At 46.6% G+C, this 144,179-nt stretch overlaps 1 protein-coding gene across 1 annotated transcript; it reads right to left on the minus strand.

Moving 5' to 3' along the window:
* Window positions 1-1,045: 1,045 nt before the first annotated feature.
* Window positions 1,046-93,831, minus strand: LOC138257126 (vomeronasal type-2 receptor 26-like). Its single transcript, XM_069205887.1, has 4 exons — window positions 93,820-93,831; window positions 84,710-84,844; window positions 34,022-34,145; window positions 1,046-2,045 (listed from the first exon to the last, which is right to left on the minus strand). The coding sequence occupies exons 1-4, from the start codon at window positions 93,829-93,831 to the stop codon at window positions 1,156-1,158; spliced, it is 1,161 nt and encodes a 386-aa protein (XP_069061988.1). The 3' UTR covers window positions 1,046-1,155.
* Window positions 93,832-144,179: the final 50,348 nt, after the last annotated feature.

The following is a 144,179-nucleotide window of genomic DNA, read 5'->3' on the forward strand; positions in this document are numbered from 1 at the left end:
GCATAAAACTATTACGCTAATGTGGCGTTAGAATGGAGCTAGGGGCACTTAAATATGCCCTTATGTGTGAGTCATCGTCCTGGTGTGATGGTTTATATCTTTGTATTGGTTTTACAGAAACAAAAAATGTAAGTGTTACATAGTATGAATATAAATTTCTGTACAGGGGTGGAATCTACCAGATCTGTCATGTTCCTCTAAAGAAACGTCCCTGAAGTTAGGTGCCTTGGTTTTTTATCAATTTCTTTTTTCATTAGACCCCAAAATAACTTCAACCTGGACTCCTTCCAGTCAGAACTGTGCTACTCTACACTTGGACCATCTGATGTCTGTGAAACAGTTCAACTTATGAAGCCTTTACAGCAGGTGTCCTCTCAGCCTCACAACACCTCTAAGTCCCCCACAGGGATGGTCAGATCGGATGCAACAATTCAGGAAACAGAAGTCACAATTCTTGAAGTACAGTGAAGGAAAATGGAGAATGTCAATGAAAAGAACCAGCAAATACAAAAAGTATTTGAACACATCACCTATAAAGCTAAAATATCTAATTAAACTCACAATATCTCAGAAGCAACATGCAATTTCTCACGGTTTCTTGGGATTTCCTCTTGGCATGCCACATATATATAGTAGATGAGGGTAATCTTGGGATCATCCTAACATTCAGGAATGGAAAAACAGGGATACTGCCAGAATAAACTGGAGGGTCTCAGAGCCACCACACCATCATCTTCCCTCACTGGCTGGACATTCCATAATCAGGCAACATGTACACTAGCTTATTTTTGTGTGATCAGTGTGTGATTTGCTACTAGTGGTGGTGGAGTTACCACATCTCAACCTCCACTGTAAACTACAAGCCATATGCACTGCAGGATCATAATATTGAGTTTTAGATTAAGCCAGGTCCTAAATGTATTGACAGTGATAATCACAAACATTTTGATAGTGACCTAACAAAATAGTTTGAAAGTACATTAAAGAATTTGAAATTAATTTTGGTAGTGCAGGACTCTTTCAAAGCATATTAATTGTTTAACTTATGGGGCTTGTAACATTCATTCTGCATATAAACTCATACATTGTTGTACATAGTATTTTAAAGAGCTAAGAACACTTCTTTGAGACTATGTTTCTGGCTATACATTGCTCCTATCCACTAGAGATTCTTGTTTTTAAATTGGGCCTGAGCAGAATGATGTAGCACTTGGGAATGAATATACAGCCAAGCAAACCAGCACCAGAAGCCAACATAGCAAAGATCTCCACGGCCACCATATTCCTGCCTCTGGTGCTGAGGTAGGCTGGGATGAAGAACACCCAGACAGCGCAGAACACTAGCATGCTGAATGTGATGAGTTTGGCCTCGTTGAATCTATCAGGCAGGTTCCTGGCTAGGAAGGCCACAGTGAAGCTTATAAAGGCCAACAGGCCCATGTAACCAATCATACTGTAGAAGGCAGCGGTAGAACCCTGGGCACACAGCAGGATCACCTTGCCAGTTTCAGACTGTGTGTCTGTGTCTGGATGAGGTGGAGAGGTGAGCAGCCAAGTGGCACAAATTACTACTTCACCCATTGCGCACAAGATGACCACAGAGGCAGATACCCGAGGTCCCAGCCACCTGCCTAACCTGCTCCCTGGCTTTGTGGCATTGAAGGCAATGACAACAGTGATGGTTTTTGCCAATACACAAGAGACCGCAACAGTGAAAATAATCCCAAATGCACCTTGTTGGGTCAAACAGGTCAATGGCGTAGGGCGTCCAATGAATAAGAGGGAGCAGAGAAAGGCTAACATTAGAGATACAAGGAGGGTGTAGCTGAGATCTCGGTTATTAGCTTTGACTATTGGTGTGTCCCGGTATCTTCGAAAGATTCCCAACACTCCAGCTGTGATTATGGAACAACAAGTAGATATGGAGACTAAACTGGCACCAAGGCTATCATTATAGGAAAGATAAACCACTTCCTTTTCGATGCAGCCGTCCTTCCTCTTATTGGGCCGCTGGTCATCTGAGCATTTCAGGCAGTTTTCCATGTCTAAAAGAAAAAACATTTGTCTCATTTATGATTGAAATGGTAATAGAATCATAACATTGTCAATGCCTGCTCTATAACAATAGTTTCTTATTAAAGGACAAAGTGATATATAAAGGTAAATAATTGTAATATCTCCAGGAACTCCCAGGCGTGGAAAATTCTTTGAGTGTGCACATGATATTCACATAAGCTAAAGATACTTTTGCCAATGTTAATGGAATCAATAAAAAAATAAGGTGTGACTGAGGGTGCGTGGAAAAAATAACATGCATTAAGCAGAAGCTGCACATCCTTGGGCACAAGTGCCATTTGAGTTTGCATAAAACGTTTACAGAAACATTTACTTTTTAGGATCAGGCTCACAACAGGTTTTTCCTCACTTAATTGTTCAAAAATACTGTTAGTGATTAATAAGTCTACATCCTAATGATAAGATCTACATTCGTTGTGTGCACCTACACATTTGACAATATGGTTTTATATTTGCCATTCATAAACTGATATACAAGGCAGCCAGAGCACAGACTCTGGGAGTGTGGCCCTTCAAAATGATGTGAGTGCAAATAGCTTTCAGGATCTTTATAAGCATGGAAAATATTATTGCTAAAGACTGGATTAACAGCCAATTCAGAGCAGGAATGGGAAGAGACCTGTAGCTGGCTTATGCAGCTGTCCGGTACAAGGGCACAATGTGCAAAAAGTCCAGACCACCCATATTTGGTTTTGCAGGGCTTTCTCCAATAATCCCAAGTGCTCTACTTGTGGTAGTGTAGTCGAGCAGGTTAGGCTTAGCAGAGGGGAGTGTTAAGCATTTGTTGTACTCACAGAGTCTAGAAATTATACACGCACTCAAGAAAGAAATCCGAGACCAATTTATACAAATAACACACTTTCTTATATTATTTTAGACACGAAGAGCATCAAAAGCAGGTAAGTACCTTTTGGTATTATTGTTTGCAACGAAACACAGAAAAATACATCAATGACAGTTTTGAGACATACACCTCATATGCGGTAATAGTTTCATATGGAAGCAAAAACAGTTACTGCATAACGGTACTAATACGTCAAGTTTGGGTAGGCCCTTTGTAACTTAGGGTGCTAAGAGGCCAGGGTCCAAAGAACCACCATCAGTGTGGGTTTTACTTCCCTTGCATGTCCAGGTGCAGAGGTGCTGTTCAGGTAATGTTCAGGTAATGTTCAGGTTGGTAGCCTCAAATGCTACTCCTGATGTGATACTCCCTCGGTGGGCCCAATGGCCAGCAAAATAGTGTCCCGGACAGAAGCGGTTGGTGCCTGCAGATGCAGGGTGAGGGCTCCTGCTCCCCAAGGGAGATGCTAGCTGGCTGGTGAAGAGGTGGCCGGTTCTCCAAGGATTTGGGAAGATGCACAGCTTTTAGACAAGTTGGGTCGGTCCAAGTGTCGAGGTTCCAGCAGCAAGGCATGGTTTGGCGCCAAGTCCAGTGCAGATCTTCAGTTTTCATGGTGACCACACTTCTTTGTCCTTCTTTTGTTTCCAGATTGATTAATTTGATTCGCTGGTGTCAGGGGGACCCTAAATACCAAATATGAGGGCATTTAGGGGAGTGAATGGTAGTAGCAATTAGGCTACTTGCTCCATGGAATGACTACACCCCCTATGGGTCCTGGGCATAAACCTGATCCAGGCTTCCCAGTTTCACCAAAAAAAAGATGATGAAACCCTTCCTTGACTGTCCACTTCAGGTGGTCAACCTTAAGTGTCAATCAATCAATCATTGCTTGTAAAGTGCAGCTACTCACCAAGTAAGGTCTCAAGGTGCTTGGGGAGGGAGTGTAGCGTATACCGGTGAGGTGGTTTAAAAAAGCCATGTCTTCAGTTGAAGCCTCTGGCACAGAAATGCTATATTTCTAGCCACCATGCTTGAAGAGGTGATAACACCTTCTGCCGAGCAGGCATTGTTTCTGGCCTCTAAAAGTGTGGGCAGTCCCATGCTGGAGATCAGAAACCTGCCTATGGTGGCAGGCTGGATTATACCAGTCACCCAGCACACTACAGGACTGGTTTGTTTTCAGGGGTACCTCTAAGGTTTCCTCTGGATGCATCTCAGAATAAACCTGATACTGGCATCAGTATGGATTTATTAAGCCGAGATGTTTCACAACAAGCACCAGAATCTTCAGTGAACCCATCATGTAGCTGGGTATCTCATAATGACAAGTGCCCAGTACATGGTCTCAACATGGCTTCCTGAACACTTGCAATGCGTATCAATGAAACAAGGCATTGCAGGAGTGTATCTGCTCATGCAATTATGCCCTCACATGTGCTATGATTCACACTGCCTTGGGACTCTAAGGCTTGCTATAGGGGTGACTCACAGATAGAACATGAAGTGTTTACTAGGGACGTACAGGGGAGCTAATGTCCTTGCCAATTAGTTACAATTGAGATTTGCCTTGTTTTTAGGGAACGAGCACTGGCACTGGGGCCTGGTAATCAGGGACCCAGTACACTACCAATCAACAACATCAGTATCAGTGAGGAAAAAGTGGGGATTACCATGTCAAAATGTTCCTACAGGAACCTTCCCATTTTCAAGTGAATGAGGAAAAACATAAATTCCTTGGGGGTAAAAAATAAATGAAATGTAAAATGTTCAATGTTAAAAGTGCAAAGTAACATGCACATTCTTACCTTATTTATTCATACAGCTTTTCCACTTTGTGTCTGTTGAAGATGGGTAAATTTCACACTGAAATGGACTCCTGAAAATCTAAGAGTATCACAATGAAGTAGAGTTTTTAAAGCCCTTCTTTGTGGACAAGACCCTTTTAGTTCCAGTAACTTACACAATATGCCAGTTTTGGCAAATCTATAGTCCTCAGCTCCGCTCATTTCCCTTACAGTTCATCATCAATAAAAAAGCTAGTGTCTAATGACAGATAAGGACACCTGTATCCCGGATCTTTCTGTATAGAGGTATGTGGATTTAGAGGCCCAGTATATTGAATTAACTTATATATGCACTGCTGTGGTGCCTCCTGTCATTTAAAAAGCCAGCCCAAATAAAAATGTGTCCAAATTCAACTTTGGAATTTAAACTACTTCCAAAGTTACATATGTCAACCCTAAGGTCTACCTAAGTGCCCCAAGTGTAGGGTGCATTGTGATTATAAGCAGGGACATTATAAGAGATGTTTTATTTGCCCTTTTGAGGGAAAAATTGCCAATTTCATTTTTTACCATTGTAGCACTGCTAGCTCCATAGTCTAACATGGGAACGCATTATTAAACTTTATCAAAGTCTATCTTTTCTTTTGAATAGAATAAACTAGGGAAGTGATTCAAAGTGTCAGAATAATAGTTAAAAGAACTACAAAACTTACCAAGGTTGGTTTCATTAAACTATTACATGGAAATAGTTTGAGAACACTTTCCTAAAATTACCTAAAATCAGCCCTGTAGCAGCCTCATCTGATTGGTCAGTCCTGGATAGGCTGCGCTGTTTTGTTGAGGTGTGAATTTGCCTTGGCTGAGACAACATCTGGTAGGAAGAGACTTACTGCCTGCAGATGCAAGGACAGGAAGGGTAGCCAAACTGGTCTTCAAAGGGAGAACGACAGTTAGGACAGAAACCAAATCCTTCCTTGATGTCTTGCACCCCCAGGCAGGTGGGAGCCCCTGTAATTCAATTAGGAGAGGGTCTGGAAGGGGAGTAAAGCGAAAGTTAGACATTCGTGTGGGTAAGCCTAGCCCAACCTGAACCTCCAGGAGAGATTTTCTCCATTTTGAATTTGTGTGAAACAGTGCTTTCTGGAACAAAAAAAGTGCCACACTTCTAAGGAAGTGGTCATCGCACAGTGTGACAACTCAATCAGTGGTGCCCCTGCCTGCCAGCCCAGAAACCTGGAAAAATATGTGAGAGCTTCCCGCAACTCAGATCCTTTCCTGGAAATACCAAGAGAAGAAGGACTGCCCTGCTGAACCCCTAGTCTGCACCTCAAGGAGTCTGCGTTCATGAGGACTGCACCTGCTACACAATTTAAGATTCATAAAAGAGGACTTTGCCTGGCTTCAAAAGGATTAAGGAGTGGACTCCCTGAGACCAATAGGTATAAAAGAACTTCAATATATCACCAGCTTCAACTCTATCAAGACAAGTCCAGCTGACCAGCTTCACCTGGACTTTAAAAGATTTGACCAGGTGCATATTAGGAATTATAGTCCAAAACTCCAAGATGAAAATCAGAGCTTCTGAACCCTTGAATGTTGTTATAGATCGTCAAAAACCCAAATGAAACATCTGTAGAAGGACTGTCCTGCTGGACCCTTGGACAGCACAAAAATGGATTGCTCTCAAAATTACTAAACCTGCTGCACTCACAAGGCTTCACAACAAAATGACTTTGCCTGTCTTAAGGAATAAGGAGTGATCTCCCTGATCACAAATGGGTAGAAACATTTCAGAAGGGCTACCTGCAACATCAACAACAAGGACAACTTCAGCTAACAAGCTTCACCTGGATTTTACTTGGATTGACCAGGTCCATTGTGGTAATTGCAGTCCCAGATCCCAAAAGGCAAACCAGAGCTTCTGAACCCTTGACTGACTGGTGCTCTGGACCACTTTCCTACATTAAGGAATACTTCTGGAAGTAAGTGTAAAAGTGTTACATCATGCGTGGCCTGAACTCTGAACTTTGTCCCTGTACGGTGCAACCTTTTTTAACCTTTTGAGTTCTATTTGCTTCTGAGCGCTAGTTTTATTTTTAATCTTTAGAAATTCATATCTCCAGTTCCCTACATTGGAATTTCGTAGTTTTGGTGTCATTTCAATCATACAAATATTCCCTATTGTTAAACATTGGTGTTTTATTGTGAGTTTTGTCTTACCTTTTTACCATATGAGTGTTTTTAAATGCTTTACATGTCAGTATTCTAAGTTAAGCCTGTCTGCTCACAGCCAAGCAACGAAGGAATGAGCATGGATTAATTTATTGAGAACTTATCTGGACCTTACTCACAGGAACACTTATATTGCATGAGGGTTCCAAAGATATTTAAAAGAAGGGACCACACCCATAACCATAACCTGCATAAAATGTGCACTTCTTCAGTATGTGAAGGCTGCTGCGGTCAATCGTTCACTTTTCGCCTCAAGGCTTGCTGCACCATCTAGTCTTCTCCGGGTGATTCATACACACACACACACACTCACAAACACACACAAACACACACACACCCCTGATGCTTCAACTTGCTTTGACATGCAGTTGCCAGAAGGAAATTTCATGCCATGCAAGTATGTATGATTGAGCCTTTTTAGATCCTGAAGGACTCCTTAGCACAATGGTGAAAGTGTTAGAACGTGGTGTCGTGAAAGCATGTTTAGAATGTTGAGCTTGCTGTTTCACACTGAAGAATAAAGACATGTAATACACAGCTCTGTGTATGGGTATTAATAAGCAGGTACCCAGGCTGGGGAGGACGCTACAACTGACCACAAGACAAGGGATACCTAACATGAAGATCAACAGTGCTCTCCTGGAGAGTTTGCTGTGGCCAAAGCAGGCTGCTCGTGCATGCCACATGTGGCTTCATCGAAGTACCAAACTGATGGTTGAGAAGTCTAGGCATCAGTGGCCAAGAAACTACAAGCAAGGTAACACAGAAAGGTACTGTGCTACAGCACAATATAAAGCTACAAGCTCATGGAGTAATAACACTGAAGGCAGTCACAAACTGATACAGAAAAGAGTGCTAGCTGACAGAACAATTGATAATGAAGCCAATTGTAGTTATATTTACCTAAGCCTCGAAAAGAAGAGCTTTACGAACTCAGGGGCGAGCAAGGCGGCCCAAGAAAAAGCACAGGGGTTGTGCTTATGGAGCTGCTGCACACTTGAAGCAGCACATTTCCAAAGCTGCTAGATGGCAATTTAGCACAACTACAGAAGTCTCCAGAAAGTGAAGAGATCCAATGAAGACCGAGAAAGAGGCTACAGTTCCACAGACTGTCAAAGGCAATCCAGAGGCCAGCACATCATGGGGCCTCAGAGATTGTATGCATGAACCAATTCACCAAGACCAACAAGTGCAGCCCTTCAGATCGCTAGTTGCAGAGTCAGCCAATCCTGTGAACAGTTACAATGCTGTCGCCTTACTGAAACTATCACACCTTTCGATACCACCAAAAAGAAAAATATTGGCAATAGGTGGACTGCTTGGATAGAGACATTTGATGATTTAATTGATGCACTAGAAGAAACAGATAACAAAAAGATTATCAAGTACCTCATAGATCTTGATGGTGATGGTATAAAAGGAATCACAAAGAAAATGCCCAAAGCTGAAACAGGTATGTACTGTCAAATCAAAGAAGCCTTGAATCTCAGATTCAATCCAGTGCAGAATGTAGATTGCAAGAGGTCAGTCAAGAACAGCAAAGGGTTGGTGAAACCATAGATACATTTGTTGAGAAACTAGATACACTTATAAAACACTGCAGTTTCAATGAATTTAATGATGAAGAAGCAATATGTTTCAGAGTTATTGATGGATACCTGTCACATTCATTGAGACAGCAAATGCTGAGGGAAACTCTTAGCCTGAAGTGAGTTCTCAAGGCTGCCAGAGCTGGAGAGCATGGTGATCAACAAGATGCTGTCATGGAGGCCTGAGGTACACAAAGTGATTCAGTCAAGAACATGAAAAGTAAGCAAAAACTCAAAGCTGAAGGACACAAGGTGATGTCTCCATGGAAAAAGAAATTGTTTCAGATGTAGATTGCTGTTTCCACACAAAAGTAAATTTCCCACCATCGGACAGATATGCAAAAGTTGTGGTTAATAGAACCATTTTGTGACAGTTTGCAAGGCGAAGGAAAAAGTAAGTGTGTCACATTGACAAGACAAAATGGCCGACCAAACATTCTAGAATCGACATTCAGCGTGCACCCACAAAGCCAAGCGACCACACCAGTTGAGACAAATCAACACCAAACTAAGTTGATCTGTATCTAAATCATCGTCAAATGTTTGTCACTATCAAGTGGAAGTGAAGAACATGATTGTGCAATGTCAATGTTTACCTCTTAGAAACATGCACATGTTGGTCTAGCTGCATGTGAAGAGAAATACCAATAAAAGAAGAGTCGACATGAGAAAGCACCCAAGTCATTCAAACATTGTCCAAAGATTAGACTGAAAATAAATAGTTGTGCATTACCTATTATCGTTAACATTGGTGAATCACCAAATATTATGCGTGAGGAGAAATATAATGAACTATCGCTATTACCATACGACACCACTGAAAACAAAAGTGTACACATGGGCTGCATCAATGCCTCTAAAATGTAAAGATTCTTTCATAGCGACTGTGAAACACAAAAAACACTAACATGCTCATTCACATACTTGATGGTACAGTATCAAATGCCTGTCTACTCAGTTTTGGCATGGCTACTGGCATGTGTCTGATATTGGTGAATTACATTATGAGTGCTCATCACAAAATGGTAAGTCAGTTCCCTTCATTATTTCATGAGTTAGGAAACCTTAAGACTGTGAACAAATGCATATCAATGAAGATGTTGGACCTGTTGCTCAGAGACACAGAAGAATTGCATTTAATTTACAAGATGCTGTTAAATAGAACCCAAACGATTATAGAAGCATGATACTATTGAGTGTTCTACTTGCCCGACGTCATACGTTTCTCCCATAGTGGAGGTGCTTAAAAAGGACAGTGAGGGAGCTGTACGCATCTCCGTGGATATACGTCAAAGGAACAAGGCAATTGAAAAAGAACTACATCCTGGTCCATAGATTGCTGATATGATAACCCAATTGAAAGGTGCAAATATCTTCTCTCGCCTTGACTTAAAGTATATAATCATTTGAAACTCAAAGAAAATTGTAGGTACATTACAACCTTTTCTGAACACATTGCTCTGTTTCAATACAATAGACTAAGGGCCAGATGTACGACCCCGAGTTTTGCGACTAATATGTGAGTCGCAAATTGCGAGCCCCAAAACTATATTGTTAGAAATGGGGTCTTTGGTTGGTAGTTAGGTTACCCCCTGTCCAAGCAAGGACCCTCACTCTAGTCAGGGTAAGTCACACACAATGCAAATTATCCTGTGCCCACCCTCTGGTAACTTGGCACTGAGCATTCAGGCTTAACTTAGAAGGCAATGTGTAAAGTATTTGTGGAATAAGTCATACACAGTATAACAAGCAAAAAAACACCACAGTGTTTAGAAAAATATATAATATTTATCTGATAAGATGCAGGTCAAAACAATCAAGATGGAATAAGTATACGTTGAAATATCACTGTAAAAATGATATAAAGTGTCTTTGGTCTCTTAAAAAGCAACAAGTGTCTCTTACAAGCACAAAGTACCTGGTTTGCATTCAAATTCTCCGCAAGGGACCGCAGAGGAGGGGATGCGTGGAAAACGGGGAGGGGTGCTTCGATTTCTCGGGCCGTACACAGATGATGCATCGTTTATTTTTCATGCAGGGAAGACTTTGCGTTGATTTCCAGCATGCAGAGTTGGATCCTTTTCAGGTTGCAGGGTTTTCGGACCACCCGGGGACGTTGCATTCAAATCCAGCACTTGCAGGACGAAGTCACAGGGGCTGCGTCGATCCCGTGGGCAATGTGTGGAAATTTTTGCAGCACGGCAGGCATTGCGTCGATTCCTCTCAGGAAGTCAGGCTGCATCGTTCTGGCTCGGCTTTGTGTCGATCCAGAGGGCCGTACATCTAATTTTCGGTCGCAACACTGCCGCTGCGTCAATCTTCTCCTGGCAAAGTCGGGCTGCATTGTTCCGGTTCAGCGTGCAGTGAATTTTTCAGCGTGGTGCAGGCTGTGCGTCGCTTCTTGCAGGCTGTGCGTCAATTTTTGCCACAAAAGGAGTTCTTTTGCAGGAATGAAGTCTTTTTGGTCCTGAGACTTCAGGGAACAAGAGTCAAGCTCTATCCAACCCCTTGGAGAGCACTTCTCAGCAGAGGCAGGGCAGCAGTCATTTGCAGAAAAGCAGTCAGGTGAGTCCTTTTGGCAGCCAGGCAGTTCCTCTTGGCAGGTTGCAGGTTCTGGTTCAGGGTTTCTTCTTCAGTGGTATCTTGTCCAGAAGTGTCTGAGTTGGTAGAGACCCTGCTTAAATACCCAAATGTGCCTTTGAAGTGGGGGCGACTTCAAAGAATGGCTTAGAAGTGCACAAGGTCCCCTTTCAGTTCCATCCTGTCTGCCAGGGTCCCAGTTGTGGGTATGGCAGTCCTTTGTGAAGGGCAGGCTACTGTCCTTTGACATATAAGTGTCAGGCCCTCCACCCTCCCAGCCCAGGAAGATCCATTCAATATGCAGATGCGTGCAAGTGTGACTGAGCATCCTGTGTTTGAGGTTTTTCTGAGTGGAATGCACAAGGGAGCTGTCAACTAACCATCCAGACGTGGATTGTAAGGCACAATCAATCAATCAATCAATCAGGAATTTGTAAAGTACACTACTTGCCCATGAGGGTCTCAAGGTGCTGAGGAGGGGAGGGAGAAGGGGGGGGAGGTGCTGCTACTGCTTTAACAGCCAGGTCTTGTAAAGTTTCCTGAAGACAAGCAGGTCTTTGGTCTGGCTCAGGTGGGTGGGAAGAATGTTTCACGTTTTGGCAGTGAGATGAGAGAATGATCTACCGCCGGTTGTAGTTCGGCAGACTCGTGGGACAATTGCGAGGGCAAGGTCGGTGGAATGGAGATGACGGGTCAGGGTGTAGAAGGAGAGCCGTCTGTTTAGGTATTCTGGTCCGGTGCCGTTTGTTTAGAAATTCTGGTCCGGTGTTGTGCAGTGCTTTAAGATCATGGGTGAGGAGTTTGAAGGTGATTATCTTGTTGACTGGGAGCCAGCGCAGGTTTCTCAGGTGGTCTGTGATGTGGCAGTGGCAGGCGATGTCCAGGATGAGGCATGAGGAGGCGTTCTGGATGCATTGCAGCCTCTTCTGGAATTTGTCAGTGGTTCCTGCGTACAGGGCATTGCCGTAGTCCAGTTTGCTGCTTACGAGGGCTTGGGTGTCTGTTCTTCTGGTTTCGGTGGGTATCCATTTGTTGATCTTTCAGAGCATGCAGAGGGTGTTGAAGCAGGAGGAGGAGATGACATTCACTTGCTATGTCATGGATAATGAGGAGTCCAAGATGAACCTAGGTTGTGTGCATGGTCGGTGAGAGTCGGAGCGGCTCCCAGAGTGGGAGGCCACCAGGAGTCATCCCATGCGGAGGGGGTGGAGCCGAAGATGAGGACTTCCGTCTTGTTGGAAGTGAGTTTTAGGAAGCTGCTCTTCATCCATTCGGCGATGGCCTTCATTCCTTCGTGGAGGTTGGTCTTGGCGGAGTCCTTGGTGAGGGAGAGGATCAGCTGGGTGTCGTCGGTGTATAAGATGATGTTGAGGTTGTGGGATCGGGCAATGTTAGCGAGCGGGGCCATGTAAACGTTGAAGAGGGTCGGGCTGAGGGCCGAATCCTGGGGTACGCCGCAGATGTTTTCGGTGGACTCAGAGCAGAATGGGGAGGCAGACTCTCTGGGTTCTGCTGGTGAGAAAGGAGGTGACCCAGTCCAGGGCTCTGTTGCGGATTCCTGCATTGCTGAGGTGTGAGCATAGGGTGTGGTGGCAGACGGTGTCGAACACGGCCGAGAGGTCCAGGAAGATGAGGTCCGCGGTTTTGCCGTTGTCCAGTATGGTTCTGATGTCGTCGGTGGTGGCGCTGAGGGCGGTTTCGGTACTGTGGTTGCTGAGGAATCCGGATTGGTAAGGGTCCAGGGTACAGTTCTCCTCGAGGAAGCAGGTTAGTTGTCTGTTGACAGCCTTCTCAATGACTTTTGCCAGGAAGGGGAGCAGGGAGATAGGCCGGAAGTTCTTGAGGTCCTTTGGGTCCGCCTTGGGTTTTTTGAGGAGGGTGTTGATCTTGACGTGTTTCCAGCTCTCCGGGAATGTGGCAGACTCGAAGGGGCTGTTGATGATCTTCTGTAGTTGGGGTGTGATGACAGAGCTTGCTTTTTTGAGGATGTGGTGAGGGCAGGGGTCAGATGGAGAACCAGAGTGGATGGTGTTCATGATTTCGATGGTGTCGTTGTTGTTGGCGGGGGTCCAGGAGAGCAGGAGGTTGGTTGGGGGTGAATCTGTGGTGTTGGTGGTTGCCAGGGGAGTCTGAGTGTTGAAGCTGTTGTTGATGTCTGCAATCTTGTGGTGGAAGTAGGAGGCTAGGGAGTCGCAGAGGTCTTGGGATGGCGGGATGTTGTTGACATTGGAGCTGGGGCTGAGAGTTCCTTCACGACGTTGAAGAGCTTCTTGTGGCTATGTGCGCTGTTGTTGATTCGGTCTTTGAAGACGGGTCTTTTGGTGGCTCGGATGAGTTGGTGGTGTCTGCGGATGGCGTTTTTGAAGGCTGTGTGGTTGTCCAGAGTCTGATCTTGGCACCACTTTCTTTCCAGTCTTCAACAGGATTGCTTAGATTTGTGGAGGTCGGCGGTAAACCAGAAGGCCTTTCTGTTTGTGCATCTGTTGGAAGGATTCTTGATTGGGGCGAGAGTATTGGCACAGGTGTCGACCCATTGCCTGAAGTTGCAGGCAGCTGCATCAGTGTCGGTGGTGTTGATGGGTGGGTTCTGGGAGTGGGTCACGATAAGTTGGTCCTTCGGTGACCTTGTTCCAACTGTGGTGGGGGATCCGTTGTGGGTGGTGGTGTGTGTGGGTTTCTTGAAGGAGAAATGGATGCAGCGGTGATCTGTCCAGTTGAGTTCGGTGGTGTGGCTGAAGGAGACGTGATTGCTGGTGGAGAAAATAGGGTTGAGTGTGTGTCCTGAGGAGTGGGTCAGTGTTGTGACGAACTGTTTAAGGCCGAGGTTGGAGAGGTTGTCGAGCAGGGTGGCAGTGTTGTTGTTGGTGTTCTCAAGGTTGAGGTTTAAGTCCCAGAGGAGTATGTAGTCAGTGGATGCGAGAGCCTGCATGCTGATGATGTCGGTGATGGAGTTGCTGAATTGCTGTTGGGGGGCTTTCAGACGAGGGTCCCTCCGAGGTTGGTGTTTGGGTCAGAGGATTTAAGTGCAGAGAAATGCTCACTTTCTAAAAGTGGCATTTCTTAAACAGTAATATTAAATCCAACTTCACCAGTCAGCAGGATTTTGTATTAACATTCTGGTCATACTAAATATGACCTGGTTACTCCTTTCAGATCAGAAGCTACCACTCAAACAGTCTATGGTGGTAGCCCTACTGTTAGCCTATGAAAGGAGCAGGCCTCACAGCAGGCCTGGAGTTTTAACTACCAGGACCTATAAACTACTCAGGTACATGTCCTGCCTTTTACCTGCATAGCATCCTGCCCTATGGATTACCTTTGGCCTACCTTAGGGGTGACATATGTAGAAAAAGGGGAGTTTAGGGCTTGTCAAGTACTTTTAAATGCCAAGCAGAAGTGCCAGTGAAACTGCACACAAAGGCCTTGCAATGGCAGGCCTGGTTAGAGGGCTACTTAGGTGGGTGGCACAATCAATGCTGCAGGCCCACAAGTAGCATATAATCTATAGGCCCTGGGCACATGTAGTGCACTTTACTGGGGACTTACAAGTAGATTAAATAAGCTAATTGGGTATAAACCAATGTCACCATGTTTTAAGGGAGAGAGCATATTCGCTTTAGCACTGGTTAGAGTCCTAAAACCAGCAAAAACTGTGTCCAGAAAGTAGAGGGAGGCAGGCAAAATGTTAGGGGTGACCACCCTAAGGCTGTCCGTTCTAACACATATGTTCAACAGTGTACTTCACACTGTTTGCGATTCCCAATGGAGTCGCAAATGACCTACCTCATTCATATTCATGAGGTAGTTCGCAATTTGCGACCCTATTGGGAATGGCTGCACTCACAGGGATGGTGGCCTGCTGGAGACAGCAGACCACCATGACTGTGACTGCTTTTAAATAAAGCAGTTTTTTTTTTGTTTTGTTTTTTAAATGCAGTCCATTTTCCTTAAAGGAAAACAGGATCCATTTCAAAAACAAAAATGAAAAGTTTTCTTTTTTCAGAGCAGGTAGTGGTCCGTGGGACCATTGTCTGCTCTGAAAAACTATTTTTGTTACCATTCACAAAGGGGAAGGGGTCCCACTGGGACCCCTTCGTGAATAGATTAGCACCAATTTGAAATTGGTGCTAACTGCAAATGTTTTGTGACCGCATTCACGGTCACAAAACAATCCTACATCGCACTGCTGCTCGCATTTAAAAAGTGAACGCCCCTTCCTAATTGCGACTCGCAAAGCATTTTTACGATTCAGTAAATAGATTACCAAATCGCATAAAAGGGTCTGTACATCGCAAAAAAATGTTTTCTCGTTGCATTCTGTGAATCGGGCCGTTTGCAACCTGTGGCCCTTAGGCCGCGATTTAAGAAAAGTGGTGTTGCACCCAGTGCAACTTCACTTTTCTTGTGCCCTGTAGCGCCCTCCCTAACGCCACCATGTGTGCGCCATATCTAACATGCCCAATACCACAGTGGTAGTTAGGGGAACTAGCGTCAAACATTTTAATGCTAGTTCCGAACTTTGCAGGATTAGCATAACAAATGTTGATGATAATCCTACAAAGCCCATTGAGGCCAAATGAAAACAGTGGCATGCCTCCTTTTAGATTTCTTTGCGCCATTTGTTTGGCCCCCCTAATGGAGGACTGCCCCCTTTGCATACATTATGAGTGGTGCAGGTATAATGTAGCGCAAAGGGTTATAAAGTGGTGCAATACTTGCATTGCACCACTTTGTCAATTTGGCGCAGAGATTTTGGCCTCGTTGCGCCAAATTTATATTAAATAAATGATGCTAATGTGGTGCAAGGAGGCGCTACATGGTCTTAAATCAGCCCCTACGTTTTGGTGTGTCATCAGCTGTAGAGATTTTTCAAGATGACATTGGACTGTTGGAAATGCTTTTAACTATAGAGGTGGTAGTTGGTTGAAAAACAGCCTATCTGAAAATATATTTCTCCTATGATTGTTTTTATCGGAATTAACTAAAAAATTGCTTAATTAAATACTATTAAGTCCTATTGAAAAAGTTTTTTTTTTTTTCGATAGTGTTTATTACAATTCTATGTATTTATCAGTATTAATTGGTCTTAAAAGGGGCTTTGCGTGCTGTATATTGATTAATACCCATGGTCCCTTCATATTTTTTTGGGTTCCCATGTTGATTGACTATAACTATAGAGGTGACATATTGGTTTTTGGACCTACACAGAATGAACATGACAAAGCTTTATGGCAAGCGTGTTATATACTTGTTGATACCACTTTAACACTAAATGCTAGGAAATATGAATTCAGTAAGGGATAGCTAAAGTTCTTTGGCCACATGTTTTCTGATGGGGCATCACACCTGTTCCAGGTAAGTTAGAAGTCCCTCACAAGATGTTTACATGTTCCATTCATTTCTTGGAATGCCAGTTACTGTACACAATATATAGAAAACTTTGCAACAGTGAGTGCTCCATTGAGGGAGTTGCCGAAAAAGAATTTCCTATTTCACTGGTCACATGAATGCAAACAGAGTTTTAAAAGAATTAACCAAGCTATTTAAACTTTATTGAAATGGCATATTTTGATTCAAAGTTACATACTGAAGTTGTTGTTCCCGCTAGCCTTGTTAGGTTAGGTGTTATCCTGGCACTACACAGTGGACAGCAAAATGCTCAAAAACATAAAGTGGCCTATGCAAGTAAGAGTTTGTCCCAGAGTGAAAAAGCTTATTCACAACCAGAAAACGAAAGTTTAGCAGTTGTGTGGTCTTGTGAACATTTCCATGTATTCCTATATAGAAAACCTTGCACACTTGTGACAGATCATCAAGCATTGCTAACTATCTTTGGAAATCCAAAATCCAAGATGCTGCCACAAATTAAATGTTGGGGTGTATGATTCCTAGCATACAACTACACAATTGTGCATCAGCCAGGTAAAGATCACAACCTTACTGACTACTTCAAAGAGCACCTATACAATGTCATGGTACTCTATCTAGAACTGTGGAAACCTACATACATTTCATTGTGAAATTGATCACACCAGTTGCCATTTCATTGGAACACATTGTCACTGCCATGAGTCAACTTAGTGAAATGTTGAAATTGAAAAACATTAATATACATCAGTGTAGGAAAGTACCATCTTGCCTGGCATGTTACCCCCATTTTTTCACTGTATATATGTTGTTTTAGTTGTATGTGTCACTGGGACCCTGGTAACCCAGGGCCCCAGTGCTCATAAGTGTGCCTGAATGTGTTACCTGTGTAGTGACTAACTGTCTCACTGAGGCTCTGCTAATCAGAACCTCAGTGGTTATGCTCTCTCATTTCTTTCCAAATTGTCACTGACAGGCTAGTGACCATTTTTTCCAATTTACATTGGCTTACTGGAACACCCTTATAATTCCCTAGTATATGGTACTGAGGTACCCAGGGTACTGGGGTTCCAGGAGATCCCTATGGGCTGCAGCATTTCTTTTGCCACCCATAGGGAGCTCTGACAATTCTTACACAGGCCTGCCACTGCAGCCTGAGTGAAATAACGTCCACGTTATTTCACAGCCATTTTACACTGCACTTAAGTAACTTATAAGTCACCTATATGTCTAACCTTTACCTGGTAAAGGTTAGGTGCAAAGTTACTTAGTGTGAGGGCACCCTGGCACTAGCCAAGGTGCCCCCACATTGTTCAGAGCCAATTCACTGAACTTTGTGAGTGCGGGGACACCATTACACGCGTGCACTACATATAGGTCACTACCTATATGTAGCTTCACCATGGTAACTCCGAATATGGCCATGTAACATGTCTATGATCATGGAATTGCCCCCTCTATGCCATCCCGGCATTGTTGGTACAATTCCATGATCCCAGTGGTCTGTAGCACAGACCCTGGTACTGCCAGACTGCCCTTCCTGGGGTTTCACTGCAGCTGCTGCTGCTGCCAACCCCTCAGACAGGCAGCTGCCCTCCTGGGGTCCAGCCAGGCCTGGCCCAGGATGGCAGAACAAAGAACTTCCTCTGAGAGAGGGTGTGACACCCTCTCCCTTTGGAAAATGGTGTGAAGGCAGGGGAGGAGTAGCCTCCCCCAGCCTCTGGAAATGCTTTGTTGGGCACAGATGTGCCCAATTCTGCATAAGCCAGTCTACACCGGTTCAGGGACCCCATAGCCCCTGCTCTGGCGCGAAACTGGACAAAGGAAAGGGGAGTGACCACTCCCCTGACCTGCACCTCCCCTGGGAGGTGTCCAGAGCTCCTCCAGTGTGCTCCAGACCTCTGCCATCTTGGAAACAGAGGTGCTGCTGGCACACTGGACTGCTCTGAGTGGCCAGTGCCACCAGGTGACGTCAGAGACTCCTGCTGATAGGCTCCTTCAGGTGTTAGTAGCCTTTCCTCTCTCCTAGGTAGCCAAACCCTATTTTCTGGCTATTTAGGGTCTCTGTCTCTGGGGAAATTTTAGATAACGAATGCATGAGCTCAGCCGAGTTCCTCTGCATCTCTCTCTTCACCTTCTGATAAGGAATCGACCGCTGACCGCGCTGGAAGCCTGCAAACCTGCAACATAGTAGCAAAGACGACTACTGCAACTCTGTAACGCTGATCCTGCCGCCTTCTCGACTGTTTTCCTGCTTGTGCATGCTGTGGGGGTAGCCTGCCTCCTCTCTGCACCAGAAGCTCCGAAGAAATCTCCCGTGGGTCGACGGAATCTGCCCCCTGCAACCGCAGGCACCAAAAAGCTGCATTACCGGTCCCTTGGGTCTCCTCTCAGCACGACGAGCGAGGTCCCTCGAATCCAGCGACACTGTCCAAGTGACCCCCACAGTCCAGTGACTCTTCAGCCCAAGTTTGGTGGAGGTAAGTCCTTGCCTCACCTCGCTGGGCTGCATTGCTGGGAACCGCGACTTTGCAGCTACTCCGGCCCCTGTGCACTTCCGGCGGAAATCCTTTGTGCACAGCCAAGCCTGGGTCCACGGCACTCTAACCTGCATTGCACGACTTTCTAAGTTGGTCTCCGGCGACGTGGGACTCCTTTGTGCAACTTCGGCGAGCACCATTTCACGCATCCTCGTAGTGCCTGTTTCTGGCACTTCTCCGGGTGCTATCTGCTTCAGTGAGGGCTCTTTGTCTTGCTCGACGTCCCCTCTCTCTGCAGGTCCAATTTGCGACCTCCTGGTTTCTCCTGGGCTCCAGCAGCGTCCAAAAACGCCAAACGCACGATTTGCGTGTAGCAAGGCTTGTTGGCGTCCTTTCGGCGGGAAAACACTTCTGCACGACTCTCCAAGGCGAGCGGGATCCGTCCACCAAAGGGGAAGTCTCTAGCCCTTTTTGTTCCTGCAGAAACCTCAGCTTCTTCTGTCCAGTCGAAGCTTCTTTGCACCCGCAGCTGGCATTTCCTGGGCATCTACCCATCTCCGACTTGCTTGTCACTTTTGGACTTGGTCCCCTTGTTCCACAGGTACCCTAGATTGGAAATCCACAGTTGTTGCATTGCTGGTTTGTGTCTTTCCTGCATTATTCCTCTAACACGACTCTTTTGTCCTTAGGGGAACTTTAGTGCACTTTGCACTCACTTTTCAGGGTCTTGGGGAAGGTTATTTTTCTAACTCTCACTATTTCCTAATAGTCCCAGCGACCCTCTACAAGGTCACATAGGTTTGGGGTCCATTCGTGGTTCGCATTCCACTTCTGGAGTATATGGTTTGTGTTGCCCCTATCCCTATGTTTCCCCATTGCATCCTATTGTAACTATACATTGTTTGCACTGTTTTCTAAGACTATACTGCATATTTTTGCTATTGTGTATATATATCTTGTGTATATTTCCTATCCTCTCACTGAGGGTACACTCTAAGATACTTTGGCATATTGTCATAAAAATAAAGTACCTTTATTTTTAGTATAACTGTGTATTGTGTTTTCTTATGATATTGTGCATATGACACTAAGTGGTACTGTAGTAGCTTCACACGTCTCCTAGTTCAGCCTAAGCTGCTCTGCTAAGCTACCATTATCTATCAGCCTAAGCTGCTAGACACCCTATACACTAATAAGGGATAACTGGGCCTGGTGCAAGGTGCAAGTACCCCTTGGTACTCACTACAAGCCAGTCCAGCCTCCTACATTGGTTGTGCAGTGGTGGGATAAGTGCTTGAGACTACTTACCACTCTTGTCATTGTACTTTTCATAAGAGAAAAATATACAAAACAAGTTCAGTGTATATACACATAGCCAAAAAAGTTTTGCATTTCCTCTTTTCACTCTTTTCTAAGTGCTGAAAAGTACTTCTAAAACTTTCAAAAAGTTCTTAAAAGTTTAAAAAGTTTTTTCTGTCTTTCCAAAAAGTTCTGAAAAGTTTTTTCTCTTTTTCTATCACTTTAACTCTCTCTAAAAAATGTCTGGCACAGGAAAAAATGTTGAACTGTCCAAACTTGCATATGATCACCTTAGCTGGAAAGGAGCAAGGAGTTTCTGCATAGAGAGAGGTTTGAGTGTAGGGAAGAATCCTTCCTTAGAACTATTAATTAATATGCTTAGAGTACAGGATAAGGCCATAAGTGCCCAATCTGTAGAAAAAGTAGCTAATGGTTCTCAATCTGATCCAGGGACTCCCCCAGGAAAAGGTTCAGGAAAGAAACTTCTCAGCCTGCCCATTACTAGACAGTCTAGCATAGTTGGTACAGAGGTTGAATCACACCATACTGATGGTGTGCTCTCACATTTTACTGGTAGCCAAGCTGTTAGGGTGCCCTCTGTAAGGGACAGGTCTCCTTCTGTTCATTCCCATCATACCTCTGTATCTAGAAATGTCCCTCCCACCAACCCTGATGACAGATTGTTAGAAAGGGAGCTCAATAGATTGAGAGTGGAACAAACCAGACTGAAGCTCAAGAAGCAACAGCTGGATTTGTATAGACAGTCTTTAGAAGTAGAGAAGGAAAGACAGAAGTTGGGTTTAGATACCCATGGTGGCAGCAGCAGTATTCCCCATAGTCATCCTGCAAAAGAGCATGATTCCAGGAATCTGCACAAGATAGTTCCCCCTTATAAGGAGGGGGATGACATTAACAAGTGGTTTGCTGCACTTGAGAGGGCCTGTGCTGTACAGGATGTCCCTCAAAAGCAGTGGGCTGCTATCCTATGGCTATCATTTAGTGGAAAAGGTAGGGATAGGCTCCTTACTGTAAAAAAAAATGATGCCAATAATTTTCAAGTTCTTAAGAATGCACTCCTGGATGGTTATGGCTTAACCACTGAACAGTACAGGATAAAGTTCAGAGAGACCAAAAAGGAGTCTTCACAAGACTGGGTTGATTTCATTGACCAGGCAGTGAAGGCCTTGGAGGGGTGGTTACATGGCAGTAAAGTTACTGATTATGACAGCCTGTATAACTTGATCCTGAGAGAGCATATTCTTAATAATTGTGTGTCTGATTTGTTGCACCAGTACTTGGTGGACTCTGATCTGACCTCTCCCCAAGAATTGGGAAAGAAGGCAGACAAATGAGTCAGAACAAGAGTGAACAGAAAAGTTCATACAGGGGGTGACAAAGATGGCAACAAAAAGAAGGATGGTAAGTCTTCTGACAAGGGTGGGGACAAATCTAAAAATGAGTCTTCATCAGGCCCACAAAAACACTCTGGTGGGGGTGGTGGGTCCAAATCCTCCTTTAATCAGAACAAGGAAAATAAACCATGGTGCTATTTATGTAAAATAAAAGGCCATTGGACAACAGATCCCAGTTGTCCAAAGAAAGGCACCACAGCTCCTACCACTACAACCCCTACTGCTACACCTAGTGTCCCTACTAATAGCAGTGGTGGTGGGAGCAAACCTACTAATAGCCAATCCAAGGGAGTAGCTGGGCTCACTTTTGGTAATTTAGTTGGGGTTGGTCTGATTAGGGAGACCACAGAGGCTACTTTAGTCTCTGAAGGGGCTATTGATTTAGCCACTTTGGTTGCTTGCCTCCATAACTTGGAGAAGTACAAGCAACTAACCCTAATAAATGGTGTTGAGGTCCAGGCCTACAGGGACACAGGTGCCAGTGTCACAATGGTGATTGAGAAACTGGTGCACCCTGAACAACACATACTTGGACACCAGTACCAAGTAACCGATGCTCACAACCTAACACAAAGCCACCCCATGGCTGTTGTAAATCTCAACTGGGGGGGGGGGTAACTGGTCCAAAGAAAGTTGTGGTAGCTTCAGACTTACCTGTAGACTGTCTATTAGGGAATGATTTGGAGACATCAGCTTGGTCAGATGTGGAGTTGGAGGCCCATGCAGCAATGCTGGGCATCCCAGGGCATATTTTTGCTTTGACAAGGGCTCAGGCCAAAAAGCAAAAAGGACAGGGAAGCTTGGATCCTGGAACAATGGACCAAGTGCTCCCTAAAGCTAGGGCTAGTAGAAGCAAACCACTTCCTACTATCCCTCCCTCCCTCTACAGTGGATTCTAATTCTGAGGAAGAAGAATTCCCTCCCTGTGCAGAACCTACACCAGAGGAGCTGGAAGCAGACACTGCTGAGCTTTTGGGTGAAGGGGGGCCTGCCAGGGAGGAGCTGAGTGTGGCACAGCAAACCTGTCCCACATTAGAGGGTCTCAGACAGCAAGCTGTCAAACAGGCTAATGGGGATGTCAGTGACTCTCACAGAGTTTACTGGGAGGACAACCTCTTGTACACTGAGCATAGGGATCCTAAACCTGGAGCTGCCAGGAGATTAGTGATTCCTCAGGAGTACAGAAAGTTCCTCCTAACACTGGCACATGACATTCCCTTAGCTGGGCACCTGGGTCAAATGAAAACTTGGGACAGATTGCTACCATTGTTTCATTGGCCTAGGATGTCTGAGGACACAAAGGAATTTTGTAAGTCCTGTGAAACCTGTCAAGCCAGTGGCAAGACAGGTGGCACTCCAAAAGCACCCCTTATCCCACTGCCTGTGGTTGGGGTTCCCTTTGAAAGGGTAGGGGTTGACATAGTTGGCCCCCTTGACCCTCCTACTGCTTCAGGCAATAGGTTTATCTTAGTGGTAGTGGACCATGCCACAAGATATCCTGAAGCTATTCCTTTAAGGACCACTACAGCTCCTGCAGTGGCAAAGGCCCTCCTGGGAATATTTTCCAGGGTGGGCTTCCCAAAGGAAGTAGTATCAGACAGAGGAAGCAATTTCATGTCTGCATACTTAAAGGCCATGTGGAAGGAGTGTGGTGTAACTTACAAGTTCACAACACCCTATCATCCACAAACAAATGGACTGGTGGAGAGATTTAATAAAACTCTCAAAGGCATGATTATGGGACTCCCTGAAAAACTCCGCAGGAGATGGGATATCCTTCTACCATGCCTCCTTTTTGCCTACAGGGAGGTACCCCGGAAAGGAGTGGGCTTCAGCCCCTTTGAACTTCTTTTTGGACACCCTGTTAGGGGTCCACTCACACTTGTAAAGGAGGGTTGGGAACAACCTTTAAAAGCTCCTAAGCAGGATATTGTGGATTATGTACTTGGCCTCAGATCAAGGATGGCTGAGTACATGAAAAAGGCCAGTAAAAACCTTCAGGCCAGCCAAGAGCTCCAGAAGCAATGGCATGATCAGAAGGCTGTTTTGGTTCAGTACCAACCAGGGCAGAAAGTGTGGGTCTTGGAGCCTGTGGCCCCAAGAGCACTCCAAGATAAATGGAGTGGACCCCACACAATTGTTGAAAAGAAGGGTGAAGTCACCTACTTGGTTGACTTAGGCACTGCCAGGAGTCCCCTTAGGGTGCTCCATGTCAACCGCCTGAAACCCTACTATGACAGGGCTGATCTCACCCTGCTCATGGCAACTGATGAGGGACAGGAAGAAGACAGTGATCCTCTACCTGATCTCTTCTCTTCCACAGAACAAGATGCTCTTGTGGAAGGTGTAGTTTTGGCTGATTGTCTTACTGCTGAGCAGAAAGATAATTGCATTAATCTCCTAGGACAATTTTCAGAACTCTTCTCTATTGTGCCAGGCACCACTTCTTGGTGTGAGCACACTATAGATACTGGAGACAGTTTACCTGTCAAAAGTAAGATCTATAGGCAGCCTGACCATGTCAGGGACTGCATAAAGCAAGAAGTTCAGAAAATGTTGGAACTAGGAGTGGTTGAGCACTCTGACAGTCCATGGGCTTCTCCTGTGGTACTGGTACCAAAACCCAATTCTAAAGATGGAAAGAAAGAAATGAGGTTTTGTGTAGACTATAGAGGTCTCAACTTGGTAACCAAAACTGATGCTCACCCTATACCCAGGGCAGATGAGCTTATAGATACACTGGCATCTGCCAAGTATCTAAGCACTTTTGATTTGACTGCAGGGTATTGGCAGATCAAATTGTCAGAAGATGCTAAACCTAAGACTGCATTTTCTACCATTGGAGGACATTACCAGTTTACTGTAATGCCTTTTGGTTTGAAAAATGCACCTGCCACTTTTCAGAGGTTGGTGAACACAGTCCTGCAAGGGCTGGAAGCTTTCAGTGCAGCAAATTTGGATCACATAGCTGTCTTTAGCTCCAGCTGGGATGATCACCTGGTCCACCTTTGGAAAGTTTTGGAGGATCTGCAAAAGGCAGGCCTCACTATCAAGGCTTCAAAGTGCCAGATAGGGCAGGGTAAGGTGGTTTATCTGGGACACCTTGTTGGTGGGGAACAGATTGCACCACTTCAGGGGAAAATCCAAACTATTATTGATTGGGTTCCCCCTACCACTCAGACTCAGGTGAGAGCCTTCCTAGGCCTCACTGGGTATTACAGGAGGTTCATTAAGAACTATGGCTCCATTGCAGCCCCTCTTAATGACCTCACATCCAAGAAAATGCCTAAAAAGGTATTATGGACAGCAAACTGTCAGAAAGCTTTTGAGGAGCTGAAGCAGGCCATGTGCTCTGCACCTGTCCTGAAAAGCCCTTGTTACTCTAAAAAATTCTATGTCCAAACTGATGCATCTGAATTAGGAGTAGGGGCAGTCCTATCACAACTTAATTCTGAGGGCCAGGATCAACCTGTTGCTTTTATTAGTAGAAGGTTGACCCCTAGAGAAAAGCGTTGGCCTGCCATTGAGAGGGAGGCCTTTGCTGTGGTCTGGGCTCTGAAGAAGTTGAGGCCATACCTGTTTGGCACTCTCTTCATTGTTCAGACAGACCACAAACCTCTACTTTGGCTAAAACAAATGAAAGGTGAAAATCCTAAATTGTTGAGGTGGTCCATATCCCTACAGGGAATGGACTATACAGTGGAACATAGACCTGGGAGTAGCCACTCCAATGCAGATGGACTCTCCAGATATTTCCACTTAGACAATGAAGACTCATCAGGTAATGGCTAGTCTTATTGTCCTTCGTTTGGGGGGGGGTTGTGTAAAAAAGTACCATCTTGCCTGGCATGTTACCCCCATTTTTTCACTGTATATATGTTGTTTTAGTTGTATGTGTCACTGGGACCCTGGTAACCCAGAGCCCCAGTGCTCATAAGTGTGCCTGAATGTGTTACCTGTGTAGTGACTAACTGTCTCACTGAGGCTCTGCTAATCAGAACCTCAGTGGTTATGCTCTCTCATTTCTTTCCAAATTGTCACTGACAGGCTAGTGACCATTGTTTCCAATTTACATTGGCTTACTGGAACACCCTTATAATTCCCTAGTATATGGTACTGAGGTACCCAGGGTATTGGGGTTCCAGGAGATCCCTATGGGCTGCAGCATTTCTTTTGCCACCCATAGGGAGCTCTGACAATTCTTACACAGGCCTGCCACTGCAGCCTGAGTGAAATAACGTCCACGTTATTTCACAGCCATTTTACACTGCACTTAAGTAACTTATAAGTCACCTATATGTCTAACCTTTACCTGGTAAAGGTTAGGTGCAAAGTTACTTAGTGTGAGGGCACCCTGGCACTAGCCAAGGTGCCCCCACATTGTTCAGAGCCAATTCACTGAACTTTGTGAGTGCGGGGACACCATTACACGCGTGCACTACATATAGGTCACTACCTATATGTAGCTTCACCATGGTAACTCCGAATATGGCCATGTAACATGTCTATGATCATGGAATTGCCCCCTCTATGCCATCCCGGCATTGTTGGTACAATTCCATGATCCCAGTGGTCTGTAGCACAGACCCTGGTACTGCCAGACTGCCCTTCCTGGGGTTTCACTGCAGCTGCTGCTGCTGCCAACCCCTCAGACAGGCAGCTGCCCTCCTGGGGTCCAGCCAGGCCTGGCCCAGGATGGCAGAACAAAGAACTTCCTCTGAGAGAGGGTGTGACACCCTCTCCCTTTGGAAAATGGTGTGAAGGCAGGGGAGGAGTAGCCTCCCCCAGCCTCTGGAAATGCTTTGTTGGGCACAGATGTGCCCAATTCTGCATAAGCCAGTCTACACCGGTTCAGGGACCCCTTAGCCCCTGCTCTGGCGCGAAACTGGACAAAGGAAAGGGGAGTGACCACTCCCCTGACCTGCACCTCCCCTGGGAGGTGTCCAGAGCTCCTCCAGTGTGCTCCAGACTTCTGCCATCTTGGAAAGAGAGGTGCTGCTGGCACACTGGACTGCTCTGAGTGGCCAGTGCCACCAGGTGACGTCAGAGACTCCTGCTGATAGGCTCCTTCAGGTGTTAGTAGCCTTTCCTCTCTCCTAGGTAGCCAAACCCTCTTTTCTGGCTATTTAGGGTCTCTGTCTCTGGGGAAATTTTAGATAACGAATGCATGAGCTCAGCCGAGTTCCTCTGCATCTCTCTCTTCACCTTCTGATAAGGAATCGACCGCTGACCGCGCTGGAAGCCTGCAAACCTGCAACATAGTAGCAAAGACGACTACTGCAACTCTGTAACGCTGATCCTGCCGCCTTCTCGACTGTTTTCCTGCTTGTGCATGCTGTGGGGGTAGCCTGCCTCCTCTCTGCACCAGAAGCTCCGAAGAAATCTCCCGTGGGTCGACGGAATCTTCCCCCTGCAACCGCAGGCACCAAAAAGCTGCATTACCGGTCCCTTGGGTCTCCTCTCAGCACGACGAGCGAGGTCCCTCGAATCCAGCGACGCTGTCCAAGTGACCCCCACAGTCCAGTGACTCTTCAGCCCAAGTTTGGTGGAGGTAAGTCCTTGCCTCACCTCGCTGGGCTGCATTGCTGGGAACCGCGACTTTGCAGCTACTCCGGCCCCTGTGCACGTCCGGCGGAAATCTTTCGTGCACAGCCAAGCCTGGGTCCACGGCACTCTAACCTGCATTGCACGACTTTCTAAGTTGGTCTCCGGCGACGTGGGACTCCTTTGTGCAAGCGAGCACTGTTTCACACATCCTCGTAGTGCCTGTTTCTGGCACTTCTCTGGGAGGTACCTGCTTCAGTGAGGGCTCTTTGTCTTGCTCGACGTCCCCTCTCTCTGCAGGTCCAATTTGCGACCTCCTGGTCCCTCCTGGGCCCAGCAGCGTCCAAAAACGCCAAACACACGATTTGCGTGTAGCAAGGCTTGTTGGCGTCCTTTCGGCGGGAAAACACTTCTGCACGACTCTCCAAGGCGAGAGGGATCCCTCCACCAAAGGGGAAGTCTCTAGCCCTTTTCGTTCCTGCAGAAACCTCAGCTTCTTCTGTCCAGTCGAAGCTTCTTTGCACCCGCAGCTGGCATTTCCTGGGCATCTGCCCATCTCCGACTTGCTTGTGACTTTTGGACTTGGTCCCCTTCTCCACAGGTACCCTAGATTGGAAATCCACAGTTGTTGCATTGCTGGTTTGTGTCTTTCCTGCATTATTCCTCTAACACGACTCTTTTGTCCTTAGGGGAACTTTAGTGCACTTTGCACTCACTTTTCAGGGTCTTGGGGAGGGTTATTTTTCTAACTCTCACTATTTCCTAATAGTCCCAGCGACCCTCTACAAGGTCACATAGGATTGGGGTCCATTCGTGGTTCGCATTCCACTTCTGGAGTATATGGTTTGTGTTGCCCCTATCCCTATGTTTCCCCATTGCATCCTATTGTAACTATACATTGTTTGCACTGTTTTCTAAGACTATACTGCATATTTTTGCTATTGTGTATATATATCTTGTGTATATTTCCTATCCTCTCACTGAGGGTACACTCTAAGATACTTTGGCATATTGTCATAAAAATAAAGTACCTTTATTTTTAGTATAACTGTGTATTGTGTTTTCTTATGATATTGTGCATATGACACTAAGTGGTACTGTAGTAGCTTCACACGTCTCCTAGTTCAGCCTAAGCTGCTCTGCTAAGCTACCATTATCTATCAGCCTAAGCTGCTAGACACCCTATACACTAATAAGGGATAACTGGGCCTGGTGCAAGGTGCAAGTACCCCTTGGTACTCACTACAAGCCAGTCCAGCCTCCTACAATCAGGCATGGAATTGACATACTCAACCTCTTGCCAGTGACAGTGAGTATGAGAAATACAGAAATGTCAAAGATTAACTGTCAGTGGCACAGGACGTAATTATCCTGAGGGCTTTAAGAATTGCATTCCAGACAATCTACAACAGCAAATAATTGAAGTGGCTCATGAAGTCCATTGTAGAATTGTTGCAACTTAATGAGCTCTCTCCAATCAAGTCTGGTTTCCTAATCTCAATGAACAATACACTTTATGCTTTTTTGCACATTATACCACACTTTAAGATCCCATTTTAAACATCCTATTTTAATAGAAAGGAATTTTACTACACAACTAGATGGATTGCATTTTTTACAAAGATTGATGTTCCCTGCTTTCTGTTTCTCTGTTTTGAATTGTATTATTTCTGCTCTAAAATTAAGAAATTCTTTTAAATGTGTTTTTAGTAAAATTGTCTTCCATAATAACTGGCCTAATTTATGATTCAGCTGTATTTAAATGAAGGTCCTTTTTTAATTTAATGCATGTATTTAATTACATTACTGTTATGGGTCCTATTGTTTTTTTCACATTTCTATGCACTTTAGATTTATGTTTTTAAATCATTGACATGTCATTATGTTGCTATTCTCATCATCTGCAATGAATGTTTTTTCTTTTCCAGACTTTGCATTGTATGTTTTTTAATGCTGTCTTACTTTTTGAAATACTGCCTTTATGATTAATTAGATCCTGAAATTACTTCAGTCTTTTCTGAGGAATCTAAAAATATCTGTGTTATTGAAATTATTCTGAAAAGTGCTTTATTAACCCAAGTATGTATCTTGGATTATGATTGTTTGAAATATGTTATGCTGTGCTTTTTTAGGCAGTATTGAGCCAATAAAGATGATTTGAATTGAATTGAATGAGTTGAAAGGAAATGAAAAACCTGTCATCTATGTAAGTGCCTGTCATTGAAAACTTCTCCACACCTCCTGACCATGTCAGAGATGCCCACACATGCCTGGGAATGGATTGCTGTTGACTTTTTTGGTCCTCTTGGCAATGATCATCACCTAATGGTGATTGTGTACAAATACTCTTGCTTCCCATTAGTTGAAGATCTCTTGTCTGTCACTGAGGACAGGGCCATTAAGAGATAGGAATGCATCTTTGTGACATGGGGCATTCGTATCATTTTGAAAACTGACAACGGTCCACCTTTTAATAGCAGAGACATCAAAGACTTCCTCCATCTGCGTAATGAGAAGCATTAGAAGACCACACCTCTTTGGCCACAAGCTAACATCCTCGTTGAATGTCTTATGAGAACTTTAAAGAAAGCTGTTCAGCTTGCTGCATTAGAGAAGCTTAACCTCAAGACTATCTGGAATTCTAGTTTATGAGCTTACTGTTTGACTTCTCCCTCAACCACAGGTGAAAACCCTACAACGTTGATGTTCAGCAGAGTCTTGAAGACCAAGTTACCTCAGAGGACCAACATTAGATCCATTAATGATGTAGAGATATGCACAACAGACTTGAATCATAAACAGGAAATGACATGCAAAGAACATTGTTTTCAAGTGAGGAGATCAAGTGCTTGTGGCAATGTAAATCTGATACTCCTTTTTGATGCTGAGCCATTCCAAGCTGTAACCACCAAAGGGGACATGGTGACTGCCCAAGGTCCATGAAAATCTCTCATACGACATTCATTGCACTTCAAACATGTAGCTCAACGCTCGTCAGACATTAATGTCAATGTAGAGACTGGATCAGGGAGAGCCCTTGGTGAAACCCAGACTGCCTTTATTCCAACATCACCAAAGTAGTTCATGGACACTCTGATTGTTGATTTCCAAGTCTAAAGACACAATCTGGATGAGTCATAAATGAACCAAGAAGACTCATTGAAGATTTATGATGTGTATATCTTGTGAAAATTTAAAATACATTTATTCAACAAAGAGAAAGATGTTGTGTCTTGTGAGAGTGTATAATGGAACCTTTTTGGATCTGGAAGGACTCCATAGCATGACGACATAAGTGTTAGAATGTGGTGAAGTGAATGCAGGTTTAGATTGTTGAGTTTGTGGTTACACATTGAAGATGTGTAACACATTGCTCCGTGTGTGGCATATTCATTGGCGGGTACCCAGACTGGGGAAGATGCTATAAGTAGCATCTGAAGATATGCCTACAGCTGATGCTTTTAATGTTTTGAATGGGAATGCACCTTCAGCCAAACAGAAAATTGTGATGGCAATTGCGTCAAGCCCTTAGAATCCTATCTATGACAATGTGTTTCCGGCAGAGTCAGTGACAGAAAACAACATGAAAAAGATTTTTGGATAATGTTGGAAATATCCCATTAATGCTTCTCTGTAAAACAAGTAAAGGTCATGAATATTTATCATGCTGATCTTGCATATTTCTTTCCTAAGAATTTCAATTTGCTTCTACCCTTGTCACTTCTTAAATCAAACTGTCTCTAAATCACTAGAGACAAAGATCAACAACAAATTAGCAGCTTTTTAGTTCTTTTTTTGCCAAGAAACTATTGAGCATTAAAAAATTACATTTGAAAGCCAAAACATTAAAATAAATACACCACACAGGAAAAAAAAAACACAAAAAAGACATAAAGCTGTCTAATACAATATTTACATTATAACTCAGGAATTGCACCCGTGACACCAACTGGAGCCACCAATTAAAACTGGACCAAATATGACTAAATTTTGTACTTGCTGGTATACCCCTTGATTTAGCTAAAGCTAGTTCAAGCTCATAAACCTGCTTAAGAGTTACCCATCACTCACCAACCGCAGGAGGCGGTACAGACCGATACAAACCCTGGTTGTTATAATAACAGTAGAGAACAACCTACTGGAACTCACATCTGCTCAGACTCTGAATCCCAACATAATTATTTCCTTATTAGTGAAGTGCACATCCTCTCTAAAACATAGCCTAGTCAGAAGACTCATTTTGGCCCAAATCATTTAGGACATGATGTGAACATATGTACTAAATCTGCTGCTGGGAATCCACATTTAGAGCATTTAGTCTTATCCATAATATTATTCTGAGCCCATTGCGGGATCCTACTGGATGTATAATACAGCATACCTATAGTCTTGAATTGCTAGGTCCTTAAGTTAACTAAGAACACAAGTTACTCAAGAATGCCCCATGCTGCCAAAATATCTGAGGGAGTGATAGTCTGTCCTAGAATTATACTCCATCAATCTGCATGCAGAGAGCTATCATTTACCTGGTATTGACAAAAACTATGGTATACACTGCTAATTAAAAAGTCCCACTGGGCATTTAAAAAACATGAAAGTACAGCAGAGTGGACAGGTAAAGTTGTTAGCCTGCAGCCGACCAAAAAGTAGTCCCAGACCTGTATTTAAGAAAGAAATGAGAAGGGAGCTTAAACTGAGTTTGCAAGTCCTGTAATATACAGAAGCCGCGGCAATCATAAATATGTCCTAAACAAGAGACTCTGACGCTTGATCAGCCCTTACAGATACTATCTTGAAAGATTGCAGGGAGCATTTGGTTATCCCACAGTGGATGGAGAGCATGTTGATCAACAGTTTTGCTGATTATTTTCTAGGAGGGTCAGTAGCTTTATTGAGTTCAGCGTGCAAGACACAATTGAAACCCCCTCCCTTCAAAATAATGTAGTGCATTAGAAATTGGTAGCAACTCATTGAAGGTCACCAAAAAATGTGGGTTGTCATAATTAGGGCTGTTAGTAGAAATCAGGGCCATTCACCTGCCTCAGTCCCTCACAGTGCTATCACATAGGTGCCATCTTGAGCAAAAAGGATGTCCACCACCCACACAATCCACCCCTTTTCAGCCCCTTGAGAGCTGAAAGAAGAGATGACCCTTGTGTCTCTAAACATATGCTAGCAGACTCATGGAGAGATGAACTCATACCTTTTTAAATAGACTAAATCACTACATTCTGTCTGGATTTTCCAAGTCAATGGTGTAAGTTTGGATTTACTAACCCCATGTGACCTGCTCATGCACAATTGCCCACTCTAGTACTTTCCTCAGTAGTTCAGCCCTTACATCATAAAACAACATATCCTTTCTCCACTAGTTTCCCTAATATGTTGCTCCTCCCTCTCCCACACTGTAAACCCAACTAACAGTGAATACCACACTTGCTCCTCTATTCAAGCAAACATAGAACAGTCATATATAGAGTCAAGCCCAATACTCATGCAAAGGGTAGTGGTGGCCATATCTAAATAGGGAGCAGTACCCCCAAAGCACTTTAATTTTCTGCCCAAACTACATAACCCAAAGACAGTGTAATCAGTTTCAATAGGCATTTGCACAGCACATCTTATAGCAAAGGAAACAGCATAAACTTCACAGTGACTTTGTCGCAAGAGTAAGCCTAAGAATATGTGCGAGCAACATTTGAAGTCAGAGTCTAAGCAGGATACATTACAAAGATTCTAGAACGTTTGGGTGTACAATAAAGGCAAGAACCCATCTTTTGTCTATGTTAGACAAAACAAATGTAAAATTAAATTGAGAACCAAAACATTCCAGGATCAATTATTCATTATTCTACAGCACAGAGTGCTCCACAGCTGCCCCGCCATCTCCTACCTTAACTGAGTGGGAGCCAGAACAGATTTCCAGCACCTTCATTGCCTATTATGGGTCGGTACATATATGGGCTTTCTCCGCCATATTTATTATGGGATGAGCACGATACATCATGCTGTATGATGTATTCAGAGCTTGAAGTATCTTGAAGTATCTTTCTGATGGGTAAAAACATTTTTCTAGCCTCCTGCATGTGAAGGGTGGAATCTGGATATAGGGAAATACGTAAAGCAATGTCACAGACTCTGTAATTGAGCGCCCTGGAAATAATCGGTCAAGGGTGTGACTACGAAATAGGACTTGGACCATGGATGGTGCATCCTCTCTACCACAAATGAAGTTGAGAAAATATCACAACCAACTCCAACTTTTCTAATTTTATTTCACATTCATCTGATCTCGAAGTCTTCATGTTTGCCTTTTTTGTTTTATTTCTAAAGTAGTGTGCTAGACTCGGGCACATCACTTTGTTGTTTTTGTTCCTAATGAATGTTCTCCTTTTGGTGGTGTATACAAGTGTTTCGATTGAGGCCACTTAATATTCTTTCTAAGTGTTGTTTGTTGTACAGCTCTCCTAAATTGATCCTCAGATTTAAATTCCTCCATAATTACAGAGCACTTTAGAATTCTCAGTTGTCCAGTGTGCTTGTTTATGTATATATACTTGATTGACATACTGACCTTATGTAATTTTCTAAACAGTGGAGGACTCCATGAGTAAGCCTCACAGACCCCAAGGTCCTCAAGCCCCAAGTTAAGAACTGCTGTGGTGGGTCAGCACTCACACAAACACTCAACCAGCCGGGCAGATAACATAAAAACTTACTCTGGGGGTACTTCTTCTAAAAGATTCTCTCCTATACTTAATGCACTTGTCCTTCTTAATGGCTCACAAACAGTATCATACATAAAGTCTTCACTCACCAGTGGAGTTTGAAAACTCTCCCTCTGCACATGTCACACAGTCAAAGCAGCAGATGGGCTTCCCTTCTATGGGAGCCTTCCGGTACCCAGGGGGGCAGCTCTTACTACAGACAGAGGGGGGAGTCTGTGAAGAAGAGATGAGGAGGAAAGATTAGTTTTAGGAAGTGACAAGAGAATTGTAAAAGGCTGAAACTATTTAGAAGAGACAAATATGGTCATGGAAACAATGATGGGTACCCACAATTCAGACAGATAGGCTGCTAATGCAGGTGATTTTCTGGTGTTGTGGCTGTTTAAAACAGTGTAGTAGACTCAGACTGAGCATGACAATGACAGCTTTGTCACTCTGGAGAAGCCTATGCACAAGAACACAGATTCTTGGTTGTGGCGGGGGTCAAACTTAACTTTAAAGTGTAGATCAGTAGAGGGTCATATCTATAAAGGAAGCCATTCGTAACATCAGTTTATTATGCTGTAACAATTGCTCTATTTGAGTTAAGAATGTGTGTGCCACGACAGGACTGCACAAGCTCTTCATTCACGCAACATAGAGAGCTCAAAGCTCTTTTTCTGGTGCCCCTGACCGTCTTTAGGGATGATGTACCCACCGCCTATCCCCATTAGAGGTATTCAGTGATCAACTATCAAAATGCTATCCAGACGAAAGGCAAATTTCCCCATATAGTAGATGGGCTACACTTCAATTCAGGTAAAATACAAACATTTCTCGAATGCTAAATAATGTTGAAATAATCATTACAAACATACATTAACTAGTAATCGGTTTAAGGTCAGAAATGAAAAAGGATTTAAAAAGTTTCTTTTTTTCCAACATATAATGCAGCTTTTGTAGTATTGGTTTTCATTGTGAACCAGTGTACATAAATGTGAATATTGAAACTGTATACCAAACATTCCTACTGCATCAATGTGTTTGCCAGAGAGCTTGAAAGATAGTTAATTTCTTCATCTACTCCTTGGGGCAAACATTTTCCAAAACACTTCGGGGCAAGAAAGGTAACAAAGAATAAGCTGTTAAATTATTCTCAGCCAAAAGCAATCGCTGGTGGTCCCATTCCAGTTCATCGATCGTTTCACACCCTGATACTATTCTAGACAGAGACCAGCCATATGCAAATCAGACTGCACTGACTCCATTAAGAGCCATCCATCCAGGGGCATCTCCTTTGCAATGACGAAGGAGCATCGCCCCCCTGGCTAAGAGCCAGCATCTGAAAAATAAAACAATATTTTACTGTCATTTTATTTTTCAGCTGCTGGCTTAGCATGTGCAGAGAGGGGTGGGGCTGGGTCATGGGTCATGGGAGGGAGGAGGAGGAGTGGAGTGGAGTAAACGAAGAGCCCTTGTCAGTTTGCCCAGACATCTTAGGCTGGTCAAACTGACATGCGCACTTAGGTTTCTCCAACCTGGCTGTGTAACACAGCTGGGTTGGAGAACTGCAAAGACCAAGCCACTCAGACCAATCCTGGTGCTGCTCTCATGCTAGGTATGGCATGAGAGCAGCAACAGGATTGTTTGGGGATCCTGTGCCGGTGTCCCAGGGACTGCTGGGACACCATCAGGAGAGGAAGAGGAGTGAGACAGCAAGTGGTGGCGGAAACAGGTATGATTTTTTAAAATTATTATTTTAATTACACCCCTCCCTTGAGATTTGCGACAGCCACCACTGCATCCATCCCTATTTGCCAGGTCTCCCCTAAACATAAACACAAGCAATACAGATCAGTTTGGGTCCTCTTTTTTTAGTTTTAGCTGCAGACACCTGGCTGGGTGAGCATGGCGTCCATTATCTTAAACAACACATAGACACTATCTTGTCTCGGTCCAGAGAATAGGTGAAAAATAATCCACTGTTATGTACCCCAAGGGATTGCTAATGGCTGACATTCATTGGAGAATTTCTTCCATCACCTTAGTTGTTGCAGCAGCTGCAACTGGGGAAGTCTATAATAAAAGAACATTACAATATTCGATCTAGAATTTAATTAAGGCTACAACCTTAACAGCTCAAGGTTTCTGATAAAGGACTATCTGCCAAAAAAGTAGTGGATGTACTAATGGTAGAATTTCTTTTGATTTAGTCTTGCATCAATCAGCTGTAAAACTTGAGTGATATACTTGCTTGGTGAACCGGATATTTTACGATAAATCGTAGTATAAATTCTGAAACAAGGCAGTACAAAATCTGCCACAGTGCATACAAACTGTAAATCTACCTTATGGGAGGTTGTTGTAAGGACTCGTTTTATAACATACATAAAAAATGTATCACTTTAGGCTAAAATAATTTGGTGGCAAAATTCAATGTCCTGAGAAAGTAGACTTCATGAAACATGGCAACATTTTTATTTATGTTACGGCTTGTGCAGGTATGTAGGAAGTAAACTTTTCAAACTGACCTGATTATGATTGAACTCCAGAGAGTGCCAGCTGATCAAGCTTTTGTTGATGAAAAGTTGATGACCAGGGGGAGCCAATGGGTCAAAAGTGCCAACTTGGATATCTCTGGAGGTTCCATTAGGATAGATAACCCAGTTTAATATGTCATACTGGGCTGGTGCATCACCTTTGTCATCAAATATAAAATCTACTCCAGAAGGTGTCTTAAAATGAATCTTCTGAAGGAATCTGTTCAGCTATTAAAATACAGATTAGATGCAAAATACTTTTCCTAAATATATTACTATCGCTCAATAATCTTCACAAAGTAAATGCATTGTTCTTATAAATCTAAACATTAAATGCTAACCATAAATTATCAATCCCCTACACCATCCAGGGAGCTTGCAGGATAATATGTTCCTTAATTTTTTTCTCCTGAGAGCCTTATTCCATAACAACGATAAACAGTTCAAGTAAACAAGGGTAATTGCGTCAATAGTCTTTCAGGATAGGTATATTAGTTTTTTTTTTTTTTATCTCATGGTGCCTGATTCCCAAAGGTAAACTTAGACTTTTGGTCTAAGTCTTGAACAAAAATCTAAGTTTATGACTTTTCAGTATTCAGTAAGTTACAAGTAGTATCTTTACATCTGTACTCTGGCGAATTTTCCACACTTGTGGTGGATTATACACACTCAGGGCAGATAATCCACCCGAGTGCAGATTTTCCGCACTCAGGTGGATTATCCGCATTCGGGGAGGATCATCCGCACTCGGGGGCTCATTCGCACTCGGACCAGAAACATTATAAGTGCACACAAACATACACACTATCAATACCATCTACAACTCTGCACCAAAAAGCAGATAAAAGCACCACACATTCAAGGTTCTGTGTTTTCCACAACTACAATGTGCCTGTCTGCTAAAAACATGTTACCTTTCAGGAGAAAGTAAAATTACACAGAGGAGGAGACCACCATGAGACTCAAATGTATAGTGAGGAACTTCAAAAGACTGCATGGTCTCCCCCCTACAGGAGCAGTACTTCACAAAAGGCAGCCATATGGCAGCAGTTGCCAATGGCTGTCACTGCGGGAGGATATACAGACTGTCACTGATATTAAAAAGAAGGGTAAGGATGAGAAGAGGAGGGTGAAGGAGAAATACAGCAGGATAGAAGTGTTCAGAGCACTTCCAGGTGGATGAACTAGACCCCGCCTCCAACCCACCCCACTTGAGAAGGATGTCCTCTCTGCCATAGACCTTCACCTGATCCATGGCTGCCTGTGAGTAATGTCCTCAATGTGGTGCCAGGTAATATGTAATGATCTCACAAAAGATAAGAATCGAGCACACATATATATGTTACATGGGCTATCAATTGTACTGTATTCACAAACCACTAAACTATGATGTGAAAATGAGGTATGGTGCATACTATAATTAGATATGCAATATAAATGTGGTATGTGGCAGATCTAAATAAAATAATTATTTGATTATCAAATTTAATGTACACAGCACAAATCGTAGTCTGTATCAAATTCACAATCATATGCAAAAAGTACAAAAAGAGCTAGAATAGTTTAACAAATGTCTTAATGGCACACTCCGTATTATGAAAATTTAACAAATTACACAATTGAATCCAAAAAAACAATGTATCCCTGAACAGTCATATTTATGAAAGCAAAATCAATCAATTGTGTGAACGGAATTCAGCCAATCTAATAACTTGATGCGGAAAATTTTTCATCCAACAGTGGAAGTGCTTGCAAAGTTCAACCAAGTTCAGCCGACACTTGTTTCGTCCTATGAGGGACTTTATCAAGGCTTTTTACTCAAGATAAGAATCCACAATTTCTTTTAAAGTCACTAAAAGTCTGTAAGAGTTAACCTCCATTTGGGATATCAAATCTTGTATTGGCGTCTAAAGTCACAAGGTAATTTGTGTGTACCAGGTGTTGTTCATGTATCCAAAGTGCTAGGCATCTCAGTTTCTTGTCCAAAGGAATCCCGACGGACCCATACTCCTTCGATACCGGCATCAAGCAACCCCAATAATATGTAATGATACTAACACTGACACTAACTGATTAATGGCTGTGATACTTTTCAAATGTGGCTATGAATGTTGTCCTAAGTATGTGCAATTTGCATAGTGAGTCAGTGTAGGAAAGTAGCCTCTTTCTAGCCTTGTTACCCCCACTTATGGACTGTTTGTGAGTATATGTCTGAGTGTTTTTACTGTCTCACTGGGATCCTGCTAGCCAGGGCCCAGTGCTCATAGTGAAAACCCTATGTTGTCAGTGTGTTTGTTATGTGTCACTCGGATCATGCTAGCCAGGACCCCAGTGCTCATAAGTTTGTGGCCTATATGTGTTCCCTGTGTGGTGCCTAACTGTCTCACTGAGGCTCTGCTAACCAGAACCCCAGTGGTTATGCTCTCTCTGCTTTCCAAATTTGTCACTAACAGGCTAGTGACTAAATTTACCAATTCACATTGGCATACTGGTACACCCATACAATTCCCTTGTATATGGTAGTGAGGTACCCAGGGTATTTTGCCACCCATAGGGAGCTCAGACAATTCTTACACAGGACTGCCACTGCAGCCTGAGTGAAATAACGTCCACATTATTTCACAGCCATTTTACACTGCACATAAGTAACTTATAAGTCACCTATATGTCTAACCTTCACCTGGTGAAGGTTGGGTGCAAAGTTACTTAGTGTGTGGGCACCCTGGCACTAGCCAAGGTGCCCCCACATTGTTCAGGGCAAATTCCCCAGACTTTGTGAGTGCGGGGACACCATTACACGCGTGCCCTACACATAGGGCACTACCTATGTGTAGCGTCACAATGGTAACTCCGAACATGGCCATGTAACATGTCTAAGATTCCCCAGAGACAGAGACCCTAAATAGCCAGAAAACAGGGTTTGGCTGCCTAGGAGAGAGGATAGGCTAGCAACACCTGAAGGAGCCTATCAGAAGGAGTCTCTGAGGTCACCTGCTGGCCCTGGCCACTCAGAGCAGTCCAGTGTGCCAGCAGCACCTCTGTTTCCAAGATGGCAGAGGTCTGGAGCACACTGGAGGAGCTCTGGGCACCTCCCAGGGAAGGTGCAGGTCAGGGGAGTGGTCACTCCCCTTTCCTTTGTCCAGTTTCGCGCCAGAGCAGGGCTGAGGGGTCCCTGAACCGGTGCAGACTGGCTTATGCAGAGATGGGCACCATCTGTGCCCATCAAAGCATTTCCAGAGGCTGTGGGAGGCTACTCCTCCCCAGCCCTGACACCTTTTTCCAAATGGAGAGGGTGTAACACCCTCTCTCTGAGGAAGTCCTTTGTTCTGCCTTCCTGGGCCAAGCCTGGCTGGACCCCAGGAGGGCAGAAACCTGTCTGAGGGGTTGCCAGCAGCATCAGCTGCAGTGAAACCCCTGGAAAGGTAGTTTGGCAGTACCCGGGTCTGAGCAAGAGACTCGGGGGATCATAGAATTGTCTCCCCAATGCCAGAATGGCATTGGGGTGACAATTCCATGATCCTAGACATGTTACATGGCCATGTTCGGAGTTACCATTGTGACGCTATACATATGTCGTGACATATGTATAGTGCACGCGTGTAATGGTGTTCCCGCACTCACAAAGTCCGGGGAATTTGCCCTGAACAATGTGGGAGCACCTTGGCTAGTGCCAGGGTGCCCACACACTAAGGCGGTCATTCCGACCCTGGCGGTCATGGACCGCCAGGGTCGGGGACCGCGGGAGCACCGCCAACAGGCTGGTGGTGCTCCCAAGGTAATTCTGACCGCGGCGGTACAGCCGCGGTCAGAAACGGAAAACCGGCGGTGTACCGCCGGTTTTCCGCTGCCCTGGGGAATCCTCGGGATTCCGACCCCCATACCGCCATCCTGTTCCTGGCGGTTTTGCCCGCCAGGAACAGGATGGCGGTATGGGGTGTCGTGGGGCCCCTGGGGGCCCCTGCAGTGCCCCAATGTGCAGTGCCAATGGCATGGGCACTGCAGGGGCCCCCGTAACAGGGCCCCACCATGATTTTCAGTGTCTGCAATGCAGACACTGAAAATTGCGACGGGTGCAACTGCACCCGTCGCACCCCTTCCACTCCGCCGGCTCCATTCGGAGCCGGCATCCTTGTGGAAGGGCGTTTCCCGCTGGGCTGGCGGGCGGCCTTCTGGCGGTCGCCCGCCAGCCCAGCGGGAAACCCAGAATACCTGCGGCGGTCTTGTGACCGCGCAGCGGTATTCTGGCGGCTCCCGCCGGCCCTGCGGATATCGCGGCCGGCGGGAGTCAGAATGACCCCCTAAGTAACTTAGCACCCAACCTTTACCAGGTAAAGGTTAGACATATAGGTGGCTTACAAGTTACTTAAGTGCAGTGGTAAAAGGCTGTGAAATAACGTGGCAGGCCTGTGTAAGAATTGTCAGATCTCCCTATGGGTGGCACAAGAAATGCTGCAGCCCATAGGGATCTCCTGGAACCCCAATACCCTGGGTACCTCAGTAACATATACTAGGGAATTATCGGGGTGTTCCAGTATGCCAATGTAAATTGGTGAAATTGGTCACTAGCCTGTTAGTGACAATTTGGAAAGAGAATGAGAGAGCATAACCACTGAGGTTCTGGATAGCAGAGCCTCAGTGAGACAGTTAGTCATAACACAGGTAACACATACAGGGCACACTTATGAGCACTGGGGCCCTGGCTGGCAGGGTCTCAGTGACACATACAACTAAAACAACATATATACAGTGAAATATGGGGGTAACATGCCAGGCAAGATGGTACTTTCCTACAACGCGTGCCCCTCCCTAGCTGCATGTAGAGAGAGCTACTCAACTGCTTGGGCTTTCTCTGCACCAAGGCGAAATAACCTGGAGAGACTATCATAATTGGTGTGAACTGACCTCGAATGGTGTTCCACTGTAAAGTCTATTCCCTCAACAGTTTGGGATTTTCACCCCTCCTCTGCATTAGCCATCCCATAGGCCTGTGGTATACCTGAATCCAGAAGTGAGTCCCAACAGGTATGGTTTCAACTTCTTCAGTGCCCAGACCACAGCAGAAACTTCTCTTTCAATTGCTCTCAACCTCTGTTCCCATGGAAGTAACATCCTACTAATGAGGGCTACTGGTTGGTCTAGGCCCTCCTCAAACTGTGCTAGGACCACCCCTGTGTCATGCTGTGGAGCATCTGTTTGCACTCCTCAGAGAAGACACGAGCCTTGAGTACGAGTACTGTACACATTACCTCCTTGAGGGTGTCAGCTGCTTTCTGGCAGGCCTTTGTCCAGATAACCTGTCTGTGCTGCTTCTTCGAAATCATCTCTGTTAAGGGGCAACAATGATGCTACATTGCTTACCAAACCTCCTGTAGTATTCGGTGAAGGTTTATTTTGGTTTTAGAGTGGTACAGCCACTCTGAAGGGAGTTCTCTAGCAATTTTTGAATTCTGAAAGTCCTCTGGTGTTCTTTAGAGTTTTTCTAGTTGTCCAGCAGCTCCTCAGTGCTATTGGCAGGTCTTGGGTGCAGAAGGCAGGGTTTGATTTCCTGGTCGAGGAATGCCCACTAAATACTGTATTTAGTGGGCGTTTTAGGGGGAACCTGGTAGTGACCAATGGGTCATCTACCTTAGGGTGGCTACACCCACTAAATGACCAGTTCATGTGGGCAGAGGCCACATCCTTGCACCTGATTAGCTATTTTTCACCCATTCAAGTTTGAGGAAAATGAACTGAAGTGTCCACCTCACAGGTAACACCTTAGGGGTGGTGCATGCCAGGTGGGGCCACTCCTTCTACCCTTTGTGTATTTTCCTGCTGTTGCGCCCTCCAAAACTGGGGATTACCAACAGGGACGGCCATCTGCTGCTAGCAGCAGGCCTGGGGATCGAGTTATAAAGGTGGTAAGCCCTTTGAAGCTCGCCGCCAGGGCAGTTCACATTCCTGAGGGAGGGGGTGCTAGCACGTCCACCCAGGAAGGGCATTGCTCTACAATCCAGAGAGATGGATCTCTCCCCCAAGGTTGTTGATTGGATGTCTGGTCGTGGCAGGCCGGATAGAACCAGTCACCAACCATGCCAGGGTAGTAAGCCTTTGCAGGGGCACCTCTAAGGTGACCCCTGGGCATCTTTTGTAATTAATCCACCACTGGCACCAGTGGGGATATACCATTCTGAGTTGTTTTTGTACCAAACAACCCAGGGTTCGGAGTGGCCATCATATTGCTGTGAAACTTGTGTTGATCAGTGTCCAGCACATGCATTTTAAAATTAATGCTCTGTTCACTCACCATGTTCCAGGTTTGTCAAGGACACAGTGGGAGCATATTGCTCATGCAGCTATGCCCTCACATACAACATAGTGCAACCTACCTTAGGGCTGAAAGGCCTGCCAGGGGGCTGACTTAACTATATTTCATGCAGTGTCTAGTGGACAGTGTATACAGGCAGTGTGTCATGTTGAGTTTCCACTTTAGGGTTGCACAAGAATACTCAACCTGCAATTGCAGTGCTTGGTGCACATGGATACATGGCCTTAGAGTGTGGCACAATCGGTGCTGCTGCCCTTAGGGGCTTACCCTTAGTACCCCATGCCAGAGGTACCTAAGTACCATTTATTAGGGAATTATAGTGGCAACTAAAGGTATTGCCAAATACCTTTGCATTGTTTAGGGAATTAACACTGGCACTGGGAACTAGGTTAGCAGGATCTGAGTGCACTCCAGTCCAACTTGCACTCAAAGGCTCCTGCCTTTTGCTGCACTGCCCTCAGGGCACTTGAGCTAAAGGAGATTCCCACTCCCCCGGAACAAACCTCGCTTTTGGTGGCAGGTCTGATGGGAAAATTAGTAAACACCACTAGAAGCGTCCACCCCAGCAGAAACCACCCCTAGGGTACCCAGAACTGAGGTGAACTCCTCCTGTCAAAGTCCTCCATCTTAGTTTGGGGTACATTAGCGAATAGGGTTAGGATTGCGCCCCCTTCTCCAAAGGAAGTGAGCATTGGAAGAGTGTAGCCACCCTCAGGGTCAGCAGCCATTGGCTACCGCCCTCTAACCTCTGTAACACCCCTAAATCTAGTATTTAGGGGCACACCTAAGCCTTGCTCCTCAAATTCCTGGTGACTTGAAAAGAAGAGGAAGGACTGAAGAGCCTCACCAGCAGAGAAGACTCCAGACAACTGACTTGGCCCTAGCTAATCAGAACCTCAGTGGTTATGCTCTCTCATTTCTTTCCAAATTGTCACTAACAGGCTAGTGACCATTTTTACCAATTTACATTGGCTTACTGGAACACCCTTATAATTCCCTAGTATATGGTACTGAGGTACCCAGGGTATTGGGGTTCCAGGAGATCCCTATGGGCTGCAGCATTTCTTTTGCCACCCATAGGGAGCTCTGACAATTCTTACACAGGCCTGCCACTGCAGCCTGAGTGAAATAACGTCCACGTTATTTCACAGCCATTTTACACTGCACTTAAGTAACTTATAAGTCACCTGTATGTCTAACCTTTACCTGGTAAAGGTTAGGTGCAAAGTTACTTAGTGTGAGGGCACCCTGGCACTAGCCAACGTGCCCCCACATTGTTCAGAGCCAATTCCCTGAACCTTGTGAGTGCGGGGACACCATTACAGCTTCACAATGGTAACTCCGAATATGGCCATGTAACATGTCTATGATCATGGAATTGCCCCCTCTATGCCATCCTGGCATAGTTGGCACAATCCCATGATCCCAGTGGTCTGTGGCACAGACCCTGGTACTGCCAAACTGCCCTTCCTGGGGTTTCACTGCAGCTGCTGCCAACCCCTCAGACAGGCATCTGCCCTCCTGGGGTCAAGCCAGGCCTGGCCCAGGATGGCAGAACAAAGAACTTCCTCTGAGAGAGGGTGTGACACCCTCTCCCTTTGGAAAATCGTGTGAAGGCAGGGGAGGAGTAGCCTCCCCCAGCCTCTGGAAATGCTTTCTTGGGCACAGATGTGCCCAATTCTGCATAAGCCAGTCTACACCGGTTCAGGGACCCCTTAGCCCCTGCTCTGGCGCGAAACTGGACAAAGGAAAGGGGAGTGACCACTCCCCTGACCTGCACCTCCCCTGGGAGGTGTCCAGAGCTCCTCCAGTGTGCTCCAGACCTCTGCCATCTTGGAAACAGAGGTGCTGCTGGCACACTGGACTGCTCTGAGTGGCCAGTGCCACCAGGTGACGTCAGAGACTCCTTGTGATAGGCTCCTTCAGGTGTTGCTAGCCTATCCTCTCTCCTAGGTAGCCAAACCCTCTTTTCTGGCTATTTAGGGTCTCTGTCTCTGGGGAAACTTTAGATAACGAATGCAAGAGCTCAGCCGAGTTCCTCTGCATCTCTCTCTTCACCTTCTGATAAGGAATCGACTGCTGACCGCGCTGGAAGCCTGCAAAACTGGCACATAGTAGCAAAGACGACTACTGCAACTCTGTAACGCTGATCCTGCCGCCTTCTCGACTGTTTTCCTGGTGGTGCATGCTGTGGGGGTAGCCTGCCTCCTCTCTGCACTAGAAGCTCCGAAGAAATCTCCCGTGGGTCGACGGAATCTTCCCCCTGCAACCGCAGGCACCAAAAAGCTGCATTACCGGTCCCTTGGGTCTCCTCTCAGCACAACGAGCGAGGTCCCTCGAATCCAGCAACTCTGTCCAAGTGACCCTCACAGTCCAGTGACTCTTCAGTCCAAGTTTGGTGGAGGTAAGTCCTTGCCTCACCTCGCTAGACTGCATTGCTGGGAACCGCGACTTTTGCAGCTACTCCGGCCCCTGTGCACTTCCGGCGGAAATCCTTTGTGCACAGCCAAGCCTGGGTCCACGGCACTCTAACCTGCATTGCACGACTTTCTAAGTTGGTCTCCGGCGACGTGGGACTCCTTTGTGTAACTGCTGGTGAGCACCATTTCACGCATCCTTGTAGTTCCTGTTTCTGGCACTTTTCCGGGTGCTACCTGCTGGTAAGAGGGCTCCTTATCTTCCTCGACGTCCCCTCTAGCTCCTGGTCCAATTGGCGACCTCCTGGTCCCTCCTGAGCCACAGCAGCGTCCAAAAACGTTAACCGCACGATTTGCAGCTAGCAAGGCTTGTTGGCATCCTTCCGGCGGGAAAACACTTCTGCATGACTCTCCAAGGCGAGAGGGATCCGTCCACCAAAGGGGAAGTCTCTAGCCCTTTTCGTTCCTGCAGAAACCTCAGATTCTTCTGTCCAGTCGAAGCTTCTTTGCACCCGCAGCTGGCATTTCCTGGGCATCTGCCCATCTCCGACTTGCTTGTGACTTTTGGACTTGGTCCCCTTGTTCCACAGGTACCCTAGATTGGAAATCCACAGTTGTTGCATTGCTGGTTTGTGTCTTTCCTGCATTATTCCTCTAACACGACTTCTTTGTCCTTAGGGGAACTTTAGTGCACTTTGCACTCACTTTTCAGGGTTTTGGGGAGGGTTATTTTTCTAACTCTCACTATTTTCTAATAGTCCCAGCGACCCTCTACAAGGTCACATAGGTTTGGGGTCCATTCGTGGTTCGCATTCCACTTTTGGAGTATATGGTTTGTGTTGCCCCTATCCCTATGTTTCCCCATTGCATCCTATTGTAACTATACATTGTTTGCACTGTTTTCTAAGACTATACTGCATATTTTTGCTATTGTGTACATATATCTTGTGTATATTTCCTATCCTCTCACTGAGGGTACACTCTAAGATACTTTGGCATATTGTCATACAAATAAAGTACCTTTATTTTTAGTATAACTGTGTATTGTGTTTTCTTATGATATTGTGCATATGACACTGAGTGGTACTGTAGTAGCTTCACACATCTCCTAGTTCAGCCTAGGCTGCTCTGCTAAGCTACCATTATCTATCAGCCTAAGCTGCTAGACACCCTCTACACTAATAAGGGATAACTGGGCCTGGTGCAAGGTGCAAGTACCCCTTGGTACTCACTACAAGCCAGTCCAGCCTCCTACATTGGTTGTGCAGTGGTGGGATAAGTGCTTGAGACTACTTACCACTCTTGTCATTGTACTTTTCATAAGAGAAAAATATACAAAACAAGGTCAGTGTATATACACATAGCCAAAAAGTTTTGCATTTCTCTTTTCACTCTTTTCTAAGTGCTGAAAAGTACTTCTAAACTTTCAAAAAGTTCTTAAAAGTTTAAAAAGTTTTTTCTGTCTTTCCAAAAAGTTCTGAAAACTTTTTTCTCTTTTTCTATCACTTTAACTCTCTCTAAAAAATGTCTGGCACAGGCCAAAGTGTTGATCTGTCCAAACTTGCATATGACAACCTTAGCTGGAAAAGAGCAAGGAGTCTCTGTATAGAGAGAGGTTTGAGTGTAGGGAAGAATCCTTCCTTGGAACTGTTACTTAACATGCTTAGAGAACAGGATAAGGCCATAGGTGCCCCATCTGTTGAAAAAGTACCTAATAGTTCTCAATCTGATTCAGGGACTCCCCCAGGAAAAGATTCAGGAAAGAAACTTCCTAGCCTGCCCATTACTAGACAGTCTAGCATAGATGGTAATGATGATGAGCCACACCAGAGAAATAGTGTTGTCTCACATCATAGCAAAAGCATATATTCTCACCATACTGGTAGTAATGTTTCTGTTAACCAAGCTGTTAGGGTGCCTTCTGTAAGGGACAGGTCTCCTTCTGTTCATTCCCATCATAGCTCTGTTTCTAGAAATGTCCCTCCCACCAACCCTGATGACAGAATGTTAGAGAGGGAACTCAATAAGTTGAGGGTGGAACAAACCAGACTGAAGCTTAAAAAGCAACAGCTGGATTTGGATAGACAGTCTTTTGAATTATAGAAGGAAAGCCAGAAGTTGGGTTTAGATACCCATGGTGGCAGCAGCAGTATTCCCCATGGTCATCCTGCAAAAGAGCATGATTCCAGGAATCTGCACAAGATAGTTCCCCCTTACAAGGAGGGGGATGACATTAACAAGTGGTTTGCTGCACTTGAGAGGGCCTGTGTTGTACAGGATGTCCCTCAAAGGCAGTGGGCTGCTATCCTATGGCTATCATTTAGTGGAAAGGGAAGGGATAGGCTCCTTACTGTGAAAGAAAATGATGCTAATAATTTCCAAGTTCTTAAGAATGCACTCCTGGATGGTTATGGCTTAACCACTGAACAGTACAGGATAAAGTTCAGAGAGACCAAAAAGGAGTCTTCACAAGACTGGGTTGATTTTATTGACCATTCAGTGAAGGCCTTGGAGGGGTGGTTACATGGCAGTAAAGTTACTGATTATGACATCCTGTATAACTTGATCCTGAGAGAGCATATTCTTAATAATTGTGTGTCTGATTTGTTGCACCAGTACTTGGTGGACTCTGATCTGAGCTCTCCCCAAGAATTGGGAAAGAAGGCAGACAAATGGGTCAGAACAAGAGTGAACAGAAAAGTTCATACAGGGGGTGACAAAGATGGCAACAAAAAGAAGGATGGTAAGTCTTCTGACAAGGGTGGGGACAAATCTAAAAATGAGTCTTCATCAGGCCCACAAAAACACTCTGGTGGGGGTGGTGGGTCCAAATCCTCCTTTAATCAGAACAAGGAAAAGAAACCATGGTGCTATTTATGTAAAAAAAAAGGCCATTGGACAACAGATCCCAGTTGTCCAAAGAAAGGCACCACAGCTCCTACCACTACAACCCCTACTGCTACACCTAGTGTCCCTACTAATAGCAGTGGTGGTGGGAGCAAACCTACTAATAGCCAATCCAAGGGAGTAGCTGGGCTCACTTTTGGTAATTTAGTTGGGGTTGGTCTAATTAGGGAGACCACAGAGGCTACTTTAGTCTCTGAAGGGGCTATTGATTTAGCCACTTTGGTTGCTTGCCCCCATAACTTGGAGAAGTACAAGCAACTAACCCTAATAAATGGTGTTGAGGTCCAGGCCTACAGGGACACAGGTGCCAGTGTCACAATGGTGATTGAGAAACTGGTGCACCCTGAACAACACATACTTGGACACCAGTACCAAGTAACCGATGCTCACAACATAACACAAAGCCACCCCATGGCTGTTGTAAATCTCAACTGGGGGGGGGGGTAACTGGTCCAAAGAAAGTTGTGGTAGCTTCAGATTTACCTGTAGACTGTCTATTAGGGAATGGATTGGAGACATCAGCTTGGTCAGATGTGGAGTTGGAGGCCCATGCAGCAATGCTGGGCATCCCAGGGCATATTTTTGCTTTGACAAGGGCTCAGGCCAAAAAGCAAAAAGGACAGGGAAGCTTGGATCCTGGAACAATGGACCAAGTGATCCCTAAAGCTAGGGCTAGTAGAAGCAAACCACTTCCTACTATCCCTCCCTCTACAGTGGATTCTACTTCTGAGGAAGAAGAATTCCCTCCCTGTGCAGAACCTACACCAGAGGAGCTGGAAGCAGACACTGCTGAGCTTTTGGGTGAAGGGGGGCCTGCCAGGGAGGAGCTGAGTGTGGCACAGCAAACCTGTCCCACATTAGAGGGTCTCAGACAGCAAGCTGTCAAACAGGCTAATGGGGATGTCAGTGACTCTCACAGAGTTTACTGGGAGGACAACCTCTTGTACACTGAGCATAGGGATCCTAAACCTGGAGCTGCCAGGAGATTAGTGATTCCTCAGGAGTACAGAAAGTTCCTCCTAACACTGGCACATGACATTCCCTTAGCTGGGCATCTAGGACACATGAAAACTTGGGACAGGCTTGTTCCCCTGTTTCATTGGCCTAGGATGTCTGAGGACACAAAGGAATTTTGTAAGTCCTGTGAAACCTGTCAAGCCAGTGGCAAGACAGGTGGCACCCCAAAGGCACCCCTTATCCCACTGCCTGTGGTTGGGGTTCCCTTTGAAAGGGCAGGGGTTGACATAGTTGGCCCCCTTGACCCTCCTACTGCTTCAGGCAATAGGTTTATCTTAGTGGTAGTGGACCATGCCACAAGATATCCTGAAGCTATTCCTTTAAGGACCACTACAGCACCTGCAGTGGCAAAGGCCCTCCTGGGAATATTTTCCAGGGTGGGCTTCCCAAAGGAAGTAGTATCAGACAGAGGAAGCAATTTCATGTCTGCATACTTAAAGGCCATGTGGAAGGAGTGTGGTGTAACGTACAAGTTCACAACACCCTATCATCCACAAACAAATGGACTGGTGGAGAGATTTAATAAAACTCTCAAAGGCATGATTATGGGTCTCCCTGAAAAACTTCGCAGGAGATGGGATATCCTTCTACCATGCCTCCTTTTTGCCTACAGGGAGGTACCCCAAAAAGGAGTGGGCTTCAGCCCCTTTGAACTTCTTTTTGGACACCCTGTTAGGGGTCCACTCACACTTGTAAAGGAGGGTTGGGAACAACCTTTAAAAGCTCCTAAGCAGGATATTGTGGATTATGTACTTGGCCTCAGATCAAGGATGGCTGAGTACATGAAAAAGGCCAGTAAAAACCTTCAGGCCAGCCAAGAGCTCCAGAAGCAATGGCATGATCAGAAGGCTGTTTTGGTTCAGTACCAACCAGGGCAGAAAGTGTGGGTCTTGGAGCCTGTGGCCCTAAGAGCACTCCTAGATAAATGGAGTGGTCCCCACACAATTGTTGAAAAGAAGGGAGAAGTCACCTATTTAGTTGACTTAGGCACTGCCAGGAGTCCCCTTAGGGTGCTCCATGTCAACCGCCTGAAACCCTACTATGACAGGGCTGATCTCACCCTGCTCATGGCAACTGATGAGGGACAGGAAGAAGACAGTGATCCTCTACCTGATCTCTTCTCTTCCACAGAACAAGATGCTCTGGTGGAAGGTGTAGTTTTGGCTGATTGTCTTACTGCTGAGCAGAAAGACAATTGCATAAATCTCCTAGATCAATTCTCTGAACTCTACTCTACTGTGCCAGGTACCACTTCTTGGTGTGAGCACACTATAGATACTGGAGACAGTTTACCTGTCAAAAGTAAGATCTATAGGCAGCCTGACCATGTCAGGGACTGCATAAAGCAAGAGGTGCAGAAAATGTTAGAACTAGAAGTGGTTGAGCACTCTGACAGTCCATGGGCTTCTCCTGTGGTACTGGTACCAAAACCCCATTCCAAAGATGGAAAGATGGAAATGCGGTTTTGTGTAGACTATAGAGGTCTCAACTTGGTAACCAAAACTGATGCTCACCCTATACCCAGGGCAGATGAGCTCATAGATACACTGGCATCTGCCAAGTATCTAAGCACTTTTGATTTGACTGCAGGGTATTGGCAGATCAAATTATCAGAAGATGCTAAACCTAAGACTGCATTTTCTACCATTGGAGGACATTACCAGTTTACTGTAATGCCTTTTGGTTTGAAAAATGCACCTGCCACTTTTCAAAGGTTGGTGAACACAGTCCTGCAAGGGCTGGAAGCTTTCAGTGCAGCATATTTGGACGATATAGCTGTCTTTAGCTCCAGCTGGGATGATCACCTGGTCCACCTATGGAAAGTTTTGGAGGCCCTGCAAAAGGCAGGCCTCACTATCAAGGCTTCAAAGTGCCAGATAGGGCAGGGTAAGGTGGTTTATCTGGGACACCTTGTTGGTGGGGAACAGATTGCACCACTTCAGGGGAAAATCCAAACAATTATTGATTGGGTTCCCCCTACCACTCAGACTCAGGTGAGAGCCTTCCTAGGCCTTACTGGGTATTACAGGAGGTTAATTAAGAACTATGGCTCCATTGCAGCCCCTCTTAATGACCTCACATCCAAGAAAATGCCTAAAAAGGTATTATGGACAGCAAACTGTCAGAAAGCTTTTGAGGAGCTGAAGCAGGCCATGTGCTCTGCACCTGTCCTGAAAAGCCCTTGTTACTCTAAAAAATTCTATATCCAAACTGATGCATCTGAATTAGGAGTAGGGGCAGTCCTATCACAACTTCATTCTGAGGGCCAGGATCAACCTGTTGCTTTTATTAGTAGAAGGTTGACCCCTAGAGAAAAGCGTTGGTCTGCCATTGAGAGGGAGGCCTTTGCTGTGGTCTGGGCTCTGAAGAAGTTGAGGCCATACCTGTTTGGAACTCACTTCATTGTTCAGACAGACCACAAACCTCTACTTTGGCTAAAACAAATGAAAGGTGAAAATCCTAAATTGTTGAGGTGGTCCATATCCCTACAGGGAATGGACTATACAGTGGAACATAGACCTGGGAGTAGCCACTCCAATGCAGATGGACTCTCCAGATATTTCCACTTAGACAATGAAGACTCATCAGGTCATGGTTAGTCTTATTGTCCTTCGTTTGGGGGGGGGGTGGGGGGTTGTGTAGGAAAGTACCATCTTGCCTGGCATGTTACCCCCATTTTTCACTGTATATATGTTGTTTTAGTTGTATGTGTCACTGGGACCCTGGTAACCCAGGGCCCCAGTGCTCATAAGTGTGCCTGAATGTGTTACCTGTGTAGTGACGAACTGTCTCACTGAGGCTCTGCTAATCAGAACCTCAGTGGTTATGCTCTCTCATTTCTTTCCAAATTGTCACTGACAGGCTAGTGACCATTTTTACCAATTTACATTGGCTTACTGGAACACCCTTATAATTCCCTAGTATATGGTACTGAGGTACCCAGGGTATTGGGGTTCCAGGAGATCCCTATGGGCTGCAGCATTTCTTTTGCCACCCATAGGGAGCTCTGACAATTCTTACACAGGCCTGCCACTGCAGCCTGAGTGAAATAACGTCCACGTTATTTCACAGCCATTTTACACTGCACTTAAGTAACTTATAAGTCACCTATATGTCTAACCTTTACCTGGTAAAGGTTAGGTGCAAAGTTACTTAGTGTGAGGGCACCCTGGCACTAGCCAAGGTGCCCCAACATTGTTCAGAGCCAATTCCCTGAACCTTGTGAGTGCGGGGACACCATTACACGCGTGCACTACATATAGGTCACTACCTATATGTAGCTTCACAATGGTAACTCCGAATATGGCCATGTAACATGTCTATGATCATGGAATTGCCCCCTCTATGCCATCCTGGCATAGTTGGCACAATCCCATGATCCCAGTGGTCTGTAGCACAGACCCTGGTACTGCCAAACTGCCCTTCCTGGGGTTTCACTGCAGCTGCTGCTGCTGCCAACCCCTCAGACAGGCATCTGCCCTCCTGGGGTCCAGCCAGGCCTGGCCCAGGATGGCAGAACAAAGAACTTCCTCTGAGAGAGGGTGTGACACCCTCTCCCTTTGGAAAATGGTGTGAAGGCAGGGGAGGAGTAGCCTCCCCCAGCCTCTGGAAATGCTTTCTTGGGCACAGATGTGCCCAATTCTGCATAAGCCAGTCTACACCGGTTCAGGGACCCCTTAGCCCCTGCTCTGGCGCGAAACTGGACAAAGGAAAGGGGAGTGACCACTCCCCTGACCTGCACCTCCCCTGGGAGATGTCCAGAGCTCCTCCAGTGTGCTCCAGACCTCTGCCATCTTGGAAACAGAGGTGCTGCTGGCACACTGGACTGCTCTGAGTGGCCAGTGCCACCAGGTGACGTCAGAGACTCCTTGTGATAGGCTCCTTCAGGTGTTAGTAGCCTCTCCTCTCTCCTAGGTAGCCAAACCCTCTTTTCTGGCTATTTAGGGTCTCTGTCTCTGGGGAAACTTCAGATAACGAATGCATGAGCTCAGCCGAGTTCCTCTGCATCTCTCTCTTCACCTTCTGATAAGGAATCGACCGCTGACCGCGCTGGAAGCCTGCAAACCTGCAACATAGTAGCAAAGACGACTACTGCAACTCTGTAACGCTGATCCTGCCGCCTTCTCGACTGTTTTCCTGCTTGTGCATGCTGTGGGGGTAGTCTGCCTCCTCTCTGCACCAGAAGCTCCGAAGAAATCTCCCGTGGGTCGACGGAATCTTCCCCCTGCAACCGCAGGCACCAAAAAGCTGCATTACCGGTCCCTTGGGTCTCCTCTCAGCACGACGAGCAAGATCCCTTGAATCCAGCGACTCTGTCCCAGTGACCCCCACAGTCCAGTGACTCTTCAGTCCAAGTTTGGTGGAGGTAAGTCCTTGCCTCACCTCGCTGGGCTGCATTGCTGGGAACCGTGACTTTGCAGCTACTCCGGCCCCTGTGCACTTCCGGCGGAAATCCTTTGTGCACAGCCACGCCTGGGTCCACGGCACTCTAACCCGCATTGCACGACTTTCTAAGTTGGTCTCCGGCGACGTGGGACTCCTTTGTGCAACTTCGGCGAGCACTGTTTCACGCATCCTCTTAGTGCCTGTTTATGGCACTTCTCTGGGTGCTACTTGCTTCCGTGAGGGCTCTGTGTCTTGCTCGACGTCCCCTCTCTTTTAAGGTCCAAATTGCGATCTCCTGGTCCCTCCTGGGCCCCAGCAGCATCCAAAAACGCCAAACGCACGATTTGCGCCTAGCAAGGCTTGTTGGCGTCCTTCCGGCGGGAAAACACTTCTGCACGACTCTCCAAGGCGAGAGAGATCCGTCCACCAAAGGGAAAGTCTCTAACCCTTTTCGTTCCTGCAGAAACCTCAGCTTCTTCGGTCCAGTCGAAGCTTCTTTGCACCCGCAGCTGGCATTTCCTGGGCATCTGCCCATCTCCGACTTGCTTGTGACTTTTGGACTTGGTCCCCTTGTTCCACAGGTACCCTAGATTGGAAATCCACAGTTGTTGCATTGCTGGTTTGTGTCTTTCCTGCATTATTCCTCTAACACGACTTCTTTGTCCTTAGGGGAACTTTAATGCACTTTGCACTCACTTTTCAGGGTCTTGGGGAGGGTTATTTTTCTAACTCTCACTATTTTCTAATAGTCCCAGCGACCCTCTACAAGGTCACATAGGTTTGGGGTCCATTCGTGGTTCGCATTCCACTTTTGGAGTATATGGTTTGTGTTGCCCCTATCCCTATGTTTCCCCATTGCATCCTATTGTAACTATACATTGTTTGCACTGTTTTCTAAGACTATACTGCATATTTTTGCTCACCCCAAGACCCTGAAAAGTGGGTGCAAAGTGCATCTAAGTTCCCCAGAGAGCACAGAAGTCGTGATAGGAGAATTCTGCAAGGAAGACCAACACCAGCAATGCAACAACAATGGATTTTTCTGACTAGAGTACCTGTGGAACAAGGGGACCAAGTCCAAGAATCACGATCAAGTCGGGAGTGGGTAGATGCCCAGGAAATGCCAGCTGTGGGTGCAAAGAAGCTGCCACCGGATGGTAGAAGCTGTGGATTCTGCAAGAACGAAGAGGACTAGAAACTTCCCCTTTGGAGGATGGATGTCCCACTTCGTGAAAAAGCTTTCAGAGGTGTTTTCGTGCAGAAAAACTGCAAACAAGCCTTTCTAGCTGCAAGGGTCGCGGTTAGGGTTTTTGGATGCTGCTGTGTCCCAGGATGGATCAGGATGTCGCCAATTGCGTGAGGAGACAGAGGGGGCGTCCAGCAAGACAAAGAGCCCACTCAGAAGCAAGCAGCACCCGCAAAAGTGCTAGAACCGGCACTACAAAGAAGAGTGAACCGGAGCTCACCCGAAGTCACAAAAGAAGGTCCCACGACACTGGAGGGCAACTCAAGAGGTCGTGCACTGCAGGTTAGAGTGTCGGCGACCCAGGCTTGGCTGTGCACAAAGGAAATCCTGGAAGAGTGCACAGGAGCCGGAGCAGCTGCAAATCATGTGTTACCCAGCAATGCAGTCAAGCGTGGGGAGGCAAGGACTTAACTCCACCAAACTTGGACTGAAGAGTCACTGGACTGTGGGAGTCACTTGGACAGAGTTGCTCAGTTCCAGGGACCACGCTCGTTGTGCTGAGAGGGGACCCAGAGGACCGTTGATGCAGTCTTTTGGTGCCTGCGGTTGCAGGGGGAAGATTCCGTCAACCCACGGGAGATTTATTCGGAGCTTCTAGTGCAGAGAGGGGGCAGACTACCCCCACAGCATGCACCACCAGGAAAACAGTTGAGAAGGTGGCCGGATCAGCGTTACAAGGTCGCAGTAGTCATCTTTGCTACTTTGTTGCAGTTGTGCAGGCGTCCAGAGCAGTCAGCGGTCGATTCCTTGGCAGAAGGTGAAGAGAGAGATGCAGAGGAACTCTGATGAGCTCTTGCATTCGTTATCTAAAGAATTCCCCAAAGCAGAGACCCTAAATAGCCAGAAAAGGAGGTTTGGCTACTTAGGAAGGAGGATAGGCTAGCAACACAGGTAAGAGCCTATCAGAAGGAGTCTCTGACGTCACCTGCTGGCCCTGGCCACTCAGAGCAGTCCAGTGTGCCAGCAGCACCTCTGTTTCCAAGATGGCAGAGGTCTGGAGCACACTGGAGGAGCTCTGGGCACCTCCCAGGGGAGGTGCAGGTCAGGGGAGTGGTCACTCCCCTTTCCTTTGTCCAGTTTCGCACCAGAGCAGGGTTGGGGGATCCCTGAACCGGTGCAGACTGGCTTATGCAGAAATGGGCACCATCTGGGCCCATGAAAGCATTTCCAGAGGCTGGGGGAGGCTACTCCTCCCCAGCCCTGACACCTTTTTCCAAAGGGAGAGGGTGTAACACCCTCTCTCTGAGGAAGTCCTTTGTTCTGCCTTCCTGGGCCAAGCCTGGCTGGACCCCAGGAGGGCAGAAACCTGTCTGAGGGGTTGGCAACAGCAGCAGCTGCAGTGAAACCCCGGGAAAGGTAGTTTGGCAGTACCCAAGTCTGTGATAGCGACTCTGGGGATCATGGAATTGTCTCCCCAATGCCAGAATGGCATTGGGGTGACAATTCCATGATCTTAGACATGTTACATGGCCATGTTCGGAGTTACCATTGTGACACTATACATATGTAGTGACATATGTATAGTGCACGCGTGTAATGGTGTCCCGGCACTCACAAAGTCCGGGGAATTTGCCCTGAACAATGTGGGGGCACCTTGGCTAGTGCCAGGGTGCCCACACACTAAGGGGGTCATTTTGACCTTGGCGGACGGCGGAGGCCGTCCGCCAAGGTACCGCCGCTGAATGACCGCACCGCGGTCAAAAGACCGCGGCGGCCATTCAGACATTTCCTCTGGGCCGGCGGGCGCTCTCCAAAAGAGCGCCCGCCGGCCCAGAGGAAATGCCCCTGCAACGAGGACGCCGGCTCAGAATTGAGCCGGCGTAGTTGCAGGGGTGCGACGGGTGCAGTTGCACCTGTCGCGTATTTCAGTGTCTGCTTAGCAGACACTGAAATACTTTGCGGGGCCCTCTTACGGGGGCCCCTGCAGTGCCCATGCCATGGGCATGGGCACTGCAGGGGCCCCCAGGGGCCCCGCGGCACCCCCTACCGCCATCCTGTTCCTGGCGGGAGACCCGCCAGGAACAGGATGGCGGTAGGGTGTGTCAGAATCCCCATGGCTGCGGAGCGCGCTCCGCAGCCATGAGGATTCACAAGGGCAGTGGTAAACCGGTTTACCCTTTCTGGCCGCGGCTGAACCGCCGTGGTCAGAATGCCCTCGGGAGCACCGCCAGCCTGTTGGCGGTGCTCCCGTGGTCGGTGACCCTGGCGGTCACTGGCCGCCAGGGTCAGAATGACCCCCTAAGTAACTTAGCACCCAACCTTTACCAGGTAAAGATTAGACATATAGGTGACTTATAAGTTACTTAAGTGCAGTGGTAAATGGCTGTGAAATAACGTGGACGTTATTTCACTCAGGCTGCAATGGCAGGCCTGTGTAAGAATTGTCAGAGCTCCCTATGGGTATCAAAAGAAATGCTGCAGCCCATAGGGATCTCCTGGAACCCCAATACCCTGGGTACCTCAGTACCATATACTAGGGAATTATAAGGGTGTTCCAGTATGCCAATGTAAATTGGTGAAATTGGTCACTGTGAGAAAGTAGCCTCTTTCTAGCCTTGTTACCCCCACTTTGGGCCTGTTTGTGAGTGTATGTCAGGGTGTTTTCACTGTCTCACTGGTATCCTGCTTGCCAGGGCCCAATGCTCATAGTGAAAACCCTATGTTTTCAGTATGTTTGTTATGTGTCACTGAGACCCCGCTAGTCAGGACCCCAGTGCTCATAAGTTTGTGACCTATAGGTATGTGTTCCCTGTGTGATGCCTAACTGTCTCACTGAGGCTCTGCTAACCAGAACCTCAGTGGTTATGCTCTCTCTTTACAAATTGTCACTAACAGGCTAGTGACCAATTTTACCAATTTACATTGGCTTACTGGAACACCCATATAATTCCCTAGTATATGGTACTGAGGTACCCAGGGTATTGGGGTTCCAGGAGATCCCTATGGGCTGCAGCATTTCTTTTGCCACCCATAGGGAGCTCTGACAATTCTTACACAGGCCTGCCACTGCAGCCTGAGTGAAATAAAGTCCATGTTATTTCACAGCCATTTTACACTGCACTTAAGTAACTTATAAGTCACCTATATGTCTAACCTTTACCTGGTAAAGGTTGGGTGCTAAGTTACTTAGTGTGTGGGCACCCTGGCACTAGCCAAGGTGCCCCCACATTGTTCAGGGCCAATTCCCCGGACTTTGTGAGTGCGGGGACACCATTACACGCGTGCACTACATATAAGTCACTACCTATATGTAGGTTCACAATGGTCACTCCGAATATGGCCATGTAATATGTCTATGATCATGGAATTGCCCCCTCTATACCATCCTGGCATAGTTGGCACAATCCCATGATCCCAGTGGTCTGTAGCACAGACCCTGGTACTACCAAACTGCCTTTCCCGGGGTTTCACTGCAGCTGCTGCCAACCCCTCAGACAGGCATCTGCCCTCCTGGGGTCCAGCCAGGCCTGGACCAGGATGTCAGAACAAAGGACTTCCTCTGAGAGAGGGTGTTACACCCTCTCCCTTTGGAAAATGGTTTGAAGGCAGGGGAGGAGTAGCCTCCCCCAGCCTCTGGAAATGCTTTCATGGGCACAATTGGTGCCCATTTCTGCATAAGCCAGTCTACACCGGTTCAGGGACCCCTTAGCCCTGCTCTGGCGCAAAACTGGACAAAGGAAAGGGGAGTGACCACTCCCCTGACCTGTACCTCCCCTGGGAGGTGCCCAGAGACTGTAGGAGGCTGGACTGGCTTGTAGTGAGTACCAAGGGGTACTTGCACCTTGCACCAGGCCCAGTCATCCCTTATTAGTGTATAGGGTGTCTAGCAGCTTAGGCTGATAGATAATGGTAGCTTAGCAGAGCAGCTTAGGCTGAACTAGGAGACGTGTGAAGCTACTACAGTACCACTTAGTGTCATATGCACAGTATCATATGAAAACACAGTACACAGTTATACTAAAAATAAAAGTACTTTATTTTTATGACAATATGCCAAAGTATCTTAGAGTGTACCCTCAGTGAGAGGATAGGAAATATACACAAGATATATGTACACAATACCAAAAATATGCAGTATAGTCTTAGAAAACAGTGCAAACAATGTATAGTTACAATAGGATGCAATGGGGACACATAGGGATAGGGGCAACACAAACCATATACTCCAAAAGTGGAATGCGAACCACGAATGGACCCCAAACCTATGTGACCTTGTAGAGGGTCGCTGGGACTATTAGAAAATAGTGAGAGTTAGAAAAATAACCCTCCCCAAGACCCTGAAAAGTGAGTGCAAAGTGCACTAAAGTTCCCCTAAGGACAAAGAAGTCGTGTTAGAGGAATAATGCAGGAAAGACACAAACCAACAATGCAACAACGATGGATTTCCAATCTTGGGTACCTGTGGAACAAGGGGACCAAGTCCAAAAGTCACAAGCAAGTCGGAGATGGGCAGATGCCCAGGAAATGCCAGCTGTGGGTGCAAAGGAGCTTCTACTGGACAGAAGAAGCTGAGGTTTCTGCAGGAACAAAAAGGGCTAGAGCCTTCCCCTTTGGTGGACGGATCCCGCTTGCCGTGGAGAGTTGTGCAGAAGTGTTTTCCCGCCGAAAGAATGCCAACAAGCCTTGCTAGCTGCAAATCGTGCAGTTAGCGTTTTTGGACGCTGCTGTGCCCCAGGAGGTCGCAAATTGGACCAGGTGGTAGAGGGGACATCTTGCAAGACAAAGAGTCCTCTTAGCAGCAGGTAGCACCCGGAGAAGTGCCAGAAACAGGCACTACGAGGATGCGTGAAACAGTGCTCACCCGAAGTTACACAAAGGAGTCCCACGTCGCCGGAGACCAACTTAGAAAGTCGTGCAATGCAGGTTAGAGTGCCGTGGACCCAGGCTTGGCTGTGCATGAAGGATTTCCACCGGAAGTGCACAGGGGCCGGAGTAGCTGCAAAAGTTGCGTATCCCAGCAATGCAGTCTAGCGAGGTGAGGCAAGGACTTACCTCCACCAAACTTGGACTGAAGAGTCACTGGACTGTGGGGGTCACTTGGACAGAGTTGCTGGATTCGAGGGACCTCGCTCGTCGTGCTAAGAGGAGACCCAAGGGACCGGTAATGCAGCTTTTTGGTGCCTGCGGTTGCAGGGGGAAGATTCCGTCGACCCACGGGAGATTTCTTCGGAGCTTCTAGTGCAGAGAGGAGGAAGACTACCCCCACAGCATGCACCACCAGGAAAAGAGTCGAGAAGGCGGCAGGATCAGCGTTACAGAGTTGCAGTAGTCGTCTTAGCTACTTTGTTGCAGTTTTGCAGGCTTCCAGCGCGGTCAGCAGTCGATTCCTTGGCAGAAGGTGAAGAGAGAGATGCAGAGGAACTCGGATGAGCTCTTGCATTCGTTATCTAAAGTTTCCCCAGAGACAGAGACCCTAAATAGCCAGAAAAGAGGGTTTGGCTACCTAGGAGAGAGGATAGGCTAGCAACACCTGAAGGAGCCTATCACTAGGAGTCTCTGACGTCACCTGGTGGCACTGGCCACTCAGAGCAGTCCAGTGTGCCAGCAGCACCTCTGTTTTCAAGATGGTAGAGGTCTGGAGCACACTGGAGGAGCTCTGGACACCTCCCAGGGGAGGTGCAGGTCAGGGGAGTGGTCACTCCCCTTTCCTTTGTCCAGTTTCGCGCCAGAGCAGGGCTAAGGGGTCTCCTGAACCGGTGTAGACTGGCTTATGCAGAATTGGGCACAACTGTGCCCAAGAAAGCATTTCCAGAGGCTGGGGGAGGCTACTACTCCCCTGCCTTCACACCATTTTCCAAAGGGAGAGGGTGTAACACCCTCTCTCAGAGGAAGTCCTTTGTTCTGCCCTCCTGGGCCAGGCCTGGCTGGACCCCAGGAGGGCAGATGCCTGTCTGACGGGTTGGCAGCAGCAGCAGCTGCAGTGAAACCCCAGGAAGGGCAGTTTGGCAGTACCAGGGTCTGTGCTACAGACCACTGGGATCATGGGATTGTGCCAACTATGCCAGGATGGCATAGAGGGGGCAATTCCATGATCATAGACATGTTACATGGCCATATTCGGAGTTACCATTGTGAAGCTACATATAGGTAGTGACAAATATGTAGTGCACGCATGTAATGGTGTCCCCACACTCACAAAGTCCGGGGAATTGGCCCTGAACAATGTGGGGGCACCTTGGCTAGTGCCAGGGTGCCCTCACACTAAGTAACTTTGCACCTAACCTTTACCAGGTAAAGGTTAGACATGTAGGTGACTTATAAGTTACTTAAGTGCAGTGTAAAATGGCTGTGAAATAACGTGGACGTTATTTCACTCAGGCTGCAGTGGCAGGCCTGTGTAAGAATTGTCAGAGCTCCCTATGGGTGGCAATAGAAATGCTGCAGCCCATAGGGATCTCCTGGAACCCCAATACCCTGGGTACCTCAGTACCATATACTAGGGAATTATAAGGGTGTTCCAGTAAGCCAATGTAAATTGGTAAAATTGGTCACTAGCCTGTTAATGACAATTTGAAAGAAATGAGAGAGCATAACCACTGAGGTTCTGATTAGCAGAGCCTCAGTGAGACAGTTAGGCACCACACAGGGAACACAAACCTATAGGCCACAAACTTATGAGCACTGGGGTCCTGACTAGCAGTGTCCCAGTGACACATAACAAACATACTGAAAACATAGGGTTTTCACTATGAGCACTGGGCCCTGGCTAGCAGGATCCCAGTGAGACAGTGAAAACACCCTGACATACACTCACAAACAGGCCAAAAGTGGGGGTAAAAAGGCTAGAAAGAGGCTACTTTCTCACACAACCCCCCCCCAAACGAAGGACAATAAGGCTAACCTTGGCCAGTTGAGACTTTATTGTCTAAGTGGTGATAAGTAGGGAGTAGCTCTGCAATAGACTGGTTACTCCCTTTATCATCCACTATATGGTTACTTCCCTGTGGGGATGTAAACCACCCTGTTTGAAGTTTTTTAACTAAGCAACAATGTGAAGATGTATTTTCAGAGTTTCTATCAGTAAGTTTTAGTTTAGAGCAGTGGGAATTGTCCACTGAACCTATTTGTAATGATGGAAATGCCAGACAGGGATGCTGTCTCAATAAAGCCATAGCTGGGCAAAAACTTTGTCCATATGGCTGGAAGAGAGAACAGGGATGCTGTTTCTCTTGAGTTGGAGCAGGGCAGGGATGCTGTCCTCTGAGCTCCAAACTAGGGCAGGGATGCTGTCCTAAGTGTTGTGAGGCAGTGCAGGTTTTCTGCACTAAAGTTTCTCTGGGAGGGTTGGAGGGATGTGTAGGAGGCTGGACTGGCTTGTAGTGAGTACCAAGGGGTACTTGCACCTTGCACCAGGCCCAGTTATCCCTTATTAGTGTATAGGGTGTCTAGCAGCTTAGGATGATAGATAATGGTAGCTTAGCAGAGCAGCTTAGGCTGAACTAGGAGACGTGTGAAGCTACTACAGTACCACTTAGTGTCATATGCACAATATCATAAGAAAACACAATACACAGTTATACTAAAAATAAAGGTACTTTATTTTTATGACAATATGCCAAAGTATCTTAGAGTGTACCCTCAGTGAGAGGATTGGAAATATACACAAGATATATATACACAATAGCAAAAATATGCAGTATAGTCTTAGAAAACAGTGCAAACAATGTATAGTTACAATAGGATGCAATGGGGAAACATAGGGATAGGGGCAACACAAACCATATACTCCAAAAGTGGAATGCGAACCACGAATGGACCCCAAACCTATGTGACCTTGTAGAGGGTCGCTGGGACTATTAGAAAATAGTGAGAGTTAGAAAAATAACCCTCCCCAAGACCCTGAAAAGTGAGTGCAAAGTGCACTAACGTTCCCCTAATGACAAAGAAGTAGTGTTAGAGGAATAATGCAGGAAAGACACAAACCAGCAATGCAACAACTGTGGATTTCCAATCTAGGGTACCTGTGGAACAAGGGGACCAAGTCCAAAAGTCACAAGCAAGTCGGAGATGGGCAGAAGCCCAGGAAATGCCAGCTGCTGGTGCAAAGAAGCTTCGACTGGACAGAAGAAGCTGAGGTTTCTGCAGGAACGAAAAGGGCTAGAGACTTTCCATTTGGTGGACGGATATCTCTCGCCTTGGAGAGTCGTACAGAAGTGGTTTCCTGCCGGAAGGACGCCAACAAGCCTTGCTACATGCAAATCGTGCATTTGGCGTTTTTGGACGCTGCTGGGGTCCAGGAGGGACCAATACGTCGCAAATTGGACCTGAAGAGAGAGAGGACGTCGAGCAAGACATAGAGCCCTCACTGAAGCAGGTAGCACCCGGAAAAGTGCCAGAAACAGGCACTATGAGGATGCGTGAAACGGTGCTCGCCGAAGTTGCACAAAGGAGTCCCACGTCGCCGGAGACCAACTTAGAAAGTCGTGCAATGCAGGTTAGAGTGCCGTGGACGCAGGCTTGGCTGTGCACAAAGGATTTCCGCCGGAAGTGCACAGGGGCCGGAGTAGCTTGCAAAGTCGCGGTTCCCAGCAATGCAGCCCAGCGAGGTGAGGCAAGGACTTACCTCCACCAAACTTGGACTGAAGAGTCACTGGACTGTGGGGGTCACTTGGACAGAGTTGCTGGATTCGAGGGACCTCGCTCGTTGTGCTGAGAGGAGACCCAAGGGACCGGTAATGCAGCTTTTTTGGTGCCTGCGGTTGCAGGGGGAAGATTCCGTCGACCCACGGGAGATTTCTTCAGAGCTTCTGGTGCAGAGAGGAGGCAGGCTACCCCCACAGCATGCACAAGCAGGAAAACAGTCGAGAAGGCGGCAGGATCAGCGTTACAGAGTTGCAGTAGTCGTCTTTGCTACTATGTTGCAGGTTTGCAGGCTTCCAGCGCGGTCAGCGGTCGATTCCTTATCAGAAGGTGAAGAGAGAGATGCAGAGGAACTCGGCTGAGCTCATGCATTCGTTATCTAAAGTTTCCCCAGAGACAGAGACCCTAAATAGCCAGAAAAGAGGGCTTGGCTACCTAGGAGAGAGGATAGGCTACTAACACCTGAAGGAGCCTATCAGAAGGAGTCTCTGACGTCACCTGGTGGCACTGGCCACTTAGAGCAGTCCAGTGTGCCAGCAGCACCTCTGTTTCCAAGATGGCAGAGGTCTGGAGCACACTGGAGGAGCTCTGGACACCTCCCAGGGGAGGTGCAGGTCAGGGGAGTGGTCACTCCCCTTTCCTTTGTCCAGTTTCGCGCCAGAGCAGGGGCTAAGGGGTCCCTGAACCGGTGTAGACTGGCTTATGCAGAATTGGGCACCTCTGTGCCCAAGAAAGCATTTCCAGAGGCTGGGGGAGGCTACTCCTCCCCTGCCTTCACACCATTTTCCAAAGGGAGAGGGTGTCACACCCTCTCTCAGAGGAAGTTCTTTGTTCTGCCATCCTGGGCCAGGCCTGGCTGGACCCCAGGAGGGCAGATGCCTGTCTGAGGGGTTTGCAGCAGCAGCAGCTGCAGTGAAACCCCAGGAAGGGCAGTTTGGCAGTACCAGGGTCTGGGCTACAGACCACTGGGATCATGGAATTGTACCAACAATGCGAGGATGGCATAGAGGGGGCAATTCCATGATCTTAGACATGTTACATGGCCATATTCGGAGTTACCATTGTGAAGCTACATATAGGTAGTGACCTATCTGTAGTGCACGTGTGTAATGGTGTCCCCGTACTCACAAAGTTCAGGGAATTGGCTCTGAACAATGTGGGGGCACCTTGGCTAGTGCCAGGGTGCCCTCACACTAAGTAACTTTGCACCTAACCTTTACCAGGTAAAGGTTAGACATATAGGTGACTTATAAGTTACTTAAGTGCAGTGTAAAATGGCTGTGAAATAACGTGGACGTTATTTCACTCAGGCTGCAGTGGCAGGCCTGTGTAAGAATTGTCAGAGCTCCCTATGGGTGGCAAAAGAATTGCTGCAGCCCATAGGGATCTCCTGGAACCCCAATACCCTGGGTACCTCAGTACCATATACTAGGGAATTATAAGGGTGTTCCAGTAAGCCAATGTAAATTGGTAAAAATGGTCACTAGCCTGTCAGTGACAATTTGGAAGTAATGAGAGAGCATAACCACTGAGGTTCTGGTTAGCAGAGCCTCAGTGAGACAGTTAGGCACCACACAGGGAACATATACATGCACACCTATGAGCACTGGGGCCCTGTGTGACAGGGTCCCAGTGACACATACATATAGGCCACAAACTTATGAGCACTGGGGTCCTGACCAGCAGGATCCCAGTGACACATAACAAACATACGGAAAACATAGTGTTTTCACTATGAGCACTGAGGCCTGGCTATCAGGATCCCAGTGAGACAGTGAAAACAGTGACAAACACCCTGACATACACTCACAAACAGGCCAAAAGTGGGGGTAACAAGGCTAGAAAGAGGCTACCTTCTCACACGATGCTCCATGTTAACTAAAATGGTGCTCTTTTTGTCACCAATGTTAGTTATCCCACAGAGAGGTGCTTCTACCTCAGGGAGTATAGCTTTGCCAGCTGATGCTTCCCTTGGAACAGGTGCCACCCCAGGAGAGGTTTCTCCCACCACAGGAATGGTATCCTGAATGGCAGGGTGGTTAGGGGATACTGTGATACCCTTTTTACCTGTTGATGGAGAGGGATCCTGAGTTTTCAGGCCTTCTCTCCTTTGCTTTTTCATTTCAGCAGAAATGAGAGGGAACAATTCCTCTGGGATGCCCAGCATGGCTGCATGGGCATAAAACTCTACATAAGCCCAAGCTGAGGCCTCTAGGTCATTACCTAAGAGACAGTCTACAGGTAAGCTAGGTGATACCACCACCTGCTTAGGGCCAGTAACTCCACCCCAACTAAACTGAATTATGGCTAAGGGAAGAAACTTAGTGGAGTTATGGGCATCAATAATTTTATACTGTTGTCCAATGATGTGTTGTTCAGGAGCAACTAGGTTTTCAGTCACCAAAGTGATACTGGCACCTGTGTCCCTGTAGGCCAAGGCCTCAACACCATTTATTGAAACTGTCTGCCTGTACTTATGCATTGTAAGGGGACAAGCAGCCAGTGTGGCAAGGCCAATGCCACTAGGTGTGACAGAAACTGTCTTGGGACTGACTACCTCAGTTTCTATTATGGACCCATAAGTAAACCCAACTACACCCTTAACTTGACTGTTGCCAGCAGTCCCACCACTAGTACCACTACTGCTTTGGGCACTAGAGCTTGATGTATTAGTGGTGGTAGGCTCAGGGGGTTTACCTGGACAGGACTTATCCCCTGGCCTATGGCCTCTGTTTTTACACACAAAGCACCAAGGCTTTTTAAATTGTGTAGGTTGAGAAGAAGAGGAAGAATTTGTTTTATCCCCACCCCCTGAAGAGTGTTTAAGATTTGAAGTGGGATCTTTGGTTTTACCCTTATCCCCATGCTTATCTTGAGATTTTTCACCATCTTTCTTCTTATTGTTCTCTTTGTCACCACCTGTATGAACTTTTCTGTTCACCCTTGTTCTGACCCATTTGTCTGCCTTCTTTCCCAATTCTTGGGGAGAGGTCAGATCAGAGTCCACCAGGTACTGGTGCAACAAATCAGACACACAATTCTTAAGAATATGCTCTCTCAGGATCAAGTTATACAGGCTGTCATAATCAGTAACGTTACTGCCATGTAACCACCCCTCCAAGGCCTTCACTGAATGGTCAAAGAAATCAATCCAGTCTTGTGAAGACTCTTTTTTGGTCTCTCTGAACTTTATCCTGTATTGTTCAGTGGTTAAGCCATAACCATCCAGGAGTGCATTCTTAAGAACTTTGTAATCATTGGCTTCACTTTCTTTCACAGTAAGGAGCCTATCCCTACCTTTTCCACTAAATGATAGCCATAGGATAGCAGCCCACTGCCTTTGAGGGACATCCTGTACAACACAGGCCCTCTCAAGTGCAGCAAACCACTTGTTAATGTCATCCCCCTCCTTATAAGGGGGAACTATCTTGTGCGGATTCCTGGAATCATGCTCTTTTGCAGGATGACTATGGGGAATACTGCTGCTGCCACCATGGGTTTCTAAACCCAGTTTCTGTCTCTCCTTCTCTACTTCTAAGGTCTGTCTATCCAAATCCAGCTGTTGCTTCTTGAGCTTCAGTCTGGTTTGTTCCACTCTCAATCTATTGAGCTCCCTTTCTAACAATCTGTCATCAGGGTGAGTGGGAGGGACATTCCTAGACACAGAAGTATGATGAGAATGAACAGAAGGAGACCTGTCCCTTACAGAGGGCACCCTAACAGCTTGGCTGACAGTGTAATGTGAGAGCACACCATCTGTATGATGTGACTCCACCTCAGTACCAACTATGCTAGACTGTCTAGTAATGGGCAGGATAAGAAGTTTCTTTCCTGAATCTTTTCCTGGGGGAGTCCCTGGATCAGTTTGGGAACCATTAGCTACTTTTTCAACAGATGGGGCACTTTTAGCCTTATCTTGTTCTCTAAGCATGTTAAGTAACAATTCCAAGGAAGGATTCTTCCCTACACTCAAACCTCTCTCTATGCAGAGACTCCTTGCTCCTTTCCAGCTAAGGTGATCATATGCAATTTTGGACAGATCAACATTTTGGCCTGTGCCAGACATTTTTAGAGAGAGTTAAAGTGATAGAAAAAGAGCAAAAAGTTTGTCAGAGATTTTAGAAAGACAGAGAAAAAAAACTTTTAAACCTTTTTAGAACTTTTTGAAAGTTTAGAAGTACTTTTCAGCACTTAGAAAAGAGTGAAAAGAGGAAATGCAAAACTTTTTAGCTATGTGTACACACACTGAACTTGCTTTTTATATTTTTCTCTTATGAAAAGTACAATGACAAGAGTGGTAAGTAGTCTCAAAGCACTTATCCCACCGCTGCACAACCAATGTAGGAGGCTTTACTGGCTTGTAGTGAGTACCAAGGGGTACTTGCACCTTGCACCAGGCCCAGTTATCCCTTATTAGTGTATCAATCAATCAATCACTGCATTTGTAAAGTGCGCTACATACCCGCAAGGGTCTCAAGGCGCTGGGGAGGGGGGGTGATACTGGTCGAAGAGCCAGGTCTTGAGGAGTCTTCTGAAGGCCAGCAGGTCCTGGGTCTGTAGTAGGATGGTGGGGAGAGTGTTCCAGGTCTTGGCGGCGAGGTAGGAGAAGGATCTGCCGCCGGCTGTGGTTTTTCGGATGCGGGGGACTGTGGCAAGGGCGAGGTTGGCTGTGCGGAGGCTTCGGGTGGGGGTGTGGAAGCTGAGTCGGTTGTTGAGGTAGGTGGGTCCGGTGTTGTGCAGTGCTTTGTGTGCGTGGATCAGGAGCTTGAAGGTGATCCTTTTGTTGATGGGGAGCCAGTGCAGGCCTCTTAGGTGGAGTGTGATGTGGCTGCGGCGGGGGACATCGAGGATGAGTTGGGCCGAGGCGTTCTGGATGCGTTGGAGTCGTCTCAGGAGCTTGTTTGTAGTTCCTGAGTAGAGGGCGTTCCCGTAGTCGAGTCTGTTGGTGATGAGGGCCTGGGTAACGTTTTTTCTCGTGTCAAGGTGGATCCATTTGAAGATCCTGCGGAGCATACGGAGGGTGTTGAAGCAGGACGCGGAGATGGCGTTGACTTGCCTGGTCATGGAGAGAGTGGAGTCGAGGATGACCCCCTGGTTGCGTGCGTGGTCCGTGGGTTCCGGGGCTGTGCCTAGTGACGTGGGCCACCAAGAGTCGTCCCAGGCTGATGGGGTGGGTCCGAGAATGAGGACCTCCGTCTTGTCTGAGTTCAGCTTCAGTCTGCTGTCCTTCATCCAGTCGGCTATGGCCTTCATTCCTCGGTGGAGGTTAGCTTTGGCGGTGTCGGGATCTTCGGTGAGGGATATGATCAGCTGGGTGTCGTCGGCGTAGGAGATGATGTTGAGGTTGTGTTGTCGTGCGACGTGGGCGAGGGGGGCCATGTAGATATTGAACAGTGTCGGGCTGAGGGAGGATCCCTGTGGGACGCCGCAGATGATCTCAGTGGTTTTGGAGCGGAAGGGTGGGAGGCGGACGCTCTGGGTTCTGCCGGAGAGGAAGGATGTGGTCCAGGCCAGGGCCTTCTCTTGGATACCGGCGTCATGGAGGCGTGCTGATAGGGTGCGGTGGCAGACCGTGTCAAAGGCTGCTGATAGGTCCAGGAGGATGAGGGCAGCTGTTTCTCCTTTGTCCATCAGGGTCCGGATGTCGTCAGTGGCGGCGATGAGGGCGGTCTCTGTGCTGTGGTTACTGCGAAAACCAGATTGGGACGGGTCCAGGATGTTGTTGACTTCGAGGTAGCGGGTCAGCTGTTTGTTGACAATCTTCTCGGTCACTTTTGCCGGGAAAAGGAGCAGGGAGATGGGACGGAAGTTCTTGAGGTCCATGGGGTCCGCCTTGGGCTTCTTCAGAAGGGCGTTGATCTTGGCGTGCTTCCAGCTTTCTGGGAAGGTTGCTGTCTCGAAGGAACAGTTGATTGTTTTCCGGAGGTGGGACGCGATGGCTGCGCTGGCTTTGTTGAAGACGTGGTGAGGGCAGGGGTCTGATGGGGATCCGGAGTGGATGGAGTTCATGGTTTTGATGGTGTCTTCGTCGCTGCGCTGGACCAGGCGGTCAGGCGACTGGTGCGAGTGGTAGTCGAAGGGGTGGTGGACTCGGTGGTGGGTGAGGGGGGGTCGGGGTTGAAGCTGTCGTGGATGTCGGTGATCTTGCGGTGGAAGAAGGTGGCCAGGGAGTTGCACAGGTCTTGAGATTGCGGGATGTCGTTGGTGATGGAGCTGGGGTTGGAGAGTTCTTTCACAATGCTGAAGAGCTCTTTGGTGTTGTGTACGTTGTTGTCTAGGCGGTCCTTGAAGGCGGTCTTCTTGGCGGTCCTGATGAGTTGGTGATGTCTGTGGGTGGCACTTTTGAGGGCTGTGTGGTTGTCTGGTGTTCGGTCGTGGAGCCATTTCTTCTCCAGCTTCCGACAGGTGTGCTTGGAGATACGGAGGTCCTCGATGAACCAGGCGGCTTTCTTGTTGGTGTGGTTGGTTGTAAAGGTCTTGAGAGGGGCGGGGGTGTTGCCGCAGTCGTTGATCCACTGTGTGAGGTTGGTCGCGGCAGTGTCTGGGTCGGTGGGGTTGGTGGGTGGTCTCAGGGCGAGGGCGGTAGTCAGTTGGTCCCCGGTGACCTTGCCCCAGCAGCAGCGTGGTAGCTGTTGGGTGCGGTGGTGTGTGGTGGGTTTTCTGAACGTGAAGTGGACGTATCTGTGGTCGGTCCAGTGTGGTTCGGTGGTGTGGTTGAAGGAGACGTGGGGGCTTGCGGAGGAGATGGGGTCAAGCGTGTGTCCAGCGGCGTGAGTGGGTGTCGTTACTAGCTGTTTGAGTCCGAGGTTGGCGAGGTTGTCGATCAGGGCGGTGGAGTTGGCGTCGTTGTTGTTCTCGAGGTGGAAGTTCAGGTCCCCGAGGAGGATGTAGTCCGTGGAAGCGAGGGCGTGGGTGCTGATGAGGTCAGCGATGGTGTCACTGAACTGTGGGCGGGGTCCGGGAGGTCTGTAGATGAGAGTTCCTCTGAGGGTGGTGTTGGGGTCGGTGTGGATCTGGAAGTGCATGTGCTCGGCGGTGGTGAGGGTGTCATCGGTGTTCGTTGAGATTTTGATGGAGTCTTTGTGGATGATGGCGATTCCTCCTCCCACTCCGTTGGTGCGGTCTCTGCGGGAGATCTTGTAGCCCTGTGGGATGGCTATGGTAATGTCTGGTGCTGAGGTGGCGTTCAGCCAGGTCTCCGTCAGGAAGGCAACGTCAGGGGCAGTGGAGTCTAGGAGATCCCAAAGTTCGATGGCGTGCTTGCGAGCAGAGTGGGTGTTGAGGAGGATGCAGCGGAGGTGGTTGGGTTCTCTGGCTGGTGGTGTGGAGGGTTGGATGATGGAGAATCTGCAGTTCCGGCAGGTGAAAGGCCCCTGGGTGCGTTTCGGGGTGGCCCGGTAGCAGGGCTGGTCTCGTCTGGTGTTGAGTGCGTGGAGGGTGCTTGCGTCGTAGTGCAGTCTGGCGTTGCGGGGGTGCGGGTTCCAGGGGTTCTGGTGCTGGTGCTGGGTGTGGTCCAGGCGCGGACGGGTGCAGACGGGCTTGCCTTAGGCCCAGGGGAAAACCCGGGGAAAAAACGGCGGGAAAAGACGGCGGGAGAGGGACAACAGAGCACAGGGGTACAGAAAGCAAAACACAGGGGCACAGAATGGAAAAAACAAGTGGCACAGAAGCACAAGCTCAGGGGAATAGAAAAAAGGGCGCGAGTAGTCAGGCGGCAAAAGTGGCAACGGAGGTTCAACCCACAGGGGGCTGCGTGGCAGATGGGGGGAGCGACCTGCCTGGTGACAGGGTCAAAGGTCGCTCTCTACCACCGCTTCGTGGCCTCCATATGAGGGCAGAGGGAGGGAGGAGCAGCTGGGAGGTGTGAGCGGGGCGGCCAATGGGAGTGAAGGGGGCGGGGCAGCAGGGGCTCAGTGTGAGAAAGTAGCCTCTTTCTAGCCTTGTTACCCCCACTTTTGGCCTGTTTGTGAGTGTATGTCAGGGTGTTTTCACTGTCTCACTGGGATCCTGCTAGCCAGGGCCCAGTGCTCATAGTGAAAACCATATGTTTTCAGTATGTTTGTTATGTGTCACTAGGACCCTGCTAGTCAGGACCCCAGTGCTCATAAGTTTGTGGCCTATATGTATGTGTTCCCTGTGTGGTGCCTAACTGTCTCACTGAGGCTCTGCTAACCAGAACCTCAGTGGTTATGCTCTCTCTGTACAAATTGTCACTAACAGGCTAGTGACCAATTTTACCAATTCACATTGGCATACTGGAACACCCTTATAATTCCCTAGTATATGGTACTGAGGTACCCAGGGTATTGGGGTTCCAGGAGATCCCTATGGGCTGCAGCATTTCTTTTGCCACCCATAGGGAGCTCTGACAAATACTACACAGGCCTGCCACTGCAGCCTGAGTGAAATAATGCACACGTTATTTCACAGCCATTTTACACTGCACTTAAGTAACTTATAAGTCACCTATATGTCTAACCTTTACCTGGTAAAGGTTAGGTGCAAAGTTACTTAGTGTGTGGGCACCCTGGCACTAGCCAAGGTGCCCCCACATTGTCCAGGGCAAATTCCCCGACTTTGTGAGTGCTGGAGACACCATTACATGCGTGCACTACACATAGGTCACTACCTATATGTAGCTTCACAATGGTAACTCCGAATATGGCCATGTAACATGTCTATGATCATGGAATTGCCCCCTCTATGCCATCCTGGCATAGTTGGCACAATCCATTGATCCCAGTGGTCTGTAGCACAGACCCTGGTACTGCCAAACTGCCTTTCCTGGGGTTTCACTGCAGCTGCTGCCAAACCCTCAGACAGGTTTCTGCCCCCCTGGGGTCAAGCCAGGCTTATCCCAGGATGGCACAACAAAGGACTTCCTCTGAGAGAGGGTGTTACACCCTCTCCCTTTGGAAAATGGTGTGAAGGCAGGGGAGGAGTAGCCTCCCCCAGCCTCTGGAAATGCTTTCATGGGCACTTTTGGTGCCCATTTCTGCATAAGCCAGTCTACACCGGTTCAGGGACCCCTTAGCCCTGCTCTGGCACGAAACTGGACAAAGGAAAGGGGAGTGACCACTCCCCTGACCTGCACCTCCCCTGGGAGGTGTCCAGAGCTCCTCCAGTGTGCTCCAGACCTCTGCCATCTTGGAAACAGAGGTGCTGCTGGCACACTGGACTGCTCTGAGTGGCCAGTGCTACCAGGTGACGTCAGAGACTCCTTCTGATAGGCTCCTTCAGGTGTTGCTAGCCTATCCTCTCTTCTAGGTAGCCAAACCCTCTTTTCTGGCTATTTAGGGTCTCTGTCTCTGGGGAAACTTTAGATAACGAATTCAAGAGCTCAGCCGAGTTCCTCTGCATCTCTCTCTTCACCTTCTGCCAAGGAATCGACTGCTGACCGCGCTGGAAGCCTGCAAAACTGCAACATAGTTGCAAAGACGACTACTGCAACTCTGTAACGCTGATCCTGCCGCCTTCTCGACTGTTTTCCTGGTAGTGCATGCTGTGGGGGTAGTCTGCCTCCTCTCTGCACTAGAAGCTCCGAAGAAATCTCCTGTGGGTCGACGGAATCTTCCCCCTGCAACCGCAGGCACCAAAAAGCTGCATTACCTGTCCCTTGGGTCTCCTCTCAGCATGACGAGCGAGGTCCCTCGAATCCAGCAACTCTGTCCAAGTGACCCCCACAGTCCAGTGACTCTTCAGTCCAAGTTTGGTGGAGGTAAGTCCTTGCCTCACCTCGCTAGACTGCATTGCTGGGAACTGCGACTTTTGCAGCTACTCCGGCCCCTGTGCACTTCCGGCGGAAATCCTTTGTGCACAGCCAAGCCTGGGTCCACAGCACTCTAACCTGCATTGCACGACTTTCTAAGTTGGTCTCCGGCGACGTGTGACTCCTTTGTGTAACTTCGGGTGAGCACCGTTTCATGCATCCTCGTAGTGCCTATTTCTGGCACTACTCTGGGTGCTACCTGCTGCTAAGAGGGCTCTTTCTCTTGCTCGACGTCTCCTCTACCTCCTGGTCCAATTGGGGACCTCCTGGTCCCTTCTGGGCCACAGCAGTGTCCAAAAACGCTAACCGCACGATTTGCAGCTAGCAAGGCTTGTTGGCGTTCTTTCGGCGGGAAAACACTTCTGCACGACTCTCCACGGCAAGAGGGATCGGTCTACCAAAGGGGAAGTCTCTAGCCCTTTTTGTTCCTGCCGAAACCTCTGCTTCTTCTGTCCAGTAGAAGCTTCTTTGCATCCACAGCTGGCATTTCCTGGGCATATGCCCATCTCCGACTTGCTTGTGACTTTTGGACTTGGTCCCCTTGTTCCACAGGTACCCTAGATTGGAAATTCATCGTTGTTGCATTGTTGGTTTGTGTCTTTCCTGCATTATTCCTCTAACACAACTGCTTTGTCCTTAGGGGAACTTTAGTGCACTTTGCACTCACTTTTCAGGGTCTTGGGGAGGGTTATTTTTCTAACTCTCACTATTTTCTAATAGTCCCAGCGACCCTCTACAAGGTCACATAGGTTTGGGGTCCATTCGTGGTTCTTATTCCACTTTTGTAGTATATGGTTTGTGTTGCCCCTATCCCTATGTGTCCCCATTGCATCCTATTGTAACTATACATTGTTTGCACTGTTTTCTAAGACTATACTGCATATTTTTGCTATTGTGTATATATATCTTGTGTATATTTCCTATCCTCTCACTGAGGGTACACTCTGAGATACTTTGGCATATTGTCATAAAAATAAAGTACCTTTATTTTTAGTATAACTGTGTATTGTGTTTTCTTATGATATTGTGTATATGACACTAAGTGGTACTGTAGTAGCTTCACACGTCTCCTAGTTCAGCCTAAGCTGCTCTGCTAATCTACCATTATCTATCAGCCTATGCTGCTAGACACCCTATACACTAATAAGGGATAACTGGGCCTGGTGCAAGGTGCAAGTACCCCTTGGTACTCACTACAAGCCAGTCCAGCCTCCTACATTGGTTGTGCAGCGGTGGGATAAGTGCTTTGAGACTACTTACCACTCTTGTCATTGTACTTTTCATAAGAGAAAAATATACAAAACAAGTTCAGTGTATATACACATAGCCAAAAAGTTTTGCATTTTCTCTTTTCACTCTTTTCTAAGTGCTGAAAAGTACTTCTAAACTTTCTAAAAAGTTCTAAAAAGTTTAAAAAGTTATTTTTCTCTGTCTTTCTAAAAAGCTCTGACAAACTTTTTTCTCTTTTTCTATCACTTTAACTCTCTCTAAAAATGTCTGGCACAGGCCAAAATGTTGATCTGTCCAAACTTGCACATGACCACCTTAGCTGGAAAGGAGCAAGGAGTCTCTGTGTAGAGAGAGGTTTGAGTGTAGGGAAGAATCCTTCCTTGGAACTGTTACTTAACATGCTTAGAGAACAGGATAAGGCTAGAAGTGCCCCATCTGTAGAAAAAGTAGCTAATGGTTCTCAATATGATCCAGGGACTCCTCCAGGAAAAGATTCAGGAAAGAAACTTCCAAGCCTGCCCATTACTAGACAGTCTAGCATAGTTGGTACTGATGTTGAGTCACACCATACAGATAGTGTTGTCTCACATCATAGCAAGAGCATTCATTCTCATCACAGTAGAAATGATGTTTCTGTCAGCCAAGCTGTTAGGGTGTCCTCTGTAAGGGACAGGTCTCCTTCTGTCCATTCTCACCATACTTCTGTTTCAAGGCATGTCCCTCCCACCCACCCTGATGACAGATTGTTAGAAAGGGAGCTCAATAGATTGAGAGTGGAACAAACCAGACTGAAGCTCAAGAAGCAACAGCTGGATTTGGATAGACAGACTTTAGAAGTAGAGAAGGAGAGACAGAAACTGGGTTTAGAAACCCATGGTGGCAGCAGCAGTATTCCCCATAGTCATCCTGCAAAAGAGCATGATTCCAGGAATCTGCATAAGATAGTTCCCCCTTATAAGGAGGGGGATGACATTAACAAGTGGTTTGCTGCACTTGAGAGGGCCTGTGTTGTACAGGATGTCCCTCAAAGGCAGTGGGCTGCTATCCTATGGCTATCATTTAGTGGAAAAGGTAGGGATAGGCTCCTTACTGTGAAAGAAAGTGATGCCAATCATTTTACAGTACTTAAGTATGCACTCCTGGATGGTTATGGCTTAACCACTGAACAATACAGGATAAAGTTGAGAGAGACCAAAAAGGAGTCTTCACAAGACTGGGTTGATTTCATTGACCATTCAGTGAAGGCCTTGGAGGGGTGGTTACATGGCAGTAAAGTTACTGATTATGACAGCCTGTATAACTTGATCCTGAGAGAGCATATTCTTAATAATTGTGTGTCTGATTTGTTGCACCAGTACTTGGTGGACTCTGATCTGACCTCTCCCCAAGAATTGGGAAAGAAGGCAGACAAATGGGTCAGAACAAGGGTGAACAGAAAAGTTCATACAGGGGGTGACAAAGAGAACACTAAGAAGAAAGATGGTGAAAAATCTCAAGATAAGCATGGGGACAAGGGTAAAACCAAAGATCCCACTTCAAATCTTAAGCACTCTTCAGGGGGTGGGGATAAAACAAATTCTTCCTCTTCTTCTCAACCTACACAATTTAAAAAGCCTTGGTGCTTTGTGTGTAAAAATAGAGGCCATAGGCCAGGGGATAAGTCCTGTCCAGGTAAAACCCCTGAGCCTACCACCACTAATACATCAAGCTCTAGTGCCCCTAGCAGTAGTGGTACTAGTGGTGGGACTGCTTGCAACAGTCAAGTTTAGGGTGTAGTTGGGTTCACTTATGGGTCCATAGTAGAAACTGGGGTAGTCAGTCCGAAGACAGTTTCTGTCACACCTAGTGGCATTGGCCTTGCCACACTGGCTGCTTGTCCCCTTACAATGGATAAGTACAGGCAGACAGTTTCAATAAATGGTGTTGAGGCCTTGGCCTACAGGGACACAGGTGCCAGTATCACTTTGGTGACTGAAAACCTACTGCACCCTGATCAACACATCACTGGACAACAGTATAAGATTATTGATGTCCATAACTCCACTAAGTTTCTTCCCTTAGCTATAATTCAGTTTAGTTGGGGTGGAGTTACTGGCCCTAAGCAGGTGGTGGTATCACCTAGCTTACCTGTAGACTGTCTCTTAGGTAATGACCTAGAGGCCTCAGGTTGGGCTGATGTAGAGTTTTATGCCCATGCAGCCATGCTGGGCATCCCAGAGGAATTGTTCCCTCTCATTTCTACTGAAATGAAAAAGCAAAGAGAGAAGGCCTGAAAACTCAGGATCCCTCTCCATCAACAGGTAAAAAGGGTATCACAGTATCCCCTAACCACCCTACCATTCAGGATACCGTTCCTGTGGTGGGAGAAACCTCTCCTGGGGTGGCACCTGTTCCAAGGGAATCATCAGTTGACAAAACTGTACTCCCTGAGGTAGAAGTACCTCTCTGTGGGATAACTAACATTGGTGAGGAAAAGAGCACCATTTTAGTTAACATGGAGCATCCCTCCAACCCTCCCAGAGAAACTTTAGTGCAGAAAACCTGCACTGCCTCACAACACTTAGGCCAGCATCCCTGCCCTAGTGTGGAGCTCATAGGACAGCATCCCTGCTCTGCTCCAACTCAAGAGAAACAGCATCCCTGTTCTCTCTTCCAGCCATATGGACAAAGTTTTTGCCCAGCTATGGCTTTTCTGAGACAGCATCCCTGTCTGGCATTTCCATCATTACAAATAGGTTCAGTGGACAATTCCCACTGCTCTAAACTAAAACTTACTGATAGAAACTCTGAAAATACATCTTCACATTGTTGCTTAGCTAAAAAACTTCAAACAGGGTGGTTTACATCCCCACAAGGAAGTAACCATATAGTGGATGATAAAGGGAGTAACCAGTCTATTGCAGAGCTACTCTCTACTTATCACCACTTAGACAATAAAGTCTCAACTGGCCAAGGTTAGCCTTATTGTCCTTCGTTTGGGGGGGGGGTTGTGTGAGAAAGTAGACTCTTTCTAGCCTTGTTACCCCCACTTTTGGCCTGTTTGTGAGTGTATGTCAGGGTGTTTTCACTGTCTCACTGGGATCCTGCTAGCCAGGGCCCAGTGCTCATAGTGAAAACCCTATGTTTTCAGTATGTTTGTTATGTGTCACTGGGACCCTGCTAGTCAGGACCCCAGTGCTCATAAGTTTGTGGCCTATATGTATGTGTTCCCTGTGTGGTGCCTAACTGTCTCACTGAGGCTCTGCTAAAAAGAACCTCAGTGGTTATGCTCTCTCTGTACAAATTGTCACTAACAGGCTAGTGACCAATTTTACCAATTCACATTGGCATACTGGAACACCCTTATAATTCCCTAGTATATGGTACTGAGGTACCCAGGGTATTGGGGTTCCAGGAGATCCCTATGGGCTGCAGCATTTCTTTTGCCACCCATAGGGAGCGCTGACAAATACTACACAGGCCTGCCACTGCAGCCTGAGTGAAATAACGCACATGTTATTTCACAGCCATTTTACACTGCACTTAAGTAACTTATAAGTCACCTATATGTCTAACCTTTACCTGGTAAAGGTTAGGTGCAAAGTTACTTAGTGTGTGGGCACCCAGGCACTAGCCAAGGTGCCCCCACATTGTCCAGGGCAAATTCCCCGACTTTGTGAGTGCTGGAGACACCATTACATGCGTGCACTACACATAGGTCACTACCTATATGTAGCTTCACAATGGTAACTCCGAATATGGCCATGTAACATGTCTATGATCATGGCATTGCCCCCTCTATGCCATCCTGGCATAGTTGGCACAATCCCATGATCCCAGTGGTCTGTAGCACAGACCCTGGTACTGCCAAACTGCCTTTCCTGGGGTTTCACTGCAGCTGCTGCTGCTGCCAACCCCTCAGACAGGTTTCTGCCCCCCTGGGGTCAAGCCAGGCTTGTCCCAGGATGGCAGAACAAAGGACTTCCTCTGAGAGAGGGTGTTACACCCTCTCCCTTTGGAAAATGGTGTGAAGGCAGGGGAGGAGTAGCCTCCCCCAGCCTCTGGAAATGCTTTCATGGGCACTTTTGGTGCCCATTTCTGCATAAGCCAGTCTACACCGGTTCAGGGACCCCTTAGCCCTGCTCTGGCACGAAACTGGACAAAGGAAAGGGGAGTGACCACTCCCCTGACCTGCACCTCCCCTGGGAGGTGTCCAGAGCTCCTCCAGTGTGCTCCAGACCTCTGCCATCTTGGAAACAGAGGTGCTGCTGGCACACTGGACTGCTCTGAGTGGCCAGTGCCACCAGGTGACGTCAGAGACTCCTTCTGATAGGCTCTTTCAGGTGTTGCTAGCCTATCCTCTCTCCTAGGTAGCCAAACCCTCTTTTCTGGCTATTTAGGGTCTCTGTCTCTGGGGAAACTTTAGATAACGAATGCAAGAGGTCAGCCGAGTTCCTCTGCATCTCTCTCTTCACCTTCTGCCAAGGAATCGACTGCTGACCGCGCTGGAAGCCTGCAAAACTGCAACATAGTAGCAAAGACGACTACTGCAACTCTGTAACGCTGATCCTGCTGCCTTCTTGACTGTTTTCCTGGTGGTTCATGCTGTGGGGGTAGTCTGCCTCCTCTCTGCACTAGAAGCTCCGAAGAAATCTCCCGTGGGTCAACGGAATCTTCCCCCTGCAACCGCAGGCACCAAAAAGCTGCATTACCGGTCCCTTGGGTCTCCTCTCAGCACGACGAGCGAGGTCCCTCGAATCCAGCAACTCTGTCCAAGTGACCCCCACAGTCCAGTGACTCTTCAGTCCAAGTTTGGTGGAGGTAAGTCCTTGCCTCACCTCGCTAGACTGCATTGCTGGGAACAGCGACTTTTGCAGCTACTCCGGCCCCTGTGCACTTCCGGCAGAAATCCTTTGTGCACAGCCAAGCCTGGGTCCACGGCACTCTAACCTGCATTGCACGACTTTCTAAGTTGGTCTCCGGCGACGTGGGACTCCTTTGCGTAACTTTGGGTGAGCACCGTTTCACGCATCCTCATAGTGCCTGTTCTGGCACTTCTCCGGGTGCTATCTGCTGCTAAGCGGGCTCCTTGTCTTTCTCGAAGTCCGCTCTACCAACTGGTCCAATTTGCGATCTCCTGGTCCCTCCTGGGCCACAGCAGCGTCCAAAAACGCTAACCGCACGATTTGCAGCTAGCAAGGCTTGTTGGCGTTCTTTCGGCGGGAAAACACTTCTGCACGACTCTCCACGGCGAGTGGGATCCGTCCTCCAAAGGGGAAGTCTCTAGCCCTTTTCGTTCCTGCCGAAACCTCTGCTTCTTCTGTCCAGGAGAAGCTTCTTTGCATCCACAGCTGGCATTTCCTGGGCATATGCCCATCTCCGACTTGCTTGTGACTTTTGGACTTGGTCCCCTTGTTCCACAGGTACCCTAGATTGGAAATCCATCGTTGTTGCATTGTTGGTTTGTGTCTTTCCTGCATTATTCCTCTAACACGACTGCTTTGTCCTTAGAGGAACTTTAGTGCACTTTGCACTCACTTTTCAGGGTCTTGGGGAGGGTTATTTTTCTAACTCTCACTATTTTCTAATAGTCCCAGCGACCCTCTACAAGGTCACATAGGTTTGGGGTCCATTCGTGGTTCGCATTCCACTTTTGGAGTATATGGTTTGTGTTGCCCGCTATCCCTATGTGTCCCCATTGCATCCTATTGTAACTATACATTGTTTGCACTGTTTTCTAAGACTATACTGCATATTTTTGCTATTGTGTATATATATCTTGTGTATATTTCCTATCCTCTCACTGAGGGTACACTCTGAGATACTTTGGCATATTGTCATAAAAATAAAGTACCTTTATTTTTAGTATAACTGTGTATTGTGTTTTCTTATGATATTGTGCATATGACACTAAGTGGTACTGTAGTAGCTTCACACGTCTCCTAGTTCAGCCTAAGCTGCTCTGCTAAGCTACCATTATCTATCAGCCTATGCTGCTAGACACCCTATACACTAATAAGGGATAACTGGGCCTGGTGCAAGGTGCAAGTACCCCTTGGTACTCACTACAAGCCAGTCCAGCCTCCTACACTCAGCAGCAAGGGAAAAACCTGGGGGAAAACCCAGGGGAAAACCCGGGGAAAAAACGGCGGGAAAAGACGGCGGAAGAGGGACAACAGAGCACAGGGGTACAGAAGCAAAACACAGGGGCACAGAATGGAAAAAACAAGTGGCACAGAAGCACAAGCTCAGGGGAATAGAAAAAAGGGAGCGAGTAGTCAGGCGGCAAAAGTGGCAACGGAGGTTCAACCCACAGGGGCCTGCGTGGCAGATGGGGGGAGCGACCTGCCTAGTGACAGGGTCAAAGGTCGCTCTCTACCACCGCTTCGCGGCCTCCATATGAGGGCAGAGGGAGGGAGGAGCAGCTGGGAGGTGGGAGCGGGGCGGCCAATGGGAGTGAAGGGGGCGGGGCAGCAGGGGCTCAGCAGCAAGGGAAAAACCCGGGGAAAAACCCAGGGGAAAACCCGGGGAAAAAACGGCGGGAAAAGACGGCGGGAGAGGGACAACAGAGCACAGGGGTACAGAAAGCAAAACACAGGGGCACAGAATGGAAAAAAACAAGTGGCACAGAAGCACAAGCTCAGGGGAATTGAAAAAAGGGAGCGAGTAGTCAGGCGGCAAAAGTGGCAACGGAGGTTCAACCCACAGGGGGCTGCGTGGCAGATGGGGGGAGCGACCTGCCTGGTGACAGGGTCAGTGTATAGGGTGTCTAGCAGCTTAGGCTGATAGATAATGGTAGCTTAGCAGAGCAGCTTAGGCTGAACTAGGAGACGTGTGAAGCTACTACAGTACCACTTAGTGTCATATGCACAATATCATAAGAAAACACAATACACAGTTATACTAAAAATAAAGGTACTTTATTTTTATGACAATATGCCAAAGTATCGTAAAGTGTACCCTCAGTGACAGGATAGGAAATATACACAAGATATATGTACACAATACCAAAAATATGCAGTATAGTCTTAGAAAACAGTGCAAACAATGTATAGTTACAATAGGATGCAATGGGGACACATAGGGATAGGGGCAACACAAACCATATACTCCAAAAGAGGAATGCGAACCACGAATGGACCCCAAACCTATGTGACCTTGTAGAGGGTCGCTGGGACTATTAGAAAATAGCAAGGGTTAGAAAAATAGCCCACCCCAAGACCCTGAAAAGTGAGTGCAAATTGCACTAAAGTTCCCCAAAGGACATAGGAGTCGTGAAAGGGGAATTCTGCAGGAAAGACACAAACCAGCAATGCAACAACAATGGATTTCCAGTCGAGGGTACCTGTGGAACAAGGGGACCAAGTCCAAAAGTCACAAGCAAGTCGGAGATGGGCAGATGCCCAGGAAATGCCAGCTGTGGGTGCAAAGAAGCTTCTACTGGACAGAAGAAGTTTAGGTTTCTGCAGGAACGACAAGGGCTAGAGACTTCCCCTTTGGAGGACGGATCTCTCACGCCGAGGAGAGTCGTGTAGAAGTGTTTTCCTGCCGAAAGACCACCAACAAGCCTTGCTAGCTGCAAATCGTGAGGTAAGCATTTTTGGATGCTGCTGTGGCCCAGGAGGACCAGGATGTCGCAAATTGCGTCACCAGACAGAGGGGACGTCGAGCAAGAAAAGGAGCCCTCTCAGCAGCAGGTAGCGTCCGGAGAAGTGCCAGAAACAGGCACTACAAGGATGCGTGAAACGGTGCTCACCCGAAGTCGCACAAAGGAGTCCCACGTCACCGGAGAACAACTTAGGTGGTAGTGCAATGCAGGTTAGAGTGCCGTGGACCCAGGCTGGACTGTGCACAAAGGATTTCCGCCGGAAGTGCACGGAGGCCGGAGTATCTGCAAAAGTCGCGGTTCCCAGCAATGCAGTCTGGCGTGGGGAGGCAAGGACTTACCTCCACCAAACTTGGACTGAAGAGTCACTGGACTGTGGGGGTCACTTGGACACAGTTGCTGGATTCGAGGGACCTCGCTTGTCATGCTGAGAGGAGACCCAAGGGACCAGTGATGCAGTTCTTTGGTGCCTGCGGTTGCAGGGGGACGATTCCGTCGACCCCCGGGAGATTTCTTCGGAGCTTCTCGTGCAGAGAGGAGGCAGACTACCCCCACAGCATGCACCACCAGGAAAACAGTCGAGAAGGCGGCAGGATCAGCGTTACAGAGTTGCAGTAGTTGTCTTTGCTACTATGTTAGCACACTGGAGGAGCTCTGGACACCTCCCAGGGGAGGTGCAGGTCAGGGGAGTGGTCACTCCCCTTTCCTTTGTCCAGTTTCACGCCAGAGCAGGGCTAAGGGGTCCCTGAACCGGTGTAGACTGGCTTATGCAGAAATGGGCACCAAATGTGCCCATGAAAGCATTTCCAGAGGCTGGGGGAGGCTACTCCTCCCCTGCCTTCACACCATTTTCCAAAGGGAGAGGGTGTAACACCCTCTCTCAGAGGAAGTCCTTTGTTCTGCCATCCTGGGCCAGGCCTGGCTGGACCCCAGGAGGGCAGAAGCCTGTCTGAGGGGTTGGCAGCAGCAGCAGCTGCAGTGAAACCCCTGAAGAGGCAGTTTGGCAGTACCAGGGTCTGTGCTACAGACCACTGGGATCATGGGATTGTGCCAACTATGCCAGGATGGCATAGAGGGGGCAATTCCATGATCATAGACATGTTACATGGCCATATTCGGAGTTACCATTGTGAAGCTACATATAGGTAGTGACCTATATGTAGTGCATGCGTTTAATGGTGTCCCCACACTCACAAAGTCCGGGGAATTGGCCCTGAACAATGTGGGGGCACCTTGGCTAGTGCCAGGGTGCCCTCACACTAAGTAACTTTGCACCTAACCTTTACCAGGTAAAGGTTAGACATATAGGTGACTTATAAGTTACTTAAGTGCAGTGTAAAATGGCTGTGAAATAACGTGGACGTTATTTCACTCAGGCTGCAGTGGCAGGCCTGTGTAAGAATTGTCAGAGCTCCCTATGGGTGGCAAAAGAAATGCTGCAGCCCATAGGGTTCTCCTGGAACCCCAATACCCTGGGTACCTCAGTACCATATACTAGGGAATTATAAGGGTGTTCCAGTAAGCCAATGTAAATTGGTAAAATTGGTCACTAGCCTGTTAGTGACAATTTGTACAGAGAGAGCATAACCACTGAGGTTCTGGTTAGCAGAGCCTCAGTGAGACAGTTAGGCACTACACAGGGAACACATACATATAGGCCACAAACTTATGAGCACTGGGGTCCTGACTAGCAGGGTCCCAGTGACACATAACAAACATACTGAAAACATACGGTTTTCACTATGGGCACTGGGCCCTGGCTAGCAGGATCCCAGTGAGACAGTGAAACACCCTGACATACACTCACAAACAGGCCAAAAGTGGGGGTAACAAGGCTAGAAAGAGGCTACTTTCTCACAGTGACAAATACAACTAAAACAACAGATATACAGTGAAATATGGGGGTAACATGCCAGGCAAGATGGTACTTCCCTACAACACCTTAGGGGTGACTTATATGTAAAGATAAGGCAGGTTAAGACCTTGGAAGTACTTTTAATTGTTAAGTTGATTTTGCACATAACTTTAATTTGAAAGCAGCCAGCATGTCAAGCCTGCCTTTAAAATGACCCTGGGCACCCCAGCAGTGCACCTATGGGTGCGCTACCTATGCTGTGGTCCCTAAATCTACATGCTCTACCATATACTAGAGACATATACATAGGTTGACAATTATAATTAGCCTAATTTTCATACTCATTTTACATACAGCAGAGGCCCTGTGACTAGTTGCAGTACCCAGGGCACCATCAGAGTCAGGAAAACACCAGCAAAAAGCGAAAAATGGGGGCAAAAGGTTAGGGGGCCTCTGCAATTAGCCCAGTTTTCTCACATACAACAAGGATGGATTTCATGGGGGCATACTTGGTCTGGTCATCTACAGCTATTGTGAGTAGTGTGTTCCTCCCCACTGTAGGTGTAGACTTTCACAACCTACCCAATCCAGTTCTCTTATGTAATCTTATGTACACTCAGAGCTACCTTACATGCAGCAAACCATTTGATGATATCATCTCCTATCAGATAGTTGGGCACCATTTCTTTAGGTAGGTGGACCTTACTGTTACCTTCAGACCCTGCAGGTAAGCCACCACCATTGCTGGTGAACTCTGAGGTTTGTCTGGATTGATTTTCTAGTTCTTTCAGGCTCGTCTCATGCTCCAGCAGCAGTTTATTTTCGTCCAAGTCCCTCTCAGATATCTTTCCTTCTATTTTTAGCATAGCCCACTGTAGCTTGAACTCCCTTTCTGCTTTCCTGTCTACCATCTACTCTGGGAGCAAGTTCCAGGAGAACACACTGCTCCCTGACCTCACACTGGGATCTCTCTCAGTGTGCAGATGGTCAACCTCTTTATAAAGCTCCACAATCAGGGCCTCCTCATGTCCTAAATCTAGTCCCTTCTCATCAGGTTCGTTCTCATTAAGATCCTCTTCCTCAGATTCCTCAGCCTAGGCATGCATCCTCGTGATTCATGATAAACATCGACAATTATCTGAAGGTACAGCTTTGGGGTCTTCTTTCCTGCATGCTGCCCCTCTCCTTGTAGGACCTATGCAGCTGTGCCTTGCTTAGGCTGTCCAGATTGAGCATCTCCATAGTATGAGATAAAGAGGTAGGGAACTTTAGAACAAGGAAAAGTAGCCAATCAGAAAAGTATGGAGAATTTAACAAGTCTCGATTTGGAGTCAGATTACTTATCTAGGATTCTAGTGTAATGCAAAATCACAGTACTGCACCACACAAGCATAAGTCGAAATCCTTACTGCTAAACATCAATGTAAGAAATTGGGTTACTGATTGATGGGGCAAAAGCCTGCTCAAGCAGCAACCACAATTGCTGTCAGTGTAAAGTCACGAGCACACCTCAAATTAACCTTTGCTGAACACTTTGGTAGCTTGACACAAACGTAACCAGGCTTAACTTAGAGGCAAGGTGTAAAATGTTTATGGAACACTTTATCCCCATCGCTGCAAGGCCTTTCCCCCAACTTGTGCCAAACCTTTTTTTGTCTATTTAGGGTAGTTTGTGCTTAAGCCCCCTTAACGTTTTTGTCCACATAAGTTGTCCATATGAAGCTTAAGTCCTTTTTTTACAACATCCTGGGGATTCTAAAGGTACCCAGAATTTGTGGGTTCCCCTAATGGGGATGAGAAATTAGCCACAATACAGCTAACATTTGTTTTTTTCAGGAAATATGGAAAACAAAGTGCTGCAGAAGAAAGCATCTATTTTTTTCCTGCAAATGGCATCAACAAAGGGTTTGCAGTGCTAAAACTACTATCTTCCCAGATTTTAGGACCGGGCAGACTAGAATCAGGAAAACATGTTTTTCATCACAGTTTTGACATTTTACTGGGACATACCCCATTTTTCCTGGGCTGGCATCCTGAGTCCCATTCTCCATTCTCTGTTGTGTGGCAGAGCACCTGGGATGGGGCCTATTGTGCCACGGGAGGCCCTACCAGGCCCTTTCGTCCTCCAGCCTGCTTTGCTGTGAAGGGCCCAGGGTGGGGAGTCTATCAGACTTTGGAAGGCTTCCCTGATGGATCGTGTTCAGGAGCCCAGGCTTGGCCCCAGGGTGGGAGCCCCTGTCCTGGGCTTCGTCATCTGGTATGATGAGTGGCAAGGCACCTGGAACAGGTCCGGCGGGGCCCGTTGAGCCCTCCCCTATGTGGCCAGGTTCATGAGCCTCAACCAGGCCCCAGCAAGGCCCTGGGCCGGGGTCTCCCTTTCGCCAGCCTGCTGCACCACAAAGGGCCTGGGCCTGGCAGTCCACCAGTCAAAGGGAGGCTTCCGCTGCCAGGTCAGGTTCAGGGCCCCAAGCCCAGGGCTCCAGCAGGCCTTGGGGTGGGAGCCCCCATCCTTGGCTTTCTCCTCTGGCCTGCCATGTGGCAAGGCACATAGGACGGGGTCCAGGGAGGCCTCTCTTGTGTGGGAATGTTCAGAAGTTATGGGAGCCCCCATCCTGGGCTTCATCTTCTGGCCTGCTGCACCGACATGAGCCCAGGAGGGATGGAGTCAATCGGACCTGGGAGGCCTTCCAGTTTCACCAGTGCCTCCGGCAGCCCCCCTGCCCATCCCCGTGCCTAATGCCCAGCTGGGGCTCTGAGCACCCAGCCTGTAGAGTTCCCATCCTTCTCCAAGGAGAAGCGGAAACCTCTTCATTAAGCCACAACATGACTAGATGACCGTCCTTCGAACATGACCATCTATTTGCACCAAGCCCCATGGCTATCTGGTCATGTGCAGTGCTTTTAAATGGTGCGTCCAGATGGTCATGCTGCCCTGGAAGTCCAGATGAGGGCTCATTCATTTCCTCCAGCCTAGCCAGGGTTCCAAGAGGTTGTGTGCATTCGTGTCAACGTTCCCCTCTGTCCCTCCTTGCACACAGGATACAAGAAAGGGGGGTAGCCTTCCTCTTGATTATCAGGGACTTGGTACTCTGCACCCCCCCTGTTGTCCACTTCTTTTGTCGGGTTCTATCAGGTCCCAGACTGGACCCCCTTGGGCCCGGGTGTGTGGCTGCCTCCCAGCCCTGTCCTCTAAGCGTGCCTTCCTGAGAGAAGGCAGAGAATTGAAACCGACATCCCATCGCTGGGTGGCCTGTCCCCTACCAGGGAAGGGGGCCCATCCAGCACCACACTGTGATCAATTGGGCATCCTAGGTTTTTTTAGGGATAGACTGCTTGGCTATCCTTGGCTGTTGTTTCAAGCAGAGAGCTTCCACCCACCCAGGGACAGTCCTGCTTGAGGTCTTGCTGTTTACAGAGGCCCTTCTTCCCAGCAGAGAGAAGGCCAAGCAGTCCGGCAGCTTGCACCGTTCCAGCGGTCCAACCAGAGTCGAAGGGGCTGGGTGGCGCCAGGTCCCAGAGACCACCGCCGCCCTCCTCCACCGATCACATTACACGCAGTAGGTTGGAACGACCATTCTGTGTGGTGTCCCCGCCAGCCCATTCCGGCTGGCACCCCTGTATCTCACCCAGGTTGCACCTCGCCCAGCCATCTTTGGCCACAGGGAAGGCTAGCACTCACTGTTGCCCATGCGCCTGCCCTGCCCACCCAAGCAAGCCCCGGGCAGGGGCTTCCTTACAGCAGGTTTCTCCCTGAGGGGCGCAAAGGTCGGTACAGTGAAACTGCGAATGGCTCATTAAATAAGCAATTGTTCCTTTGACTGCTCCATATGTTACTTGGATAACTGTGATAATTCTGGGGCTAATACATGCCAGCAAGTGCTGACCTCGTGGAATGCGTGTATAAATCAGACCAACACCAATCCGGGGGCACCTGGCCACTCTCGCAACTCTAGATAACCTCGGGACGATCTCACGTCCCAGCGACAGCGACAATACATTCGGATGTCTGCCGTATCAACTTTCTATGGTACTTTCTGTGCCTACCATGGTGACCATGGGTAACAGGGAATCAGGGTTCAATTCCAGAAAGGGAGCCAAAAAACATTTACCACATCCAAGGAAGGCAGCAGGCATGCAAATGACCCACTCCTGACTCATGGAGGTAGTGATGAAAAATTACAATACAGGACTCTTTCCAGTAATTGGAATTTAAATCCTTTAATGAGGATCCATTGGAGGGCAAGTCTGGTGTCAGCAGTCAATGCAATTCCAACTCCAATAGCGTATATTAAAGTTGCTGCAGTTAAAAAGCTTGTAGTTGGATCTTGGGATTGCACTGGCAGTCCGCCATGAGGCAAGCTACGTCTGTCCTAGCCCCTGCCTCTCAGCGACCCCTTGATGCCCTTGACTGAGTGTCCTGGGGGTCAGAAGAGTTTACTTTAAAAAAATGAGAGTGCTCAAAACAGACCGGTCACCTGAATACTTCAGGTAGGAATAATGGAATAGGACTTCTGTTCTATTTTGTTGGTTTTCAGAACTGAGGCCATGATTAAGAGTGACGGCAGAGGGCATTCGTATTGTGCTACTAGAGGTGAAATTCTTAGACCAGAGAAAGACAAACCAAAGCAAAAACATTTGCCCAGATTGTTTTCATTAATCAAGAACGAAAGTCAGCAGTTGGAAGATGATCAGATCCCGTCGTAGTTCCGACCATAAATGACGCTGGCTAGCAATCCGGTGGCATTATTCCCATGACTCGCCAAGGAGCTTCCACGAACCAAAAGTCTTGGGGTTCTAGGTAGAGTATAGTCGCAAAGCTGAAACTTAAAGGAATTGACAGATGTAGGATGCTGGCCTGGTGTGTGGTGGATACCTGTGGTACTTACACCTTTTACCAGGTCCAGTTATCCCTTATTAGTATAGTGCAGTCAGTCAGTGTCTAGAAGCCAGGCTCTCTAGAGGTAGCTGTAGTTGAGCAGCCAAGGTTTATCTAGGAGACATGTAAAGCTCATGCAATACCACTGTAGTCACACAGTACTTACACACATGAAAGAAAACACTAAGGGCCTGATTCTGACTATGGTGGACGGCGGAGGCCGTCCGCCATAGTCCCGCCGCCAAATGACCGCACCGCGGTCAAAAGACCGCGGCGGCCATTCACACATTTCCTCTGGGCCGGCGGGCGCTCTCCAAAAGAGCGCCCGCCGGCCCAGAGGAAATGCCCCTGCAACGAGGACGCCGGCTCAGAATTGAGCCGGCGTAGTTGCAGGGGTGCGACGGATGCAGTTGCACCCGTCACGTATTTCAGTGTCTGCAAAGCAGACACTGAAATACTTTTTGGGGCCCTCTTACGGGGGCCCCTGCAGTGCCCATGCCATTGGCATGGGCACTGCAGGGGCCCCCAGGGGCCCCGCGGCACCCCCTACCGCCATCCTGTTCATGGCGGGTTTCCCGCCATGAACAGGATGGCGGTAGGGGGTGTCTGAATCCTCATGGCGGCGGAGCGCGCTCCGCTGCCATGGAGGATTCCCCCGAGCAGCGGAAAGTCGGCGGGAGACCGCCGACTTTCCGCTTCTGACCGCGGCTGAACTGCTGCGGTCAGAATGCTCGTGGGAGCACCGCCAGCCTGTTGGCGGTGCTCCCGTGGTCGGTGGCCCTGGCGGCCACCGGCCGCCAGGGTCAGAATGACCCCCTAAGTGTTACAAAAATAAAGGTACTTTATTTTGGTGACACAAATACCAAAAATACCAACAAGACTATACCCCCTCAGGAGGTAAGTAATACACAAATTTTGTACACTAGTATGCAGAAATAGGCATAAAAACAGTTAGAAGACAGTGCAAATAGTGAAAATAACAATAGTTAGAAATAGGCCTAGGGGAAGCACAAACCATATACTAAGAAAGTGGAATGCGAAAGTTGGTCACCCACCTATGTAAATGTAGTGTGTAGAGGGGAGCTGGGAGTACTAGAAACACTGATCACACTCAAAGGAAAGAAGAAGAATTATGCAGAGCCCAGAAGAGACTGCAAGACACCAACAGTGGATTCCTGGACAAGAAGACCTGTGGACAAACGGGACCAAGTCCAAGAACCACAGCAGAGTCCAGGAAGGGCAGGAAGCCCTACCCACAAGGATGAAGGTGCAAGAGTTGAACCACTGGTGGAGAAGAAGAGTCAGCACTGCACCCAAGAAGATTAAGTTGGGTTCCTGGAGGATGAAGGTGATGTCCCACACCAGAAGGAGAATTGCAATCAGGTTTGCGTCTTTGTGTCCCACTAACAAACCTTGGCACATGCAAAGATCGCAGTTATTGGAAAGTGGAGCTGTTGGGGACCAGGAAGAACCAGGTGGACTCCATCCAGGAGGTGGAATCAGAAGGGGCCCTCAGCGACTCAGAGAGCCCACAGAAGCCCAGACAGCACCCACAGGAGTCCCACAGGATGGGGACACGAGAGTCGCAGAACAGGCCCACACAGCACTACTAAAAAGGCTCCCACGCCAACAGAGAAAAACTCAGGGAGCTGTGCATCGCAGAAAGGAGTTCTGGGGGCTGGAGCCTCAGGATACCTGAGGTTCTGGTGCAAAGTATGCCAACAAGCCTTGGCAGGTGCAAAGGACGCGGTGCATGGGTGTACTCTTCTACGTGGGCAGGCAAGGGCTTACCTCCACCCAAGTTGGACAGCTGAAAGAGAGGACTGTCTGGACCACTTCAGTCCACCACCTGTGTTGCAGGATCCATGCAGCTCAGTAGGAGAGGGTATCCACGAAGTCAGTCGTCATCACAGTTGGTGCCTGCAGAAGCAAGGGAGTTACTACTTCACCCCAAGGGAGATTCCTTCTTGCTTCTGATACAGGTAGAAGATTAATGTCATTGTTGAATGTATCATAACTTATAAGGACAAGAGGTTATAAGACTTTCTTCCCTGTAAGCCAAATTCCAGCCTGCTAGTGGCCTCTCCTGATTGGTCAGCCCTAACAGAATTATCCAGGATGCTTTGATTAGGTGATATGTGGCCTGTCCTGAGCAGAGGTTATCTGTTAGTGGAGGGAGGCAGATGGTACAGTCAGGCCAGGAAGGGGGCTGGGTGAAGCAAGCTGAGGCTTCAAAAGGAGACCACTCAGAAAGGAGTGTAACCAGGCCTGCACTCTTACCCGATACCCCACAGATTGCTTAAGAGAGGAATGTTCAGATGTCCAGGGAAGGAGTTGATAAAAATGAGGTACACACTTTGGAGGAAGTTGTCATACTGCTGGGTTGTACCCTGGAGCCCATTGGACAAGAATCCCCAGTGCCTGACCCCCAAGATGATTGAATAAAAGTGGCTGATCTGCATTGGAATTCAGATCTGCTGCCTGAAACCACAAGAAGAAGAAGGACTGCCCTTCTGGAACCCGGGTCTGCAACCCAGAGGACTTCACATTGAAGTGCTGCTCCTGTTGCACACTTGACCCACAGCCCAAAGGACTTTGTCTTGCTTCAAAAAGGATTCAGTAGTGGTCGCCCTGAAAGCAACAAGATAAAAGAGCTTACCTGCACCAACTTCCACATAAGTCCCTAGCCGGGAGTGCTCCTAGTGGACTTACAAGGATTTGGCCAGGTACATTGTGGGAATTGTGTTCCCATCGATCCAAGGAGCAACTCAGAGAATTCTGGAACCTTGCATTGGGGTTGTGGACCACTTTCCTCTATCAAGAAACACTCTGGAACATTGCAGGGGGCTGGAATTCTTTACTGTGACCCAGTCCAGTGCATCTTTACCTCTAAGTTTTATTGACTTCTAAAAGCTAGTTACTTTTAATCTTTAGAAAAATCATATCTCACATTTCCTATGATGGATTTTTGTCATTTTGGTGGCATTTTAAAGATAAAAAGATTTCCTGTTTTTATAAATTGGTGTGGGGTTTTTATTGTATGTTGGGTCTTACGTATTTACTTCATTGGTTATTTAAATGATTTACAAACATCTCTTCTAAGTTAAGCCTGCCTGCTCATTGTCAAGCTATGAGGAGTTGAGCAGGGGCTACTTTGTGGGACCTTGACTAGGCAAAACCCTGTGTTGGGGGTGTACTATCACCCACCTACTTTTTGCCTGCTTATAGGAAATTACCCTTTTTGGCATGGTCACCTGTAGGAAGCTGGCTCTGTATACACTATACCAAAATGAGGTATAGTGTGCACAGAGTCCAGGGGTTCCCCAGAGGCTTAACAGAGGCTAAAGTAGATACTACTAATATTCTCTTTTGTGGTAGTGTGGTCAAGCATTTAGGCTTATCAGAGGGTGGTGCAAAGCATTTGTTGTACACACAGTCAAGAAATGAGGCACACACTCAATGACTAAAATATATTTAGTTATTTATTACTAGAAAATAAGGTGATTCCAGTCTTTGAGGGTTAGGATGTCCACAGTTCAAGTTTTAGGCACACCAAAACTGCACCACCAGCAACACAGGGCTGGCTGGGTGCAAAGGCCAAAGTTGGTGTTGGGTTGATGGAATCCCAGAAGGACTGGTGGTACTTAGTAGAAATCAGATTGCAGGTAAGTACCTGTGGTTCTTGGACAGAGGCCATGGGGAGTTTAGATCAGCATTGGGGGGGTGGGCACAGGTTTACATGAGACACACACTCTCAGTGGCTCAGGGGCAGCAGGGTGCAGGGTGTACACACAGAGCTGGGTGCCCAATGCTTTTCAAAAGGTTGACCCCGATGGGTCACAAAAGATGCTGCAGGCTGGGTCCAAGGTGTTGGTTCCAGAAAACCAAAGGCTGGACCATCAGTTGGATTCCCCAAGGCCAGGGGGCTGTGAGTGCAGGGGTCTCCTTGGGTGTCAGGTATCTTCATCGGATCTGGTCGCCTGGATTCAGGCTGCAGGTATCATTGCGTTGGCCAGGAGTGGTCAAAACAGGGTGGACTCGAGGTGAGAATTGCCTGGGGACCTTCTTTCATCCGGTGGGCCACCAGGACTTGGGGCGTGAGCATCGGGTGCAGAGTGGGCAGGGCCTGTGGATCCGGGGTGGTTCTAGAGTCCTTTTGGAGGGTTTCTTCTGCAAAGGGCCACTGTCCTCAGGAGGTCTTGGTCCTCTGCTGGGCAGGCAGTCCTCTGGGGGTTTGTAGATGTCACTGGTCCTGCAGAATGCATTGTCTTCCTGGATCAGGGTTTTTTGAAGCTGTAGCCAGGCCAGTAGGGCTGAGACCAAGTCAGTTGTTGTCTAGGGTCTTCACTGCTGGGTTCCTCTTCTTTTTCTTCAGGTCATCAGAAAACTGAAGAGCACGGTTCAAGGGTACCCCTAAACACTAGATTTAGGGGCATTACAGGGGTCAGAGGAGAGTAGCCAATGGCTACTGTTCCTGAGGGAGGCTATACCATTCCTGTACACACTTCCTTTTGGGGAGGGGTGCACATTCCTATCCTTATTGGTCCCTCTCCTCCAAAACAAGATGGAGGATACTGCACAGAGGGGGTCACTTCAGCTAAGGACAAATTAGGGGTGCTCCTATCAGCAGTGGTTACTCGTCCTTGTTGTCCCTAATGTTCCTGCCTGACCTGACACTGAAAGTGGGGCCTGGTCTGGGGGTGGGCATCTCTACTAGCTGGAGTGCCCTGGGGCACTGTAACAGGAGGTCTGAGCCTTTGAGGCTCACTGCCAAGTGGTTTAGTTTCTGCAGAGTGGAGGTATGAAACACCTCCACCGAGAGCAGACTTTCTTTCTAACCCCGGAGAGCAAAAAGGCTCTCACCCATAGGGTCAGATACTTGTCTGTTAGTGGCAGGCTGACACTGACTTGTCTGTCTTGCATTAAAGGGTTGGGTAAAATACGGGTGGCATCTTTAAGATGCCCTCTGTGTGTATGTTACAATAAATCCACCACTGGCATCAGTGTGGGTTTATTGTGCTGAGACGTTTGATACCAAACTTCGCAGTCTTCATTGAAGCCATCACGGAGCTGTGGAGTTCGTAATGACAAACCTTCAGCCCATGTAATTAATATGACCACACTGCACTTACAATGTCTAAAAATGGAATTATACAATGCAGGGGCATACTACTCATGCAGCTAGGCCCTCACCTGTATCCTCATCATGCCGTTACTGCTGTAAGGCATGCTAGGGGGGTGACTTACCTATGCCACATGCAATGGATTGTGGGCATGGATCCCTGTAAGGGATGCGATGCCTACTTTACCTTTTTCTCCCCAGCAACACACACAATCTGCAATGGCAGTGTGCATGTGTGTGGTGAGGGGTCCCTTAGGGAGGTAGAATACATGCTGCAGACCTTGGGTATCCTCACTGGTGACAGAGTCCTTGGTACTGTAGGAGGCTGGCTCTCTATGCTATGTGAAAAGCTAGGCACATTGTGCAGGGAGTCCAGACAACCACACATTGGTTTACAGGAATAAAAACTAGACCACCTAATGCTGTACCTTTTAATGCAGCTTGGTCAAGAAGTTAGGCCAATATTGGAGAAGTGCAAAGTATTTGTTGTACTCACAGCATCAATCTTGCAACTCACATATGCAAAGGAAAAACTTTAGACCAATATACAAAAATACTTCAAATAAAATCAGAATTAGTTAAGAATTTTTGAAGTTTAATAAAAATAGCCTTTCTGTGTGCAATTACGCATCATAGGAATCAATGTAGAATAACTTTTAAATATAGACATAAATTCACACTCTAGGTTTACCAAGTTCTTCATTTGCAGGTTGGTCGAGGTCATTGGTGGGCACACTGTGCCAGCTGGAGGAGTTTGGACGGCTCCCAGCTCCAGCGGGAGCAGCGGGAAAAGGTCTCTGGAGCTGGTGCAGGGCCACTGCGAAGGACCACTTGGAAACATCACTTGGGGTGGGGCACCCTGAGGACACAGCAGGTTCTTTGGTGCAGGGCACAGGGAGGACGGATGCAGAGTGAATCAGTGAGCCAGGAGCTGTGCGCAAGGAGGCCCTCAGGAGCAGAAGATAAGTTGGTTCAAGGGTCATTTGCAGCACAACACAGGCACTCTGGTGGGAGGTCCAGGGTGTTCCTGAAGTCCCTTGACTGGGGATTCCTCCTGGTCTTTTTTCAGCTTTGGTCAGGCTGTTTTCCTTAGTTTTCGTGTTAGCTGACCAGTTCCGAGGGTATTGGCATAGTTTAACCACTGGGTGTAGGAAAGTACCATCTTGCCTGGCATGTTACCCCCATATTTCACTGTATATATGTTGTTTTAGTTGTATGTGTCACTGGGACCGTGCCAGCCAGGGCCCCAGTGCTCATAAGTGTGCCCTGTATGTGTTCTCTGTGTGATGACTAACTGTCTCACTGAGGCTCTGCTAACCAGAACCTCAGTGGTCATGCTCTCTCATTTCTTTCCAAATTGTCACTAACAGGCTAGTGACCAATTTCACCAATTTACATTGGCATACTGGAACACCCTTATAATTCCCTAGTATATGATACTGAGGTACCCAGGGTATTGGGGTTCCAGGAGATCCCTATGGGCTGCAGCATTTCTTGTGCCACCCATAGGGAGCTCTGACAATTCTTACACAGGCCTGCCACTGCAGCCTGATTGAAATAACGTCCACGTCATTTCACAGCCATTTACCACTGCACTTAAGTAACTTATAAGTCACCTATATGTCTAACCTTTACCTGGTAAAAGTTGGGTGCTAAGTTACTTAGTGTGTGGGTACCCTGGCACTAGCCAAGGTGCCCCCACATTGTTCAGGGCAAATTCCCCAGACTTTGTGACACCATTACACACGTGCACTATACATATGTCACTACATATGTATAGCGTCACAATGGTAACATGTAGCATGGTAACATGTAACATGGTAGCGTACATGGCCATGTAACATGTCTAAGATCATGGAATTGTCAACCCAATGCCATTCTGGCATTGGGGAGACAATTCCACGATCCCCCGAGTCTCTAGCACAGACCCGGGTACTGCCAAACTACCTTTCACGGGGTTTCACTGCAGCTGCTGCTGCTGCCAACCCCTCAGACAGGTTTCTGCCCTGCTGGGGTCCAGCCAGGCTTGGCCCAGGAAGGCAGAACAAAGGACTTCCTCAGAGAAGGAAAAAGGTGTCAGGGCTGGGGAGGAGTAGCCTCCCCCAGCCTCTGGAAATGCTTTGATGGGCACAGATGGTGCCCATCTCTGCATAAGCCAGTCTACACCGGTTCAGGGATCCCCCAGCCCTGCTCTGGCGCAAAACTGGACAAAGGAAAGGGGAGTAACCACTCCCCTGACCTGCACCTCCCCTGGGAGGTGCCCAGAGCTCCTCCAGTGCGCTCCAGACCTCTGCCATCTTGGAAACAGAGGTGCTGCTGGCACACTGGACTGCTCTGAGTGGCCAGGGCCAGCAGGTGACGTCAGAGAATCCTTCTGATAGGCTCTTACCTGTGTTGCTAGCCTATCCTCCTTCCTAAGTAGCCATACCTCCTTTTCTGGCTATTAAGGGTCTCTGCTTTGGGGAATTCTTTAGATAACTAATTCAAGAGCTCATCAGAGTTCCTCTGCATCTCTCTCTTCACCTTTTGCCAAGGAATCGACCGCTGACTGCTCTGGACGCCTTGAAAACCGCAACAAAGTAGCAAAGACGACTACTGCAACCTTGTATCGCTGATCCTGCGGCCTTCTCGACCGTTTTCCTGGTGGTGCATGCTGTGGGGGTAGCCTGCCTCCTCTCTGCACTAGAAGCTCCGAAAAAATCTCCTGTGGGTCGACGGAATCATGCCCCTGCAACCGCAGGCACCAAAAGACTGCATCACCGGTCCTCTGGGTCCAATCTCAGCACGACGAGCGTGGTCCCTTGAATCCAGCAACTGTGTCCAAGAGACTCCCACAGTCCAGTGACTCTTCAGTCCAAGTTTGGTGGAGGTAAGTCCTTCCCTCCTCACGCCAGACTGCATTGCTGGGAACCGCATCTTTTGCAGCTACTCCGGTTCCTCTGAACTTTTCCAGGATTTCCTTTGTGCACAGCCAAGCCTGGGTCCACGGCACTCTAACCTGCATTGCACGACCTCCTGAGTTGTCCTCCGGCGGCGTGGGTCTCTCTTGTGCAACTTTGGGTAAGCACTGTTTCACGCCACTTTTGTACTGCCTGTTATGACACTTCTCTGGGAGCTGCTTGCTTTTGAGAGGGCTCCTTGTCTTGCTGGACGCCCCCTCTGTCCCCTCACATAATTGGCGACATCCTGGTCCCTCCTGGACCACAACAGCATCCAAAAACCCTAAACCGTGACCTTGCAGCTAGCAAGGCTTGTTTGCGGTCTTTCGGTAGGAAAACACTTCTGCACAACTCTTCACAACGTGTGACATCCTTCCTCCAAAGGGGAAGTTTCTAGCCCTTGTCGTTCCTGCAGAATCCTCAGCTTCTACTGCCTAGTAGCAGCTTCTTTGCACCCACAGCTGGCATTTCCTGGGCAATTTCCCCACTCTCGACTTGATCGTGACTTTTGGACTTGGTCCCCTTGTTCCACAGGTACTCTAGTCTGGAAATCCATCGTTGTTGCATTGCTGGTGTTGGTCTTTCCTGCAGAATTCACCTATCACGACTTCTGTGCTCTTTGGGGAACTTTAGTGCACTTTGCGCTCACTTTTCAGGGTCTTGGGGTGTTCTATTTTTCTTACCCTCACTGCTTTCTTACAGTCCCAGCGACCCTCTACAAGGTCACATAGGTTTGGGGTCCATTCGTGGTTCGCATTCCACTTTTGGAGTATATGGTTTGTGTTGCCCCTATCCCTATGTGCCCCCATTGCATCCTATTGTAACTTTACATTGTTTGCACTGTTTTCTAATACTATACTGCATATTTTTGGTATTGTGTACATATATCTTGTGTATATTTGCTATCCTCATACTGAGGGTTCTCACTGAGATACTTTGGCATATTGTCATAAAAATAAAGTACCTTTATTTTTAGTATATCTGTGTATTGTGTTTTCTTATGATATTGTGCAAGTGACACTAGTGGTACTGTAGGAGCTTCACTCGTCTCCTAGTTCAGCCTAAGCTGCTCTGCAAAGCTACCATTATCTATCAGCCTAAGCTGCTAGACACCCAATACACTAATAAGCGATACCTGGGCCTGGTGTAAGGTGTAAGTACCCCTTGGTACTCACTACAAGCCAGTCCAGCCTCCTACAATGGTCCTTAGAGGAATTGCTTCAGGATATCTGGTGGCATGGTCCACTACCACCAAGATAAACCTATTGCCTGAAGCAGTAGGAGGGTCAAGGGGGCCAACTATGTCAACCCATACCCTTTGAAAGGGAACCCCAACCACAGGCAGTGGAATAAGGGGTGCCTTTGGAGTGCCACCTGTCTTGCCACTGGCTTGACAGGTTTCACAGGACTTACAAAATTCCTTTGTGTCCTCTGACATTCTAGGACAATGAAACAAGGGAACAAGCCTGTCCCAAGTTTTCATTTGCCCCAAATGTCCAGCTAAGGGAATGTCGTTGCCTACAGTTAGGAGGAACTTTCTGTACTCCTGAGGAATCACCAATCTCCTGGCAGCTCCAGGTTTTGGATCCCTTGCTTCAGTGTACAAGATGTTGTCCTCCCAGTAAACTCTGTGAGAGTCACTGACATCCCCATTTGCTTGTTTGACAGCTTGCTACCTTAGACCCTCTAGTGTGGGACAGGTATGCTGTGCCACACTCAGCTCCTCCCTGGCAGGCCCCCCTTCACCCAAAAGCTCAGCAGTGTCTGCTTCCAGCTCCTCTGGTGTAGGTTCTGCACAGGGTGGAAATTCTTCTTCCTCAGAAGTAGAATCCACTGTAGAGGGAGGGATAGTAGGTAGTGATTTACCCTTACTAACCCTAGCTTTAGGGAGCACTTGGTCCATTCTTCCAGGATCCAAGTCACCCTGTCCTTTTTGCTTTTTGGCCTGAGCCCTGGTCAAAGCAAAAATATACCCTGGAATGCCCAGCATTGCTGCATGAGCCTCCAACTCCACTTTTGCCCAAGCTGATGTCTCTAAATCATTCCCTAATAGACAGTCTACAGGTAAGTCTGAGGCAACCACAACTTTCTTTGGGCCAGTTACCCCCCCCCCAGTTGAGATTCACAACAGCCATGGGGTGGCTAAGAGTGTTGTTATGAGCAACGGTTACTTGGTACTGGTGACCAAGTAGGTGTTGTTCAGGGTGGACCAGTTTCTCTATTACCATTGTAACACTGGCACCTGTGTCCCTGTAGGCCTGAACCTCAACACCATTTATTAGGGGTAGTTGCTTGTACTTATCCATGTTAAGGGGACAAGCAACCAAGGTGGCTAAATCAATAGCACCCTCAGAGACTAACACAGCCTCTGTGGTCTCCCTAATCAGACCAACCCCCACTAAGTTACCAATAGTGAGCCCAGCTACTCCCTTGAATTGGCTATTAGTAGATTTGCTCCCACCACCACTGCTATTACTAGGGGCACTAGGTGTAGCAGCAGGGGTTGTAGTGGTAGGAGGCTTGGTGCTTTCCTTTGGACAACTGGGATCTGTTGTCCAATGGCCTTTTATTTTACATAAATAACACCATGGTTTCTTTTCTTTGTTTTGATTTGAAGAGGATGTGGGCCCACCACCCCCACCAGAGTGTTTTTGTGGGCCTGATGAAGACTCATTTTTAGATTTATCCCCACCCTTGTCAGAAGACTTACCATCCTTCTTCTTGCCATCTTTGTCACCCCCTGTATGAACTTTTCTATTCACCCTTGTTCTGACCCATTTGTCTGCCTTCTTTCCCAATTCTTGGGGAGAGGTCAGATTAGAGTCCACCAGGTACTGGTGCAACAAATCAGACACACAATTATTAAGAATATGCTCTCTCAGGATTAAGTTATACAGGCTTTCATAATCAGTAACTTTACTGCCATGTAACCACCCCTCCAAGGCCTTCACTGAATGATCAACAAAGTCTACCCAGTCTTGTGAAGACTCCTTTTTGGTTTCTCTGAACTTCATCCTGTACTGTTCAGTGGTTAAGCCATAACCATCCAGGAGTGCATTCTTAAGAACTGCATAATTATTGGCATTATTTCTTTCACAGTAAGGAGCCTATCCCTACCCTTTCCACTAAATGATAGCCATAGGACAGTAGCCCACTGCCTTTGAGGGACATCCTGTACAACACAGGCCCTCTCAAGTGCAGCAAACCACTTGTTCATGTCATCCCTGAAGGAGGCTGGACTGGCTTGTAGTGAGTACCAAGGGGTACTTCCACCCTGCACCAGGCCCAGGTATCCATAATTAGTGTATAGGGTGTCTAGCAGCTTAGGCTGATAGATAATGGTAGCTTAGCAGAGCAGCTTAGGCTGAACTAGGAGACGAGTTAAGCTCCTACAGTACCACTAGTGTCACATGCACAATATCATAAGAAAACACAATACACAGATATACTAAAAATAAAGGTACTTTATTTTTATGGCAATATGCCAAAGTATCTCAGTGAGTACCCTCAGTATTAGGATAGCAAATATACACAAGATATATGTACACAATACCAAAAATATGCAGTATAGTATTAGAAAACAGTGCAAACAATGTATAGTTACAATAGGATGCAATGGGAACACATAGGGATAGGGGCAACACAAACCATATACTCCAAAAGTGGAATGCGAACCACGAATGGACCCCAACCTATGTGACCTTGTAGAGGATCGCTGGGACTGTAAGAAAACAGTTAGGGTTAGAAAAATAGCCCACCCCAAGACCCTGAAAAGTGAGTGCAAAGTGCACTAAAGTTCCCCAAAGGATATAGAAGTCGTGATAGGGGAATTCTGCAGGAAAGACACAAACCAGCAATGCAACAACGATGGATTTCCAGTTGTAGTGTGGTTAGTTTTACGTATTCATTGCGCTTTAGCTTCAGGCTTTAGGCCTTTGTGCATTTTGCCCTCAATATATTTTATTCATTTGCTAATAGCTTAGAGCCTCTGTGCACTTTGCTCTACATGTTTTTTATTAGGCTTCGTACTGTTATTTTTCAAATAGCCAGTTCTATGGTGTTGTTTTTTATTCATATCACACTGTTTTGCCTAATTCAGCACTGGAGTTCTCCATAACATGTTTACTCTGTGCTTCAGTCAAGGATACAGTCTGATACATTGTCGATAGACGTGGTAAGAGTTTAGACTGGGCATTCCTGCGTAGGGACATTTTGTGATCACACTGACATGTTAGTTATAAAATTACTTCCTTGTCCCAGTACACGCAAGAGGGAGATTCCGACCAGGGAACCACAACTTGACGCTGACTGCCTCGTTGCAGATGCTGAACCAAGATCACAGGTCTTTGCTCAGGTATGAGGGCTGATATCCCCACAGTGATTCTAATAGGCAAGCTGAAAGCTTAACATGCTGTGCTCTAAATAGAACAAGCAGAGGGAGAGTAGAAACGGTTAGGAATTATGATAGCTTTATTTCTATGTTTTACTCTCCTGGTTACTATATCCATTCTACTATTTTGTATTGTTCTGGTTATTGCGGCTCACGCCTTAATATCTAAAATACAGTCGTTTTATTAAAACATTATATAAAACTTATACTGTCTTTGTCATTTGTATATGAGACCATATTGTGAATGAGAGAGTTGGTTTGGATCTGAGTGACCACGACTTCCCTGAGAAGTTCCAAAGATGTCATGCGCTCGGCTGCCCAATCATTTCTTCCCCGTGGGAGAAATGAGGCACTGCTAGTTAGCCGGAGCAACAACCGGATTTAGGGTGACAGAGTTCCTTACACGTGGGTCAGACTCAGTCCCCCACACCGTTATCGATCCTGCTACCTAGAAATCCAGTAGTCTCATTTAGAATAATGAGAGCCCACGCGACATGGCGCCGCCAACGTTTGGTCTGGCTCTAATGTTTGGGTCCGACTGACTCTCTCGGTCTCGTATATATTTTGACTCCTCGGTTCCGTATGCGGAGACGTCCGTGGGGCTGAGGGTTTCCGCCACCACCGGTTGGGTACATCCTATTACTTAGTGGTTGGTTGTTCAAGCTTGAACTTTGAAAGGAAAAAACCCCGAAATTGGTGTGCCTTCTCTGACCTGCAGCCGTTTTTTATGAAATGGCGAATCCTAATGTAGTGAACATAGCAATTAATATGCGACATCCGCTCACGGGACATCTATTGACACATGGACTGACAGTCCAGGGGGGTCCATTCACTTTTGTGGTCGACGCCCATGCAGCCTTTAGAACGGAACTTTTTTATTCTTGGGTCACTTTTCCAGCAGTGGATGGGGGAACAAATACTTTTCACGAATACACAGTTGCGAATGCCCCTGGGCAATACAGGGCTTACGCTTATTTAGAAATACCTCTATCTTATCAAGAACACCATAATTGCCTTGATTGCGCCCTCCCACACACAATAGCACAAGTACGGTTAGGTCCACTGAGTAATGATGGTCCTACCTGGCCTTTATTGGCCACATATACACCACATCCTGCAGTTGCTCAATTGGCAGTGGTTGAAGTTCGTTGTTTATATACAGAATTAACGGCTACATATAGACGATTAGTTCAGTTTGTAATGCAGACATTAAATACGAATGCAGCGCGTGCTGCTCCAGCGCACCCACAGGCGGTGGTTCCGGGTCTTAATCCGGCCACTGTACACTCAGTTATGGGTAAAGCACCGGCTAAACGAGAGGAGACTCCGTTTTGGCTGGCGTAAAAAATTAATACGCTGGAAGCAGTATTTCCCCCTACGGGACCTCAGGATAAACATAGAATTTTGACGATGTGTTTGCCATACGGGATGGTTCCTCCGGTGGACCTTTGTAATACCTGGGGCACGGTGTTTGCCGCGCTCTACACTACGGCACACGGTACACCGACATTAGCTAATTTACCGGACGTACTTAAGCAGATACAGGAAGAATATGGGGCTGCCCCTGCCTTGGATTTGGGCATGCAGTTGCTGGGTAATTTTGCCACAGTTTCTTCTATTATTTTGAGTAATCTCAAAGGAGAGGCGGTAGCACTAGCTGTGCGTATGCGTCTTCGGGATGTTCCGCTGCTTCAACAGGAGCAGGAGCTTCCGAGAATAATAGCGGAAACATATTCTAGTATTGGTCGTGATAGCCTAGGGGCTAGACCACAAAAACCCCAGTTACAGGGTAAAAATAATAAAGATCATGCTAAACAGCAACAACCTGAGGGTTCGAAAAAGCGCTGGGAAAAGAAACAGCAAACACCTAAGAAGGATGATGGGCAGTCTCCGCAGCCGGAGACCCCTCAGAATAAGTATAATCTCAGGAATAGGGATACTTTGAAGACACCTGATAGATATCAATATACTGATACACGCCAATCTCGTTCCTTTCAGGACTCCTCGGAAAAGAGAAGTGAGAGAGGTGGGCGGTCAGAGCGGAGGACGGAGTACGTGAAACCGAGACAGGATTCACAACGCTCAGCGGAGGTTTCTATTAAACAAGAAGAGAAACCGCTGCAACAGAAACAGCAATTCAAAAAGAAGAAAGTGGCAGCTGTCTCAGTTAGACATGCCGCTCAAGAAGAGAGTTCTCTTGACGAACAAGACATGGGCGTTAGCACTGTTAGACAGCGCGGCAGAGGTCACAATAGTTCGCCGGAGTCTTCTAGAGCATCTGGAGGTGAAAGCAACTGATGACTTCATACAAGTCGAGACTGCGGATATGCGAGTCTCTGATCCTGATAGAGTATATGAAGTAACTCTGCGATTGGAAGGGGACATTGACCGTGTTATAAACGCCATTTTTTGGGACCATGTGGTAAAATCATATGATGTTCTGTTGGCCGAACAAGATTGGCCACCTGACTTTGTTCGCGACTGTCCAGTTGGGGAGGAGGTTATTGCACCTTCCTTCTCACCACTTGTTCCGAGAGAACTCGCGGAGTCCTATAGTAAATGATGGGCTCTGGCACAGGCTCCCGCCTTGTATAGAAATAACGTGGGGTGGGACAGACAATCACCTTATCATGTAATACCGATAAAGGGCGAACCTCAGCCACAACCGCAATATCCTATCAAATTTGCGGCTAGGGCATCGGTTAGTAAAATTCTTACTGAATTGGAGTATCAGGGTGTTATTGAGCCCTGTGTCTCGCCGATGAATAATCCCTTGTTTCCGGTTGCTAAACCGGACCATTCATATAGGATAGTGGTGGATTACTGACATTTGAATAGTCATACACGCACATATGCAATACAGAATTCACATAGCGCAGCGCTTATGAATAATAGAGTGCGTAAAAAATACAAAACAACATTGGATATCTTGAATGGATTTTTCTGCCAGAATATAGCGCCCGAGAGTCGGGACTATACCTGTTTCAGTGCGTTTGGCTCTCAGAAAATTTTTGTCGTTTGCCTCAGGGGTATATGAATAGCCCAGGACTGTTTTCGGCTCGTGTAACTGAAATGCTGCATGAGTTCGACCCTGAAGCATTATCATATGTTGATGACATATATCTGACAGATGATGAGATTCTGCAACATCTAAGGCGTGTATCGCGCATTGTTGTGGGATTTGCTGATATTGGCTATAAGTTCAATTTTAAGAAATCAAAGATTGCTTTCCTCAGCGTCATTTTCCTGGGATATGAGTTGTCGAGTGAGGGCAAGAGCTTAGCGCCACATTTTTTGGAGAAATGTGCTTTATTGCAGCCTCCTAATACGGTTCGGAAGCTCCAGTCATTGTTGGGGTTTCTGAATTTTGGCAGAACTTACATTCCTGAATATGCAACGCGTATAAAACCATTATACGAGTTGATTCGCCCGAATTTTTCGAGTAAACTTTGGACGATTGAACATACACACATACTGTGAGAATTACAGAGTGATCTTTTAGCAGTTAAACACTTACACACTCGGGACAATAAGACACATTTAGTGATCAGGATAATACCTGGGGCTGTTGGGTTTACTTATGTCACCTTTAATGAAGGGGAGACTGTCCCGATTGCATACAAATCTCACTTGTATTCTGCTGCAGAGCAACGTTTTGCACAAACTGAGAAAATTCTCACTGCAGTACAGATGGCTGTTATTAAAGAAAGACCGCTGGCCCAGGGTCAACGCATTGTTGTCGTTTCCCCGGTTCCGGCCTTAGAGGCTGTTACTAAAGCGAGTGTTCCTAATTCGAAGGCTCTACACCCGCGATGGATACAATGGGCTACGTCTTTGACAGCCACTGATGTAGATTATGTATTTGACCCTAAACTGCAGACTCAAGAATTTCTTCAATACGAAATAGAATACCCTGTTCCTGCTGGTACATTGCCTATTGACCAATATGAAGTGGTCATGTATACTGATGGCTCTGCGCAACCGGCGGTTGGGACTAAACAACAATATTCTGCTGCATGTGCGGTGGTGAGCTGCACTATGGAGGGGGAAGTGTTCTTCCCCCGACATACTTATACTAAAACCTTGGGAGATTGCACGGCACAGCTGGCTTAGCTCAAAGCTCTATTGTTAGCGTTGGAACACGCGGATCCGGCACTTTTAACCTTGCTGGTCTGTGACTCCTACTACTGTGTGCAGTGTTTCAACGAATATTTACACTATTGGAAGATGAATGGGTTCAGAGATTCTAAAGGCAACACCATTAAGCATAAAATGTTGTGGGGTAAGGTTGCGGATCTAAAGGAAACGCTTCCTAAAGTCCATGTTGTGCATACACTTGGACACCAGCGCGTTGGAATACACGTTGCTGGGAATACTTTGGCTGATGAAGCCGCGAAGTCGGCAGTGGCTGTCGCCACTGTGGCCGCAGTGACTCGTTCGAGTTCAAAACCAGACACAGAAATTTCAGCTGCCATACAAGCTACTGCTGATGGCACGTCCTTTCCTAAAGGATTTCCTTCAAAATATAGTTACTGCTTGAATGGTGCACTAAATGCTACTGTTACAATTCCAGGCATTGGTGTACGTGAAATTCCCAATAAAATTGAGAGACCTCAATTAATTTCTGCAGCACATGAGGGGGTGGCTTCTGCACATGCTGGGGTGGCTGCCACAATTTCACTTTTACAGGCTCGTTACAGGTGGCCTGGTCTCTATAAGGAGACGAAACAGTATGTCCTTTGTTGTGACATTTGTCAACAAATTAAGACATCGTCGGCTAGACGCCCGCAGCAGACGCCCCTTCTGATTTCAAACAAACCATTACAGTGTGTGTACTTGGATCATTGTGGTCCGCTGACACCAGATAGTGCATACAAATATATATTGGTTGCTGTAGATTCGTGCTCCAGATTTGTATGGGTATGGCCACAACGCTCGGCTGACGCTCGCACTGTTATTAAAGATTTGCGCATCTTTGTCGATATATTTGCAGTTGCGGCTTTTCATTCGGACCAGGGCCCTGCTTTTGCCTCTAAGGCATTCAGGGACACCATGGCTTCATTGGAGGTCCAACTCCAATTCTCGTCTCCATTTCATCCCGAGGGAAATTCTGTCGTGGAGCGTTTAAATCATGATTTAAAGCAGTCCTTAACGGCCAGAGTTATAGGTACGGGTCGTGGTTGGCTAGCCCACCTATATGGAGTACAGAGAGCACTTAATAACTTGCCTAGAAGGTCGCTGGGGGGTCATACTTCATATGAGTGCCTGTTCGGAACACGAATGTATGTTCCTGATCTAGATGGTCCTGGTGTGGAGGCGGCAGATACGCCCTTTGACATAAATGATCGTGTCACTGTTTTGCAGGAGTTACAACAATTCCGTGAAGATAACTCTTCTGCCAATGCTGCCTCCCCAGGAATTAAGGATTAGCCAGTAACACCTACTGGTTGGATACCCAGGATTGGGGATCTGGTGCGTGAAAAGGTCGCAGTTAAAAAAGAGTTTGGTCCTTCTTATCGAGAACCTGTCCCTGTGTTAGGGGTGAGCGGCACGAGAACTGTGATTTTACCGCCGCTGCGAGGGGCTGTAGGAGGCTGGACTGTCTTGTAGTGAGTACCAAGGGGTACTTGCACCTTGCACCAGGCCCAGTTATCCCTTATTAGTGTATAGGGTGTCTAGCAGCTTAGGCTGATAGATAATGGTAGCTTAGCAGAGCAGCTTAGGCTGAACTAGGAGACGTGTGAAGCTACTACAGTACCACCTAGTGTCATATGCACAATATCATAAGAAAACACAATACACAGTTATACTAAAAATAAAGGTACTTTATTTTTATGACAATATGCCAAAGTATCTTAGAGTGTACCCTCAGTGAGAGGATAGGAAATATACACAAGATATATATACACAATAGCAAAAATATGCAGTATAGTCTTAGAAAACAGTGCAAACAATGTGTAGTTACAATAGGATGCAATGGGGAAACATAGGGATAGGGGCAACACAAACCATATACTCCAAAAGTGGAATGCGAACCACGAATGGACCCCAAACCTATGTGACCTTGTAGAGGGTCGCTGGGACTATTAGAAAATAGTGAGAGTTAGAAAAATAACCCTCCCCAAGACCCTGAAAAGTGAGTGCAAAGTGCACTAAAGTTCCCCTAAGGACAAAGTAGTCGTGTTAGAGGAATAATGCAGGAAAGACACAAACCAGCAATGCAACAACTGTGGATTTCCAATCTAGGGTACCTGTGGAACAAGGGGACCAAGTCCAAAAGTCACAAGCAAGTCGGAGATGGGCAGATGCCCAGGAAATGCCAGCTGCGGGTGCAAAGAAGCTTCGACTGGACAGATGAAGCTGAGGTTTCTGCAGGAACGAAAAGGGCTAGAGACTTTCCCTTTGGTGGACGGATTCCTCTCGCCTTGGAGAGTCGTGCAGAAGTGTTTTCCTGCCAGAAGGACGCCAACAAGCCTTGCTAGGCGCAAATCATGCGTTTGGTGTTTTTGGACGCTGCTGGGGACCAGAAGGGACCAGGAGGTCGCAAATTGGACCTGAAAAAAGAGGGGACGTCGAGTAAGACGAAGAGCCCTCACTGAAGCAGGTAGCACCCGGAAAAATGCCAGAAACAGGCACTACGAGGATGTGTGAAATGGTGATCGCAGAAGTTGCACAAAGGAGTCCCACGTCGCCGGAGACCAACTTAGAAAGTCGTGCAATGCAGGTTAGAGTGCCGTGGACCCAGGCTTGGCTGTGCACGAAGGATTTCCGCCGGAAGTGCACAGGGGCCGGAGTAGCTGCAAAGTCGCGGTTCCCAGCAATGCAGCCCAGCGAGGTGAGGCAAGGACTTACCTCCACCAAGCTTGGACTGAAGAGTCACTGGACTGTGGGGGTCACTTGGACAGAGTCGCAGGATTCGAGGGACCTCGCTCGTCGTGCTGAGAGGAGACCCAAGGGACCAGTAATGCAGCTTTTTGGTGCCTGCGGTTGCAGGGGGAAGATTCCGTCGACCCACGGGAGATTTCTTCGGAGCTTCTGGCGCAGAGAGGAGGCAGACTACCCCCACAGCATGCAAAAGCAGGAAAATAGTCGAGAAGGCGGCAGCATCAGCGTTACAGAGTTGCAGTAGTCGTCTTTGCTACCATGTTGCAGGTTTGCAGGCTTCCAGCGCGGTCAGCAGTCGATTCCTTGGCAGAAGGTGAAGAGAGAGATGCAGAGGAACTCGGATGAGCTCTTGCATTCGTTATCTAAAGTTTCCCCAGAGACAGAGACCCTAAATAGCCAGAAAAGAGGGTTTGGCTACCTAGGAGAGAGGATAGGCTACTAACACCTGAAGGAGCCTATCAGCAGGAGTCTCTGACGTCACCTGGTGGCACTGGCCACTCTGAGCAGTCCAGTGTGCCAGCAGCACCTCTGTTTCCAAGATGGCAGAGGTCTGGAGCACACTGGAGGAGCTCTGGACACCTCCCAGGGGAGGTGCAGGTCAGGGGAGTGGTCACTCCCCTTTCCTTTGTCCAGTTTCGCGCCAGAGCAGGGGCTAAGGGGTCCCTGAACCGGTGTAGACTGGCTTATGCAGAATTGGGCACCTCTGTGCCCAACAAAGCATTTCCAGAGGCTGGGGGAGGCTACTCCTCCCCTGCCTTCACACCATTTTCCAAAGGGAGAGGGTGTCACACCCTCTCTCAGAGGAAGTTCTTTGTTCTGCCATCCTGGGCCAGGCCTGGCTGGACCCCAGGAGGGCAGATGCCTGTCTGAGGGGTTGGCAGCAGCAGCAGCTGCAGTGAAACCCCAGGAAGGGCAGTTTGGCAGTACCACGGTCTGTGCTACAGACCACTGGGATCATGGGATTGTGCCAACTATGCCAGGATGGCATAGAGGGGGCAATTCCATGATCATAGACATGTTACATGGCCATATTCGGAGTTACCATTGTGAAGCTACATATAGATAGTGACCTATATGTAGTGCACGCGGGTAATGGTGTCCCCGCACTCACAAAGTTCAGGGAATTGGCTCTGAACAATGTGGGGTCACCTTGGCTAGTGCCAGGGTGCCCTCACACTAAGTAACTTTGCACCTAACCTTTACCAGGTAAAGGTTAGACATATAGGTGACTTATAAGTTACTTAATTGCAGTGTAAAATGGCTGTGAAATAACGTGGACGTTATTTCACTCAGGCTGCAGTGGCAGGCCTGTGTAAGAATTGTCAGAGCTCCCTATGGGTGGCAAAAGAAATGCTGCAGCCCATAGGGATCTCCTGGAACCCCAATACCCTGGGTACCTCAGTACCATATACTAGGGAATTATAAGGGTGTTCCAGTAAGCCAATGTAAATTGGTAAAAATGGTCACTAGCCTGTCAGTGACAATTTGGAAAGAAATGAGAGAGCATAACCACTGAGGTTCTGGTTAGCAGAGCCTCAGTGAGACAGTTAGTCACTACACAGGTAACACATTCAGGCACACTTATGAGCACTGGGGCCCTGGGTTACCAGGGTCCCAGTGACACATACAACTAAAACAACATATATACAGTGAAAAAATGGGGGTAACATGCCAGGCAAGATGGTACTTTCCTACACAACCCCCCCCCCCAAACGAAGGACAATAAGACTAGCCATGACCTGATGAGTCTTCATTGTCTAAGTGGAAATATCTGGAGAGTCCATCTGCATTGGAGTGGCTACTCCCAGGTCTATGTTCCACTGTATAGTCCATTCCCTGTAGGGATATGGACCACCTCAACAATTTAGGATTTTCACCTTTCATTTGTTTTAGCCAAAGTAGAGGTTTGTGGTCTGTCTGAACAATGAAGTGAGTGCCAAACAGGTATGGCCAGACCACAGCAAAGGCCTCCCTCTCAATGGCAGACCAACGCTTTTCTCTAGGGGTCAACCTTCTACTAATAAAAGCAACAGGTTGATCCTGGCCCTCATAATTAAGTTGTGATAGGACTGCCCCTACTCCTAATTCAGATGCATCAGTTTGGACATAGAATTTTTTAGAGTAACAAGGGCTTTTCAGGACAGGTGCAGAGCACATGGCCTGCTTCAGCTCCTCAAAAGCTTTCTGACAGCTTGCTGTCCATAATACCTTTTTAGGCATTTTCTTGGATGTGAGGTCATTAAGAGGGGCTGCAATGGAGCCATAGTTCTTAATGAACCTCCTGTAATACCCAGTGAGGCCTAGGAAGGCTCTCACCTGAGTCTGAGTGGTAGGGGGAACCCAATCAATAATAGTTTGGATTTTCCCCTGAAGTGGTGCAATCTGTTCCCCACCAACAAGGTGTCCCAGATAAACCACCTTACCCTGCCCTATCTGGCACTTTGAAGCCTTGATAGTGAGGCCTGCCTTTTGCAGAGCCTCCAAAACTTTCCATAGGTGGACCAGGTGATCATCCCAGCTGGAGCTAAAGACAGCTATATCGTCAAATATGCTGCACTGAAAGCTTCCAGCCCTTGCAGGACTGTGTTCACCAACCTCTGAAAAGTGGCAGGTGCATTTTTCAAACCAAAAGGCATTACAGTAAACTGGTAATGTCCTCCAATGGTAGAAAATGCAGTCTTAGGTTTAGCATCTTCTGACAATTTGATCTGCCAATACCCTGCAGTCAAATCAAAAGTGCTTAGATACTTGGCAGATGCCAGTGTATCTATGAGCTCATCTGCCCTGGGTATAGGGTGAGCATCAGTTTTGGTTACCAAGTTGAGACCTCTATAGTCTACACAAAACCGCATTTCCTTCTTTCCATCTTTAGAATTGGGTTTTGGTACCAGTACCACAGGAGAAGCCCATGGACTGTCAGAGTGCTCAACCACTCCTAGTTCCAACATTTTCTGAACTTCTTGCTTTATGCAGTCCCTGACATGGTCAGGCTGCCTATAGATCTTACTTTTGACAAGTAAACTGTCTCCAGTATCTGTAGTGTGCTCACACCAAGAAGTGGTGCCTGGCACAGTAGAGAAGAGTTCTGAAAATTGTCCTAGGAGATTTATGCAATTGTCTTTCTGCTCAGCAGTAAGACAATCAGCCAAAACTACACCTTCCACAAGAGCATCTTGTTCTGTGGAAGAGAAGAGATCAGGTAGAGGATCACTGTCTTCTTCCTGTCCCTCATCAGTTGCCATGAGCAGGGTGAGATCAGCCCTGTCATAGTAGGGTTTCAGGCGGTTGACATGGAGCACCCTAAGGGGACTCCTGGCAGTGCCTAAGTCAACTAAGTAGGTGACTTCACCCTTCTTTTCAACAATTGTGTGGGGTCCACTCCATTTGTCTTGGAGTGCTCTTGGGGCCACAGGCTCCAAGACCCACACTTTCTGCCCTGGTTGGTACTGAACCAAAACAGCCTTCTGATCCTGCCATTGCTTCTGGAGCTCTTGGCTGGCCTGAAGGTTTTTACTGGCCTTTTTCATGTACTCAGCCATCCTTGATCTGAGGCCAAGTACATAGTCCACAATATCCTGCTTAGGAGCTTTTAAAGGTTGTTCCCAACCCTCCTTTACAAGCGTTAGTGGACCCCTAACAGGGTGTCCAAAAAGAAGTTCAAAGGGGCTGAAGCCCACTCCTTTCTGGGGTACCTCCCTGTAGGTAAAAAGGAGGCATGGTAGAAGGATATCCCATCTCCTGCGGAGTTTTTCAGGGAGACCCATAATCATGCCTTTGAGAGTTTTATTAAATCTCTCCACCAGTCCATTTGTTTGTGGATGATAGGGTGTTGTGAACTTGTACGTTACACCACACTCCTTCCACATGGCCTTTAAGTATGCAGACATGAAATTGCTTCCTCTGTCTGATACTACTTCCTTTGGGAAGCCCACCCTGGAAAATATTCCCAGGAGGGCCTTTGCCACTGCAGGAGCTGTAGTGGTCCTTTAAGGAATAGCTTTAGGATATCTTGTGGCATGGTCCACTACCACCAAGATAAACCTATTGCCTGAAGCAGTAGGAGGGTCAAGGGGGCCAACTATGTCAACCCCTACCCTTTCAAAGGGAACCCCAACCACAGGCAGTGGAATAAGGGGTGCCTTTGGAGTGCCACCTGTCTTGCCACTGGCTTGACAGGTTTCACAGGACTTGCAAAATTCTTTTGTGTCCTCAGACATCCTAGGCCAATGAAACAGGGGAACAAGTCTGTCCCAAGTTTTCATTTGTCCTAGATGCCCAGCTAAGGGAATGTCATGTGCCAGTGTTAGGAGGAACTTTCTGTACTCCTGAGGAATCACTAATCTCCTGGCAGCTCCAGGTTTAGGATCCCTATGCTCAGTGTACAAGAGGTTGTCCTCCCATTAAACTCTGTGAGAGTCACTGACATCCCCATTAGCCTGTTTGACAGCTTGCTCTCTGAGACCCTCTAATGTGGGAAAGGTTTGCTGTGCCACACTCAGCTCCTCCCTGGCAGGCCCCCCTTCACCCAAAAGCTCAGCAGTGTCTGCTTCCAGCTCCTCTGGTGTAGGTTCTGCACAGGGAGGGAATTCTCCTTCCTCAGAAGTAGAATCCACTGTAGAGGGAGGGATAGTAGAAAGTGGTTTGCTTCTACTAGCCCTAGCTTTAGGGAGCACTTGGTCCATTGTTCCAGGATCCAAGCTTCCCTGTCCTTTTTGCTTTTTGGCCTGAGCCCTTGTCAAAGCAAAAATATGCCCTGGAATGCCCAGCATTGCTGCATGGGCCTCCAACTCCACATCTGACCAAGCTGATGTCTCCAAATCGTTCCCTAATAGACAGTCTACAGATAAATCTGAAGCTACCACAACTTTCTTTGGACCAGTTACCCCCCCCCCAGTTGAGATTTACAACAGCCATGGGGTGGCTTTGTGTTATGTTGTGAGCATCGGTTACTTGGTACTGGTGTCCAAGTATGTGTTGTTCAGGGTGTACCAGTTTCTCAATCACCATTGTGACACTGGCACCTGTGTCCCTGTAGGCCTGGACCTCAACACCATTTATTAGGGTTAGTTGCTTGTACTTCTCCAAGTTATTGGGGCAAGCAACCAAAGTGGCTAAATCAATAGCCCCTTCAGAGACTAAAGTAGCCTCTGTGGTCTCCCTAATCAGACCAACCCCAACTAAGTTACCAATAGTGAGCCCAGCTACTCCCTTGGATTGGCTATTAGTAGGTTTGCTCCCACCACCACTGCTATTAGTAGGGACACTAGGTGTAGCAGTAGGGGTTGTAGTGGTAGGAGCTGTGGTGCCTTTCTTTGGACAACTGGGATCTGTTGTCCAATGGCCTTTTATTTTACATAAAGAGCACCATGGTTTCTTTTCCTTGTTCTGATTAAAGGAGGATTTGGACCCACCACCCCCACCAGAGTGTTTTTGTGGGCCTGATGAAGACTCATTTTTAGATTTGTCCCCACCCTTGTCAGAAGACTTACCATCCTTCTTTTTGTTGCCATCTTTGTCACCCCCTGTATGAACTTTTCTGTTCACTCTTGTTCTGACCCATTTGTCTGCCTTCTTTCCCAATTCTTGGGGAGAGGTCAGATCAGAGTCCACCAAGTACTGGTGCAACAAATCAGACACACAATTATTAAGAATATGCTCTCTCAGGATTAAGTTATACAGGCTTTCATAATCAGTAACTTTACTGCCATGTAACCACCCCTCCAAGGCCTTCACTGAATGGTCAATAAAATCAACCCAGTCTTTTGAAGACTCCTTTTTGGTCTCTCTGAACTTTATCCTGTACTGTTCAGTGGTTAAGCCATAACCATCCAGGAGTGCATTCTTAAGAACTTGGAAATTGTTAGCATCATTTTATTTCACAGTAAGGAGCCTATCCCTACCTTTTCCTCTAAATGATAGCCATAGGATAGCAGCCCACTGCCTTTGAGGGACATCCTGTACAACACAGGCCCTTTCAAGTGCAGCAAACCACTTGTTAATGTCATCCCCCTCCTTGTAAGGGGGAACTATCTTGTGCAGATTCCTGGAATCATGCTCTTTTGCAGGATGACTATGGGGAATACTGCTGCTGCCACCATGGGTATCTAAACCCAACTTCTGTCTTTCCTTCTCTAATTCAAAAGACTGTCTATCCAAATCCAGCTGTTGCTTTTTAAGCTTCAGTCTGGTTTGTTCCACCCTCAACTTATTGAGTTCCCTCTCTAACATTCTGTCATCAGGGTTGGTGGGAGGGACATTTCTAGAAACAGAGCTATGATGGGAATGAACAGAAGGAGACCTGTCCCTTACAGAAGGCACCCTAACAGCTTGGTTAACAGAAACATTACTACCAGTATGGTGAGAATATATGCTTTTGCTATGATGTGAGACAACACTATTTCTCTGGTGTGGCTCATCATCATTACCATCTATGCTAGACTGTCTAGTAATGGGCAGGCTAGGAAGTTTCTTTCCTGAATCTTTTCCTGGGGGAGTCCCTGAATCAGATTGAGAACTATTAGGTACTTTTTCAACAGATGGGGCACCTATGGCCTTATCCTGTTCTCTAAGCATGTTAAGTAACAGTTCCAAGGAAGGATTCTTCCCTACACTCAAACCTCTCTCTATACAGAGACTCCTTGCTCTTTTCCAGCTAAGGTTGTCATATGCAAGTTTGGACAGATCAACACTTTGGCCTGTGCCAGACATTTTTTAGAGAGAGTTAAAATGATAGAAAAAGAGAAAAAACTTTTCAGAACTTTTTGGAAAGACAGAAAAAACTTTTTAAACTTTTAAGAACTTTTTGAAAGTTTAGAAGTACTTTTCAGCACTTAGAAAAGAGTGAAAAGAGGAAATGCAAAACTTTTTGGCTATGTGTATATACACTGACCTTGTTTTGTATATTTTTCTCTTATGAAAAGTACAATGACAAGAGTGGTAAGTAGTCTCAAGCACTTATCCCACCACTGCACAACCAATGTAGGAGGCTGGACTGGCTTGTAGTGAGTACCAAGGGGTACTTGCACCTTGCACTAGGCCCAGTTATCCCTTATTAGTGTATAGGGTGTCTAGCAGCTTAGGCTGATAGATAATGGTAGCTTAGCAGAGCAGCTTAGGCTGAACTAGGAGACGTGTGAAGCTACTACAGTACCACCTAGTGTCATATGCACAATATCATAAGAAAACACAATACACAGTTATACTAAAAATAAAGGTACTTTATTTTTATGACAATATGCCAAAGTATCTTAGAGTGTACCCTCAGTGAGAGGATAGGAAATATACACAAAATATATATACACAATAGCAAAAATATGCAGTATAGTCTTAGAAAACAGTGCAAACAATGTATAGTTACAATAGGATGCAATGGGGAAACATAGGGATAGGGGCAACACAAACCATATACTCCAAAAGTGGAATGCGAACCACGAATGGACTCCAAACCTATGTGGCCTTGTAGAGGGTCGCTGGGACTATTAGAAAATAGTGAGAGTTAGAAAAATAACCCTCCCCAAGACCCTGAAAAGTGAGTGCAAAGTGCACTAAAGTTCCCCTAAGGACAAAGTAGTCGTGTTAGAGGAATAATGCAGGAAAGACACAAACCAGCAATGCAACAACTGTGGATTTCCAATCTAGGGTACCTGTGGAACAAGGGGACCAAGTCCAAAAGTCACAAGCAAGTCGGAGATGGGCAGATGCCCAGGAAATGCCAGCTGCGGGTGCAAAGAAGCTTTGACTGGACAGAAGAAGCTGAGGTTTCTGCAGGAACTAAAAGGGCTAGAGACTTCCCCTTTGGTGGACGGATCCCTCTTGCCTTGTAGAGTCGTGCAGAAGTGTATTCCCGCCGGAAGGATGCCAACAAGCCTTGCTAGGCGCAAATCGTGCGTTTTGCGTTTTTGGACACTACTGGGGCCCAGGAGGGACCAGGAGGTCGCAAATTGGACCTGAAGAGAGAAGGGACGTCGAGCAAGACAAAGAGCCCTCACTGAAGCAGGTAACACCCGGAGAAGTGCCAGAAACAGGCACTACAAGGATGCGTGAAACGCTGCTCGCCGAAGTTGCACAAAGGAGTCCCACGTCGCCGGAGACCAACTTAGAAAGTCGTGCAATGCAGGTTAGAGTGCCGTGGACCCAGGCTTGGCTGTGCACAAAGGATTTCTACCGGAAGTGCACAGGGGCCGGAGTAGCTGCAAAGTCGCGGTTCCCAGCAATGCAGCCCAGCGAGGTGAGGCAAGGACTTACCTCCACCAATCTTGGACTGAAGAGTCACTGGACTGTGTCGGTCACTTGGACAGAGTCGCTGGATTCGAGGGACCTCGCTCGTCGTGCTGAGAGGAGACCCAAGGGACCGGTAATGCAGCTTTTTGGTGCCTGCGGTTGCAGGGGGAAGATTCCGTCGACCCACGGGAGATTTCTTCGGAGCTTCTGGTGCAGAGAGGAGGCAGACTACCCCCACAGCATGCACAAGCAGGAAAATAGTTGAGAAGGCGGCAGGATCAGCGTTACAGAGTTGCAGTAGTCGTCTTTGCTACTATGTTGCAGGTTTGCAGGCTTCCAGTGCGGTCAGCAGTCGATTCCTTGGCAGAAGGTGAAGAGAGAGATGCAGAGGAACTCGGATGAGCTCTTGCATTCGTTATCTAAAGTTTCCCCAGAGACAGAGACCCTAAATAGCCAGAAAAGAGGGTTTGGCTACCTAGGAGAGAGGATAGGCTACTAACACCTGAAGGAGCCTATCAGCAGGAGTCTCTGACGTCACCTGGTGGCACTGGCCACTCAGAGCAGTCCAGTGTGCCAGCAGCACCTCTGTTTCCAAGATGGCAGAGGTCTGGAGCACACTGGAGGAGCTCTGGACACCTCCCATGGGAGGTGCAGGTCAGGGGAGTGGTCACTCCCCTTTCCTTTGTCCAGTTTCGCGCCAGAGCAGGGGCTAAGGGGTCCCTGAACCGGTGTAGACTGGCTTATGCAGAATTGGGCACCTCTGTGCCCAACAAAGCATTTCCAGAGGCTGGGGGAGGCTACTCCTCCCCTGCCTTCACACCATTTTTCAAAGGGAGAGGGTGTCACACCCTCTCTCAGAGGAAGTTCTTTGTTCTGCCATCCTGGGCCAGGCCTGGCTGGACCCCAGGAGGGCAGATGCCTGTCTGAGGGGTTGGCAGCAGCAGCTGCAGTGAAACCCCAGGAAGGGCAGTTTGGCAGTACCAGGGTCTGTGCTACAGACCACTGGGATCATGGGATTGTGCCAACTATGCCAGGATGGCATAGAGGGGGCAATTCCATGATCATAGACATGTTACATGGCCATATTCGGAGTTACCATTGTGAAGCTACATATAGATAGTGACCTATATGTAGTGCACGCGTGTAATGGTGTCCCCGCACTCACAAAGTTCAGGGAATTGGCTCTGAACAATGTGGGGTCACCTTGGCTAGTGCCAGGGTGCCCTCACACTAAGTAACTTTGCACCTAACCTTTACCAGGTAAAGGTTAGACATATAGGTGACTTATAAGTTACTTGAGTGCAGTGTAAAATGGCTGTGAAATAACGTGGACGTTATTTCACTCAGGCTGCAGTGGCAGGCCTGTGTAAGAATTGTCAGAGCTCCCTATGGGTGGCAAAAGAAATGCTGCAGCCCATAGGGATCTCCTGGAATCCCAATACCCTGGGTACCTCAGTACCATATACTAGGGAATTATAAGGGTGTTCCAGTAAGCCAATGTAAATTGGTAAAAATGGTCACTAGCCTGTCAGTGACAATTTGGAAAGAAATGAGAGAGCATAACCACTGAGGTTCTGGTTAGCAGAGCCTCAGTGAGACAGTTAGTCACTACACAGGTAACACATTCAGGCACACTTATGAGCACTGGGGCCCTGGGTTACCAGGGTCCCAGTGACACATACAACTAAAACAACATATATACAGTGAAAAAATGGGGGTAACATGCCAGGCAAGATGGTACTTTCCTACAGGGCCCAAAGGAAATCGCTTTGTTTCCATTGATAATGTCAAGTTTCAACATGTGGCCGATTCTGCACAGCAAACCAAGGGGGACCCCCAGTAGTTCCGGAATCCTTCTCACTACTGGGGATGAGGTCCCGCTGCAGGTGATTTTCACCGACACTGTTTCCTCTCCGAGCTTGGGGAGGGTGGATGATGATCTTGCGATCGTTCCACCGACGGCGATTAATATGGAATCTTGTGATCAAATTGCTGTACGTTCTACTGATGTTTCTGAACATGTGGTTTATAGCATGCCACGGCGGGAGCCTCCGTCTGCTTCTTCGTTCAGAGTTGCACCTTTTGCTAGAACTGCTTCTGGCTGCTTCAACGACGCTGATAATGATGGGTCCGGCTCCTCGTCTTCGATGTCTTCTGTCCACGGTCCACGACGGCTGCTGGGATGGCTTAAACGAACATATTTTGTTTTTCCTTGGAACTATTTTTGGCTATTTTTGGCCGTGATGACTATATTATTATGGTTGGGATTTGTGGTTACTTTTTTTCTGATAATACATGGTCATTTTCTTCCAGATCGATCAGACATTGAGCACGTGGAGACTGTGTTGAAACCACATTTATCGTCTCACATGGTTCGAAGAGACTTGTCCACAGTGAACATTTCTGCTATACCAGTTCCGGATGGAATTGTGTGGGATAAAGTAATGTTTGATATATATGGTCCCACTGAATTGATTCAAATACCGTATGTCCTCAAATTATCAATGAATGATATTGTTATACCTGGCATTGTTTCTGATGATTGGGATGTGAAGACAGTAGATTCCATGCTAACGGATTTGCAATATTATACTGTCTATGACGATGAAGATGCTTACCAGTTTAGAGATAATCATGGTGACATGTTTTGTTACAACTATTATGGACACCACTTTATTCATAAAGCTAGTAGCCCTAAGTCCATGTTTAATTATGTGCAATGGGAACATTGCTCGACTCCTCCACAAGGGAGTTCAAAAACGTATTATGACAAATTTGCATATTTTACTGGGCATGATCCGCGTAATGCTAGGTCCTACTATTTTAAAGTTACACCGTATTCTAATAAGCAAATGTTATTGACCGATACTAAATTACTGTATTCTAATTTGTTTGTATCTAAACTGTCGGTCGAAGGATATGAATACTGGTTGAAAACTGTTGACTTGAAAAGTGTTTGGGGTATGAAAAATTTGCAAATGCGAGGCAGGGACACGTTATTTAGAGCATGTATTATCCCTGTGCAGATGATTTTCCTCAATGACACAGTACAACAGACTAGCTGTTTGGGTTTAGTGACAATTAAGGAGTTAACTTTGCCTAGTATACCTGTCCCTTCTAAATTACAAAATTGGCAGCACTATATGAATGCTACTTTCGGTGACTTTACACATTGGGTCCAGAATGGTACACTTAACACTTCATCGTTACATCCAGGCGGGTGGTTATTATGGCCTGTAGACACTAATATGTGTCATCAACGTTTTGTCACCTCTTCAGGGGGGTTCAGGACTAGTAGGGCAGACCCTCGTTACGTTTCACCAGAACATGCTGATATTATAACTAGTCTCAAATCCTGTTTGCAGATGGTGTCTTTATTCGTAGGTGCTTAGAAAGCATTAAGTCATCATGGAGATACAGCCAACACGTGTTTCGTCACACAAGTGACTTTATCAAGGCTGTAATAAAGTAATGACAGCAAACATTGGATACATATGTGTGTATTGGAATCTGGTGTGAAACCAGAAAGCGTTCTGATTGTGTAAGTGAGTAAGTGATTAACATGGCTTTAGAGGTGAGTGGTAGTGGGGTCAAATAACAGCACCGTGATCAAGTTTTAAAGTTGGTCTATAAAAGCAAAATGTTGGAGAGTAATAGAGTATATGCAATTTGAAGCAGTGTGAGCATGCAATTGTTGTGCAATAGGGAGAAACTTAAAAGTCTACGAGAAATGCAGGAGAGAAAGTAGAAAAGATAAAGGGGAGATACGGCTAAATGCAAGTTTAGAAAAAAGAAACAGTAATGAAGGCGGTGAGCCCAGAGGGCATAACAGAAGGGTGAGAGTCATACCTGGGACAGCAGGCTTAAGTAGGTTTGGTGGTGGTGTGTAGTAGTGAAGTATAGGTGGGCTGGAGAGAAAGTGAGTGAGATGGATCAGAGAAAAAGAGAGAAATAGAATGGGATAAGTAATCGTGTGTGACAGGATAGTTGGGAAAACGTAGAGAGCTAAAAAATGTAAAGGTAAGGTGATAAGAAGGAAAAAGGTGGGGAAAAATGTAAAGGTAAGGCGATAAGAAGGAAAAAGGTGAGGAAAAGTTGGATTAGAGAGAAAGGAAAATCTATATAAATAGAAGAAAGATAAGAATGGTCAGTGAGAACATACCTGAGTAAATGGTAAAGAACTGAAATAGGTATGGCTGCGCCAGGCAGCTGCAGGTGCGTGTGTAAAAGGCTTGCATGAAATCGAAGATATGAGAAGGCCCTGATAAGCCTATAAAATGACCTAAAGTGGTAACAGGGAAGAAAATAGGTATATAAAGCGAGGGCAGGATTTTAAAAAAGAGTAAACGCAATAAAAGCCGGTGAATGAATATCCAGTTTAAATAAGCGGTTGGTAATTGGTGATTTAAGGTCAAAAGAATTATTTGTTGCGTCTGAGTAAGAGTCACACCGGTATAAAGACACAGAATCGGGGTGTACAGTGGCCTCAAAATGAACAAGTCACGGTTGGGAGAATGCAAAAAATATAACCCGGGTCGTGGTGAGCGGCTGGTGAGGGCTCGACACACGTGAGTCTAGTTAATTAAAAATGACCGCAGGGGCGAGGGCGTGCACTAAATAACGGTGAGAAAATCACTGAGAGAAAGGATAAAGTGCGAGTCTCGATCGTACAGGAAACCCACCGCCTGCAATTCTGTACTACATGCTCACAGCGCCCACCCCCTTTCACAGATTAGGGCCATCCCATACGGCGAAATGGTTAGAATTCGGCGCAACTGCACTGACAATGACATCTTTAAACAGGAGCTTAAGAACCTGACTTACCGTTTTCAAACTAGAGGGTATACCAACAAACTCATCTCGGCGGCCAGAAAACGTATATGTAACAAAAACCAACATGATTTACTGATTAAGAACCGCAAAGAACCAGTGGCTCAGGGTCTCTCCAACAGCAGACCGGTCTCTTTCATTACCCAATACAGCCCTGCAAGTAAGGATGTGCTACGTATTCTCAAGAAACACTGGCATCTGTTAAGGTTGGACACTTGCCTCAAAGACTCAATAGGAGGGTCTCCTACCATTGTACACAGCAGAGGTCGGACCCTTAGGAACATTCTGTGCCCGAGCTTTCTCTGTCCTACACCTCTGACACCATCCACAGGGTGGATTCCCGCGAAACCAAATGGTTTTTACAAATGTGGTTGCTGTATCTCTTGCCAACTAGCCCTTAACAAAACCACTTCCTTTTCCTACAACACCGTGACCACGCATCACATCAAGACTTTCATGAATTGCAACACGAAGTTCACTGTCTACTGTCTGATATGTGTATGTGGTCTGATCTATGTTGGCAGTTCAATACGCCCACTAAAAGAACGTATTCAGGAACATGTGAGAGCCATCAGGAATGCTAACATCAGCTATCCTATGGCTGTCCATTTCAACACATCGCACGGGGAGCAGGATCTCCTGAGCCTTAGATTCCATGGCATCACTCAAGTTCCCAATTCACCAAGATGGGGAGATAGAACCAGGGATCTACGTAGATGCGAATCTAAATGGATCATAAAGCTTCGCGCAGTTGAACTAGGCTTGAACACGGATCGTGAACTTCACTTTTTTCTCGCATGATTCGCCATTCCTCCTGTCTACAGTATACACATTAGCATTGCCTGTTTTCACTAATATTGTGCACTACTGTATTCCTTATTGGTACATGTATGCGCTTACACAAATTGTGTTAACTACTATACTTACTGTACTTCATGGTCTCTATTTCTATAATTTGATTTTCCATTGCGCATGTACAGTACGTCCACATATACTGATTTGATTGTTGTAACTTGTCACTGCGACGCATGAGATTCGCTCACATACCGTTACCTAATATTTCCTAACTCTAGTAATACTGTGGACCACTGTTTACCATCTTAGTGCTATATACTTATCTTCTCACGACGACACATGTGAAGGGCTCTTACAACTATTACTAATATTTCCTAAACATTAACAATACTGTGAACTATTGTATATCCCATTAATAAACACATGTTTTTATGCAATGGGTGTGAACTGCTACACCCACTCACTACACTGAGAACACATTCAATACAAAGAACTATATATTTTCTGTTTCTTTTCATTGTAACAAATATGAATGGCTCTTATACTGTTGACTAATATTTCCCAAACACTGTATAATACTGAGGACTACTGTATATCCCACTGATGTATACATGTTTCTATGCATGTGGCTCAACTGTTGCACCTACCTACTACACTTCATTGCCTCTACCTCTTGTTGGTCTCATTTACCATCACAACTGTATAGTGCAGTAGTGTAACATTACACACCTATTATATCCTTGGACACAATCACACTGTCACTCTCTTATGTCTTGATTCTATCCTCTTCTCCGGTTCTCCAGGCACCTTCTCGGTGCCCAGCATCAACAGAGTCACTGTCGAACCCTTACTAACGTTTCTACTGTTTATGCTTTTCCTATTATATGGTATCACATTTTCTCAGATTTACATTCAAGATGGCCGTCGCTTTCACCCTTTCAGCCCAGTCACACCAAAGAGGGTCGTCAGTGCAGCTTATTTAACCTAGTCCCTTTTCCATGTCAACTGCACCTCTGCCTCCTACTTAATCTACTAGTATTTCCCCTCGCAGATCATTACTCGATCTCGCGTTTACCGGACAGCTCACCACTACGCTACTACTCGGTAAGTTCCCAACTCGCCTTCGCCACGCTCATCGTAACGCGGTCCTCACTGCCACTAGTTAACGCATTTTGCTAGATATTTCCTAAGAACGAGAATCGCTTCTATTACTCCATGTTTTAAGCGTTCCTTTCCCCCCTAATCACTCTAGTTATACCCACACCCCTACGCTCCTCTTCACGGGCAACAGTCACTTCAATGTGCTTATCACTTACCTCGCCTTACGATCGAGACTCGCACTTTATCCTTTCTCTCAGTGATTTTCTCACCGTTATTTAGTGCACGCCCGCGCCCCTGCGGTCATTTTTAATTAACTAGACTCACGTGTGTCGAGCCCTCACCAGCCACTCACCACGACCCGGGTTATATTTTTTGCATTCTCCCAACCGTGACTTGTTCATTTTGAGGCCACTGTACACCCCGATTCTGTGTCTTTATACCGGTGTGACTCTTACTCAGACGCAACAAATAATTCTTTTGACCTTAAATCACCAATTACCAACCGCTTATTTAAACTGGATATTCATTCACCGGCTTTTATTGCGTTTACTCTTTTTTAAAATCCTGCCCTCGCTTTATATACCTATTTTCTTCCCTGTTACCACTTTAGGTCATTTTATAGGCTTATCAGGGCCTTCTCATATCTTCGATTTCATGCAAGCCTTTTACACACGCACCTGCAGCTGCCTGGCGCAGCCATACCTATTTCAGTTCTTTACCATTTACTCAGGTATGTTCTCACTGACCATTCTTATCTTTCTTCTATTTATATAGATTTTCCTTTCTCTCTAATCCAACTTTTCCTCACCTTTTTCCTTCTTATCGCCTTACCTTTACATTTTTCCCCACCTTTTTCCTTCTTATCACCTTACCTTTACATTTTTTAGCTCTCTACGTTTTCCCAACTATCCTGTCACACACGATTACTTATCCCATTCTATTTCTCTCTTTTTCTCTGATCCATCTCACTCACTTTCTCTCCAGCCCACCTATACTTCACTACTACACACCACCACCAAACCTACTTAAGCCTGCTGTCCCAGGTATGACTCTCACCCTTCTGTTATGCCCTCTGGGCTCACCGCCTTCATTACTGTTTCTTTTTTCTAAACTTGCATTTAGCCGTATCTCCCCTTTATCTTTTCTACTTTCTCTCCTGCATTTCTCGTAGACTTTTAAGTTTCTCCCTATTGCACAACAATTGCATGCTCACACTGCTTCAAATTGCATATACTCTATTACTCTCCAACATTTTGCTTTTATAGACCAACTTTAAAACTTGATCACGGTGCTGTTATTTGACCCCACTACCACTCACCTCTAAAGCCATGTTAATCACTTACTCACTTACACAATCAGAACGCTTTCTGGTTTCACACCAGATTCCAATACACACATATGTATCCAATGTTTGCTGTCATTACTTTATTACAGCCTTGATAAAGTCACTTGTGTGACGAAACACGTGTTGGCTGTATCTCCATGATGACTTAATGCTTTCTAAGCACCTACGAATAAAGACACCATCTGCAAACAGGATTTGAGACTCGTTTCAACTTTATACTTCCCTCAACTCTCGGAACCACACCAGGAATATCTTTTTCTGCCTTACTGTTGGACATTACTCTCTGTGTGCTGTGGCCAATGTTTTCCCATTTTTGCTCTAGGGTACTCCTAGTACCCGTTTTGGTGCCTACCGGGCAGTAAGGCACCGGGCCATTCTGCACCGGACTTTACTCTCACTTATCTATTCTGTTTAAACCACATGTCTACTGTCTAGAAGAGCGGCACCTCTCACCCTTACTGCCCCATTTCTCTGTTCCTTGTTATGTTCTTTCTGAACAGGGTGAGCCGCACTCTAGCAACACGTACCATTTAAACTACATTATCTGTGTTTCTTTTGATCGAAAGGAATACCCTCCTTTTAGGTTACTCAACATGGCTTTCTTTGACGACAACCGGGACACCCTGGCTGCTGAGCTTTTTTCCAAGAAACCCCTAGCTCCCCGTACCACAGATCCCACACCTTCCACACAAGGACTAAGACAGAAATTCATTAAGCTAGAGAGGTTAAGAAAACAGGAACTAGCCCGTTGGTGGGACATTACCACTCTTAAACGCTACTTGGAAATTAAACAAGTACCTAGAGGTCTACGAGTGATTATATTCCCATCATTTGAAGACCTTGACCCTGACTTACTCGGGGAATGGGAACACCTTATCTCCTCTACCTCTTTCAGTATGATTAACATACTGATCAAACATTCGGACAGAAAACGTACCAAATTACTTCTAGACATCACATCTCTGGAGGAGGAGATCAAAAATCTCAACCTCCCAGAAGCAACGGACAAGAACTACACTATTATGAGGGAGATACTCACTGGTTACCAGTTATACATAAAAGATAAGAAAATGCGAAAACTTGTCAGAGATGACAATGATTACAAGAATGGCAGGATCTACACTTTTGCACGAAAGTTCGATCAGGTTAACAAGGAGTCTAACACTAGACCGACAAATATCTATACGCCTGCTGAGGCAATCACGGGCAGCTTATCAGATATCTCCAACATTTCGAGTGATTGCTCAGACCCACCTAGGGAAGGGTCTTCTACCAATATGACTCTACATAATACCACACAACAATCAAATTCTTTTTTAGAGGAACTTGGCCGATACAGAAAGGGACTTCGACAGAACTACAACAGATCAGGCACAAACATAGACCCACCCGCAGGGGGGGCAGGAAACACCGCAACAAACACCAGGGGGGGCATGACAACACGTTCCACCACGAAAACTCAGAGGCCATGAGTATTCTCTCCTTGCAGCCCACCCCTAGCATTTGTGAAGAAACAGTTCAGGTTATGAATCTTTCCAGTTTACAACTGTCTATGCACGAAATAAATGTCTTGAAAAAGGGTCTGGGCTTCTGTCCTTCTTCTAAACCTGATTACACCAACATACACATAGATCTCTTTAAATTCATACGTAACCTCAAACTTAAAAAGTTCTTCCACAACAAACCTGATACCAACAAAAATGCCCACACGGCACCACCTACTTGCAATCAAACCATTGGAGATCTTCAGGATATCCATACGGTTCTCTCCCTGGATAACACATCTTCACCATCACCTAGCTTTGATGAACTACTGGTTCAACTCAATGTTATACCCAACTTGGATGTCAACAGTGGGCTCAAACCCAATTCCATGTTTGTCCCCACGCTACCGCCAGACAATCACATTGACGTCTTCTACCAAGCCGTCAGTACGGAACTCTATAACCTAGAGGACAAAAGGAGCACACGCACCCACAGACCTTCCAACAATCTCAACTCCGAGGAACTGCGTGCGCTGCATAAACTCTCCATATGTCCAGATATAGTTATCAGGGAGGCTGACAAAGGGGGCAATGTCGTCGTCATGAACAGGAGTGACTATGTTGCAGAAATAGACAGACAACTCAATGACACCCAGGCCTACTCTCTACTACCAAGTAACCCTCTTTCCAACATTACCAGCATGATCAAAAAGAAATTGACATTTTGGAGAAATCACTGTCTCCTGACTGACTTAGAATACAGATTTCTGTACATCGAGGCGCCCCGGGCTCCTTGTATATACATCTTACCAAAAGTCCATAAGCCAGGGGGCTTTCCTCCTGGCAGACCCATTATCTCAGGGATTGGTTCACCTACGGAACACATCTCTGAGTACATTGACTCCTTTCTCCAACCCTTGGTTCATAACCTTCCGTCCTACATACAGGACACCCGTGACTTGTTGTGTCAATTGGAAGACATTGATTGGTCAGAAGACTTTATGTTTGTCTGCCTCGACGTTAGTTCTCTTTACACATCCATCCCCCTGGAAAGGGGACTGGAAATGCTCCAACGTACGCTCAATACCCGAGATGCCACACTATTTGATCACACACGTATGCTGCTTGACCTCACACGGTTGGTACTAGAGAACAATGTATTCTTACATGATGGTAGATGGTACCGACAGTGTCAAGGTGTAGCCATGGGAGCTAAATTCTCCCCTTCATATGCCAATCTCTACATGGGTCAATTTGAGAAAAAACACCTATGGTCCAACTGCCCGCCTGATCTTACTGAACATATCCTGTATTGGGGTAGATATATTGATGATATTCTAGCTATCTGGACTGGCAATGTCTCGGATCTCAATATACTCATCAAACACCTTAACACCAATGATTTTAACTTAGTTTTCACTCACAAAATGGACACGACCAAAATCGAGTTCCTCGACTTGCTTTTGTACATCACCGACAACAAGATCATGTCTAGACTGTACAGGAAACCCACCGCCTGCAATTCTGTACTACATGCTCACAGCGCCCACCCCCTTTCACAGATTAGGGCCATCCCATACGGCGAAATGGTTAGAATTCGGCGCAACTGCACTGACAATGACATCTTTAAACAGGAGCTTAAGAACCTGACTTACCGTTTTCAAACTAGAGGGTATACCAACAAACTCATCTCGGCGGCCAGAAAACGTATATGTAACAAAAACCAACACGATTTACTGATTAAGAACCGCAAAGAACCAGTGGCTCAGGGTCTCTCCAACAGCAGACCGGTCTCTTTCATTACCCAATACAGCCCTGCAAGTAAGGATGTGCTACGTATTCTCAAGAAACACTGGCATCTGTTAAGGTTGGACACTTGCCTCAAAGACTCAATAGGAGGGTCTCCTACCATTGTACACAGCAGAGGTCGGACCCTTAGGAACATTCTGTGCCCGAGCTTTCTCTGTCCTACACCTCTGACACCATCCACAGGGTGGATTCCCGCGAAACCAAATGGTTTTTACAAATGTGGTTGCTGTATCTCTTGCCAACTAGCCCTTAACAAAACCACTTCCTTTTCCTACAACACCGTGACCACGCATCACATCAAGACTTTCATGAATTGCAACACGAAGTTCACTGTCTACTGTCTGATATGTGTATGTGGTCTGATCTATGTTGGCAGTTCAATACGCCCACTAAAAGAACGTATTCAGGAACATGTGAGAGCCATCAGGAATGCTAACATCAGCTATCCTATGGCTGTCCATTTCAACACATCGCACGGGGAGCAGGATCTCCTGAGCCTTAGATTCCATGGCATCACTCAAGTTCCCAATTCACCAAGATGGGGAGATAGAACCAGGGATCTACGTAGATGCGAATCTAAATGGATCATAAAGCTTCGCGCAGTTGAACTAGGCTTGAACACGGATCGTGAACTTCACTTTTTTCTCGCATGATTCGCCATTCCTCCTGTCTACAGTATACACATTAGCATTGCCTGTTTTCACTAATATTGTGCACTACTGTATTCCTTATTGGTACATGTATGCGCTTACACAAATTGTGTTAACTACTATACTTACTGTACTTCATGGTCTCTATTTCTATAATTTGATTTTCCATTGCGCATGTACAGTACGTCCACATATACTGATTTGATTGTTGTAACTTGTCACTGCGACGCATGAGATTCGCTCACATACCGTTACCTAATATTTCCTAACTCTAGTAATACTGTGGACCACTGTTTACCATCTTAGTGCTATATACTTATCTTCTCACGACGACACATGTGAAGGGCTCTTACAACTATTACTAATATTTCCTAAACATTAACAATACTGTGAACTATTGTATATCCCATTAATAAACACATGTTTTTATGCAATGGGTGTGAACTGCTACACCCACTCACTACACTGAGAACACATTCAATACAAAGAACTATATATTTTCTGTTTCTTTTCATTGTAACAAATATGAATGGCTCTTATACTGTTGACTAATATTTCCCAAACACTGTATAATACTGAGGACTACTGTATATCCCACTGATGTATACATGTTTCTATGCATGTGGCTCAACTGTTGCACCTACCTACTACACTTCATTGCCTCTACCTCTTGTTGGTCTCATTTACCATCACAACTGTATAGTGCAGTAGTGTAACATTACACACCTATTATATCCTTGGACACAATCACACTGTCACTCTCTTATGTCTTGATTCTATCCTCTTCTCCGGTTCTCCAGGCACCTTCTCGGTGCCCAGCATCAACAGAGTCACTGTCGAACCCTTACTAACGTTTCTACTGTTTATGCTTTTCCTATTATATGGTATCACATTTTCTCAGATTTACATTCAAGATGGCCGTCGCTTTCACCCTTTCAGCCCAGTCACACCAAAGAGGGTCGTCAGTGCAGCTTATTTAACCTAGTCCCTTTTCCATGTCAACTGCACCTCTGCCTCCTACTTAATCTACTAGTATTTCCCCTCGCAGATCATTACTCGATCTCGCGTTTACCGGACAGCTCACCACTACGCTACTACTCGGTAAGTTCCCAACTCGCCTTCGCCACGCTCATCGTAACGCGGTCCTCACTGCCACTAGTTAACGCATTTTGCTAGATATTTCCTAAGAACGAGAATCGCTTCTATTACTCCATGTTTTAAGCGTTCCTTTCCCCCCTAATCACTCTAGTTATACCCACACCCCTACGCTCCTCTTCACGGGCAACAGTCACTTCAATGTGCTTATCACTTACCTCGCCTTACGATCGAGACTCGCACTTTATCCTTTCTCTCAGTGATTTTCTCACCGTTATTTAGTGCACGCCCTCGCCCCTGCGGTCATTTTTAATTAACTAGACTCACGTGTGTCGAGCCCTCACCAGCCGCTCACCACGACCCGGGTTATATTTTTTGCATTCTCCCAACCGTGACTTGTTCATTTTGAGGCCACTGTACACCCCGATTCTGTGTCTTTATACCGGTGTGACTCTTACTCAGACGCAACAAATAATTCTTTTGACCTTAAATCACCAATTACCAACCGCTTATTTAAACTGGATATTCATTCACCGGCTTTTATTGCGTTTACTCTTTTTTAAAATCCTGCCCTCGCTTTATATACCTATTTTCTTCCCTGTTACCACTTTAGGTCATTTTATAGGCTTATCAGGGCCTTCTCATATCTTCGATTTCATGCAAGCCTTTTACACACGCACCTGCAGCTGCCTGGCGCAGCCATACCTATTTCAGTTCTTTACCATTTACTCAGGTATGTTCTCACTGACCATTCTTATCTTTCTTCTATTTATATAGATTTTCCTTTCTCTCTAATCCAACTTTTCCTCACCTTTTTCCTTCTTATCGCCTTACCTTTACATTTTTCCCCACCTTTTTCCTTCTTATCACCTTACCTTTACATTTTTTAGCTCTCTACGTTTTCCCAACTATCCTGTCACACACGATTACTTATCCCATTCTATTTCTCTCTTTTTCTCTGATCCATCTCACTCACTTTCTCTCCAGCCCACCTATACTTCACTACTACACACCACCACCAAACCTACTTAAGCCTGCTGTCCCAGGTATGACTCTCACCCTTCTGTTATGCCCTCTGGGCTCACCGCCTTCATTACTGTTTCTTTTTTCTAAACTTGCATTTAGCCGTATCTCCCCTTTATCTTTTCTACTTTCTCTCCTGCATTTCTCGTAGACTTTTAAGTTTCTCCCTATTGCACAACAATTGCATGCTCACACTGCTTCAAATTGCATATACTCTATTACTCTCCAACATTTTGCTTTTATAGACCAACTTTAAAACTTGATCACGGTGCTGTTATTTGACCCCACTACCACTCACCTCTAAAGCCATGTTAATCACTTACTCACTTACACAATCAGAACGCTTTCTGGTTTCACACCAGATTCCAATACACACATATGTATCCAATGTTTGCTGTCATTACTTTATTACAGCCTTGATAAAGTCACTTGTGTGACGAAACACGTGTTGGCTGTATCTCCATGATGACTTAATGCTTTCTAAGCACCTACGAATAAAGACACCATCTGCAAACAGGATTTGAGACTCGTTTCAACTTTATACTTCCCTCAACTCTCGGAACCACACCAGGAATATCTTTTTCTGCCTTACTGTTGGACATTACTCTCTGTGTGCTGTGGCCAATGTTTTCCCATTTTTGCTCTAGGGTACTCCTAGTACCCGTTTTGGTGCCTACCGGGCAGTAAGGCACCGGGCCATTCTGCACCGGACTTTACTCTCACTTATCTATTCTGTTTAAACCACATGTCTACTGTCTAGAAGAGCGGCACCTCTCACCCTTACTGCCCCATTTCTCTGTTCCTTGTTATGTTCTTTCTGAACAGGGTGAGCCGCACTCTAGCAACACGTACCATTTAAACTACATTATCTGTGTTTCTTTTGATCGAAAGGAATACCCTCCTTTTAGGTTACTCAACATGGCTTTCTTTGACGACAACCGGGACACCCTGGCTGCTGAGCTTTTTTCCAAGAAACCCCTAGCTCCCCGTACCACAGATCCCACACCTTCCACACAAGGACTAAGACAGAAATTCATTAAGCTAGAGAGGTTAAGAAAACAGGAACTAGCCCGTTGGTGGGACATTACCACTCTTAAACGCTACTTGGAAATTAAACAAGTACCTAGAGGTCTACGAGTGATTATATTCCCATCATTTGAAGACCTTGACCCTGACTTACTCGGGGAATGGGAACACCTTATCTCCTCTACCTCTTTCAGTATGATTAACATACTGATCAAACATTCGGACAGAAAACGTACCAAATTACTTCTAGACATCACATCTCTGGAGGAGGAGATCAAAAATCTCAACCTCCCAGAAGCAACGGACAAGAACTACACTATTATGAGGGAGATACTCACTGGTTACCAGTTATACATAAAAGATAAGAAAATGCGAAAACTTGTCAGAGATGACAATGATTACAAGAATGGCAGGATCTACACTTTTGCACGAAAGTTCGATCAGGTTAACAAGGAGTCTAACACTAGACCGACAAATATCTATACGCCTGCTGAGGCAATCACGGGCAGCTTATCAGATATCTCCAACATTTCGAGTGATTGCTCAGACCCACCTAGGGAAGGGTCTTCTACCAATATGACTCTACATAATACCACACAACAATCAAATTCTTTTTTAGAGGAACTTGGCCGATACAGAAAGGGACTTCGACAGAACTACAACAGATCAGGCACAAACATAGACCCACCCGCAGGGGGGGCAGGAAACACCGCAACAAACACCAGGGGGGGCATGACAACACGTTCCACCACGAAAACTCAGAGGCCATGAGTATTCTCTCCTTGCAGCCCACCCCTAGCATTTGTGAAGAAACAGTTCAGGTTATGAATCTTTCCAGTTTACAACTGTCTATGCACGAAATAAATGTCTTGAAAAAGGGTCTGGGCTTCTGTCCTTCTTCTAAACCTGATTACACCAACATACACATAGATCTCTTTAAATTCATACGTAACCTCAAACTTAAAAAGTTCTTCCACAACAAACCTGATACCAACAAAAATGCCCACACGGCACCACCTACTTGCAATCAAACCATTGGAGATCTTCAGGATATCCATACGGTTCTCTCCCTGGATAACACATCTTCACCATCACCTAGCTTTGATGAACTACTGGTTCAACTCAATGTTATACCCAACTTGGATGTCAACAGTGGGCTCAAACCCAATTCCATGTTTGTCCCCACGCTACCGCCAGACAATCACATTGACGTCTTCTACCAAGCCGTCAGTACGGAACTCTATAACCTAGAGGACAAAAGGAGCACACGCACCCACAGACCTTCCAACAATCTCAACTCCGAGGAACTGCGTGCGCTGCATAAACTCTCCATATGTCCAGATATAGTTATCAGGGAGGCTGACAAAGGGGGCAATGTCGTCGTCATGAACAGGAGTGACTATGTTGCAGAAATAGACAGACAACTCAATGACACCCAGGCCTACTCTCTACTACCAAGTAACCCTCTTTCCAACATTACCAGCATGATCAAAAAGAAATTGACATTTTGGAGAAATCACTGTCTCCTGACTGACTTAGAATACAGATTTCTGTACATCGAGGCGCCCCGGGCTCCTTGTATATACATCTTACCAAAAGTCCATAAGCCAGGGGGCTTTCCTCCTGGCAGACCCATTATCTCAGGGATTGGTTCACCTACGGAACACATCTCTGAGTACATTGACTCCTTTCTCCAACCCTTGGTTCATAACCTTCCGTCCTACATACAGGACACCCGTGACTTGTTGTGTCAATTGGAAGACATTGATTGGTCAGAAGACTTTATGTTTGTCTGCCTCGACGTTAGTTCTCTTTACACATCCATCCCCCTGGAAAGGGGACTGGAAATGCTCCAACGTACGCTCAATACCCGAGATGCCACACTATTTGATCACACACGTATGCTGCTTGACCTCACACGGTTGGTACTAGAGAACAATGTATTCTTACATGATGGTAGATGGTACCGACAGTGTCAAGGTGTAGCCATGGGAGCTAAATTCTCCCCTTCATATGCCAATCTCTACATGGGTCAATTTGAGAAAAAACACCTATGGTCCAACTGCCCGCCTGATCTTACTGAACATATCCTGTATTGGGGTAGATATATTGATGATATTCTAGCTATCTGGACTGGCAATGTCTCGGATCTCAATATACTCATCAAACACCTTAACACCAATGATTTTAACTTAGTTTTCACTCACAAAATGGACACGACCAAAATCGAGTTCCTCGACTTGCTTTTGTACATCACCGACAACAAGATCATGTCTAGACTGTACAGGAAACCCACCGCCTGCAATTCTGTACTACATGCTCACAGCGCCCACCCCCTTTCACAGATTAGGGCCATCCCATACGGCGAAATGGTTAGAATTCGGCGCAACTGCACTGACAATGACATCTTTAAACAGGAGCTTAAGAACCTGACTTACCGTTTTCAAACTAGAGGGTATACCAACAAACTCATCTCGGCGGCCAGAAAACGTATATGTAACAAAAACCAACACGATTTACTGATTAAGAACCGCAAAGAACCAGTGGCTCAGGGTCTCTCCAACAGCAGACCGGTCTCTTTCATTACCCAATACAGCCCTGCAAGTAAGGATGTGCTACGTATTCTCAAGAAACACTGGCATCTGTTAAGGTTGGACACTTGCCTCAAAGACTCAATAGGAGGGTCTCCTACCATTGTACACAGCAGAGGTCGGACCCTTAGGAACATTCTGTGCCCGAGCTTTCTCTGTCCTACACCTCTGACACCATCCACAGGGTGGATTCCCGCGAAACCAAATGGTTTTTACAAATGTGGTTGCTGTATCTCTTGCCAACTAGCCCTTAACAAAACCACTTCCTTTTCCTACAACACCGTGACCACGCATCACATCAAGACTTTCATGAATTGCAACACGAAGTTCACTGTCTACTGTCTGATATGTGTATGTGGTCTGATCTATGTTGGCAGTTCAATACGCCCACTAAAAGAACGTATTCAGGAACATGTGAGAGCCATCAGGAATGCTAACATCAGCTATCCTATGGCTGTCCATTTCAACACATCGCACGGGGAGCAGGATCTCCTGAGCCTTAGATTCCATGGCATCACTCAAGTTCCCAATTCACCAAGATGGGGAGATAGAACCAGGGATCTACGTAGATGCGAATCTAAATGGATCATAAAGCTTCGCGCAGTTGAACTAGGCTTGAACACGGATCGTGAACTTCACTTTTTTCTCGCATGATTCGCCATTCCTCCTGTCTACAGTATACACATTAGCATTGCCTGTTTTCACTAATATTGTGCACTACTGTATTCCTTATTGGTACATGTATGCGCTTACACAAATTGTGTTAACTACTATACTTACTGTACTTCATGGTCTCTATTTCTATAATTTGATTTTCCATTGCGCATGTACAGTACGTCCACATATACTGATTTGATTGTTGTAACTTGTCACTGCGACGCATGAGATTCGCTCACATACCGTTACCTAATATTTCCTAACTCTAGTAATACTGTGGACCACTGTTTACCATCTTAGTGCTATATACTTATCTTCTCACGACGACACATGTGAAGGGCTCTTACAACTATTACTAATATTTCCTAAACATTAACAATACTGTGAACTATTGTATATCCCATTAATAAACACATGTTTTTATGCAATGGGTGTGAACTGCTACACCCACTCACTACACTGAGAACACATTCAATACAAAGAACTATATATTTTCTGTTTCTTTTCATTGTAACAAATATGAATGGCTCTTATACTGTTGACTAATATTTCCCAAACACTGTATAATACTGAGGACTACTGTATATCCCACTGATGTATACATGTTTCTATGCATGTGGCTCAACTGTTGCACCTACCTACTACACTTCATTGCCTCTACCTCTTGTTGGTCTCATTTACCATCACAACTGTATAGTGCAGTAGTGTAACATTACACACCTATTATATCCTTGGACACAATCACACTGTCACTCTCTTATGTCTTGATTCTATCCTCTTCTCCGGTCCTCCAGGCACCTTCTCGGTGCCCAGCATCAACAGAGTCACTGTCGAACCCTTACTAACGTTTCTACTGTTTATGCTTTTCCTATTATATGGTATCACATTTTCTCAGATTTACATTCAAGATGGCCGTCGCTTTCACCCTTTCAGCCCAGTCACACCAAAGAGGGTCGTCAGTGCAGCTTATTTAACCTAGTCCCTTTTCCATGTCAACTGCACCTCTGCCTCCTACTTAATCTACTAGTATTTCCCCTCGCAGATCATTACTCGATCTCGCGTTTACCGGACAGCTCACCACTACGCTACTACTCGGTAAGTTCCCAACTCGCCTTCGCCACGCTCATCGTAACGCGGTCCTCACTGCCACTAGTTAACGCATTTTGCTAGATATTTCCTAAGAACGAGAATCGCTTCTATTACTCCATGTTTTAAGCGTTCCTTTCCCCCCTAATCACTCTAGTTATACCCACACCCCTACGCTCCTCTTCACGGGCAACAGTCACTTCAATGTGCTTATCACTTACCTCGCCTTACGATCGAGACTCGCACTTTATCCTTTCTCTCAGTGATTTTCTCACCGTTATTTAGTGCACGCCCTCGCCCCTGCGGTCATTTTTAATTAACTAGACTCACGTGTGTCGAGCCCTCACCAGCCGCTCACCACGACCCGGGTTATATTTTTTGCATTCTCCCAACCGTGACTTGTTCATTTTGAGGCCACTGTACACCCCGATTCTGTGTCTTTATACCGGTGTGACTCTTACTCAGACGCAACAAATAATTCTTTTGACCTTAAATCACCAATTACCAACCGCTTATTTAAACTGGATATTCATTCACCGGCTTTTATTGCGTTTACTCTTTTTTAAAATCCTGCCCTCGCTTTATATACCTATTTTCTTCCCTGTTACCACTTTAGGTCATTTTATAGGCTTATCAGGGCCTTCTCATATCTTCGATTTCATGCAAGCCTTTTACACACGCACCTGCAGCTGCCTGGCGCAGCCATACCTATTTCAGTTCTTTACCATTTACTCAGGTATGTTCTCACTGACCATTCTTATCTTTCTTCTATTTATATAGATTTTCCTTTCTCTCTAATCCAACTTTTCCTCACCTTTTTCCTTCTTATCGCCTTACCTTTACATTTTTCCCCACCTTTTTCCTTCTTATCACCTTACCTTTACATTTTTTAGCTCTCTACGTTTTCCCAACTATCCTGTCACACACGATTACTTATCCCATTCTATTTCTCTCTTTTTCTCTGATCCATCTCACTCACTTTCTCTCCAGCCCACCTATACTTCACTACTACACACCACCACCAAACCTACTTAAGCCTGCTGTCCCAGGTATGACTCTCACCCTTCTGTTATGCCCTCTGGGCTCACCGCCTTCATTACTGTTTCTTTTTTCTAAACTTGCATTTAGCCGTATCTCCCCTTTATCTTTTCTACTTTCTCTCCTGCATTTCTCGTAGACTTTTAAGTTTCTCCCTATTGCACAACAATTGCATGCTCACACTGCTTCAAATTGCATATACTCTATTACTCTCCAACATTTTGCTTTTATAGACCAACTTTAAAACTTGATCACGGTGCTGTTATTTGACCCCACTACCACTCACCTCTAAAGCCATGTTAATCACTTACTCACTTACACAATCAGAACGCTTTCTGGTTTCACACCAGATTCCAATACACACATATGTATCCAATGTTTGCTGTCATTACTTTATTACAGCCTTGATAAAGTCACTTGTGTGACGAAACACGTGTTGGCTGTATCTCCATGATGACTTAATGCTTTCTAAGCACCTACGAATAAAGACACCATCTGCAAACAGGATTTGAGACTCGTTTCAACTTTATACTTCCCTCAACTCTCGGAACCACACCAGGAATATCTTTTTCTGCCTTACTGTTGGACATTACTCTCTGTGTGCTGTGGCCAATGTTTTCCCATTTTTGCTCTAGGGTACTCCTAGTACCCGTTTTGGTGCCTACCGGGCAGTAAGGCACCGGGCCATTCTGCACCGGACTTTACTCTCACTTATCTATTCTGTTTAAACCACATGTCTACTGTCTAGAAGAGCGGCACCTCTCACCCTTACTGCCCCATTTCTCTGTTCCTTGTTATGTTCTTTCTGAACAGGGTGAGCCGCACTCTAGCAACACGTACCATTTAAACTACATTATCTGTGTTTCTTTTGATCGAAAGGAATACCCTCCTTTTAGGTTACTCAACATGGCTTTCTTTGACGACAACCGGGACACCCTGGCTGCTGAGCTTTTTTCCAAGAAACCCCTAGCTCCCCGTACCACAGATCCCACACCTTCCACACAAGGACTAAGACAGAAATTCATTAAGCTAGAGAGGTTAAGAAAACAGGAACTAGCCCGTTGGTGGGACATTACCACTCTTAAACGCTACTTGGAAATTAAACAAGTACCTAGAGGTCTACGAGTGATTATATTCCCATCATTTGAAGACCTTGACCCTGACTTACTCGGGGAATGGGAACACCTTATCTCCTCTACCTCTTTCAGTATGATTAACATACTGATCAAACATTCGGACAGAAAACGTACCAAATTACTTCTAGACATCACATCTCTGGAGGAGGAGATCAAAAATCTCAACCTCCCAGAAGCAACGGACAAGAACTACACTATTATGAGGGAGATACTCACTGGTTACCAGTTATACATAAAAGATAAGAAAATGCGAAAACTTGTCAGAGATGACAATGATTACAAGAATGGCAGGATCTACACTTTTGCACGAAAGTTCGATCAGGTTAACAAGGAGTCTAACACTAGACCGACAAATATCTATACGCCTGCTGAGGCAATCACGGGCAGCTTATCAGATATCTCCAACATTTCGAGTGATTGCTCAGACCCACCTAGGGAAGGGTCTTCTACCAATATGACTCTACATAATACCACACAACAATCAAATTCTTTTTTAGAGGAACTTGGCCGATACAGAAAGGGACTTCGACAGAACTACAACAGATCAGGCACAAACATAGACCCACCCGCAGGGGGGGCAGGAAACACCGCAACAAACACCAGGGGGGGCATGACAACACGTTCCACCACGAAAACTCAGAGGCCATGAGTATTCTCTCCTTGCAGCCCACCCCTAGCATTTGTGAAGAAACAGTTCAGGTTATGAATCTTTCCAGTTTACAACTGTCTATGCACGAAATAAATGTCTTGAAAAAGGGTCTGGGCTTCTGTCCTTCTTCTAAACCTGATTACACCAACATACACATAGATCTCTTTAAATTCATACGTAACCTCAAACTTAAAAAGTTCTTCCACAACAAACCTGATACCAACAAAAATGCCCACACGGCACCACCTACTTGCAATCAAACCATTGGAGATCTTCAGGATATCCATACGGTTCTCTCCCTGGATAACACATCTTCACCATCACCTAGCTTTGATGAACTACTGGTTCAACTCAATGTTATACCCAACTTGGATGTCAACAGTGGGCTCAAACCCAATTCCATGTTTGTCCCCACGCTACCGCCAGACAATCACATTGACGTCTTCTACCAAGCCGTCAGTACGGAACTCTATAACCTAGAGGACAAAAGGAGCACACGCACCCACAGACCTTCCAACAATCTCAACTCCGAGGAACTGCGTGCGCTGCATAAACTCTCCATATGTCCAGATATAGTTATCAGGGAGGCTGACAAAGGGGGCAATGTCGTCGTCATGAACAGGAGTGACTATGTTGCAGAAATAGACAGACAACTCAATGACACCCAGGCCTACTCTCTACTACCAAGTAACCCTCTTTCCAACATTACCAGCATGATCAAAAAGAAATTGACATTTTGGAGAAATCACTGTCTCCTGACTGACTTAGAATACAGATTTCTGTACATCGAGGCGCCCCGGGCTCCTTGTATATACATCTTACCAAAAGTCCATAAGCCAGGGGGCTTTCCTCCTGGCAGACCCATTATCTCAGGGATTGGTTCACCTACGGAACACATCTCTGAGTACATTGACTCCTTTCTCCAACCCTTGGTTCATAACCTTCCGTCCTACATACAGGACACCCGTGACTTGTTGTGTCAATTGGAAGACATTGATTGGTCAGAAGACTTTATGTTTGTCTGCCTCGACGTTAGTTCTCTTTACACATCCATCCCCCTGGAAAGGGGACTGGAAATGCTCCAACGTACGCTCAATACCCGAGATGCCACACTATTTGATCACACACGTATGCTGCTTGACCTCATACGGTTGGTACTAGAGAACAATGTATTCTTACATGATGGTAGATGGTACCGACAGTGTCAAGGTGTAGCCATGGGAGCTAAATTCTCCCCTTCATATGCCAATCTCTACATGGGTCAATTTGAGAAAAAACACCTATGGTCCAACTGCCCGCCTGATCTTACTGAACATATCCTGTATTGGGGTAGATATATTGATGATATTCTAGCTATCTGGACTGGCAATGTCTCGGATCTCAATATACTCATCAAACACCTTAACACCAATGATTTTAACTTAGTTTTCACTCACAAAATGGACACGACCAAAATCGAGTTCCTCGACTTGCTTTTGTACATCACCGACAACAAGATCATGTCTAGACTGTACAGGAAACCCACCGCCTGCAATTCTGTACTACATGCTCACAGCGCCCACCCCCTTTCACAGATTAGGGCCATCCCATACGGCGAAATGGTTAGAATTCGGCGCAACTGCACTGACAATGACATCTTTAAACAGGAGCTTAAGAACCTGACTTACCGTTTTCAAACTAGAGGGTATACCAACAAACTCATCTCGGCGGCCAGAAAACGTATATGTAACAAAAACCAACACGATTTACTGATTAAGAACCGCAAAGAACCAGTGGCTCAGGGTCTCTCCAACAGCAGACCGGTCTCTTTCATTACCCAATACAGCCCTGCAAGTAAGGATGTGCTACGTATTCTCAAGAAACACTGGCATCTGTTAAGGTTGGACACTTGCCTCAAAGACTCAATAGGAGGGTCTCCTACCATTGTACACAGCAGAGGTCGGACCCTTAGGAACATTCTGTGCCCGAGCTTTCTCTGTCCTACACCTCTGACACCATCCACAGGGTGGATTCCCGCGAAACCAAATGGTTTTTACAAATGTGGTTGCTGTATCTCTTGCCAACTAGCCCTTAACAAAACCACTTCCTTTTCCTACAACACCGTGACCACGCATCACATCAAGACTTTCATGAATTGCAACACGAAGTTCACTGTCTACTGTCTGATATGTGTATGTGGTCTGATCTATGTTGGCAGTTCAATACGCCCACTAAAAGAACGTATTCAGGAACATGTGAGAGCCATCAGGAATGCTAACATCAGCTATCCTATGGCTGTCCATTTCAACACATCGCACGGGGAGCAGGATCTCCTGAGCCTTAGATTCCATGGCATCACTCAAGTTCCCAATTCACCAAGATGGGGAGATAGAACCAGGGATCTACGTAGATGCGAATCTAAATGGATCATAAAGCTTCGCGCAGTTGAACTAGGCTTGAACACGGATCGTGAACTTCACTTTTTTCTCGCATGATTCGCCATTCCTCCTGTCTACAGTATACACATTAGCATTGCCTGTTTTCACTAATATTGTGCACTACTGTATTCCTTATTGGTACATGTATGCGCTTACACAAATTGTGTTAACTACTATACTTACTGTACTTCATGGTCTCTATTTCTATAATTTGATTTTCCATTGCGCATGTACAGTACGTCCACATATACTGATTTGATTGTTGTAACTTGTCACTGCGACGCATGAGATTCGCTCACATACCGTTACCTAATATTTCCTAACTCTAGTAATACTGTGGACCACTGTTTACCATCTTAGTGCTATATACTTATCTTCTCACGACGACACATGTGAAGGGCTCTTACAACTATTACTAATATTTCCTAAACATTAACAATACTGTGAACTATTGTATATCCCATTAATAAACACATGTTTTTATGCAATGGGTGTGAACTGCTACACCCACTCACTACACTGAGAACACATTCAATACAAAGAACTATATATTTTCTGTTTCTTTTCATTGTAACAAATATGAATGGCTCTTATACTGTTGACTAATATTTCCCAAACACTGTATAATACTGAGGACTACTGTATATCCCACTGATGTATACATGTTTCTATGCATGTGGCTCAACTGTTGCACCTACCTACTACACTTCATTGCCTCTACCTCTTGTTGGTCTCATTTACCATCACAACTGTATAGTGCAGTAGTGTAACATTACACACCTATTATATCCTTGGACACAATCACACTGTCACTCTCTTATGTCTTGATTCTATCCTCTTCTCCGGTTCTCCAGGCACCTTCTCGGTGCCCAGCATCAACAGAGTCACTGTCGAACCCTTACTAACGTTTCTACTGTTTATGCTTTTCCTATTATATGGTATCACATTTTCTCAGATTTACATTCAAGATGGCCGTCGCTTTCACCCTTTCAGCCCAGTCACACCAAAGAGGGTCGTCAGTGCAGCTTATTTAACCTAGTCCCTTTTCCATGTCAACTGCACCTCTGCCTCCTACTTAATCTACTAGTATTTCCCCTCGCAGATCATTACTCGATCTCGCGTTTACCGGACAGCTCACCACTACGCTACTACTCGGTAAGTTCCCAACTCGCCTTCGCCACGCTCATCGTAACGCGGTCCTCACTGCCACTAGTTAACGCATTTTGCTAGATATTTCCTAAGAACGAGAATCGCTTCTATTACTCCATGTTTTAAGCGTTCCTTTCCCCCCTAATCACTCTAGTTATACCCACACCCCTACGCTCCTCTTCACGGGCAACAGTCACTTCAATGTGCTTATCACTTACCTCGCCTTACGATCGAGACTCGCACTTTATCCTTTCTCTCAGTGATTTTCTCACCGTTATTTAGTGCACGCCCTCGCCCCTGCGGTCATTTTTAATTAACTAGACTCACGTGTGTCGAGCCCTCACCAGCCGCTCACCACGACCCGGGTTATATTTTTTGCATTCTCCCAACCGTGACTTGTTCATTTTGAGGCCACTGTACACCCCGATTCTGTGTCTTTATACCGGTGTGACTCTTACTCAGACGCAACAAATAATTCTTTTGACCTTAAATCACCAATTACCAACCGCTTATTTAAACTGGATATTCATTCACCGGCTTTTATTGCGTTTACTCTTTTTTAAAATCCTGCCCTCGCTTTATATACCTATTTTCTTCCCTGTTACCACTTTAGGTCATTTTATAGGCTTATCAGGGCCTTCTCATATCTTCGATTTCATGCAAGCCTTTTACACACGCACCTGCAGCTGCCTGGCGCAGCCATACCTATTTCAGTTCTTTACCATTTACTCAGGTATGTTCTCACTGACCATTCTTATCTTTCTTCTATTTATATAGATTTTCCTTTCTCTCTAATCCAACTTTTCCTCACCTTTTTCCTTCTTATCGCCTTACCTTTACATTTTTCCCCACCTTTTTCCTTCTTATCACCTTACCTTTACATTTTTTAGCTCTCTACGTTTTCCCAACTATCCTGTCACACACGATTACTTATCCCATTCTATTTCTCTCTTTTTCTCTGATCCATCTCACTCACTTTCTCTCCAGCCCACCTATACTTCACTACTACACACCACCACCAAACCTACTTAAGCCTGCTGTCCCAGGTATGACTCTCACCCTTCTGTTATGCCCTCTGGGCTCACCGCCTTCATTACTGTTTCTTTTTTCTAAACTTGCATTTAGCCGTATCTCCCCTTTATCTTTTCTACTTTCTCTCCTGCATTTCTCGTAGACTTTTAAGTTTCTCCCTATTGCACAACAATTGCATGCTCACACTGCTTCAAATTGCATATACTCTATTACTCTCCAACATTTTGCTTTTATAGACCAACTTTAAAACTTGATCACGGTGCTGTTATTTGACCCCACTACCACTCACCTCTAAAGCCATGTTAATCACTTACTCACTTACACAATCAGAACGCTTTCTGGTTTCACACCAGATTCCAATACACACATATGTATCCAATGTTTGCTGTCATTACTTTATTACAGCCTTGATAAAGTCACTTGTGTGACGAAACACGTGTTGGCTGTATCTCCATGATGACTTAATGCTTTCTAAGCACCTACGAATAAAGACACCATCTGCAAACAGGATTTGAGACTCGTTTCAACTTTATACTTCCCTCAACTCTCGGAACCACACCAGGAATATCTTTTTCTGCCTTACTGTTGGACATTACTCTCTGTGTGCTGTGGCCAATGTTTTCCCATTTTTGCTCTAGGGTACTCCTAGTACCCGTTTTGGTGCCTACCGGGCAGTAAGGCACCGGGCCATTCTGCACCGGACTTTACTCTCACTTATCTATTCTGTTTAAACCACATGTCTACTGTCTAGAAGAGCGGCACCTCTCACCCTTACTGCCCCATTTCTCTGTTCCTTGATATTATAACTACATACAGTGTGGGGAAGCTTTGTCAGCAATGGTTGAAGTCCTCCACGCTGGATGCAGTTAAGTCACATCTCATGTTACTGTCTAATAATACTGATTTACAAGATTTTTTGTCAGGTCCCAGAGTACCACGGAAGAAAAGGTTCTTATACGAGGTTTATAATGAGATTTGGAAGCTTTCACAACAAGAGGCTGCAGCCCGGTTGAGGCAGATTGATCAAGCAAATCTGATGCAGACTTTGGGGGTTATTCTAACTTTGGAGGAGGTGTTAATCCGT

Source organism: Pleurodeles waltl, chromosome 1_2, assembly GCF_031143425.1.
Source record: "Pleurodeles waltl isolate 20211129_DDA chromosome 1_2, aPleWal1.hap1.20221129, whole genome shotgun sequence".
NCBI lineage: Eukaryota > Metazoa > Chordata > Amphibia > Caudata > Salamandridae > Pleurodeles > Pleurodeles waltl.

Excerpts from the sequence above, each read along its gene's own strand:
- LOC138257126 (XM_069205887.1), bottom strand. Across the intron at positions 34,146-84,709 it reads ACACTGAGAGAGATCCCAGT|ACTCCCCCCTCTGTCTGTAG; the intron begins GTGAGGTCAGGG and ends TCTTCTTCACAG. Across the intron at positions 2,046-34,021 it reads AGAGTTTTCAAACTCCACTG|ACATGGAAAACTGCCTGAAA; the intron begins GTGAGTGAAGAC and ends TTTTTCTTTTAG.